Raw genomic sequence first — 101858 nt, forward strand, 5'->3', positions numbered from 1 at the left:
GACCATTCCTATCCTTCGCTTCCTATCTTTCAGGCAGTTATTGATCCAAGAGAGAATCTTCCCTCTTATCCCATGACTGCTTACTTTGCTTAAGAGCCTTTGGTGTGGAACTTTGTCAAAGGCTTTCTGAAGGTCCAAACACCCTATATCAACTGCTTCACTCTTGTCTACATGGTTGTTGACACCCTCAAAGAATTCTAATAGATTGGTGAGGCATGAATTGCCTTTACAGAAGTCATGTTGATCCTCCCCCAACATATCATATCCATCTTTGGGTCTGATACTTCTGTTTTTTACTATTGTGTGAACCACTTTGCCTGGCACAGCAGTTAGGTTTACCAGTCTGTAATTGCCAAGATCACCTCTGGAGTGTGATTTATCTGTGTACCCCAAGTTTCACCTCACTTAAACTACTTGTTTACAAAATCAGACATAAAAATACAAGTCACAGCACAGTATTACTGAAAAATGGCTGACTTTCATTTAATTCCATATAATTATAAATCGACTGGAATATATTGTACTTTCATTTCAGTGTGATACTTGAGCCTGTTTTTCCCTTATGAGTCTTGTCCAAAGCCAAAGCCCCACCACCGGGGGCTTAACCATGTAACTTAGCTTTGCGGCGCCCCCTGTGGTGTAGCAGGCAACTGCCCTGCTTGCCATCCCCTAATGCCAGCCTTGCAACTCCCCCACACCCATCCTGTGACCCCCCCTGGGGGCTGCAACCCCCATGTTGAGAAACACTGATCTGGATGAGTTGAGTAACCCCTGGAAGACCTCTGAGTATCCCCAGAGGTACACACATGCCTGGTTTAGAGTATCCCCTTTAATAAATCCTCCCTATATTCTAGTAAAGAGGAGAGGCATAAACAGTCAAATGAAAAAGAGTCCCATTCAATTACATCACAGACAACTAAATATTGACACATTTTATGCTTGTATACAAATGCTAGAAGTCTAAATGCTGAGATGGGTGAACGTAAGTATCTAGTATTAAAGGAGGATATTCATACAAACAGGCATCACAGACACTCAGTGGAACACGCTTATACAGGGTACAAAATACAAAGGAATGACAGTAGGTTGCATTGGTGGGTAAGTGGCACTGTATGTGAAAGAAGGCATAGTCATATAGTAAAAATCTTAGATGAATCAAACAGTACCATAGAATCTCTATGGATGGAAGTTCCCTGCTTGAATAATAAGAGTATAGCAGTAGGAATACATTACCAACCACATGACCAGGATGGTGACAGTGACTGAAATGCTCAGGGAGAGTAGAGAGGCTACAAAAACGTACCTCAGGATGGGATGCAGAGATAAAATGTCTGGACACCGCTAAGAACTGCTTCTTGGAGCAGCTAATCCTGGAACCCACAAGAGGAGAGGCAATTCTTGATTTAGTCTTATGTGGAACACAGGATCTGGCCCAAAAGGTGAATATAGCTGAATCACTCTCAGTAACAGCAACTATAATGTAATTAAATTTAACATCCTTGTAGGGGGGGAAATACCAAAGAAACCCACCAGAGTAGCGTTTAGCTTCAAAAAGGGGAATTACCAAAAAATGAGCTAGTTAAATGGAAATTAAAAGGAATAGGCACAAGAGTGACATGTTAAATAGTTTCCATGAAACTTGCAGGCAACATCAAAACAGAGGCTTGGGGCAGGACTACACTACTGCTTTAGTTGATCTAACTAACGTTGCCTAGGAGTGTGAAAAACACACACCCTCCCGAGCAATGCAAGTTACAGCAACCACACTGCTGTCCACACTGGTGCGATGTCGGCGGAAGACACTCTCCCACCGACACAGCTTCTGCCTCTCACGGAGGTGAAGTAATTATGCTGATGGGAGAGTGTTCTCCTGTTGGCATAGACCATCTTCACCAGACCCAGTGCAGCTGCGCCAATGTATTGTTTCTAGTGTAGACTTGCCCTTGGACTGAATGTATACCTCAAATTAAAAAAACCAAACATCAGGAAGGGCCTAAAAAATGCCTCCATGGCTAGACCGCATAAAGAGGCAGGCAGAGACAAAAACGCATCCTTTAAAAATTGGAAGTTAAATCCTACTGAGGAGAATAGAAAGGAGCCCAAACTCTGGCAAGTCAAGTGTAAAGGTATAATGATGGAGGCCAAAAAAGAATTTGAAGCAAGCAAAAAAAAATTTAAGTACATGAGAAGCAGAAAGCCTGCCAATCAGTGGGGCACCTGGATGATCAAGGTGCCAAAAAAGCACTCAGCCAAGACAAGGCTGTTGCCAAGAAGCTAAATGAATTATTTGCACTGGTCTTCACTGCAGAGGATGTGAGGGAGATTCCCACACATAAATCATTTTTTTTTAGGTTACAAATCTGAGGACCTGTCCCAGATTGAGATGGCTGTAGAGGAGATTTTGGAACAAATGGATATTTTAAACAGTAATAAGTAACCAGGACCAGAAGGTATTCACCTGAGTTCTGAAGGAACTCAAATATGAAACTGCAGAACTACTAACGGTATGTAACTGTTTGTTTAAATCAAGCCTCAGTACCAGATGTCTGGAGGATAGTGAATGTCACGTGACACCATTTTTAAGAAAAAGCTGGGAATGGTAGTCTAGAAAGGTTGAGAACCGCTGCTCTAAGGGATGTCTCTGTCCAAACTGTATGCTTTTCCACAATTGTTGGCTTTCCACTAGTTCTTAGTTTAAGAAGTCCTCTATGACCTTTTTAATTCTGCATGCCAGCAATCTGGTTCCGCTTTGGTTTAGGTCCTTCCTGTACAGACTCCTCCTTTCCCAAAAGGTTCCTCAGTTTCTAATAAACCAAAATCCCTCTTCCCAACACCGTTGTCCCATCCATGCATTGAGCCTCTGCCTGTCTAACTGGCCCTGTGTGTGGGACTGGAAGCATTTCAGAGAATGCTACTAAATTTGGCCTCCAGAACCTGTCTCCTACCTTTCCCTATGTCCTTGGTATCTACCAAAACAAGGTCAAGCAGTTAGAGACTTTAATGTTTCCAAGGCTTGTTTCCAAGGTGTCTTTATTGGATCAGGTGCAAGAATGGTGTTAGTGCAGAACTGTCAAAATTACTATAGTTTAAAATATTTTTGCAGCTGCTCTTCAAAGAAGATTCTGCCTCTCACAAATAATTTTGTCTATCATGTGATTCAGTGTCTGTCCAAATGCCTCTAACACTTACATTTCAAAGATATTTCTAATTCTGTACAGACACTACGGCATAAAATACTTCACTGAGGAAATGTTTTATGTCACACTCTTTAGCAGCCAAGCTCAAATCTTTCTGTGTATGCCAAAGGAAGCCTTTGATTGCCAGTGCTTTTTTCCCCTCACTGATATTTCACTGGATTTCATCAAACACGGCAATATAGCCAAGACAAGGTGCAGGCTACTCTATGCTGATTTCAAAGGAGACTAAGCAAATATTTAAGGCACATACTTATTTTTAAACTGACAAATCAAGTGTAGAATAAATCATACAAAACTGCTCAAGAAAGATCTATCTGTGTGTCAGAAGCAGATCCTGACTTAAAAAAGACTAGCACAAGGTTAAAAAAACAAAATTCTCAGAAGAGGCACATAATTTTGAATACATACTTAATGTTTAAATATAAAATATATCCAGTTTGAGTATCTCTTAATTGCATCTCCACTTCTAGTTTTCGATCTTGCAAGTTAACTCAAACACACAGTATATTATGAATCCTTCATTCTTCTAAGAAACTAACACTGACATTTTTTTCCTGTAAAATTTATTTACAAAATTTAAGTCTTTTGCATTGACATTTAAATATGAATAATCTGACACACAATAAAATAAATCCATAACCATATGAAACAATCTAAAATTAGTTCTGCAGTATGTTGGAACAGAATATTTGACTTCTTCATGCAGTCTTTCAGAAATTCAGAGATCTTGAAGTTTGCTGAAAATATTAAAAACAATATTTAATTTTTATAACATGCATCGTTTCTTGAAACCAATTCACTTACTACCATTATTCTCTTTCATACCTGAAAAGTTCAATAGAGTCTCAAATATTTGAACAGATTTACTGCCTTTTCGTGGGATATTTTCTATCTTCTGGTTTATATCAGCCATTAAAAAAAAAACTCTCTCGACAGACTTATTAACTGAATCACAGAGCTCTATTTAATACAATAAATATTTTTCATAAGCTTCTATTGTAATTGATTCAAAATGAAGCCGATCTCATCACAACAGTAAACCTACTATACAAAGTTTTCTGTTTCCAATACATTTTGACTGGCCTTTTTTCCAATCACTGTCCAGACCAGATGAAGTTTACAGGTGTAAAATACTGGAAATCTAAAACTAACCCACAACCACTTGTTGACTAGATCTAGGCACAATACAGCACCACCTCCACTGAAGCTGCCAGATGTCCAGTTTTTGACCAGAAAATCCAGTCGAAAAGGGACGTGTAGTGTCTTGATTGGACACCAAAAGTCCAGGTACCGGGGGGGGGGAGGGAGGGAGGAGGAAGAGGGGCACCAGGTCATCAACCTGCGCCAGGCCCCTGCTTAACCGGGGCTGACTCCTACCTGCATCTCGTGGGCAGGCAGGTTCCCCGTCAGGGGCTGCAGTTCTCTGGCAGCCCAAGAGCAGAGGAAGCCCAGCTGGGGGTTGGGGGGTAGAGGTGGGGGCAGAGGATTGAGGGATGATGAAGGGGGAGAGCAGGGGGTTGGGCAAGGGGGATGAGGCAGGACGGGGGAGGTTCTGGCCCTCCTGCGGTAGTGTCTGGTTTTCAGAAATTAGAAAGTTGGCAACCCTAACCTCCATTTTATTATTTTATCACCTAAATTTTTACTATAATTTGTAAATTTATGATTTGTATTGTAGGGATTCAGGACCCTGAATACACATATATTTATGTATAAAGTATGTCAAAAATTGTGTTAGTTACTGGAACATTTGCATCCAGATACTGTTAAGATATTGTTGCATTTAATAAATAAATAAGCAAATACAAATTCATGTTAGTGGAAAATGGCCAGTTCCTGCCCTGAGGTTTGTGTACTTCACTCCATTAGCTTCAATGGGACCTGCATGTTTGTTTCTGAAGGCAAAATCTGACCTTCACTTCACTGTCCCCAAGTACGCTAAGTATGGGTACAAGTAGACCCCATCTACTGGGGGGTAACCAGAAAAGATGTACTTTTGTCTAGATCATTAGAACATAAGAACAGCTGTACTGGGTCAAACCAAAGGTCCATCTAGCCCAGTATCCTGTCTACCGACAGTGGCCAATGCCAGGTGCCCCAGAGGGAGTGAACCTAACAGGTAATGATCAAGTGATCTCTCTCCTGCCATCCATCTCACCCTCTTACAAACAGAGTCTAGGGACACCATTCCTTACCCCATCCTGGCTAATAGCCATTAATGGACTTAACCTCCATGAATTTATCCAGTTCTCTTTTAAACTCTGTTATAGTCCTAGCCTTCACAACCTCCTCAGGTAAGGAGTTCCACAAGTTAACTGTGTGCTGTGTGAAGAACTTCCTTTTATTTGTTTTAAACCTGCTGCCTATTAAGTTCATTTGGTGACCCCTAGTTCTTGTATTATGGGAATAAGTAAATAACTTTTCCTTATCTACTTTCCCAACATCACTCATGATTTTATATACCTCTATCATATCCCCCCTTAGACTCCTCTTTTCCGAGCTGAAGAGTCCTAGCCTCTTTAATCTCTCCTCATATGGGACCCGTTCCAAACCCCTAATAATTTTAGTTGCCCTTCTCTGAACCTTTTCTAGTGCCAGTATATCTTTTTTGATATGAGACCATATCTGTACGCCGTATTCAAGATGTGGGCCTACCATGGATTTTTATAAGGGCAAGAATATATTCTCCTTCTTATTCTCTATCCCCTTTTTAATGATTCTTAACATCCTGTTTGCTTTTTTGACCGCCTCTGCACACTGCGTGGACATTTTCAGAGTACTTTCCACGATGACTCCAAGATCTTTTTCCTGATTTGTTGTAACTAAATTAACCCCCATCATATTGTATGTATAGTTGGGGTTATTTTTTCCAATGTGCATTACTTTACATTTATCCACATTAAATTTCATTTGCCATTTTGTTGCCCAATCACTTAGTTTTGTGAGATCTTTTTGAAGTTCTTCACAGTCTGCTTTGGTCTTAACTATCTTGAGCAGTTTAGCATCATCTGCAAACTTTGCCACCTCACTGTTTACCCCTTTCTCCAGATCATTTATGAATAAGTTGAATAGGATTGGTCCGAGGACTGACCCTTGGGGAACACCACTAGTTACCCCTCTCCATTCTGAGAATTTATCATTAATTCCTACCCTTTGTTCCCTGTCTTTTAACCAGTTCTCAATCCATGAAAGGACCTTCCCTCTTATCCCATGACAACTTAATTTATGTAAGAGCCTTTGGTGAGGGACCTTGTCAAAGGCTTTCTGGAAATTTAAGTACACTATGTCCACCGGATCCCCCTTGTCCACATGTTTGTTGACCCCTTCAAAGAACTCTAATAGATTAGTAAGACACAATTTCCCTTTACAGAAACCATGATGACTTTGCCCAACAATTTGTTTTTCTATGTGACTGACAATTTTATTCTTTACTATCGTTTCGACTAATTTGCCCGGTACTACTGATAGAGTTACCGGTCTGTAATTGCCGGGATCACCTCTAGAGCCCTTTTTAAATATTGGCGTTACATTAGCTATCTTCCAGTTGTTGGGTACAGAAACCGATTTAAAGGACAGGTTACAAACCCTAGTTAATAGTTCTGCAACTTCACATTTGAGTTCTTTCAGAACTCTTGGGTGAATGCCATCCAGTCCCGGTGACTTGTTAATGTTAAGTTTATCAATTAATTCCAAAACCTTCTCTAGTGACACTTCAGTCTGACAGTTCCTCAGATCTGTCACCTACAAAAGCCGGCTCAGGTTTGGGAATCTCCTAACATCCTCAGCCGTGAAGATTGAAGCAAAGAATCCATTTAGTTTCTCCGCAATGGCTTTATCGTCTTTAAGCGCTCCTTTTGTATCTCGATTGTTTAGCAGGCTTCCTGCTTCTGATGTACTTAAAAAACATTTTGTTATTACCTTTGGAGTTTTTGGCTAGCCGTTCTTCAAACTCCTCTTTGGCTTTTCTTATTACATTTTTACACTTAATTTGGCAGTGTTTATGCTCCTTTCTATTTACCTCACTAGGATTTGAATTCCACTTTTTAAAAGATGCCTTTTTTATCTCTCACTGCTTCTTTTACATGCTTGTTAAGCCACGGTGGCTCTTTTTTTAGTTTTTACTGTGTTTCTTAATTTGGGGTATACATTGAAGTTGGGCCTCTATTAGGGTGTCTTTAAAAAGCGCCCATGCAGCTTGCAGGGATTTCACTTTAGTCACTGTACCTTTTAAATACTCTTGTTCATTCTGAGAAGCAAGCAAGCAGAAAGTGGTTATGTTCATCATATGTTAACAACATCAGGTCCTTAAGCTATTTACCTGTCTTCTACTGTTTTGTTGGAGGGATAGAACACCTTGAATGAAAATCCACTTCTTGGAAAAGAACCCTATAATGAAAAATACACCAAACTTGTGTCAGCAGTTTGGAGTGTTATTGTGCAAAGAACAAAGTGTAACTCCTCTCTTTTTGTCTGTTAACCATACAATGGTTTCCCTGCTATATTTGGCCTACTAAGAATACTTAAAATAATTTCATTGAATAAATTCAATTTTAAAGATATAGAATTCTCTGCTTATTGGAGATGTAGCATCCTTATTTTGGTAAAGCATAAAGAAAATCTTACAGGATTTATGCAAAGGCAGTCAGTATTAGTAACGGTGAAAGGATCATATTTATCTGCAGTGACGATCAGATCTGGCACAGGGTACACTCTCAAGATGTAATCATATGCCCAAAATACAGGGCTGACATAAAGTGGAAGTGGAGTCAGATGTCCTTGTGATAATATAGTCTTTACAAACTGCAAGACAAAAAGAAAAGAAAAAATCAAAATTAAATATTCAACCAACCAAAATTCACGTTTGCCGTATCAGAATTATTCCATGGATCATACTGTGTTTGAAGAACCACCAGCCACTGTTAATGGATGCATTACATACATGTGATTCTATGGTTCCACTGATATTAATGAAGACCTGAATATGCCATAAAGTCAATATGATGGCAAGGTTTTCCCCTCCCATTAAATTGCTTTAATGATGCAGACTGAAAAGGAAGAGGGCACTATGCGTACAACGCAGTGCAGCTCTCAGAGGGAAAATGCTGTGGAGTCATGCAGAAAGCATCCTTGCTGATACATACAATAGAAGGGAGAAAGGTGTTTTTGTCAAAGATTTGTGGCATGCGTGCACACACAAAATGAAGATTTGTAAATTTTGTTTTTGACTGGATTGCTCTTGACACAAAAAGGCTCCACTGTTGTGTGACGCAGTAAGAGGGGAGGGATAGCTGAGTGGTTTGAGCATTGGCTTGCTAAACCCCAGGTTGAGAGTTCACTCCTTGAGGGGGCCACTTAGGGATCTGGGGCAAATCAGTACTTGGTCCTGCTTGTGAAGGCAGGGGGCTGGATTTGATGACCTTTCAGGGTCTCTTCCAGCTTTATGAGATAGGTATATCTCCATATATTATAAGGAAGCCTCAGAGACAAATAGGTGCCAAGTTGTGCAAGCCTTGGGTACCCACAAACAAAACTATATAAAATCAGCCACCATTCTGACCCCTGGAATATCAAGGCACAACCGGATATATTGTGCTAAACCTTTCATTAAGAAGTCAGAATTTCTTGGCACAATGGCTATTACTGGCAACACACACACACTCAGAACACTAGTTGCTAGAAAGTTCCAGACTTGTGCACATAGGTGCCTGGACCCCGGCAATGGGATCCAGAGAGACAAGGACTCAAAGAACTCTGAATGCTGCCAGTTTGTGTTAGATCTTCAGTGATTTTACTATAGAACTTGCTTCTGAAGTAGTAACATACGCACTGAACTCTTTCTACAATACTGTCCTGTCATCAAACATTCTGACTATTATGAGGTTTTGTTATACTGAGGTAAGTGATACGGAACTAAAAGGTACATAAATCTTGTATAAAACACTGTAAATCAAGGAGATCTTAACAAGAAATGTTGAGCATTGTAGCCAATGATTATTTTTAGTATTCATATATCATGTGATGTGATAATCAGTATGTTATATGATATATATTCATTGTATGTTAATTCGAGTTGATTTGTAGGATGATAAAAGTATAAGATTAATCAGTATTTAGAGGAACCAAGAATTAGATATGAGTAAGACAAGCTGAAATGCAAGACCTGTAAGCCAAAGCCTGCAAGACTTTAGCTTAGCTATTTTAGGGTTTGGAGACAAGAAATTATTGCGCAAGACAATGACAGAGAAACAACCCAAGAGATGATAGGAAAGAGGTATTAATCGGTAACATTGCAAAAGTACAGCCTGGAAGATTAAAATTAAATTATAAAATGCTGAAACAACAAATATTGCCTCTTAACGCGTGCCCTAACTGCAGACAAAGGTGGGACGTCAATGTTGACAAGAACCTACCCAGCCTATAGAATTTGGGGTCCCTTGTGTTTCCAGGGGACATAAACCAATAAGAAAGAGGGTTGACACTTTTATGGACATACGCAGAACGTGAGTATAGATCAGTGGTTCTCAAACTTTTGTACTGGTGACCCCTTTCACATATCAAGCCTCCAAGTGCGACCTCCCTTATAAATTAAAAACAAACACTTTTTTATGTATTTAACACCATTGTAAATGCTGAATGCAAAGCAGGGTTTGGGGTGCAGGCTGACAGCTTGCAATCCCCCATATAACCACCTCACAACCCCCTGAGGCATCCCGACCCCCAGTTTGAGAACCCCTGGTATAGACAAACTCACAGTATAAAAGGGGTGCCCAAAGCAGGGAAATTGGGCTTCCTATGGGAAACTCCAGCAGGAACCACTCTTGTAGTGATAGTCCAATCCATGAGAGGGCCATCAGACTCTAGTACCATCTAGGAGGATGTGAGTAGGTCTGTAGGTATAACTAGTTCAGCTCCTATGGACACGTATAATGTATATGTTGTGACATTTACAGCTTTGTTGGTAACTTTAATAAAACTACTAAAAGATAGATGCGCTTGTTGTTATTTGCCTATGGTTTCATGTGCTCCTATGAACTCTAATTCTAGAACTAACAGAGGTGACTCTGTGGAACTTGAGACTGTAGCTGCAGAGCTGAACCCACTGAGGGATAATTACCATTAAATAGAATAAAAGGCGACAGCATACTCTTAACTTACATGGTTAGGAATATCCAAGTTGGTGCTAGGAAAGCGGATGCAATTTCTGCACATTTTATTTACTAAATCTTCACGAAAGATGATGATTTCTTGTGTGCAGTATTGAACCCTGAATAGAAAATACTGAATGAAATTTTAATTTTCCTGGCATTGGAATGAAGTAATAAATGTTAAGAGAGCCTGGAAAAATATTTCAATGTCAATCTCTTCCCTATTGTTTATACCTACAAAAATTAAAGATAAATTGCAATTAAAACCACTGTCTCCAAATCCTGACAGCACACTTCCCTTCCTTTCAGATATAGAAAAGTAAACACATTGGATCTGAGCTGTCTTTGTTTATATTTCTGCTACTGAACTTTTAGATGAGGGAAGAATATAAGATAATTGCACACTATGTACAGATACTAATTTTAAGGGATACATAAACTTCTTTATTCCTCAATGAATAACAAGTAGAAAAGGTTTCAAGGTAAAATGTACCTTTACTGCTAATGTTTAAAACTAATTTACCTGTAATATATTTATTGTAGCTATCACACATTTTAAGAATGTTACTTCTACACACAAACTGGTCACTCACTAAAACAATATGAAAAATAGCAATAGGTGTTTGGCATTCTCTGGTTACTATAAAAGTCACACATTTACCTGCAAGGATTTGTAGTGAAAACTGAAAATGGCACCTGCTGTCTGAATTCACTAGTGATGTTTTCAGCTAGTGGTGGCCTACAACAAAAAGAATAACATTGCAGAAGATTTGTATGCTCTTTAGCAATATTGTACTAGAAAGTTCTTAAAATTAGAAAAACCATGTAGCAAACTTGCCTTGGCAAAATTGAACCAGGACCAGGATCTTCAGGACCAGGAACAAACACAAATCGACTGCTATAAACAATGTAATGCATAACTTATGTTTAATATAGTCAAAATTGCAATTATCTAAATTTAAGCTACATATTATGAATGGATATAAACTGGACACTAGGAAGTTTAGACTTGAAATTAGATGAAGGTTTCTAACCATCAGAGGAGTGAAGTTCTGGAACAGCCTTCCAAGGGGAGTAGTGGGGGCAAAAGACATCTGGCTTCAAGACTAAGCTTGATAAGTTTATGGAGGGGATGGTATGATGGGATAGCCTAATTTTGGCAATTAATTCATCTTTGATTATTAGCAGGTAAATATGACCAATGGTCTGTGATGGGATGTTAGATGGGGTGGGATCTGAGTTACTACAGAGAATTCTTTCCTAGGTGCTGGCTGGTGAGTCTTGCCCACATGCTCAGGGTTTAACTGATTGCCATATTTGGGGTCAGGGCAGATTGGCAGAGGCCCTGGAGGTTTTTTGCCTTCCTCTGCAACATGGGGCACGGGTCACTTGCTGGAGGATTTTCTGCACCTTGAGGTCTTTAAACTATGATTTGAAGACTTCAATAACTCAGACATAGGTTAGGGGTTTGTTACAGGAGTGGGTGAGTGAGATTCTGTGGCCTGCGTTGTGCAGGAGGTCAGACTAGATGATCATAATGGTCCCTTCTGACGTTAAAGTCTATGAGTATCAAACTACACAGATGCTTAAGTAATGTTACCCACTATGGGTACCCACTTTGGTGACCAGCTCCAATAAATTGAGTGCTGTTATTACAAATTCAGAGCATCAGAAGATGGAGAGGATGAGCCTGGCTATCCCTGCCTTTCCCTCCGTACCCTCAAATCCATGTAGTAGAAGTAGTGTTTATTTGTATGACCATAGAAGCCTTAGTCACAGACCAGGGCTCCATTGTGCTAGGTGCTGTACAAACACAAAACAAAACGAATCCGTGCTCAAAGAGCTTACATCAAAATATAAGACGAGACGACAGATGAACAAACAGACAAGTGAGCACAAGGAAACAATGAGAATATGGGTCGGGCATTATTGGCAGTGGTGTCAGCAAAGCAGTGGCCTAACCACTGTCAAGTTTTTTGTAGGCATCACAGCAAAGGTGAGTTTTGAAGAGGGTTTTGTGGGAAGGGTCAGCCCCACAGCCATGGAAGGAGGCTTTGAAAAACCAGAGAAACAGGAACAACGAAGTGTAGGGAGATCATTTACAGGTGCTCCCTTTCTACTACTTTGCTCCTAAAATAATGGCTGTGGAAAGCTGTTTGGGGGAGAGGTGGAAAAGAAGTGGGTCTTTATCAAGCCAATATTTCTGATGAAGCTTTCTGGGGCTTGCACAGCTTGAAGGCCTGCAGTTGCTTCCAGCAGTGTAAGATCTTACATTTGAATTTATCAAATCCAGCTTAGGCCCTGAGCTTGCAGCAAGCTTTGCATGGGCAGATGCCCCCACTGGGCACCAGGCAGGCACAGAAGTTCACCTGAATAGCATTCTGGTAAGATCAGGGGCTATAAATAGTGTACATGAAAACAGTTCCCGAGCTGGAGAATTGGTCTAACTTTTGTTCAACAAACTAGCTCACATTACACAGCTATCACAGGCTGGATCCAAACCTTACACACCGCCCAAAATAATATGACCTTGTTTCAACACTGTGGCATGGTACTGTGAACAGCTACACAATCATAGCTGACCCATAGTAATTAATGAAGTATTTAAAAGTCATTAGCACAACTATGCTGTTAACTTTTTCACATAATAAACATAACTTTACCATTATGTCGCATTTTGATACATACCTTTTATGAATGCTGGGGTATTCACATATTATGTCAGCAAGAGCCTTGAGGGAATCTGAAGTGAGAAAAAAATGCATTTAAAGATTTCTTATGACACTATCTGTCTGGACACTAAAATTATGTACTTCATGAACTGTTCATACTTTTTAATATGTCTAAAATACTGTCTCTCCTAAAACTTTAACTTGTATTACATTTTGAATAAGTATATATTTTAATCAATATTTGTTGCCCATTTAATGTACAATAAATATCTGACTACAAAGACTTCCATACCTTTTAGGGACTGAATTTGATTTTTTCCATATGGTGCAGATGAAAAATTTCCACAAAAGAAAAAGCAAGTTGGAGGCACAGAGGAGTAACCTGGGAAAGATACATGAACATTACACTCAGTATTACTTTGTACTTTAGTATTCTTCACTGATGAACCGTTCACCCTCCAGTCTGTTTCATTAGGATCAGAAGCTGGGGCAGTGCTTCCAGCTTTATCACTGTTAATGTGGCCAAGCAATTATTTTAAAGCAGGAATTTAGGAAACAGCTTGCTTATTTATTTATAACTATTTAGAGGGGAACAGGATTGAGATGCACCATCTCATTTACAGGGAATCCTCCGTTATCTGCAGCAACAACAACACAGGGTCTGCTCCAGCTCCAGACTTCAGTAGGAGCAGATTAGGCCAATAGTTAGTATTTCCACACAAAAGCAATCAAATCACACCAGATTTATTCAAAATAAATACACTAATTTTAAAAATACCTACTTTCCCTTTAGAGTAGTAAAAAGGACAGATACCCTTACAGTATCTGTAAGATGTGTGTATATATGTTCCAAAGTTTGAGTACGCGAACACACGCCTCTCTCTCCACTAAAAGGTAATTATCCAACACACTGCAGTGTACTTACTTATTCTTTCTTTAGACTGTTAGAGGTACCTCTCTAAACAGTCTAAGTCTCTCTGACAAATATTTTAAATTCAACAAATCACAAAAAGAAACAGCAACCCGATAACACAAAATACTAGTAAGTAATCCAACAAATTAAAATAACCAAAATAAACCAAATTCCCAATAAAAAGTAAGAACAAGAACAAGTACTGAGGCTCTCTCATATGTCTCTGATTTACATCCCAATTTTTAAAATTATTCTATTCCAGGCTCAAGTTTTGTTCCACTGGCTTAAAATTAAATTGATAAATGAAGCATCTAACAAAAGGTTTTATGTCAAGAAAAATTAAACTCCTAACCAATGTCTCTATTCTGATATTTCTCCCAAATATTACTGTATGTTTTTAAAAAGCATGCTATATTTATTTATCTATAAATAAAACTCTTATTTGACCTAATTTTTGATATAGTAAATCTATTACATGCATCCTAAAAAGTAGGATGCTTAACTGATCAAGATCCCTTTATTACTTTATCATATGCAATCTTACACCAGTTTAATTATTTTGACAAATATTGACAAGAAGTGACTTAACCGGGCTCCATAATGTCTGATACTACAATAGAGTTTGATAGTTTGTCTCCAATTTTCAATAATTAACAGTAATTTCCCCCCCAGGATTTTATTTTTTCCACCTCCAAACATTTGCATTCTATCCAAAGCAGAGAATACATTTTGTTCCAAACGTTATGTTGGAACACCAAGAAGCAACTCATGGGTCACTGAGACATTTGCTGTACAAGACCTGTCAACACTACTAATGTAATGATGGGGAGGATGGGGGAGAAACAGTGCATATTTTAAGAATAATCATAGCATGTTCTTACTATGCTAAAACCAGCAAGGGCACAAGAGGCAGTATTTGATTCCATAAAGGAAAAGGTTTCTTTTAAAAAAAAAAAGCCAAGGAAGAAACAAGGCAAACATTCTTGTCACATCACATAACATGACTACAATTCAAAACAATAGTTTTACAAAAGGAAACAGAGAGAACTATCTGAGCTCACAACTTTTTGCAAAAACACAATGCAGATCAATTTAAAAAACTGTTAAAGAGGGGTCCAAATAAGAAAAAGAATACAAGCCATGAACCAGAGTTGCAACCACTTAAAGAAAGACTGACTTTTCATCAGAACTGGGTATAGATTTGGCAGGGTTCTACACTCAGTAAGATGTGCCCCATGTAACTCTCTCTCTCTAATTGTAAGGTTATCCAGTCATGTGTTTATGCTGACAGTGGCATGTGGCTAGTGACTATTACGCTGCTGCCCCAGCTTTTCTCAGCATCTGCTTAACAGTGACAGATTAGCGGTCATATCACAACTTGACAAAAAAACACCACAACTCCTTTTTTGGCAAAAGAACCTATTAAAAGTCATAAAGAATAAAGCCAAACCAAACTGCTGAAACATTCTTCAACATAAGGATCAGCTAAAAAGCAAACAACACTGCACCTACCTGAAAACATAGTGTGAAGCTTTTCTAACACTTCCACTTGGTCCAGCCAAACATCAGAAACAAAAACAAACATGGCATCTTCATTTTCATCCTCCAGTTGTTTCAGTTTTGCAGAAGCTTTTACTGAAGTTGAAGAAGGCCCTCCAAAAAAGTTTATGTTCCCATAATATGCCCTACATAATTAAAAAACAATATTTTGTCATTCTTCAGGCTTTTATTTATTTTAACATGTTTACTGCCGTAGTAATTAAGGGCCACTCAAGAGTGGGACCCCTCTGTGCTAGGCATTGTACAAACAGAGCAGTAGATGGTCCCTAGCTGTAAGAGTTTACAATCTAAATATACCAGGCAGACACTGGATGAGAAAGGGGTAGAACATACAAGCAGAGTGAACAATGTGGTAGCAGCAAAGAGCATCTTATTTATTTTGGGTGAGTTTACCTTAGGAGGTAATCAGCTAAATAGAAAGAAATGGGAAGGAGAGAAGAGGATCACGGGCAGGTGTGGAGTGAAGGTGAGGTGAAGAGACCGAAGGAGGAGTCAGGGGATCAGCACAGGGCAGAGAAAGTACCATCAAACTGTAGAAAGTTCTTTGAATGTCCAGAGATCTAAAAGGTCCCTTCTTTGGCTTCTTCCACCACCCCTGCCAGCTTGAATCTCTAGCTGGCTCCTCTTGCAGTCCACATGGGGGCATCACCTGGATCCTGGGACCTAATGCCCACCAGAGTAGGGGGGTTCTCCCCTGCACAGTTCTGAATTCAGAAGACTGCTGGGGGAAAGGGTGGCCCCAACTGATTGCCATTTTACCCCTTACCTCCCCCTACACTCCCTCCTACTGTGCAGCAGTCCCTGGTTTGGCTGCTTCTGCCTCTACTTGCTGGAGTTTCTGCCTGGAGTCTCTGTTAACCCCTTTTTCTTCCCAAATCATTTCTGGATATGACCCATTTTCCCGATTAATTTAAACTTTTATTATGAAAAATCTTTGCTAATTGAAAATTAGATAAGATGACATTCAGTATCTATATGGGGGGGGGGGGGAATCGAACAGGGGTGAAGACAGAAAAGGCAGTCATCCAGACATTAAGCATGGGCTTTGACTTGCTAAACTTGAACACTTTCTCACTGGTATCTTGGTCCTGGGTTCTCTTTCACATTCATCCTCAGAACAATCCTCGCATCCCATTTCTTCATTCCTATGCAGTAGTTTCCCAATCTCTATCTAACAAGGGCTTATATCATTATCAATATTAATGTACAAAAGGCCCAATCTAAAGCCCGTTAACAACTGGGACTTTTTCTACTGACACAATGGGATTTGGATCAGGCTCAAATGGACCAGCAAGATATAAAAGTCAATGCAACATTTTTAAGAAAGAAAGGAAAGCACACCATTGATATTCTACAAACAACAAACAACAGTAGTACTTTGAAAGGTATAACAAAATATGAGAAGTTAGAATGAAGTAATTAAAAGTTATTTTTATACCTAGTGGTAGCAGAAGGCTCAGTGGGTGGAAATCCAAAAGCATTCACGTGGAATATTTGATCCTCATACCAGCCTACGAAGTTTAATCCCCGCCCCACAGAAATACATTTTAGTGAATTGAACATATCTTTAACACTGTATTTTATACTAACATTGTTTCAATTTAATAAACAGCAAAAGCTCAAAAATATGAAAATGACACTACTTCCACCCTCTTATTTATTTTCCATTTAATTAATTATGAAATTTTTAAAACATTATGTATTATAAGAAATTGTTCATATTATGTAGATATTATATTATGCATGTTGAAATTATTTATATTTTATAAAGTAAAGTGCTACCAATAAGAAAAATTGTCCACCTGAATTTATGCCAATAGAGACACCAAAAGCCCCAGTTCTGCACTTAGACACACGTGCTCAAATTTACTACTGTGTGTAGTCCCATCACAGTGTTTCCAGGATTAGGGCCTTACTAACAAGATAAAGCATTTTGCAATCTGAAAATATTGTATTTTCCTCATTAAATTATTTTCTAGTCCCACACAGACATTGCCACTATTTCCTTTCCCCAGTTTAGTTAATTTTTTCTTCATGCACATCCTCTCCACACAAACTGAACACCCAGTCTTGAGAGGTGCTAAGCACTGTTGGGTCCCACTGATTTCACTGGAAAAAGAGCACTCAGAACCTCTCAAGGTTGAACCCCATAAGACAGCGATTGGCTGTGAAAGATCCAAGCTCAGAGGCGAGTTTCAATCACCCACTCAGTTCACAGACAAACCTCATTAACATAAATACTGACTTAAATCATTTGCTTCTTTATCCACCTCAAGAGGGTATATTGTTACAATAATGGTCCGAAGAGAAAGGATAACATTTTAAAAGTTAGCAAAAAAAATTTTTTTTACCTTCTGCCAAAACAAAGCATGACTCAGTATATAAGCCACTGTGGAACTGGTGCAAAGCTGTTAAGTACAATGTTCTTGTTAGATGGGGATGCTGAAAGAAATTCCATTAAAATCTATTTTACAGGTAGTGTAGAGAGTAAGACTGGTTGGGGGCAGTGTAAATGCATTACATGCTGAGTGAGAGTAATGTGATCAACCTGGTAGTTGGCTGCATGGATAGCATGTGAACAGGAACATCCCCCAACTCCAGACAGGTTTCCAAGAGGCAGAATACAAACCCCACTGCAACAAACCTAACCCTATTACAACAAGCCCTTTGTGTGTCTTTGAGCTGAGGCAAACTCAGTTATTAGCATGGAAAAAAGTGGAGGACGGCAGTTGTGTATGTGTACTTTTAAAATGTAATCGTTTGCCTTTTTAAAGTGTGAAATGATACAGTTCTACAGTAATTTTTCTGAAAACCTCTTAAATCCTTAAGTTGTATAGAAAGGATATTGCTTTACTAAGGTCTAGCTGAACAACTCCTGTAGGATCTTCCAAGAAAAATTTTCCCTAAAAAGTAAAATAAAAAAAAAATCAAAAGCATATCAAAACAATGTATACCTCTAGATCAGGGGTAGGCAACCTACGGCACGAGCTGATTTCCAATGGCACTCACACTGCTTGGGTTCTGGCCAGGGGGGCTCTTCATATTAATTTAATTTTAAATGAAGCTTCTTAAATATTTTAAAAACCTTATTTACTTTACGTACAACAACAGTTTAGTTATATTACAGACTTATAGAAAGAGACCTTCTAAAAACATTAAAATGTATTACTGGCACGCGAAACCTTAAATTAGAGTGAATAAATGAAGACTCGGCACAGCACTGCTGAAAGGTTGCTGACCCCTGCTCTAGATCAATGGAGATTGTGCTATCACACTCCAGAGAGAAGCAATATAGAGTCCACACTATTGGCAGGGACCCTTTTGGCCCCTAAATCAGAGCTGACAACAGGGAAAAAGCATCTCATTTTCCCATCTCCAGCAAGTGTTGCATGGGGCTGCATACTGGGGAAGACATTATGGGAAAATGGGTTAACCCTTTTTCCTATATTTGTTAGGTACCTACTTATCCTTAGACACTGGTTCAGAGAATTCATGACTCCAATGGCAATTACCGTTTGCTAGAATGTTGGCCAAAGGAGATCTCTCACAAACTCCCAAACCATTCTCACAGAACGGATTACTCAGGCACCAACAGGACCTATTGCTGGTTTCTTCATAACAAAAACAAAGATTTTCATTGGGCTAGTCCATGCCAAACAAACCAATTTCCAAAACCAACCCTCAACCTAATCACCTCTGATTTTAGCCAACAACTTACATCAGTGATAGAAACAGATTATCATTAGGCACACTGCATATTTTTGGCTTCAGTCTTGATTTTTAACAAGTTTCAAGACATAGAAAGGGAAAGCATTTGATACACTTATTCAAGAAAAATCATGTCAGGTGTTTAAATTTAGAGACTATATCGTTTTACCTTTCCTAGAGACTTGAAACATACCATATTGCAAAAAAATGCTTCGTTTATGAATCTAGCAATGACTTAAGCAAATGTTTTTATTTCAAACATTGCAACCTTAGAGAATTAAAAACAATCATCTGATAAAATATTTTACAATTTCATCCTTTAACTGCAGAAGTTGTTTTGATTTTTATATCCTCCTCCTTTACCGCAAGAGGTATAAAAAAATGCACTGGCAAGTTCAGATATAACATTTCAGGATTTCAGTGGCTGAAGTTGGAACTCTCTGACTAACAGTCCAGATTTACAGGAAGTTGAAGTGCTACAAAATTCTGTCCTTTGAAAAGAAAAATGCAGTTATCCTTATGTTATTGACTGTTTCTAAGAAAGTGTTCCATATAAAAGACTTTTCCTGCATCGTTTAAGTCAATGGGGGTTTTGCCATTGACTTAAATAGAAGCAGGATCAGGCCATAATTGAGATATTTAAGCCTTATAATTTAAAAAAATATTGTATTGCTGAGAGCATGACAATAAAATGTATCCTACCTCTTTTAGTTGTGTTATCATCCCAAGAACAATCACTTCCCCAACTTTAGCTGTATTGCCCAACAGAGTTTCTATTGTTTTAAGCTGGAATCAAAGAGTGAAGTAGGTGAGATTTTAATTACACCTTCTGTAAGTCTGTTCTTAAGTAAGCAAGTTAAGTAATGCACAGTACATGCTATAGTTTATATACATAAATTAGTTATAATATGATTCCGTTTTACTGCTAACTTGAGGATACATTTGTGTGTCATACGCACCAGTGTTTAGGGAAAAAAAGTTGTTAATAATGGCTACTATCTTAAAATTGTTCAGTGGGTGAAAGAAAAATGGCAAAAATATGAGTAGTTTAATTTACAAATGGATTAAAATTAAACATACAGGGCCAAATTTCTGCCCTGGAATAAATTTTGTCAATGGTAGCAACACACAGTTATCAGCAGAACAGGATTTGAACCACAGAGCTTGCCCACAAGTCATTTGGTAACACCAGTTGCTTTTAGTTAAGAGTCATGGTTAGAAGGACTCATGACAACACATGATTCTCCAGAGTTCTGGAAATGTGACACAGCTGATAACAAAAGTCCTGTGCAAGGAAGGTGCAGTCTGCATCACTACCAAGAAACTGTATTCTGTTGGGTCACAGATTGGCATTATACTCTAATCAGAAGCAGCAACCTTCTTAGTATCAGCATATGGGGGGAGGAATAGCTCAGTGGTTTGAGCATTGGCCTGCTAAACCCAGGGTTGTGAGTTCAATCCTTGAGGAGGCCGCTTAGGAATCTGGGGCAAAAAAATCAGTATTTGGTCCTGCTAGTGAAGGCAGGGGGCTGGACTCGATGACCTTTTGAGGTCCCTTCCAGTTCTAGGAGATAGGTATATCTTCTATTATTATTATTTATTATATATTATTATGTTCCTGGTGACAGGGGGGAGACGTGGCAGTCAAGAAAGTAATATACTAGTATAGAATTAAGAGGGATTTATCCCAACTGAATTTAGATCTATTTATTTTGCTCTTTCAAAGCCTTTGCAGTGCTTTCAATATGGAGAAAAAGGAAGGGTCAGGACAGTGGATAACTGAAAGGCTACAGTTTGGCACCTGAAGCACCCATCCAACAGCACAAATAAGGATACAGAAAAAGAGAAAGAGCTTATTGGCAGTAGGCTGATGACTTTATTAGCTCTAAATTTGTGAACTGAGTGCTTATGAAAGTGAGAAACGGGGAAAATATCTCAAGCTTAATGGAAGCAGTGTGGGAAGGTTCTCTGTCTATGCACCTCAGCCAGACTTCTTCTCTTCCAGTTAAAAGTTGTTTTTGAGCAGCCTGCTAGTCATGCTGAATTGAGCCAGATACAAGGATTTTGTGATGCAGAAAGAGACTAAGACAATAACAAATATCTCATGTTCATTGGTTACAAAAGTCAGGATTAACACTTGGGTATCACGTGGGGAAATATTAATGAATTAAACCACACTGAGCATACACTTCTCCCCCTCCCCAAGAAAATACTAGTATTTTTACCTGGAATTTACTCCTGCTGTCATCAGGATGAGCACCAATCGCTGAAGGAGTAAACAACTCATGTCTATGAGTCCTCTAGAAAAACCAAGATTAATGTGATCTGGTTAAAAATGATCACCACCACCACAACAAAAAAGTCGACTCACTACATACAGACTATATGAAATGCTATTTTTAAATTCTCTTATTCAGTTTCAGCCAACATCTTTTGATTTGGAAACCACAGTATTTTTTAACAAGAATTTACTTCCAAATAATAAACCATAAATAATACCTGCAATAAAACAGAAGTTTGAGAGAGAACTTTTTAAAGCCATGCAAGAAGTCTTGTTATATATTATTTATAACAACATTAGCACCTTGGCAGGGAAGAGGTCCCAGTGATGGACCCATTGTATGAAGTGCTTTATATAAACATATAGTAAAGAGGCAGTCCCTGCCCTAAAGAGCTTACAATCTAAGAAGTTAAGCTCCTGCATTAATCTTTGACGCTGGGGCCTACATTTATCAGGCAATGCTTTAACAGTGAATAGCAAAGAGAATGAAGAAAAGTTTTCAGCTTTACAATGGTATTTGTTTCTTTTAATGGCTTTTATGCACCCACTAACATGGCACTTGAACACCTGACCCAAAAATAAATACAACAACAAATAAAACTGAATTCCAATCGGCAACTCAAACTGCTCTAACGCCATCCCATCCCAGCATAGTGCAAGCAATAACCCAACAAGGTCCACAGGCTAATAAATCCCTGACCAAAACAAAATGTGATTGGCACCTCTATTTAAAGATTAAAAAATCCCAGCCTTCTGGAGAACCAAAAAGAGTGAGTTACATAACCAAAGCCCTCTCTACTGAAAATGCCCTGCCTCTAGCAGTCAGGAATGCACATCTAAAGCTCTCAGAAGAAGTGCCTCAGTTTATCACAGATACCATGATATTGCATAGGAAAAGAGGAGGCATCTATGGTAGTAAGATTCCACATGAGCTGGAACTTCACAGATCAGAACCAACACCTTGAATTGCACCTAGTTCACTTCATGGAACCCAGGGATCATGTGCTCAGACCAACAAATTCTACTAATCAGATAGACGGCTGCATCTGCACCAAATAAAGCTTCCATGTGGTCTTCTAGGGTATCTCCCAATAGAGCGCATAGCACATATCTAACCAGGCTATGACAAAAGTATGGATGGCTGTGAGGAGATTCTCCATCCAAAGGAAGAATGCCAGAGCCTGGAATAGTACATTTTGTAAATTAAAAGATGACTAAATAAAATCTCTTAGCAAACAAGAATGCCTCAAATATTAAAGGAAGTATGGGGTTTTTGGTCTTTCAACATGTCAGAGTCCCAGCCCACAATATATTAATGACATTACACTCAGTGAAACATGGAGACAGCCTACGTGAGAATTAAAGAGTCACACTCATTCCTCCCTCACGAAAATACATTTCAATTTTTAATGGTTTCTATTAAAAAAAAGTCAGAGAAAAGTTTGGTGCATGCTACTAGTTTTTATTGTACCCATAAGGTACGTAGTAAGACTATTAATAGAAAAGCCTTTCCAAACCTGTGCAATATAAATTTATTAAGGAATAAATTCCATCTCCACCTCCTACCCTGATCCCTCCCCCCAGCCATCTCCAAACTCTAGCAGTTTCTATTATGCATGTGATGTTGCCAGTGCAGCACTGCCTGCAGCATCACTTGAAGCAGTAGCTTGTAGTCCACTGTTTCAGTGGACCTTAAATTTTAAGGCTAAGATAGAATCTGTTTGGTGCATTCAGCATATAGTTCAAAAGTTGATATGTGATTCGTAATGTTATTCACAGATCACCTTTCAAACACGGTAACAGATACTGAAACACATCAGAATCCATAATGCCATATAATTTCAAAGGATACTCAATTCCACCTGTAACATATCCTGATTTTATAAGTTTACAACTGTGGCTCACACTAGCTGCTCAACTATAAATGCCTTACTATACATATATGTCTCTCTCATAACAAGAGATGATAGCATTAAACAAATCAAAATCTTTCTTTCGCTCACCTGCTGCAAGATGGTGTAGCGTTCACGAAACAACTCTGCTTTATCCCTGGCAGTTCCAAATAAATTTGGTGCAGGATGGTTGGTCATTGATAGACTGGAAGAAAGTTAGTCATGATTTATTTATTTATTTTTTAAAAACAAAGACCCAATGATATTTTAATCTACATCTCTATATAAGTAGGAAGCTACAAAGTCTTCAATGCTATTGCATATTTTATTTGGTGAGGGAGTTTTCTGCTAGGAATGCCATGTCTTTATATATACACTGAAGATTGCATTCATTTTCTCCCCTTTAACACCAGCACCTCTTTGTCACATCTTTCCAGCTAAGCAGCACTGGACACAACTCTGTTTCTTAAATAAATGAAGATATTATCCTTGTTCTGGCTTAGCAGCACATCTTCACAGAACTCCCAGCTCCTGCCAACCTTGGAAGCTACAGAGTGGGATTCAGAGTTAAAAAGCTACAGCAACCATGCAGGATGCTTTTGATAGGCCAGCAGAATCATGAACAGAAGTTAAGGAAGGATTCTACTCTAAAGGAAAATAAGTGTAAATTCCTTCACACATCAGTTAGCTATGAATAGATTTCTGCGTGCTGCAACATAAGCAACTTGTCTATAGAGTTTACTACAAAACCAGACAAATAGGAAAAAAACACACACATTTTGTAAGGCATGAAAGCCACTTCATCGAAGGGGATGGATTAAGTGCTATATGGACTTCTTCTGCCCCTCATCAAATACCATATAACAAAATGTTCAAACCAAAAACCTGACAGACAAATACATACAACTTAGGGCCAATATCATCACCAGCAGTACTGCATGTATTGTACCAATCATCACAGAACAAAGATTACCTATTTTGATTCCATGCTACTGAAAGAGAAAGACTTGACCCATGGCCCAGTTGTAAATATATTTACCTGCCATTATTTACCATGACCTTTAAAACAGAGTAACCTAATGAGTTCAACTAATTTTGTATAGAAGTTGCAAACCCTATTTAACAAAACAAAAAAATATCTCTCTCTCTCTCTCTCTCTCAAGAAGAGTTTGTTATAATCAGTTTCCTAAAGGCAGTGTGTCCACAACATATTCACTCTTGAATCACATTTCATCCATCTTGAATCTACATATCATCCAGCACACAAACCAAGAGTGAAAGTTTGTAGATGGCAATTTTAACTATACAATAATAAAGGCTTTGATACATGGACAATTAGTAATGTCAGAAAAATAGCAGCTGAGATTTAAGAAATGGAAAGACTTACGGTAGAAACTTCTTCCTTTCTGAATTATAAACATAACGTGGAACGTCAAAGGCCCCAATAATATTGAAAATGTGTTCTCTGAAACAACAATACATTTAAAGCTTTATTTGAGAAAAGAACTATTCCAAGGAAACAGCTAACTTCAGTGCTCCACAGAAACCTCATTTTGAGTAAAAGAATGTTAACACACCCCTTTTGTTAACTCTTTCATTCTTTTCCCTTCCAGTCCCCTCCCCCGACCACTGACCGTTGTATCTGCATTTTATTTACAGAAAATATTGTTTTTAAATTCTGAATGGAAATTAAAGAGAAAATAAATTGTGTGCTTTTCTTTCTTTAACAAAAATTGCCAAATTTTTCAAACAGAATTTTTCAAGATTTATTTATTAATATGCACTGGTACCTAGTTGAAATAAAATAGTTTTGGTACGGTCAAGATAATTTTTAAAAAAGTGGCTACTACATATGCATGCTACTTTTCATACCATTTCATGGAAGGGTTGTATGCCACTGAATTTATTGTTGATTCCCTTCCAACAATTAATCTAAGTTTTTAATCCTCTTATTATAATTGTATCAGCTTCAGAGTTGATAAAAATTACAGAATTGACTTGTAATGTCAGGACGTATTGAATCTTACAGGCAGAAAACATCCATCGTTGCCTAAGGGAGAAAATGCCTTTGTTATGGAACAACATGTCTCTCTGACAGATGCTTTGTCTTTGAGTTTATCACAACAGAATTCAAGAGATACAGGAACGGAGACACTTTGGTCCACAGAGCTCTATTGACTTCAGAGGTACTTTGCACCAGGATCTACCCACACAGATTTCTCTTCAGGATTGAGACCCAAATATGTGAGAGCAAGAATGTGAAACAAACTACTTATGTTGTTACAGTTCTAACAAACGGGCAAAAGAGAACGTATTCCAAGTCAAAAGGGGATATGCCCTCATATCTAGGAACTATGGGGTTGTACCACCTTATTGACTTAATTATTTATCTGCTTTAGTCAGTTTGTATTACAATCCCAATAAACACAATTTTAAATAAATCCTTTCATATTATTTGTGTGTGTGTGTATCACACAAACATACGTAATACTCTCAACAGCCCCAATAATAGGTCACAGTTTTCAAAATTCAGTAACAGTCTAGTAGAAGCAAAACTGAATAGAAAAGAGCATCATTAAATGTTTCAAGAACAAAAGATATCTTAAGAAATGCAGAAAAATAATTTTGATGAGTAATAATGGAAAAGAGTAAGTTCAACTGAAAATGCACAAAAATAAAGTTCATTCTCAAAAATGTTTATTTCTATTTTTGTTGCTGGATATTCAATATATACTATGTATAGCAATTTAATTTCAGAATGTTAGAACCATATCACAATCCCTACAGATCTATACTTGGGAAGAAAATTTCCTAAGAAAGAACATTACTCAGTTTTAAATGAAATATCAGGAGACAAAAAACACAGAACAATTATTGTGTTATTAGCATTGCAGAAAACATCTGACATTTATTCCCCAAGAAGAAATCATTGAACGCACACTATATAGCCATAAATTTCAAATAAAAATAAATTTGTATCACCGTACATAGTTTCATCTAATGACTGGCTACATTCCTGGACAGCGGCTTCCATTGTGGCCCGTTCAATCATATTAGATGACACTGAAAAGAACATTTCATAAGATTAAAACTACAGCCTATGGAAAATGACAAGTATCAAATTAAATATGTTTCAAAAATTTTACAAAAATGGTTCAATATCCTCCTTCATAGTGTCTCTTAAATATTCTTTACAAATCATTTTATTTTCAGTAAGTTACATATGGTACCCTAAATTTTCTATGGCAAATTTCTAAAGGCAGTTCATTAAATATATTTGGCAGAAAGCTACATCTCTACACAAATCTTCATACTGTATCTGTAGTTAATTCACTCAGAATTCAGAACAAGATCATTATAGTTAGTCCCTGTAAGCCTGCCAGAATAGCCTACAGAAGCTTCATATACTGCAGGTTCATTGTTTCAGAAGCTTTTTATACAGGTTCATGTAATTATTCAAATAGGTTAACACAATCTGAGCATTCAACAAACTGTAGTCTTCATTGTGTCCAACTGAGATATTTTTATATTTTTGAAGTTAAATTCTATCACTAGTGATAGTGCTGTCACTTTAAGAGTGGTGCCTCCTTGTGGGGAAAAGTGCATAGTTTTGCTGGGACCCAAAGAAAGCACAAAATTCCTAAAGTTGGAAGCCATGACCTGGAATTAAATCATTTCACTGCTACTGGGACAGTCAGGAGAAGCAGGCCTGCAGACTTCTGCAGTGGCAAAATTACACTGGTTTTTGATGAAGTGATAAACCTTAATATTTAGCAAAACAGGAAGTCAATAGTAAATATATGTAACATGCATCTATGTTCAAACAGCTTGACTAGAACAAACACCTTAGTGAGCTGTCAGTAGGTTTTTCTTTTTACAGATAACAAAGGCAGGATTGGTTTACAAAAAAAATGTTACTTACAAGGCTGTTTTTCAACAGCATCAATGATATTTTCTATTACATCTTCAAGCTCTAATTCATTGAAAGACTGAAGAGCTTCAGTAAGATATTTATTAGCTTCACTAATTGGAATGAAAAAATAAGTTAGCCAAGATAAGAAATTAATATTCAATAAATAAAGTATATGTTTTATAGTTACTATTATAATATTGGTGCATGCACACACAACTGCTATAAGGCTTGTGGTTATTAGCGAGAAAGAGCATAGAAATAATTATCCTGATCCCATCTAAATCAAAGATGCTCTGAAATTGAAAAAGATCCAAGAATAGAAAAATTAAGTATAAAACAGCAGGCCTTGGTTATCTCAATAGATCCTAAAGGCTGGATACTCACTGAACAATCCAATGTCCTACCCTATTATGTAGGCTTTTAAGGAGAAGGCAACACAAAGTCTGATCTATCCTAGAGACACCATCATCTTTGGGAAGACTTATTAGCTTGACACAGTGGAAGCATGATGCTCTGAACACTATCCGTGGAAACGTTAAAAATAAAAGGGAGAGAAGACAGACATATAAAAGGAAAGGGAATGAAGGAAGAAAGGAGAGAAAACACAAGGAAAAGTATTCCTTCCATTTGGACCAGAAACTCAAATTATTATATTCAAAATACCACCGACTCGCTCCCACAGTTCTGGAGTTCCCAGTCATCTGAAGGAAGTACTGAAAAGGAAGGATAGAAGCTCTCTTCTTACAAAAAAAATTGACAGAGTAGTTCTAAGGTGTGTATCTATAGACAGGGCTGTCAGATGCCTCACACTGCCAGTATAACTATTATTTTGCAATGCGGGGGGGGAGATCAATATAAGAGATATTTTAAAAAGCTATATATAATTCCACTTAAAATAAGATTTTTTTCCATCTGCAGTCCTTCCCTAAAACTCATACTAAAGGCCAGTATTTAAAGAAAAGCAATTCTGTGATTAATGTCATCTAACTGCTGATCAAAAATTACATTTTTGTCAACAGTATGAACTTCAAAATATTTCACAACATTTAACCCCTGGGTCCCATGAGCTCTGAACTTAGAATCCTCAGAAATCTCAGTAATGAAATAACTCTAGGACATTGTCCAAAATAATTGTTTTTTAAAAATTATTAAAAAAAAGAAAAGAAAAAAAGTAATGCCCTGCATAACTGAATCCCCTGTCCAAGCCAAAAGGAAAAGAGAATCACTATTGTAATAAGATCTCTAGACAAAAAAATATGAGCAACAGAACCACATTATCGTAAATAATTGAGCACTGAAATTAGGATATTAGTGATTGGGGGTAAGTTTCCTGTCAGGCTTTATCTACAGTGGAACCTGAATGAGAAAACTTTTGTTGTTCAGGGGTGTGAAAAAAACCACCCTGAACAACAAAAGTTTTGCAGACAAAAAGCGCCGGTGTGAATAGCGCTTTGTCAGCGGGAGAGCTCTCCTGCCGACAAAGCTATCGCTGCTCATTGGGGTGGAAGTTCTTTGACGGTGGGAGAGCTCTCTCCTGCCGACAAACAGCGGCTACACTGCGTGCCTTTAGCGGCATGGCTGTAGTGACACAGCTGAGTTGCTAAAAGGTGCATAGTGTAGACATAGCCTTAGACTCTTTCTAGACTAACTGTAGGCCTACCCCCAGATCAGGCTACCAATGGTGTTGAGATGCACAGAATGCTCTACACAACCATGTTAATTTCCATGAGGAACCTATTTGAAAATAAACTCATTTCCTTTGCAACCATAGGCCCCAATCCTGACAAAATTTAGGTACATGATTGACTTTATGCACTGTGGACCCCATGGGACTACTCATAGTGTGGAAACTAAGCATGTGCCTAAGTCTTTGTAGGGCCTAATTATCTGAGATTTAAACCATAGTTGATACATTTTATACTCATGTAAAGGGATATCATAGGTCATAAATCTCACACCCAAAAGATGAACACTAATCTGTAGCATGAACCTACTCCTCTTCTCAAGGCTTTTATTTAGTAAGCCACAAGTGAGTACTCTATTATTTCTGTTTACAATACTTCTAAGTGCAAGAGAAATAAAAGCCTGCCAGCTGGGTTTCAGGAACAGAAGTGACACCAGATAGTATAAAGCTTATAAACCCCAAGCATGTCTGGGGAGTGATAGCAGGACTAGTGGTTCCATACTGAGGACTGTATTTAAAATGACAAAGGATTCCTTCAACCACTAGCAGGAAGAGTTTTAGTTCTGTTCCAGTATAACACCAACATTAAAGCCCAGATCCTCACAGGTACTTAGGCTCCTAACTTCCACTGATTTCAAAGGAAGTCAGGAGCCTAAATACCTGTGCAGCTCTGGGCCTAAGCCCATAAGATCTGTACCAAGCATTCTCATTATTGTGCAGAAGAGACACTACACCTTAAAGCGCCTGACTGCTGCTGTCTCTAGCCTGGAGAGAAGTATTTTCCACCTCCCCAGATTCTTATATGGGCCCATTACGTGGACTGGGAACACCACTGAGGAATATGGTTTTGCGTGTCGGTGTCTCCCACTGGTGATGGAGGACGGTGGGTCACCCGCGGGCGGGCCAGGCTCTCCGCACTTGGGGCTACCAGGGTCGGGAGAAGGAATAGGGTGGCCTTGGGACGGGGTCGGGGTCGCTGCTGTCAGCCGCTCCCCGCCCCCCGGGCACGGGAAGGGAGCGCTGCATGTCCCCGCCTCTCCCCCCTGGGGGCTGCCGGGGTTTGTGTGACACAGCCGCTCTGTGCCCCCCCCGAGCCCGGCCGCGGGCCGGCTACTCACGCCCGGAGCAGCAGACCGTGCATCTTGAAGGCAGAGCCCACTTTGCTCCTCAGCTTCTCTGCAGCCATCTTGAACAGTTGGCGCCACACGGCGAGGGTCCCGCCTCTAGGGGCCGGGCCGGGCCTGGGCCCTGCCAATGAGGCGGGGCGGGGCGGGGCGGCGCGGCGGAGGCAACGGCTCAAGCTTTGCTCTAATTTCCCCTCAGCTGGGGCAGGCGCCGGGCATTGGGTAGCTCGGATGGGCAGGGCAGTGCTTGTAGGGAGCGTAACGCTGGAGACCTGTATCCCCTGCCCTCAGCATCTTTGTTACAATCGCCTCCATCCCCAGTAGCAGCAGACTCGGGCCTTGGTCCTATTCCGGGGGAGGGGGATCCTACACATCATCTCTGATATTGAGCCATGGGCAGGAGGGAGCATTTTTTTTCTCCTCAAAACTCAAAAAAGCAGAATCAATGTATTGAATTAATTGCAGTTTTAAGGCACATAATATTTATTAGAGCCAGTACACATCTGAGAGGTTTTTACACTCCCCTGTAGGTTCTACACTATCTTTTTTGGTCATATAAGTGAAACATTTCAGCAGGTCTTTTCACAATGATGATCTAAGAGTTGGAATTAAATTTATTTCTCTTTTTGGAGTTCATGGAGGGTAGAGTCCAAAAGTTAGTCTGGCCTTCTAAATGTGACAGTCTGGAAACTGCAGGGGTGCCAAAAGAATCTGTCAACCTCTGGACAGTTCTGTGCCTGCCATTGTTTCAGTTTCCCTCCTTCATTTCCTCTTCTGTACCTGAGAGGCCTTGGGCAGAGCCAGGGGTAGAGCACCCCCTGGCACTTTGGAAAGTCAGTGCCTGAAACCAAACAATGTAAAAACCTCAAAAGTGTTTTCAGGCTGCTTTATGCAAGTATCAGAGGGGTAGCCGTGTTAGTCTGGTTCTGTAGAAGCAGCAAAGAATCCTGTGGCACCTTATAGACTAACAGAAGTTTTGCAGCATGAGCTTTCGTGGGTGAATACCCACTTCTTCGGATGCTTGCATCCGAAGAAGTGGGTATTCACCCACGAAAGCTCATGCTGCAAAACTTCTGTTAGTCTATAAGGTGCCACAGGATTCTTTGCTGCTTTATGCAAGTAGCAACCTTCCTGTTCCTTTGTGAGTGTTAGTTTTAGGGTTTCCTCTGAGAACACTGGGTCTGTATTACCTTTCCTTTCATCTAGGCCCCAGTCTTTTGCTGTGTGTGCAACAATGTAAATAGCACCTGCAGAGAAGGGAACACAGATGAAAATAAATTCAACAGGACAAGCTGTGTTACTGGAATAGCATAATCAGTGCTCTCAATTCTTGGCAGGATAAAGTAGAGCTCCAAGTTTATAGCTTCAACCTGCTAAAGCCCATAACTGACAGTGATCTACTAAATGTGTGAATTAAATTAATAATAGAAGATAACAAAAACTAGAGGAGAAAATTTAAATGGTGTGTAATTAAAGAACAGTTATAACATTTCCTGTGATTTTAGTTTCATATTGTAGCACTACTAATGCCTTTCAAATATACTGCTACTGGTTTGAAGACACAAGCCCTATGTATTTATACCACTGCAGTTATGATGATATGCAAGTAACTTATCAGAGGTGCTGGGGCATCCCCAAATGTACTCTTTAAGATTTCCAAGGGTTTGAAATTATTCTTTCCAGATCTTGTGCACCACAGGATTTTACTATTCCATGGGATTTGTCTACATTACATGTCAGCTCAGACTAGGACAAATCATGGTCATCATCATCTTAAGTGGGCCAGTCACTATCACCTTCAAGCACAATACAATTTTGTAATATAGACAAGCCGCTGGTGCACATGTCTCGCGACCTCATGTGATCACTTCTTCAATTTCAAAGCCAGCGGGCCTGGATGTTGGGTGCCCGAGGTCCTGCTGCCCTGGGATGGGGGCGATAATGTCCCCCATGACGAGCTAGAGCAAAAGTATGAGACGGTTCTTATTTTATCGGAAGGGGGAGGAAACCAGCACAGCAGGGGGGCCTGCGCCCTCTACATGAGGTGCAAACTACACCTGCTACCAGTAAGCGGCCCACTTGAGAAGCAGATGGGGGGAGCTAAGCCACAGATCCCCGTACCAAGCCCCGAATCCCCTCGCTGATCCCGCAGCCCCCCCTCACTTCCTCCCACGTGAGCGCCTGATTTGGGGCGGGGGGAGAGAAGGAGGCGCTGCTGCGCGGCTCGTTCCGCCACTCCCCATAGTTTGGACCCTCTCCGCTTCCCGTCCGCCTGAGGGTGACCGAGCGGCAGAGAGCAGGTGGCGCTCCAGAAGGAGCTGGCGGGGCACGGTCGTTGCGGTAGCCGCCTGCCTTCCTCCCCTTCGTAAGATGGCGGCGTGTGCTCCTCCGTCTCAGCAGTTCTGCGTGGCCGAGGAACGGAGCGGCCACTGCGCCGTGGTGGAAGGGAACTTTCTCTATGTGTGGGGGGGATACGTGGTAAGCAGGGAGGAGGCGGCCTGGGGCATCGGGGTGGGATGGGCTTTGTTACTACACGGCAGGGCCAACGCGCCGCGCCCCGCGGCATCCTGGGCTGGGCGGGAGCAGCAGTTAGTAGCACCCGGGTTCCTCCGCTGCCCCCGGAGAAGCTACTGCTAACTGCGGGTTAAGCCTTGTTCCTCGTGACAGGGCTGCTGCCGCCACACGGCCGGGGGGGAGGGGCGTGCACGTTCTTTACGTCAATTCGGTCGCTGATTGGTGGGGCGGGACATGCCGCGCGGGAAGGGAGCGGGTGTTTCAAATCTCAGCTGTCGAACGCTCGTGTTGCTGCGCTGGATTCTCAACGACCCTAACGGCCGCTTAGCCGAGGTGAAGGGGCGCGTGCGTGGTGCCTCCAGGGAGCCCAAGGCTTGGAGATGAGCGTGGGGACTTCACTCTCGTCCCAGATACATTTCCCATCTGCTCCAGCGGGGTGTCCTGATAAAGATCGCACACACCCCTGTGCCCTAGTCACATTTCCCATCTGCTCCAGCGGGGTGTCCTGATAAAGATCGCACACACCCCTGTGCCCTAGTCACATTTCCCATCTGCTCCAGAGGGGTGTCCTGATAAAGATCACACACACCCCTGTGCCCTAGTCACATTTCCCATCTGCTCCAGAGGGGTGTCCTGATAAAGATCACACACACCCCTGTGCCCTAGTTACATTTCCCATCTGCTCCAGAGGGGTGTCCTGATAAATATCGCACACACCCCTGTGCCCTAGTCACATTTCCCATCTGCTCCAGAGGGGTGTCCTGATAAATATCGCACACACCCCTGTGCCCTAGTCACATTTCCCATCTGCTCCAGAGGGGTGTCCTGATAAAGATCACACACACCCCTGTGCCCTAGTTACATTTCCCATCTGCTCCAGAGGGGTGTCCTGATAAAGATTGCACACACCCCTGTGCCCTAGTCACATTTCCCATCTGCTCCAGAGGGGTGTCCTGATAAAGATCACACACACCCCTGTGCCCTAGTTACATTTCCCATCTGCTCCGGCGGGGTGTCCTGATAAATATCGCACACACCCCTGTGCCCTAGTCACATTTCCCATCTTCTCCAGTGGGGAGTGGTTTTCTGAATAAAACACACACCCACACGTGTCTGGCCCTCTTCCTGTTTGCCATCTGCTCAGGGAAGAGTTCCTTAGCAAAAATGCTTCCATTTGTACCTATGTGCTGTCCACCCAGTCACATTTAGCAGCTGCTTTGGGAGGGGATCCCAAGTAGGGACTCCTGTCATACCCGCCTGTCCCCAGCCACCTTTTCTGTCAATGGTACTTAATGTGATTGTTCACTAAGCATGGAAAGTGTGACATAAATAAACCACCCTGACACTTTAGTACACCAGACTTACAGGGTGTTAACTGTCACCAGATCAGAGGCAGCTAACAGGAGTTTCAGAGGGTATAGCTCTGGAATCTGCTTGGAGGTAGCAGGACTTGATGAGTTGTGCATTTGATCTGGCTGTGGGTTCTTTGTTTGCTCTCTTTGTAGGGGCTGCACAGCTGGGCCATGGGTACCTGTGTAAGCAGCTGAAATGGATCTGTTTGTTGGTGCCTTGGTAAAGGCCATGAGGTTTAACCCTTGGAGCTTTGATCAGCATAGCTGTTTGAAGTCTCTGAGGCTGTGGCTACACTTAGCACTTCAAAGCCCAGCTCTCCCAGCGCTGTCCGTACTCCACCTCCCTGTGGGGAATAACGGACAGCACTGGGAGCCGCTTTGACCACACTGGCGCTTTGCAGCGCCGCAATTTGCAGCGTTCGAGAGGGTGTGTTTTCACACCCTGCTGCAGCGCTGCAAATTTGTAAGTGTAGCCAAGCCCTGAGTAGTTAATTGCTCCCTGGTGGTGGGGGGCAGAGTTGAACTGAGCTAAGCAGGGAGACTTGATCACTTGCTTGGCAAACTCAAGAGCCCTGAACAGAGGGTAGCTAATAGGAGAGTTTCAGAGGGAGTTAAGAGAAAGATTGTGAGAGGTTTTCCTTTCAGATTTGATTCTACATGCGATTTCAAGATGGCCAGTAATGAACAGTGTTGGTGAACTGTAACGGAGGTACCATTTTTCTTTACTGCCTGAAGCCAGAAGCGACTTCCTATTTATGAAATGCAAATTGGTGGCCATGCTGCAGGATTGGAGGGGCAAATAAAGATAGTATTGAGAAGCGGAGGCATTCCTAGACAATCAGGTTCAGGAAACATTGGTACCCCAGATTCAAGGAAGAACAGACCTGGCCACCAAGAAATCAGAAAGAAAGTCCGAGATGCAGCCTGGTGGTTTGTAACGACCAGAAGCAAGAGGTCATGGAAGCATCCTACATGGCTGGAAATAGACAAGGATGGTCAGGCCGTGGCCCTCAGAGAGAAGAGAAGTAGGAAGAATTCCACACAGCCAGTAGTTTCCATTCAATACCAGGTCCTGTTTGGAAACAAAATCCAGCTGGTGCAAGGGAATGGAGAGATGTACAGGACACATCTCTTGATGTCAGCTTGGTCCTACCTGTAAGAAAATCAGGCTTTCCCACAAAGAGTTCTACAACTATCCAAAGAAGACGGATGATCCTTGTTGGGGATTCAGTTCTCAGAAGAATTGAAAGAACATTCTGCAAGGGGCAGGTGGACCCCTCATTCCCAGCCCCACCCTGCAGCCCTCACCCCCACACCCCAACCCTCTGCCCCAGCCCTGAGCCCCTCCCACACCCAAACCCCTCATTCCCAGCTCCATTGGGTCGCAGGCATCAACAATTTTCTTCAACTGGGTCGCCAGAAAAAAAGTTTGAAAACCACTGCACTAGGGTTTGGCATTCTGTGCCTATGCTAAAATAAACCTGTTCCTTGGATTTGAATTTGGAATTAAAACTGCGATTAATTTTTTTAAATCACGATGATTTTTTTTGAGTTAATTGCATGAGTTAACTGCGATTAATCGACAGCCCTAAAAATTACAGCACTTATTTCCAGTCTGAATTTGTCTAGATTCAATTTCTAGCCACTGGATCATATTATACCTTTCTCTACTACACTGAAGAGCCCATTATTAAATATTTGTTCCCCATGTGATTGTAATCAAATCACCCCTTAACCTTCTCTTTGTTAAAATAAACAGATTGAGCTTTTTGAGTCTGTCACTATCAGGCATGTTTTCTAATCCTTTAATCATTCTTGTGGATCTTCTCTGAACCCTCTCCAATTTATCAACATCCTTCTTTAATCGTGGATACCAGATTAAAAAAATTAATCACAGTTTTAATCACACTGTTAAACAATAGAATACCAATTGAAATGTATTAAATATTTTGGATGTTTTTCTACATTTTCAAATATAATGATTTCAGTTACAACACAGAATACAAAGTGTACAGTGCTCACTTTATATTACTTTTGATTACAAATATTTGCATTGTAAAAATGACAAACAAAAGAAATGGTATTTTTCAGTTCACCTCATACAAGTACTGTAGTGCAGTCTCTATCGTGAAAGTGCAACTTACAAATGTAGATTTTTTTTGTTACATAACTGCACTCAATAACAAAACAATGTAAAACTTCAGATCCTACAAGTCCACTCAGTCCTACTTCTTGTTCAGCCAATTGCTAAGAGAAATAAGTGTGTTTACATTTATGGGAGATAATGCTGCCCTCTTCTTATTTACAGTGTCACCTGAAAGTGAGAAAAGGCATTCGCATGGCACTTTTGTTGCCATCATTGCAAGGTATTTACATGCCAGATATGCCAAACATTCTTATGCTTCTTCATGCTTTGGCCACCATTCCAGAGGACATGCTTCCATGCTGATGATGCTTGCTTAAAAAAATGCGTTAATTAAATTTGTAACTGAACTCCTTGGAGGAGAATTGTATGTCTCCTGCTCCATGGCTTTACCCGCATTCTGCCATATATTTTGTATTATGGTAGTCTAGAATGATGGCCCAGCATATGTTGTTTGATTTAAGAACACTTTTGCTGCAGATTTGACAAAACTCAAAGAAGGTTCAAATATCAGATTTCTAAAGATAGCTACAACACTCAACCCAAGGTTTAAGAATCTGAAGTGCCTTCCAAAATCTGAGGGAGGAGGTGTGGAGTATACTTTCAGAAGTCTTAAAAGAGCAACACTCTGATGCAGAAACTAAAGAACCTGAACCACCAACAAAGAAAATCAACCTTCTGTTTGTGGCATTTGACTCAGATGATGAAAATGAACATGCGTCGGTCCGCACTGCTTGGGATTATTATCAAGCAGAATTTGTCATCAGCATGGATGCATGTCCTCTGGAATGGTGGTTGACACATGAAGGGACATAAGAATCTTTAGCACATCTGGCACGTAAATATCTTGTGACGTCGACTTCAACAATGCTATGCAATGCCTGTTCTCACTTTCAGGTGACATTGTAAACAAGAAGCAGACAGCATTATCTCCTGCAAATGTAAACAAACTTGTTTGTCTGAGTGATTGGCTGAACAAGAAGTAGGACTGAGTGGACTTGTAGTCTCTAAAGTTTTACATTGTTTTATTTTTGAATGCAGTTATTTTTTTTACATAATTCTACATTTGTAAGTTCAACTTTCATGATAAAGAGATTGCACTACATTATTTGTATTAGGTGAATTGAAAAATACTATTTCTTTTGTTTTTTCTAGTGCAAAGATTTGTAATAAAAAATATAAAGTGAGCACTGTACACTTTGTATTCTGTGTTATAATTGAAATTAATATATTTGAAAATGTAGAAAACATCCACAAATATTTAAGTAAATGGTATTCTATTAACAGCATGATTAATCATGCGATTAATTGTGATTAATTTTTTTAAATCGCAGTTATTTTTTTAATTGTGTGATTAATCATGTTTTTTATCACATGACAGCCCTAGTAATTTTTTACCAGTAAGAGTAATTAACGATTGAAACAATTTACCAAGGCTTATGGTGGATTCTCCATCCCTGCCAATTTTTAAACCAAGATTGGATATTTTTCTAAAATATATGCTCTAGGAATTATTTTGGGGAAGTTGTATGGCCTGTGTAATATAGAAGGTCAGATTCGATGATCACAGTGGTCCCTTCTGGCCATGGAATCTATGAATCTGTGATACATGAATCAGTGAATTATATGCCATAATTTGCCATCCGTCCAGGGTTCCCCATCTGTAGCTCATGTTCCTGCTTCAGAGTGACAGGCCCTGATATTTTAAGTAAAACTGTTATTTATGTAAAGATCTTTCTTCCTTGCCTCCTCAAAAAAAAATCCATTAATTGTAATGCAAGTCAGTAGTAAGGTGATAAGATGTGTCCATATTTTTCCATCAGAGGGCCATATTCAGTTCTGGTGTAAACAAGTGCAATATCACTGAAGTTACCGGAATCTGTCTAATTTAACCATGTCTGAATTTTGTCTGAAATATCCTTAATAGCCTTCTGTGACCGAAGTCCCAAAGGAGCCAACTGAGGTCACTCAATTAGGGTGAACTGCAAAGAATGGGGCAGACAATCCCCAAAACTGGTGGATATTCCAACACTTAGATTTACCAAGCCAGCACAAAACAGATTCTGTAATATCTTACTGATTATCCAGAAGCTAGCAACACAGTTCCCTGAAAGTAACCCAGCCTCAGGCCTCCCCTAGATACCCAAGTCAAATATGATGAAGATTGATGAAAATCTTATTCAGCATATAAAAAAGTTCTACCGATCCCAAAGGATCAGACACATTACCTCCCAGGTTATTGAATATTTCAGTTCTTACCCAAATACACGCTTACAGCCAATTCTTATTAACTAAACTAAAATTTATTAAAAAAGAGAAGATAGAGAGTATGGTTAAAAGATCAGTATACGTACAGATTTGAGTACAGTCTTGAAATTCAAATTCATAGCAGAGATGGAGAGCTTTGTAAATGCAGAGTTCTTTCAGAAATAGTTCATAGGTTGTAGTCCAATGTTTATATTCAGGGTCGTCCAGTCAGGACTGGGATCTCAGTCCTTATGGCTTAGGCTTCCCCTGCATGAAGCCTCAAGCAGTTCTGAGATAAACAGGATCAGGACCCAAATCATTTTTTATACAGTTTCAGGCCTTCTTTGACAGCGTGAAGTCCTTTTGCAAACAATAGGCATTCATGGGAACTTTGAAGTGGACCCATTTCCTAAGCATTACTGGTAATTACCCACACAGATTAATATCAGGCAATTGCCTGTTTTTCCACCATTCACAGATGATTTGCTATACATTTCTAGGAGATGAATACAGCAATATCTTATGTTTACAGTTCATTTAAATGTGAAGATATCCTTTTGATCTCTAAATTAACAGAGTAAGCATAGACAGGGATTGTTTGATTACATTGTTGATCACTACCAATATATATGTAAATACACAAAAACACAAACATTATCTCCCCATATGTCCTTAAGGGTTGAATTTGAGTTATTTTTTTTGCAGGATGCTTAACCCTTTCCAGCCATGCGTCACACCTTCAAACATTAGCATCTATGCCCCACACAAACACAAGCATGCAGTTCATTCTACTGAAAGTTTTAATGAAGATTGATGGCAAAATATGGAGAACCACTGTCTCCTTTTCTGTTAGTCCCATGCCTGTACAAGGTGGTAACATGTTTCAAATAGCACAAGCAATATTTTGTATTTTCATTTATATCCTATTAAATAATCAAGCCTAAGTAAATATCCAAATTCCAGTAGTTTTATGTTTAAGAATTCTTTATCACAGGGCTAAGCACAGAATAGACAGCTGGGAAATCCTCAGTTTTAACACTACGTCTGCCAGTGCTGGCTGGATATCCTTGGGAAAACACATTTTCAGAGGTGTTTACTAATTTTGTGTACCTTAATTCTCTGTTCACTGACTTTGGGATTCTTCTCTCTCTTCTCCCCTTTCATCCAGACTTTTTTCTAGATCCTTCTGCTTCTTCCTCTGCTATGTTCCTATATATTTTTCCCTTGCTCTCAATTCCTACTGCCTTTTGGTGTTTCCCCAAGACCTCTTCCACTTGGTTCCGCAAGAACTCAGTCTGATTCCAGTCTCATCACTCAGGTTCCTTTATTTGGCATACAGCAAAGCCACTCTGAGTTGATCAGACTTAAGCATAGGGGGTGGATACAGTGCATACCACATATCAAAGGTTACACACCAAACCTCTTCCTTTATATACATTTACACATTACATTGCATTTACTATACTTTGTAACAGACATTCTGGAATTGTCTTGTTCACTTTGTAGGAACCAGTCCCTATGCGGCATGCTCTGCCCATGCATTGTCCATGCATGACTTACTCTACCTCATCTTATGTTCCATGCTTATCTTATCCATTTTATCTTGTCCATTGCAAGTGATTCCCTGGATGATTCCCCCTTATTTTAGCTAGTGCATATGTTCTGTTTCCAGCCTGCTAATCTCCCTAATCCTGTCTTCCAAGAAATGAGGCCTCACCCATATCCAGTTACTCATATAAAGTCAGGCCTACACTGTAAAGACACTGATTCATATTATAATTATCACCAACCTTAATACTGCAACCTCCTTCTCTCGGACTTCCTATCTCTTCCCTCCATTCATTCAAATCACTGTTGCCAAAATAATTTTCCTTTCCCAACCATTCTCCCCTATTTGAAAACCTTCCCAGGTTTTCTATCTCTGGCATTAAATTTAAGCTTCTCCTCTTCTTTATGGCATTCCATAGCTTAAGATCTTATATCTCTGCCGCCTTCTTTTCTTCCACTCTCCCCCTACTACCACACACAACCTCTTTCACTCAGATCTGTCATCAGATCTTCTCAATTATGCCTGGAAAATCCTCCCAATTAAAGATGGCTTGCAAAGCAAACAAAAAGTGATCTTGTGCCTTTCTTTATTTTATGATATAAAAAGAAGCCCTTAGGTTTTTAAGTGTTTTTTTTTTAAATTTGGTGGTCTGTCTGCTTATCCAAAAGTTAAATTCTGGTCTCTCATTTGCTATATGTCATTACTGGAGGATACAAACATGTTGATTGAGAGATCTGGGTCCTCAACTGAAGGGCCCAAGGTATTGAAATCCCATTTGAAAAAAAAGTTTTCTTTCAAGTCTTTAATCAAGTATTTGAGTGAAAGTGGTATTTTAAAAAATGCAGTTTAAAATAAATCCCAGCCCCTCTCAATTAATAAGGTTTCATTTCATGATTTCACTGCTATCATCTTACCAGTTGTCTAGCCATCCATAGAGACTTTCAGGAAACACAGGTGAGACAAGACCTGAATTGCTATTGGGGGAAAATAAAAACATAAAACCACCTTTAAAAAAGTATTTAAGGCCATATCAGAAAGAAGCAAAAGGGTACAAACCTAATTATTTATTCCTTTGCGGGTCATCTTCAACGTTATATAGGTGTATTTGGGTAGCAAGGATTACAATACAATGAAAACTGGTTAAAGTAACCACTCAAGGGACCAGGAAAGATCAGTTATTTAATTACACTTACTAATCAGTAATATTATAATAAGAGCAGATAGCTGTTCTCTATTCTGTTCTCTAGACTGATTCTTGCCTGCATATTTATACCTGCCTCTGGAAACTTCCACTACATGCATCTGACAAAGTGGGTATTCACCCACGAAAGCTTATTCTCCAATACGTCTGTTAATCTATAAGGTGCTATAGGACTCTGTCACTTTTTACTCTATTTTGGAGATACTTTGGGGTAGTCTCTTAAAAAAGAAGCTTGCCTAAGGGTGGTTTCTTGTACTGGTTGTACTGTGCTTTGCTTCATGTTGCAACTACAATCCAAAATGTACTGGCTTTTAGTCATAATTACTATATTTCTTGACTGCACTTAATCATTTTTCTGAGTTGCTACAGCTTTTTACATTTCCTGCAAGATGGTCACTGTGCGTTAAACTGATATTGCTAGTTGAATATGGAACTACTCCTCTCCCTCTCTCTCATTTACTGCAAAGCCAAACTTGCTTTTTTCCCAGTCTATCCACGTGAAAGTGAGTGAGTAGAACTGGTATTAAGCAATTAATAAAACTATTGCATAGGGACACCATTCTGCATACACCTCTACCCTGATATAACGCGACCCGATATAACACGAATTTGGATATAACGCGGCAAAGCAGTGCTCTGGAGGGGCGGGGCTGTGTGCTCTGGCGGATAAAAGCAAGTTCAATATAATGCAGTTTCACCTATAACGTAGTAAGATTTTTTGGCTCCCGAGGACAGCATTATATCGGGGTAGAGGTGTATATGCTTTATTTTTTATAATGCTTCAAAAATAAAAATAAAAACCTGTTTTGAACTTACAGTGTTAAATATAAAATATTAGAGCTATTGAGCTGTTCCAGTTAAAATTATCAGGGAGCACACATTGAGTATAAAAATTGTATGCAATCTTCGTGAATTGTCTCATTAAAAGTTGTGAAATGTTCCTAACTAGCATGTATTTTGATGATTTTTGAATTGTAATGACGTATAATACATAACTGATTAAATATTTTGCATATTTGTTTTCTTTTAGTCAATTGAAGAAAATGAAGTGTATTTGCCTAATGATGAGCTTTGGCTCTATGAAATTGATAGTGGGTTATGGTAAGCCATTTTATTTATATTTAATGAATTTGCAAAATGTGCTATTTAGACCTGAGTATTATTACCTATGGTAAAAATTATTTCAGATACATAAATGAGGTCTGTTTCATGTCTCTTGGCTGCTTAAATAGCCTGCATTCATTTAGTGTAAACATTTAATATCTGATGTATATTTTGGAATAACGTCTTCAGATAAGAATATACCTATGTAAGCACAGTCATTTTTTTCAATGGGATGTTTCCAGTGTTAACTTTTTAAACATAGTTTATGACTTGTTAAATGTAAAGAGCCACTTATGTATTTATACTGGCTAAATGAACTTTTATGTTCAAATGAATATTAATACAACAAGATTAGAGTGCTTGATCCATTTAGGATTACTTTCTTTTTGTTGTTATTACTTAATCATATCAGAAATATGTTTGCATAGATAATGTATTTTAAACATTTAAATCAGATTAAAATCTTACACATCATTAGCAATATAATATTTAAGTTTTACATCAAATTGTATTTACGCATTTTGGGGAGGTGGGTCTAGTAGCGATACCAATTATTAAGATTGCCTGATACTTCCCATTATCAGACCCTGTTTTTAGTTGCATATAATTTTGCCAAACTTTAGCCATGTGGGCTGAAATTTTCCATGCTGGGTGTCTGCGATATAATATCATATTTTAAATTTCAGCCAAAATGGCTGTTTAAGAATGAGGCTAGGGAACAATATGCAGTTTTGCCCAAGTTAAAAAGTTATTGAGCCCTTATCTTTGAAATGCTCCATGCTTTGGTACAGGGACTTGAAATTTGGCAGGGGATGGCTTTTGCCATAACATCCACCCAAGTTTGGCCAATTTATAAGCATTTGAAAAATTGTAGTTTGCACATGCTCAGTAGAGACTTGCTAGAGCTAACAGCAAAAAGTCTCAAAAAAGATTCTGTCTTCAATGAGCACACCTGATAGTGCTGACCAGACTGCTAATGTGCCCTTCTCCCAGAGCAACTGTGTGTTCCCATCCTGTTGTATCTCCTACTAGTACTACTTTGCTTTTGATGTATTTTGGTTTGTTTGGGAGCAAAATTATGAGATTTTAATATATTTACTAAATGCCAGGACAATGCACCTAATGGAAGGAGAGCTACCTACTTCTATGTCAGGAAGTTGTGGAGCTTGCATTAATGGGAAGCTGTATATATTTGGCGGATTTGATGATAAAGGATACAGTAATCGGGTATTGTAATCTTTTAATTCTGGAGTGTATTTTAATCGAATGACTACTAATGCAGAACTTCATTTAACAAAGCATTTAACCTTGCATTTAACTAGAGGGAAAAATCTAAGGGTGAGATTTTGGTTTTATTTTAGAAAAGGTGCACTTTAAAATACTTTAAATTGTAGATCTGATTCTTTAGTCCCTCTGCATCAGTACATCTCCTATTGACTGCACTGGCAGATTTGGCTGGGTTAAGACTGCAAGATAATGCCCAGTATGTTTTGTTTTTTATTTTGATTTCTCAAGTTTGCTAGTATTTCCAAAATTAATTGTATTTCTGTGAGAAAAATACATTTGCAAACATAATTAGACTTACCTCACATTTGTTGCTTTTTCTTTGCTCTTTAGTGGGCAAGTGGCATTGCATTTCTAGGATAGTCAGATAATAACTAGTTAACATTAACATATGACTGCTAGTTTCTCTGTTGATTGTAGATAATTAAATACTAATAAGGAATGAAATGGGGAAAATAGGTTATTCAGTGGATTAATGTAATGGAAACCAGAATTTCAGTGTAGATTAGAAAACAAGTGAAATGAGTTTGATAGTTCAACTAATCTGCAGCACTTCTGCACCTAGTTAGGTTCTGTGTACACTGAATTTATAATCAATGGACAGAGCATTAGACTGAGACTAACATGTGAAATAATGGTGCCATTGAAGTCAATGGCAAAATTCTTACTGACTTCAGCAGGGCCAGGATTTCACCCAAAGGGCATTATCAAAACTGAGAGGGGGAGATTTTGCTGCTTCTTCCTGAATTTTAGTTGTGATTAGTCAGTGAACTAATCTCTTACTATCATAAGCATTATAATTTGTCAATTGCACTCAGATTTCTTTTTTTTATATAAGAAAATTATTGTTCTTTTGCTTTTTGTAATCACATCTATTGCTGATTTGTGCTCGATTCTTCAAAATCATTTATTTTATACTTAAAATATTATAATTTTTCTTTTAAGCTGTATTATGTTAATTTGCGAACAAGAAATGGAACCTATAGATGGAAAAAAATTACAGACTTTAAAGGTCAACCTCCTACACCGCGTGACAAGCTTTCCTGTTGGGTGTATAAGGACAGGTAATACATCAAGAGTATTTTTAATACCTACTAATCAGAGGGAAGAAGTGTTATATTACAGGTAGAACACAAAACTGGAAGTCCAATTCAGACTGTGACTTACTCTCTGACCTTGGACAAATCTCTTAACATCTCTGTCTCTCAGTTTTACCACCTGTAAAATAGGAATAATCATACTTATTTTTATTTAGCTGATGACTTATTAAACTGGTGTTAAAGTTCATTTACTGAATTTTTAATTGCTTATGAAATTACAAAGATTATGCAATAAAACATTGTTAGATTTGGTATAATTTTAAATTATATTTGTTTGTAACAATATTGACAATAACAAAGGGTATTTCAATGAATAACTCCCTGCTACAAAGAGCAAAGTTGAGAATACACGCTACGTATTTGTATTGTAAATGCCTCTTAGCATATTTAGCCAAATTGGTTGTAAAAGTTCTTTAAGTTATTTGAACATATTAAACTAAAAAACAAATGTGTAAAATTTCTTAAGATTTTATATTAACCATTAAAGGTGGTAGAATTGGTCACTGAGAAATAAATTAATTGTATATAAGGGCTATTTGCTGTAAAAGCTATTGTAAACAAATAAGAGTTACATGATATATGATGAACAAAATAAACAGTTCATTCATTTAATCATTTATTGATTTCTGGACTCTAGGTCCACCAGGGTGTGACAAAAAAACCTCAAAAACCCAATACATTTAGTACTTAGTACTGCATGTTGGTTTTGAAACTCTGAATTAGCTGCAAGATGTACAAACGTATGCAGCCATGCATCTCTTTTTAGCTGTTGATATCAGGGTGTTCAAGAGCATGAATTAATTAATTCAAAGTAAAGTTTAATTTATGTACAGAATGAAGATCCACCCATTTCAGGTGGAAGTATGTGACTAACTGAACACTTTTGTTAAATGTATGTATTTGGGGGCAAACTACGCTCCATTTTGAAAATTTGCCATCAGTCCTCAGAAGATGTGAATCTGAAGATAAGTATTTCTTAGAAGCTTGCACAATACTGGGAAATATCTAGAGAGCTGCTGTAACTCTGCTTTCTTAGGGATGCCAGCCTTCCATCATCCCTTGTAACCTCCCTTCTGTACAAAATCATCATCAAACTGCCACCTCCCAAAACAACCAACTACAACACCAAATGTTCACAACCACTACTGATGAAAAAAATATAATCTGGTAAAGGTGTGTGTGCAGAAGGGTGAAATGGGGGCAGAGTTAAGCCTTGTTCTGTGGTGTCTAGAAGTTCTGGCAATGCTGAGGTGTGATAAACTTGTGCATGGAAGAGTAGAGCATGTAGCTTAACTTCATTTCCTTGTTTCTGTGGGTTTGTATCAGGCATGTTTATGTGTGTAGCAACATAAAGTTTGTGTAGTAATTATATACAGTATGTAATATTTTTATTTGTTTACACATTTAAGCATTAATAGTACAGATAATTGAAATTTCTGATAATAAAATCAAATATAGTAGCTTATCAAAATATCAAATTGAACATTCATTTAAAACAAATGAAGTTCAAGTTAAATAGATTTTTGTTGTTGTTGTTCTTCCAGATTAATATATTTTGGTGGTTATGGATGTAGGAAACACAATGAACTGAGTGATTGTTTTGATGTTCATGATGCATTTTGGGTAAGATTTTTTACTGTTTAAAATAAATAATGCCTTCTGATTGTTGAAAAGTTTTATTAAACACATGACTATTATTAAAGGAACCACAGCTACTAAAACAAGGGGCCAGATTCAGTCCTGGAGTAAGTAGAGTTAACTCCATTGAAAGAGAGATCTCAGGATAGTATGGTGTATATATTGGGTTTAAAAACACCTAGACAGGGTATACACAATAGAAGCTGATGTCTTTCCTCTGTGTAGCAGGTAGAGTGGGCAATATTGTGAGGGTGAATGGGGTACAGTGGAGGTCCTCTTCAGGGGAGTGATGGACAGTGATTTAAGTTAATGGAACTGTACCTGTTTGCACCAGGATTGAATTTAGGAAAACTCTGGGCTATACTCCATTTTTTTTTTTAAACTAGGGTGTGAAATTCTGGCCTCATGGAAGTGGATGTCAAATTTCCCATTGTCTTTGATGGGGCTAGGATTTCACCATGAGATGATTATTTAGAGATACTTCATAATGAAAATGTTTTGGCATATTAATATTGATTTACTTTTGTTTGAATATTTTTCTCTCTTCAGAGGAATCCTCTCATATTAGTGGAGCAAAGTTTCCAATATCTGTTATTATGGAGCTATAATAATGACTCCATAGGTGAGCAAAATGGAGCATAAAATGGAAAGTAGACTGTAAAATGCTTTCCATTTTACGCTCAATTTTGCTCACCTCAAGAAACTTCCACAAAAGGTCCCTTTGGCTTAATATATATATATATATATTTTTTTTTAGGTCATTGGAGATTTTTAAAGAATGTGTGAGGTTAATGATACAAGCTGTTTTAAATTTATGGATAATTGAAAAAAGTGGTTTTTCACTTTTTGAAAACTTTTCTAATTTTTATTGTTGTGTGTGCATAAATTCAAACTAGATTTACCATAGTTCCACATCTACAGATTACAATAATCTCAGCAGACATATAAAATAATCATGTTGTACTGCAGCCATTTGATATTAGATTGTTCTTTCATTAGTTTGTTTCTATTAGATTGCATCAACAGTAATACAGAACTGAATCTTGAAAAATTAATTGTGATTTCAATTTATAATTTATTGGGAGTACCCAAGCCTGGACTCCCCTAGATAAAGTAAAAGCAAAGTGTTGTTAAAGTAGAAAAAGTGAAATAGCTCTATTCCAATTAGATGCTTCCACTTACAGAAAATTCTAGTATTGAGCTCTTTGAAGTAACGGCAGGGAATTTATAGCCTCACAGCTTTATCTGTCCATAAATACCTTCCCTTAATTTATTATCCAAAGTAAATACCTTTACCATAAGATGCCTGGAACAAAGTACCACTTAGATTCCCATAGTGAATTGTTACAATCAGGGCCATGCCTATGAGAGTGCGGGGCCTGGGTCATAGGTGCCGAATTTCTAATCTGCCCGGGGGGTGCTCCCCCAGGCCCTGCCCCCACTCCACCCCTTCCCCCAAGGCTCCGTCCCCGCCCTGTTTCTTCCCACCTGTGCCCCACCTCGCCTCTTCCTCACCCAGTTCCACCTCCTCCCCTGAGTACGCTGCGCCCTCACTCCTCTCCCCTACCTCCGAGCGCCTCCTGACACCATGAAACATCTGATCCACAGTAAGTGCTGAGAGGGAGGGGGAGGCACTGATCAGCGGGGCCCGCCAGCGGGCAGGAGGTGCTGGGGGGAGGTTCTAGTAGGGGGGCTGCCGGTGGCCGCCGCGCTCCTCCTCGCGCCCCCCCCCGCTCGCCCGCTGCTCTCCTCCTCGCCGTCCGCCTGCCGCTCACCTCCCCGTTCACCTCCTCACCCGCCCCCTGCCTCACCTCCTTGCCCACCTCTTCATGATTTTATCGAAGCTCAGGGCCCCCCAAAACACAGGGTCCAGGGCAGTCGACCCAATTCACCGTACCTGAGGGATGGCTCTGGTTACAATATTCATAATTAGAAAATGACATAGAAGTCTGTTTAATCATTATGCATGTTCAACTGTTGTTGCCATTAACGAGAATTAGATACATCAAGGAGAGAACAGACCCCTTTCATCAAATGTTAGTATTAATCTATCAGAAAAATGTCTTACTAATGAATAAAAACTTTTGTTTATACAAAGTATATCCTACTAAACGTTTGAAGGCAATATTTTCTAAAGTGCCTAAATGTTAGGAGCTTACACCCCATTCTCAAAAGAACAGAATTATCCGATACACAGATGAACATGATTTGTTGGGGAAGAGGCAATGTAGTTTTTGTAAAGGGAAATCATGCCTCACCAGTGTACTAGAATTCTCTGAGGGGGTCGACAATGGTGATTCAGTGAATATAGTGTACTTAGATTTTGAGAACCTGTGACCCTCACCAAAGGCTCTTAAGTAAAGTAAGATGCCATGGGATAAGAAGGCAGGTCTTCTCATGGATCAGTGACTGGTTAAAAGATAGGAAACAAAGGGTAGGAATAAATGGGTCAGTTTTCAGAATGGACAGAGGTAAATAGTGGTGTCCCCCAGTGGTCTGTACTGGGACCAGTACTATTAAACATATTCATAAATTATCTGGAAAAAGGGATAAACAGTGAAGTGGCAAAATTTGCAGATGACACAGAACTACTCAAAATAGTTAAGTCTCAAGCAGACTGTGAAGCGCTCCAAAAGGATCTCACAAAACTGGGTGACTGGGCAACAAAATAGCAGATGAAATTCAGTGTTGATAGATGCAAAGTAATGCACATTGGAAAAGATAATCCCAACTATACATATAAAATGATGGGGTCTAAATTAGCTGTTACCACTCAAGAAAGAGATCTTGGAGTCATTGTGGATACTTCTCTGAAAACATCCACTTAATGTGCAGCGGCAGTCAAAAAAAAAGCGACCAAAATGTTGGGAATCATTAAGAAAGGGATAGATATATTTTCTGTCTTATTGCCTATATATAAATCCATGGTACGCCCACATCTTGAATACTTCATGCAGATCTGGTTTCCCCATCTCAAAAATATATATTGGAATTTTGAAAAGGTTCAGAAAAGGGCAATAAAAATGATTAGGGTTATGGAACAGCTTCCATATATAGAGAGAGAATAATAAGACTGGGACTTTTCAGCTTGAAAAAGAGACGACTAAGTGGGGATATGATAGAGGTCTATAAAATCATGACTGATGTGGAGAAAGTAAATAAGGAAGTGTTATTTACTCCCTGGGGGTCACCAAATTAAACTAATAGGCAGCAGGTTTAAAACAAACAAAAGGAAGTATTTCTTCACACAATGCACTGTCAACCTGTGGAACTCTTTGCCAGATGTTGTGAAGGCCAGAACTATAACAGGGTTCAAAAAAGAACTAGATACATTCATGGAGGATAGGTCCATCAATGGTTATTAGCCAGGTTGGTCAGGGATGGTGTCCCTAGCCTCTGTTTGCCAGAAGCTGGGAATGGGCGACTGGAGATGGATCACTCGATGATGACCTATTACGTTCGTTCCCTCTGAAGCTCCCGGCATTGGTGACTGTCAGAAGACAGGATACTGGGCTAGATGGACCTTTGGTTTGACCCAGTATGGCCATTTTTAAAAGTGCCTTTGGCACAAGGGAGCCTAAATCTCATTGACATTCAATGAGACTTAGGCACCTAAATGTTTGTCACTTTTGAAAATTTTACCCCATGTGTATTTTTAAAATAAAAATTAGTGCATGCCTGTACTTACTCTGATTAAATACAGAAAATAATTTATCACTTTTATGCCTAATTCTTTTTGATAAAACGAAAGGATTATGAGATGAAGTAAATGAAAAAATATAATTTTAGATATTTCACTCTTCTTTTTAGGAAGGGCAGATATTTTGGGGATGGCATAACGATGTTCATGCTTTTGATACAAACACACAAACTTGGTTTCAACCAACAATTAGAGTGAGTATTTTTTAAAACTTTAATCATTCTGTATATTTTTGTAACTCCACCACATATTAAATAATAACTGTACTCTAGAGACTGATGTCAGGGAGAACTATTTTGAACATGTTTGGCATTTCTCAGGCTCATAACACGAGTTCATTTTTATGTTCTCCCTGTCTCATAACACAAGAGAAAGGGAACATTAAATGAAACTAAAAAGTAGCAAATTCAAAACCGTTTTTCCACACAAGAAGTAATTAGACTGGAAGTAATCATGGAGCAGGTCCTCAAGGAATCAATTCTGAAGCACTTAGAGGAGAGGAAAGTGATCAGGAACAGTAAGCATGAATTCACCAAGGGCAAGTCATGCCTGACTAACCTGGTTGCCTTCTATGAGGAGATAACTGGGTCTGTGGATGAGGGGAAAGCAGTGGATGTGTTATTCCTTGACTTTAGCAAAGCTTTTGATATGGTCTCCCATAGTATTCTTGCCAGCAAGTTAAAGAAGTATGGGCTGGATGATTGGACTATAAGGTGGATTGAAAGCTGGCTAGATCGTCGGGCTCAACGGGTAGTGATCAATGGCTCCCTGTCTAGTTGGCAGCTGGTTTCAAGTGGAGTGACCCAAGGGTTGGTCCTGGGGCCAGTTTTGTTCAACATCTTCATTAATGATCTGGAGGATGGCGTGGACTGCACTCCCAGCAAGTTTGCAGATGACACTAAACTTGGAGGAGTTGTAGATACGCTGGAGGGTAAGGATAGGATACAGAGGGACCTAGACAAATTAGAGGGCTGGGCCAAAAGAAACCTGATGAGGTTCAACAAAGACAAGTGCAGAGTCCTGCACTTAGGATGGGAGAATCCCATTCACTGTTACAGACTAGGGACCGAATGGCTAGGAAGCAGTTCTTCAGAAAAGGACCTAGGGGTTACAGTGGACGAGAAGCTGGATATGAGTCAACAGTGTGCCCTTGTTGCCAAGAAGGCTAATGGCATTTTGGGCTGTATAAGTAGGGGCATTGCCAGCAGATCGAGGGATGTGATCATTCCCCTTTATTCGACATTGGTGAGGCCTCATCTGGAGTACTGTATCCAGTTTTGGGCCCCACACTACAAGAAGGATGTGGAAAAATTGGAAAGAGTCCAGCGGAGGGCAACAAAAATGATTAGGGGGCTGGAGCACATGACTTATGAGGAGAGGCTGAGGGAACTGGGATTATTTAGTCTGCAGAAGAGAAGAATGAGGGAGGATTTGATAGCTGCTTTCAACTACCTGAAAGGGGGTTCGAAAGAGGATGGATCTAGACTGTTCTCAATGGTACCTGATGACAGAACAAGGAGGAATGGTCTCAAGTTGCAGTGGGGGAGGTTTAGATTGGATATTAGGAAAAACTTTTTCACTCAGAGAGTGGTGAAGCACTGGAATGGGTTACCTAGGGAGGTGGTGGAATCTCCTTCCTTAGAGGTTTTTAAGGTCAGGCTTGACAAAGCCCTGGCTGGGATGATTTAGTTGGGAATTGGTCCTGCTTTGAGCAGGGAGTTGGACTAGATGACCTCCTGAGGTCCCTTCCAACCCTGATATTCTATGATTCTATGATTAATTGCTACTGGATGTTGTTGATGCCAAGAACGTAGTAAAATTCAAAGAGGGACTGGATAACAAGAATATCCAGAGTTACAGTAGTTAATACTGACAAAAAGAGTATTGGAAGGGAGATGAACCCTGAAATGAGGGTTTAAGCCAATCTAACTATCAAGGATTAGGATCACCACATATCTACCTACCTGCATTTTCCTCTGAGTCATCTGATGTTGGAAACAGGGTGCTGGACAAGATGGACCACAAGCATGATCCATTATGGCCATTCCTATGATCTTGCAATCAGATCCCCGTTAATGGACTCCTGAACTCATGTTGCATTCCATTGACTTCAGTGGGGGATCCAGCAGGCACAGGTTCCATCCATGCAGATCCAATTGCAAAATTGGGTTTCTAGTCATTACTGTGCAGATGCAGTTGCTGTGTTTCATAACTCTGTTGCATCAAGGGTTTAATGCTGAGAAAGACTACCATTTATTTTAACAGTGTGAACAGGTGCAGTAACTGATGTCTTGCATATAAGAAATTCTTTTATATTAATATTGTTTCAATGATGGCATATATTCTCAGTGAGCTCTCAATAAAACTGTAGTGCGAACATTTTTATATATTATTATTATAGCATAATGTAAAGCCTCATAAAATTCTGGTAAGATTACACAGACTCCATTAAGATCTCAGTGGAAGAATTATAACATAATAAGATTGTTTGACACTTTCATGTTTCTTTTATGTGACTTCCTATGATTCTATAAAATTCTTAAACCAAACATCAAGTGAAAAGTTCCATTAAAAGCTAAGGCCCCAGTCTTGCAATCCCTATTTTTAGTTTACATAGGGAAAATTCCTGCTGGCATCAAGTGATTGGATACTACATACAAAGTTTAAGAGTTTGATTTTTGTAAAGCAGTGAAATTTATGAATGAAGTGTATTATATAAGAGCTAGGTATTCATTATTATTATTTCTCAATATTACATCATGGGGATATTTTTTTTCAAACAAATAACCTACACAACATACAAGATCTTTAAGCATAAGAAGGGGAAGCTACTGTCTAAAATTTATCCCCAGGAGTTACCATAAATCAGGCCTGCACAGCATGTGGCCCGCGGAGCCTCACTATGCGGCCCACGGGGGGATTCTAAATCCCCCGCACACGGCGCTCTGCGGGCAGCCCAGAGCCCTTTGAATCCCAGCTGCGGCGGGGAGTCAGAGGGCTCTGGGCTGCCCGCAGGGGCAGGGAGCCCAGAGCCCTTTAAATCCCATCCGCGGCTGGGAATCAAAGGGCTCTGGGCTACCTGCAGCGGCAGGGAGCCCAGAGCCCTTTAAATCCCATCCGCGGCCGGGAATCAAATGGCTCTGGTCTGCCCGCAGAGATTCCCAGCCGCGGCTGGGATTTAAAGGGCTCAGAGCTCCCCGCGGCTTCAGGCACCCCAGAGCCCTTTGAATCCCGGCTGCGGCTCCGGTGGCGGGGCCGTGGCTGGGATTTAAAGGGCTCAGGGCTCCTCGCAGCGACCGGCAGCCCAGAGCCCTTTGAATCCCTGCCCGCGGCCACTGATTGCCCCCTCCCTGGAGCCCTGCCCCCCAGGACCCCCACCCCCTATCTAAGCACCGCTGCTCCTTGTCCCCCGATTGCCCCCTCCCGAGACCCCTGCCCCTAACTGCCCCTTGAGACCCCAGCCCCTAGCTAAGCTTCCCTTCTCCTTGTCCCCAACTGCCCCCTCCTGAGACCCCCCCCATCTTTCCCCCAGGACCCCACCCCCTACCTGTCCCCTGATAAACCCCTGGGACTCCCATGCCTATCCAACTGCTGCCTGTCCCCTGACTGCCCCCCCGAACCTCCGCCCCATCCAACCCCCCTGCTCCCTGTCCCTTGACTGCCCCCCAGAACCCCCTACCCCTTCTCCAACCCCAGCCCCCTTACCGTGCCACTCAGACCAGCGTGTCTGGCTCCGTGCAGCTCCAGACATGTTGCTGCCATGCTCCCCCATGGAGCCCACAGCCCTTCCCCCCCCCCCCAGCACCTGCCTTCCAGATTTGAACACCTCAAAATTCAGGAGTGCTCAAGCTCAGTTTGGGCAGCTGTTACTTCATTTCTCCCAAATCAAATATACTGATCCATTGTAACTTTCTGTAGAAAAAGTAGGATAAAATTGAGCAAGAAATGCTTATTAGGACTGGAATTGTTATTTTCAACAGCCATTGCCTTTTTGTTTGTTTAAAAGGAAGCCAGTGATATTGCATTGGCAAATTCCCCATAAAAAGAAAGAGTGGAACAAAAGAATAATAAAGGCACCTCAACTTTTCCTCATTTATGGAGGACAGTCTTATAATATGCATCCAGATATCCTCCAGTCACGCAAGCTGAAAATTGTTCCACTTTACTGCAGCTCTGTAACCATATGGGAACCAATCCTGTCTGTTTTGTGCACATCCAAAATTCCTGCTGAATGACCTGCCCTGGAAGCGAGTTACCAGTGACCCAGGGCTGGGGCGGCAGGAGGTGTGGGGGGGGCACTGGTGGGGGGGAGCCCAGGGCTGGGGCAGCAGCAGGGTGGAGGGAGGGCACTGGTGGGGAAGCCCAGTGCTGGGGCGGCAGGGGGTGTGTGTGGGTGGGTGGGGGGAGAGCCCAGGACTGGGGCAGCAGGGAGGTGCAGGGGGGAGCCCAGGGCTGGGACGGGGGGCAGCCAATTTTTTTTGCTTGGGGCAGCAAAAAACCTAGAGCTGGCCCTGCTGGGTTCCCCCAGCCGCCAGAGCCCCGGGCCCTTTAATTTGCCCCTGAGGGCTCCCAGCCACCTCTTCAGCTGGGAGCCCCTGGTTGATTTAAAATAAAGTATCATCTCCCCATCCCCAACCTTCCTTTTTGGCCCACAGCTGTTTTGGTGGGGCGGCGCTGGGGAAGGAGGGTTTGTTTCCGCAGGGCTGGGCGGCCCTGGGGCGGGGTGTTTCTGCGGGGCCGGGAGGTTTCGGCCCTCGGCTGTTTTCTTTGGAGTAATGTGGCCCTCGTCGCTTTACGAGTTGTGCAGGCCTGCCATAAATCCTGATCATGAACCGACTCCATAGGTTTGAGTAGTCAAAGTTTTGTTAAACCCTCTACAAAATTCCTGCATTTTAAGTGCTACTGCTTCCCCCCACCCTCACAGGTGACCACATGTGGTTTGCGCCTCTGAAAAACAGGCCCTAGAGGACTTTTCCACCAGTATTACTGTAGTTTTACATTGATGAAGCTCTAGAAATCAGTGGAGCTCACTGGTGTAAAACTGGAATTAAGCGTTGGTAAATCAGGTGCTGAGAGAATAAATTGAACACCAAAATGCATGGGAATTTAGTTAAGGCTGAACTGTACTATATCATGTGTCATCTAATGCTTTGGGAGTTTTGGGTGTTCCCTCAAATTGTTTTGCACATTTGCAATTTTGCCTTCATAATGGAAGATATGGGGTACATTTCAACTTTACCATTGCATTTCATGTTTTATTGACTTGCAGTTAGACATTTACTGACACTGTATAGATTAATGTTCTAAAAAATCTTGTATTGGTACTTTCAGGGTGGAGTTCCACCTCAGCCTCGAGCAGCTCATACATGTGCTGTGCTGGGAAATAAGGGTTACATCTTTGGAGGACGAGTGCTGGTTAGTAGTTATTTAATGAATATTTTATTGGCAACAATATTTTTTGCTAATTACTTACTGAAAGCAATTTATTTATGCAGTACCAATAGAGCCCAAAATGTCTTTGCTCCTAACCCATATGTTCAGGGAGAGAAGTCCCAAGATGTCTTTTTAGCTCCTTGTGCACCTGCAAATAGGCTATGGACAATCTGCTTCTTCTGTGCAACCCTAAGGGTTGAAGCACAAATTGCCCAAAAAAGAGCAGGCAAGTGGTAGGCCCTGGTCATACAACACTCCACACTGGTCTACAAAGATGGCTGGCCATAGAGCGGGGGCACACCCAGAGAAGCATGTAGTATACTTTTAGGGCAGTGTGACTGTTAGGTCTGCACTACTTCCTGCTTAGAGTTGTGGCTAAATGCCATAATTTAGCCCTAAATTATGTTCATTTCTGTTTCAATGGAATCTTTTGTCTTTAGCTCATAAAGTATTTTTTCTGTGTTTTGCATATTTATTAGTAAATTCAAAGAAGAATCCAACCAAAGAGCTTTTTGTACATATGTATTGAAACAGTATAACAGAGCTAGAGCTAAAACACCACATGGCAATTAGCCAAACTAAATATTTTTAAAAGTCTCAAATTCAAGCAATAATGTTACTTTCAGCAGTAAGATAAGTGTCACATATTGGGAGAATAACTCAGTCCATTGACGTTGTGCAAATGGCATTGATCACATCTTCAGATGAATCCAGGACACAAGGCATATCAAAGTTAATGACAAAAATATGTATTTGTTGTCTTATAAGGATAGATAAGGTATCCATAAAATGGTCATAAACCCAATAAAATTGGCAAGCTGTGTGTAAGCTCCATTAGCTTTGCTTTCAAAGAAGTCCTGCTAAAGTATGATTTACGGTAGGTAAGCTTCAAGTAAGTGGCAGAATGTTTATTTGTATTCTGTGCTAAACACACCTTGAAGGGCTTATATGATCAAACCACTTATTTTTTCTATTTCAGTGGATGAAATAATAGCAAGTGGTACATTTTTAATTTAGTGGTTTTGATGTTTTTATGTGCTGTCTCATCTAAACAAAGAAGAAATATAGGATATTACCAATCGTTCCCCTTTCTTCTCTCTCTCTCTCTCTCTCTCCCCCCAATATAATGCATTCCAGGACATTCCAGAGAGCAGGAGTCAGCAAGTGCCATATTTTTAAAGGTATTTAGGCACCTTAAATCTGGGCCTAAATAGGTAGTAAATCAATAGATCTGGCCAAAATGAGAAAAAAAAAGTAAAATTAAATTATATGCAGAATGCTACCTATATTGTAACACTTACTGCAGCTATTATGGATAATACTTAAATAATTTTTTAAATAATGAACTTAAAACACTACTCAAAGAAGTAGGAAACTGGCCCCATCTTGCTATTATCATAAAACTTTCTAGGAAGGAGGCAAGTGTCAGTAGTTTATTTTCAAATAGACTCTTTTTACAAAAGATAAATGCTGCTTCTTCAAGTAGTATCCCATATGGGTGCTCCACTTTAGGTGAGTCTACATCCCTGTGCCTGTGATCAGAGATTTTTGGTAGCTGTGCCTGTTTGGGCTGCACATGCCGCATTTCGTGCCGCTTTTGGTGGCTATATAGCACCATGTGGCCAAACTGCCTTCAGTTCCTTCTTTCTCTACTGCCCTTGGCCTGAGACAGTTCTCAGCAGAGCCTATTTAGTGTTGTTCTTTAGTGTTGTTATTGTTGTAGTAATAGAGTTTGTTAGAACTATGCTCTTCCCTCATTTATTTCTTGTTTTAAAAAAAAATTTCTGCTAAGAATCTGTTATCTGTAGAGTAGTGTAGTTTTCTCCGCAGTGCTCCTTCCCATTAGCGAAAGATACCGGGAAAGAGGGACATGCCCAGATGCTCCAAATTCAGACAGTGTCTCTCTTGCCGGGAGGCTGTCCCCATCAGTGATGGGTGCTCTTGATGCATCCGCTGTCTAGGAGAGGCACGCACACCACAAAAGTATATACATTGCCTCAACCTCAAGGTATGCAGCAGAAAACTCAAAGTGTTCAAGTTAAAATTTACCATGATGGAGAGCTCGCTGCATCCAGCTTCTAACCCGGGCCCAGAGACTCCCTCTGAGCACTGGTCCCGATTGACCCCAACGACAGGTTCAGAGAAACATTCCCTGCTTCCCTTACAGAGGAAACTGCTGCAATCCTTGCAAAAGGCCACCAAGAAGAGGACAACAACCTCTTCTACCAGGGAACTTGCTAAAAAGAAAAGATCCCCAGCATGCTTGATGACATCAGTACTGGCCAGAGCAAGGTTGAACACCTTTGAGTCGGTGGGATCCTCAGGTATCGCTGGTACCATTAAAGCCAAGGACCCTAAGAGGGTGGGCTCAGAAAGGAGTGGCAGAGATAAGCCTAGCTCCTCCATGCCGGTATTGACTGAGCCACTCAGACATGCAGCACCAAGCAGATTGGCACCACAACAATTTACCAATCCCTCAGCGGAGCACAGAGCCCCATTGGCACTGACAACCACTTCAACTAGAGTGGTACAACTGCTGATGTCTCCCTGTGGTACCACAAGAATTCTGTTTTCAGAAGGACTTTATAGCCAATTAGTTCATTTTATCATTCATTTATTGTGTGATGTTATGATTAACATGCTATGTCATATATAATCATTGTATTCTCAATAGATTTAAATTATAAGATTATAGAAATATAAGATTGATTGGTAGCCAGAAGGGATAAGTATATAATATGTATCTGAGTAACTAGGGCTGAAACACAAGGCGCACAGGCTGAGGCCTGTAGGATTTTAGCTTAGCCATACTAGACCATAGGCTTAAGAAAGGCTTGACATAAATAAGTGACAAAAGAACGACCCAATGCTACAAGATTACAGGAAAAGATCAGTGGCGTAGCCAGGTTTTCAGTATAGGGGGAGCAAAAAACATAAAAAAGGTGCCCCCCCCTTGGCTCCTCCTCTGGCTACACCCCCAGACCAGATTCCCCCCACTCACCTTCCCTCCTGCGCTGCCGCCTGTCCCCAGCTCCTGTCCCAGCGCTCGGCTGCACGGGGCAGCAGCCCGGCGCAGAAGCGGCGCCTGCTGGCCGGCGCTGCCAGCCACATGGCCGGAGAAGCCGTGGGGCGGCAGGCGCCTCTTCCGCGCCGGGCTGCTGCTGCCGCCCCGCGGTCCTCCAGCCGTGTGGCTGGCAGCGCCGGCCAGCAGGCACCGCTTCCGCGCCGGGCTGCCGCCCCGCGGCTCCTCCAGCTGTGTGGTTGGCAGTGCCGGCCAGCAGGCGCTGCTTCCGCACCGGGCTGCTGCTGCCACCCCGCGGCTCCTCCAGCCCTGCGGCTGGTAGTGCCGGCTGGCAGGCGCCACTTCCGCACCTGCTGGCCTGAGAGGAAGCAGCTGCTTCCACTGAACCCCGCCAGCTACGCTACTGGAAAAGATGTGTGTATGGATGGTATTGCAAAAAAGTAACAATAAGAGTAATTTTTTGCTTACAAGATACCCGGTAGTCACATTTTTCTAACATGTGCCCTAATTGCAGGGTGCACTATATCCATAAATGCTAATGAGATATAGTCAGAATCACATTATAAAAAGAGGGTGCCCAAATTGGGAAAGTTGAGTTCCTTATGGGAAAACTCTAGCAGGAACCATCCTTCTACTGATAATCAATTGGCAAGGCAGCCACCAGAGCTTAAGAATATCGTTATGGATGTATATTTGTAACTTGTGCATAGGTCTTTATAGGATTTCTATATGCTTGGATAATCATAACTTTAATAAAACTTGAAACACAGACTAAACCTTGTACTTGTAAATGTATGAGTGTCACTATCCTTGGTCTTTATGTGTTCCTAGAGACTTAAGGTCCAAAACAAGTAGCAGAGGTGACTTTCACTCTGAGCTTGAAACTGTAGCCACCAGAGCAGAATCCAGGGTGGTGTAATACCACATTACAAAATTCACTTGAAATAAAATAAAATAAAATAAAATAAAATAAAAGGCTACAACTTATTGGTATCTGAAATACCGGAATCTCCTCGGTACCAATATTGCTCTGGTACACATCGCATCCCCAGTGAGCTCGGCACTGTCACATTCAATACCACCATCCAGATCTTCTCCCTTATCTAGTGAGGAGGACGATGATGAGGAAAAGGACATTTACTTCTTTCTCATAAGTCCAGATTTCAGCCTGAGGGTTATGTACATAGATGGTACAGACATACATGGATGCCACACATGCCATTCTGACAACAATGGCCTTACTGGGATCCATGGGTTACATACAGGCAACCTCAGGAGAAGACTTTTGAGGACCAGGGGGAGAGGATGGATCAGGAAGCCACCCGACCAATCAGCCTTGTCCGGGGGAAATACTATCATGCCTTCTCCACCAACAGCCAATGATTTTAATTAATTCCAAGAACTATTTGAGAGAATTGCAGACTCACTACACATATCTTTGGAAGAAGTTATAGAGTCTCAACATAAGTTACTGGATATACTCCAAACATCAACCTCATCAAAAATTGCACTCCCCATAAATGAGGCTCTGATGGACCCAGTTAAGGCTGTCTAGCAGACATCTGCCATAGTACCACCCACCTGCAAAAGAACAGACAGAAAGTATTATGTCCCCTCTAAGGAAACTGAGTTTCTATTTTCACATCCCTCTCCAAATTAGTTGGTGGTCAAGGCAGTGAATGAGTGGAGCAAGCAACATCCATACTAGAAGTACCCCGTATGATAAAGATTGGAAACAGTTAGACCATTTTGGGTACAAGGCCTACTTATCAGCGACTCTGCAATTTTAAATTGCCAATTATGAAGCACTGATGGCCAAATTCAGTTACACCAACTATTCAAATATGACTCAATAAATTTAGTTATCTTTGAGAAGGGGTGGGGGGGACAACAATTCTAGGCAATTATCTTGAAGGTCACCTTCTGGCTAGGATGGCCTTACAAGCTTCCTTAGACACAGCCGACAGAGCTTCCCAATAGATGTCTCCAGTTGTAGTTATATGAAGGCCGTCATGGCTTCACTTCTCAGGATTTCCTGAAGAGATACAATCTATGGCTGAAGATCTTCCCTTTAAAGAATCGAAACCATGGACAAGATGGATGGATCCCTTCATTCCTTAAAGGATTCAGTCTTTACGTAGCTATACGCCTGCGCAAAAGAGAAGCCCAAATAAATACCATTCTGCACAGTGATAGAGACCTGCTCCATACATTCCTCCACAGAGACCATATGATTTGCAAAGATAGAGGGTTACGAAATGTAGGCCACCTCCATCTCATCTCCACTGCTTTCCCCAGTCCCATCTGCTGCAACCACCATCAGTTTGGAGACTGCCTGACCCCGTTCTACCCCATATGGCAGAGTATCACCTCAGATAAGTGTATGTTAGAAATTATCAACACCAGGTACTCAGTTAAATTTATTTCCTTCCCTCCTTCCCACCATCTCTCCCCATCCTACTTCAGGGACCTTTCTCATTAGAACCTTTTATGGAAGGAAATAAACCACCTCCTGCACTTGGGTGCTGTTGAACCTGTTCTGATACAACACAGAGGGATAGGCTTTTATTCCAACTACTTCCTATCCCGAGAAAGAACGGTCAGTGGAGACCCATTCTAGATTTGAGAAACTCATCAAAGTACACCAATTCAGGATGGTCACATTAGCAACAATAATCCTAGCACTGGAACAGGGGATTGGTTTTTAACCCTCAACCTCCAATATGTGTATTTCCACATCACCATACATCCATCAAACAGGAGATTCCTCAGATTTGTTCTGGAGCAGGATCACTACCAGTACAAGGTACTTCTGTTTGGCCTTTATGTGGCACCCAGAGTGTTCTCCATGCACTTCTGCAAACAGGGAATTATGATATTCCCATACTTGAATGTTTTGTTTATTCAAAGCCCCCTCTTGAGAAGATGTCATAGCAGCAACACAAAGGACAATGGCCCTTTCCTCACAAGCAGGCCTCCAACCAAACATTCCAAAATCAATACTGATACCTATACAGCACCTAGAATTTATTGGGGCCTACCTCAGTGCAGTAGAGGCCAGAGCCTCATTGCCAATTGTAACAGGGTGGCACTCACTTCTTGCAAGCACCCCCCCTTGGCGGAGTGCATGTGCCCACCCTTTCTGCATGCCTTGTGGTGAGTCTTCAGCAACTGAGCTCTCCAGCCAAGTCACACATAGTCTGTGTTTGAAATAAAAAGCAAACCCCTTCCGGGGTACAAGTCCAACAGGGGCCTCTCTCAGTGCCCTCTGTAACATCTCTTTACCTGCAGCCCTTTCCTTGGGCTTGCTCTTCAGTCAGTCTAGCAGGGCTAATCATAGTACTCTGGTTCAAACTCTCTCTCAGCCCCTTCTATACTCTCTCAAATTGTCCCTGCTCTGGCATAGAACCATGCCCCAGCGTTCCCTCCCTGGAGGCAACGTTTTCACCCTCTTGGGGCTCTTTTGGACCCGGCTCTCCTGCTGGAGCACTAAAATAATTCAGTTCCTCCTTCTGGGGTGCATCAACAGTCCAGGCCACTTCCCCAGTGGCTAATGGTGGTGGCAGGGGGAACATGCGGGCCCATCCACTACTCCAGATCCCAGCCCAGGGACCTTATAGATAGCAGCCATCCACTGCATTCCTGCTACAATTCCCTGGGCCACTTCCCATGGCCCCAGCACATACTTCACCATTATCTCAGGGCGTTGTCCTGGTTGAGTCCCAGAAGCCAGCACAGAATGCCGTCTTGCTCCCCTCCCCCATCTTTGCTAGCACTGCTCTGTTCAAGGTCCTGTAGCTCCCTCAGCCAGCCAGGCACACCACACTTCTCCAACTCCAGGAACTGAACTCACTCTGACCCTGCAGCTCTTTTTATACTAGCCTGCTGGGCCCTGATTGGCTGCTCCCTGCAGCCCCTTCTGATTGGCTGCATCCCACACAGCCATTCTAGGCAGTTTGGAGGACTCTATCCACTGCCCTTTTTGGGGTGGGGGGAGGTGTGGCAGGACTGTGAGGCCTCCGGTAGGAGGCCTCAGGCCCTAGTCCACCCTGTCACACTCACAGATTTACCCCCCACCCCCAATCAATTTGATCTCTACAGTGCAGACCAGCCCACAGGTATCAGCCAGAACATGCTTACAACTAGGACATATGGCAGTGACCACCTTTGTTGTAAGGCATAGAATATCAGGGTTGGAAGGGACCTCAGGAAATCATCTAGTCCAACTCCCTGCTCAAAGCAGGACCAATCCCCAGCAGATTTTTGCTCCAGATCCCTAAATGGCCCCCACAAGGATTGAACTCATAACCCTGGGTTTAGCAGGCCAATGCTCAAACCACTGAGCTATCTGTCCCTCGCCAGACTATGTATGCGCTGCCTTCACGAGTGGTTCAGGACAGTATACAGTATGCACAGACACAATTTGAACAAGTGTCTTTCAATGCCAGTCAAAAGCTCACTAGACTGGTGGACAAAGCCCCACAAAGTGTATTTGTCACAGAACCACCTCTGTCACAAATACTGACAACAGATACGTCTCTGTTGGGTTGAGGAGCACGTTTGCAAAATTACAGAGTACAGGGCAACTTCAAGTCAGCTTTATACATCACCCTACTGCAACTCCAAGAAGTCTGGAATGCATGTTCACAATTTTTATCACTGGTCAGAAACAAGGACATAAGGTTAATCACCGACAACATTGCTTCCATATTTTACATAAGCCGTCAAGGGGGAGCAAGGTCACAATCATTGTGTGTTGAAGCACTGAAATTATGAAATTGGTGCATTCACCACAACATCAGCATCTCAGTGATTTACCTACCAGGAGATTACACCACCACACTAGACACACTAAGCAAGGAGCGGTGCACTCTGGGCAGCTGTCCCATAGAGCATCTCAATGGGATAGCTCAGTGGTTTGAGCACTGGCCTGCTAAACCCAGGGTTGTGAATTCAATCCTTGAGGGGGCCATTTAGGGATTTAGTTGGGGATTGGTCTTGCTTTGAGCAGGGGGTTGGACTAGATGACCTTCTGAGGTCCCTTCCAACCCTAATAATCTATGATTCTGTGAACACGAGTAGGAGATAGATACCATGATCCTATACAAGCTATTCAGATATTGGGGATTCCCAAGTATAGACCTTTTTGCCACACCCGAGAACATCAAATGCCCACATTTCTGCTCAAGAGCAGGACTGAGCTATTGTTCTCTGGGGGTTGCCTTCCTCATCAAATGTGACACACATCTGCTGTATGCCTTTCCACCGATCCCCTTACTACCCAAAGTAATATGCAAAATAAAAGAGGAACAAGCCAGAGTCATCTTGATAGCCCCAACATGGTTCAGACAAACATGGGTCCCTTACCTCCTACAGATGACAGTATACCCACCAGTCATTCTTCACCCTGTTTCACATCCCCTGTCTCAGGATGCAGGCCAGACTCACCACCCAAATTTAGAGATCCTCCACCTGAAGGCATGGCTCCTGCATGGTTCCAGAATACTGAGATGACCTGTTCTGAAGACATAAAGGAGATACTATTAAATAGCAGAGAAGATTGACTATGCAGTCTACTTACCTGCACAAATGGAAGAGATTCCACATTTGGTGCACCAGCAGACATGCCTTGGCTATCACCTCACCCTGGCCACTGATACTGGACTATATCTAGGGCCCTACCAAATTCACTGTCTATTTTGGTCAATTTCATGGTCATAGGATTTTTGAAATAATAAATGTCATGATTTCAGGTATTTAAATCTGAAATTTCACAGTGTTGTAATTGTAGGGGTCGTGACCCAAAAAGGAGTTTGGGGGGCATTGCAAGGGTATTGTAAGGGGGAGTTGCTGTATTGCTATCCTTACTTCTGCACTGCTGCTGCTGGTGGCTCTGCCTTTAGAGCTGGAATCCCAGCCAGCAGCTGACGCTCTTCAGCTGCCCAGCTGTGAAGGCAGTGCCGCCGCCAGCAGCAGCGCAGAAGTAAGGGTGGCATGGTATGGAATTGCCACCCTTACTTCTGCAATGCTGCTGGTGGGGCACTGCCTTCAGAGCTGGGTGCCCGTGAACAGCCACCGCTCTCTGGCCACCCAGCTCTGAAGATGGTGCAGAAGTGAGGGTGGCAATACTGCGATCTCCCTAAAATAACCTTGCAATGCCCTTGTAATTCCCTTTTGGGTCAGGACCCCCAATTTGAGAAACACTGGTCTCCTCGTGAAATCTGTATAGTATAGGGTAAAAACACACAAAAGACCAGATTTCATGGGGACCGACCAGATTTCACAGTGTGTGACACATTTTTCAGGGCCCTAAATTTGGTAGGGTCCTAACTATATCCTAGGACTAAAAAAATCAGGACTATCCTCAAGTTCAATCAGAGTTCATCTCACAGCTGTTATGGCTTTCCACCGCAAGATTAGCAGACATTCAGTATTTACCCAGCCTGTAACAGAACAGTTCCTCACAAGTATTTGGAACCTCTACCCTTGACAAGATCCCACTCCACCTTGGGACCTTAATCTGGTGCTACGATGCCTTACTGTTTGAGCCCATGGCAACCTGCTCTCTCATACATCTGTCTGTGAAGATAACCTCTCTCATAGCCATCACATCCGCTTGAAGAATGGGGGAAATAGTGGCTCTCATGATGTACCCGCTATATACAATTTTCTTCAAAGATAAAGACACATTATGATCACATGCAAAGTTCCTACCTAAAATACCTTCCTCATTCCACTTGAATCAGGCTATTTACCTCCCATCATTCTTCCCCAAGCCACATGGGAATAAAAAGGAGTCCATGCTCCACATGTTAGACTTATATGCCAAAATTATTCCTTTCTATTACTGAAAGATCAAAAAGTTCAGCTATATCTAAACAAAGGCTTTCAAAATGGATTTCCAGTTGCACTCACCTCTGCTATAGTCAGTATGATTTGCAAACCCTCCCCCTGCCCAGGAACTTGAACACACTCCACGAGATCAATTTCCACCTCTATAGCCTTCCTGAACAATGTACCAATTACAGAAATTTGTAAAGCAGCCACCTGGGCATCAGCCCATACATTCACAGAGCACTATGCAATTGTGCAGGACTCGACATCGGATGCTCTCTTATGACTGACTGTCTTATCTCGCTCACGAATCCAACTCCAAAGCCCCATCCTTCCAACGAGGGGCACAGCTCTCCAGTCACCTAAAGTGGAGCACCCATAGGGGACACTACTTGAAGAAGAAAGGGGTATTCACCCTTTACAGTAACTGAGGTTCTTCAAGATGTGTCCCCCTATGGGTGTTCCACTACTCACCCTCCTCCCCATTACTTCAGAGTTCAGACATGAACTCTGCGGTAGAGAAGAAACTGAAGGTGGTTTGGCTGCAGAGCGCTATATAATCTCCAAAAGCAGCGCGAGATGGGGGAGCGCATGTGCAAGCCAAATGGGCACTGCTACTGAAAATCTCCAATCACAGGCACAGAGAAGCAGACTCACATGAAGTGGAGCACTCACAGGGACACACATCTCAAAGAACCTCAGTTACTGCACAGGGTGAGTAACCCTCTCTTCTGATCTGGGGAATTTTCAGACTGTTGTGCTGAGCTACATGGGTACAAATTTCTTTTAATAGAATGTTACTTAAATACATAGTATCTAGGAAGATCTCTGAAATACTCTACTTTATCATATGCCTAATTTAAAACACCTGTTTTTGAGCAGTTTTTTGTTTGTTGTTTTGTTTTAGCAAACTAGAATGAATGATTTGCACTGTCTGAATTTAGACACTTGGATTTGGTCTGGAAGGTAAGTTTGGCCATGTGCCACTTAGTTATAAATAACAGATTGGAACTATTTAACAGTAGGTGTTAATGGTATTATAGTAGCTTTTCTGGGAAGAGAACGGGAGGTTTTGAACTATTTCAACAGCTGTTACATTATTATTTCAATTTAATTTAATTTGTAGTGGCTACTAAACTGTTCTCTGTTGTGCTCCAAGGACCACTGATGCTATCAGGCAAATTTTCAGCACAGCTTTTAGTGATTTAGTTGCCTCATTTTTAGATATGGGCAAATTATCACAGATTATTCTGAAATTTTACTTCGATATGGCTTTTTAACATTACAGTCCCTATAGGTCTTATGTTATGTAGATGAGACTCTTCATTATAGTCTAGACTGGGGAAAGGTTTTAATGTATATCAAGACAAACATTTAAGAAAACCCCCAAAGAGGAGAATTTACAAGGGAAGAATCTTTCATAAATATTTACTTTTTGATAAAGTTTGTCAAATTATTTTTTTGCTTCCTATTTTTACGCTTGGTAGGGAGCATTTATGATAGAACCCACTAGAGAAGAGGAGTCACTGTTTCTATATTCAGAGGGGTAGCCGTGTTAGTCTGGATCTGTAAAAGCAGCAAAGAATCCTGTGGCACCTTATAGACTAACAGACGTTTTGCAGCATGAGCTTTCGTGGGTGAATACCCACTTCTTCGGATGCAAGTGTTTCTATATTGATTTTCATGTAGCTGTTTTAGACAAATAGGAAACATTTGATGGCCATTGTGTCTGTTCTTCCCTACGTTGCCTAACTGTCATTTCATGCAAGGGAGGGAAATACAGTGTTTTCAAGTGTGTGTCTATGTGGATCCCACTCTAAGTGCACGTGTCTTTTGCACAAGATCAGAATCTTTGAACAACAGTGTCCTTTGGGCCACTCCTGCACCTGCATGGTTTTGCGCCCCTCACCACCATCCAATGCAGAGCAGCTTTGATCACCCTCAGTTCTTCTTCGAGTGATTGCTCCTATGCATTCCAGTTAGGTGTGCGCGCCGCGCGTGCACGGCTCTTCGGAAGATTTTTACCCTAGCAACTCCGGCGGGCCGGCTGGGCGCCCCCTGGAGTGACGCCGCTATAGCGCAGGATATATACCCCAGCCGGCCCGTCCGCTCCTCAGTTCCTTCTTTCCGCCCGTGACGGCCGTTGGAACAGTGGAGCACAGCTCAGCTGACGTCCACTTCCCTAGCTACTCGTAGTTTTCTCTCGTTCTGTTTATAGTTGTAGTTAACTCTGTTTGTTTGTAGAATAGTATAGTGTATTTATTTTACAGGGGTTGGGGTTTATCCCCTTCCCCTCACCCGGGGCCGGGTCCGATGCCCGGTCCACAGGGTTTTCTAATGCTCGACGGCCACAAGCCGCTGCCGACAAGAGATCTTCTCCTAAGTGCCTTGAGGGATCTTACCTCACAGAGAAGTGCCGCATTTGTGAGGCCCTTAATCAGTGAACAAAGGGGAGCGGGGCTTTCGTTTTAAACAGCTCCTGAGGGAGGCAGCTCTTGCTCCTCCGCTCTCGGCGCCGAGCGCTAGTTAGTTTTCACGGCGCGCTCCCTCGGCACCGGATCGCCGGTACCGCCAAGGCCTCCTGGCACGACCATCGCTGGCTCCGACGTACCCTCGGCATGGATCCCTCTCCTGGAGGATGAAGAGTTACTCCGGCCAGGCAAGAGCCGTCGAGTCCGGTGCTGGAAAGCTCCCCGGTACGCACCGTGGTCGAGCTCACCCGGAAGCTGCGTCCGAGCCGCCTGCTCCGCAGCCGAGCGCTATGCTCAGTCGGATCGCCCGGCACCGATGTCTGCCGCGGCACCGACAATATCCGCACCGTTAACTCCGGCCAGGCAAGAGCCGTCGAGTCAGGTGCCGGAAAGCTCCCCGGTACGCACCGTGGTCGAGCTCGCCCTGAAGCTGCGTCCGAGCCGCCTGCTCCGCAGCCGAGCGCTATGCTCCGTTGGATCGCCCGGCACCGATGTCTACCGCGGCACCGACAATGCCCGCACCATTAACTCCGGCCAGGCAAAAGCCGTCGAGTCCGGTGCTGGAACACTCCCCGGTATGGACCGTGGTCGAGCTCACTATGAAGCTGCATCCGGGGTGCCAGCTATGGTCGAGCTCACTATTCCCTCCACGCCGGAGACAGTGTCCACGGCGAGGGGGCTGATTGCAACGACAGCATCTACGCTGCCTCAACCCCCGGCACCGCCAGTGGGGGTTACATAGTCGATGGGCAAGCCTGCCTTGATCAGACCACCCTACCTCGGCACCGCACAGCGGCACCGTTCAGGGTCGCGGTTCCGCAGATGTTCTCGGTCCCGTCACCGATCTAGGTCTCGGCGCCGTTCTCCCTGTTGGTACCAGTAGTGCTCGCGGCACCGGTCAGCATCCCGTTCGCCGGTCCGGGACACTCAGCTCCGATCAAGCCTCAGGCACCGCCCTCAGTCGACCGCCTGGCACAGCTTCGGTGGCAGGTCCTGTTCTCGGTACCGGTCTGTCTACTGGTACCGATCCCCAGTGCCGCATCGAGCGACGTCAGTTACAGACGGAGACTCTACCAAGAGCTTTCAGCTCCTCCAGGGCCATCCAGCCACACATCAGTGTCGTCCCGTGCGGACACTTCATATGCGTAGCACTCTGTTTTCCGATGTGCCCTCCAGAGTCTTCGAGGAGACCTATCAGTGGTCATTCTGGACGCCGTGGGTGTACTACCATGCCAGAGGCGTACCGGTGATCCCATCTCGCTCCGTTCCCTCCGAGCTCTGGGTGCCAGAGGTGACAATTAGTCGTCCCCGTCCGACCGGTACAGAGCAACCCCCGGTTCGGCACCGGGCTCCCAGATCCCACCGGATCAGGAGGTCGTCCAGGAGCTCGAGCCCACACAGGACCCGCTTGTCCCGGGCCTTTCTTCTTCCTCCTCCCCAGATGAGGCGGGGGCAGGAACATACCCCTCCGGCCCTCCTCTAATCGAAATGCGACCAGCCCCTAAATCCAAAGAGGCTGGGCGTGTGGTCTTACTGGGCCATAAGATGTACCCGGAGGGGGCCCTGCAACTTCGTGTAGTGAACCAGCAAGCCCTGCTTATCCGCTACTGTGGGTGGCGGTGGGCAAATTTACAGAGTCGGTTCTTCGGAACTCCCGTCAAGAGTTCGATGCCCTCCTGCAGCAAAGGACGGAGCTGGAGAGAGCTTCCCTCCAGGCCTCGTTGGACGCAGCTGACTCCGCTGCCATGACTCTGGCCTCGGGTGTTGCCACGCGGCGCGTTTCAGGACTCCAGTTATCGAGCCTTCCCTCGCAGCTGCGGCACGCTATACAGATCTTGCCCTTCAGTGGCACAGGCCTGTTCTCTGACAACACTGGCCCTAGGCTGCAGAACCTAAAGGGCAGCAGGGTCACTTTGCTCTCTCTCTCTCTCGGCATGCACACGCCGGTAATTCAGCGCCGACGCTTCCGTCCCCAACCTCCGCTCTTACCCTGCGCCTTGACAAGGTCAGGACATGGCCAGCGGGCGTGGCTTACACGGTTGTGGCCATCAATCCGCACCCCAAAGGAGCCAGAATTAGGGTCCTTCTGACCACCAATGGGGCAAAAGCCTACCCATCCTCGCCCCTCCTAAGGACCCCTCTCACGAGCGATTCCTCTGGCAAGAGGTGCGGACGCTCCTCCTCATCGGAGCTATACAGGAGGTACCTAAGGGCGAAACCTATTCCCCTAAGCGAAGGGAGGTCTCAGACCTATCCTAGGCCTGCAGGAACTCAACAAGTCACGATGCAGATGAGTTCCGCATGGTACCCAGGGCGACCGTCATCCCATCCTGGGATCCCGGAGACTGGTACGCCGCCCTCGATATGAAGGGCGCGTGTTTTTCACGTTGCCATTTCTCTTCCACACAGAAGGTACCCTCGGTTTGGGGCCTACCATCGTTATTCCCAGTATATGGCCCTCCCGGTTGGCCTCTATACAGCCCAGGGGTATTCAAGGTGCATGGCTGTAATCGCCGCCTTTCTTCACCACCGTCTGATACACGTTCTCCGTGTCTAGACGAGTGGCTCATTCGAAGAACCCCCGGGCCCAAAGTACCAGTCATGTGGGCATCGACACGAACCTTTTCCTGTGTCTAGGCCTGATGATCAATAGTAAAATCCACTCTGATTCCCATATAGGGAAGGGAATTCATTGGGGCCGTCCTGGACTCCAGACTCGCCAGAGCCTGCTTTCCTCAGCCTTGGTTTCAGGCGAGGGTAACAATTGTACAAGGTCTACGGACCTTCCCGCCAATTTGGGCTCGCTCTTGCCTCGGTTTCCTGAGTCACATGGCTGTCTACACGTTTGCAACTAAACATACCAGGCTTTGCCTCTGTTCACTTCAATCGTGGCTCACCTGGGGGTGCCACCCGGGCAGAGATGGCATACTCGTGGTCGTCTCGTTTCCACCGAGCAGCCTAGGCTCCCTCGACCGGGAGTCGGCGTCCTCCCTGGTGTATCCGGGGATGCTGTTTCACTCACCCCTCGGGGTCCCTTGTGACAGACAGCCCATCTTTCGGCTGGGTGCGCACCTGGTGTAGTTTCGCACTCACGGCCTTCGGTCAGCGCAAGAGCTGGCCTTACACATCAGTGTCCGAGAGCTGAGAGCAGTCTGCCTTGTGTACCAGGCGATTCAGCTGGCGGATCGTCTCAGCAGATCCTTCCTGTCTCACAAGTGGTGGTTTCCTCCCATCTTTATCTATTCCGTTTTCCAGAAGTGGGTCTTCCCCCGCATAGCCCTCCTCGCTTTCGCGAGAACGGAAAGAGGGAGAGAAATTCTCCTCGTTCCAAGGCCTCTCCCCAGGTTCGGTCTTGGAGGATTTTCCTGAGGCCATGGATCATCCATCTGCCGTACGCTGTCCACTGTCCCCGCTGGTTCACAAGGTCCTGCTCAAACTCCGCAGGGACAGAGCGCCCCTGATCGGGTTCGCTCCAGTGTAACCTGGGCAGCACTGGCACACCATGTTGCTACACCTCTCGGTAGCAACCCTCTTGGCACAGACCCCATGACGCGGAATCACGACAACCTTCACCACCCGGTCTTGTAATCCCTGCACCTCACAGCAGGACTCCTGCGTGGCTAAACCGATCCGAGTTACGTTGTTCGGCTTCAGTTCTACGGGATTCTCCGGGGTGGTAGAAAATTCGTCCATTCGATTAAAGTATCTGGCCGAGTGGAAGCGTTTCTCATGCTGCTCCGAAACGCGCAATGTTTCTCCCGCCGAGATCCCGCTCCGTTCCATCTGGTTCCTCAGGGCTTGGAGCGTTTATGCACCCCCCCCCCCAAGTGGGGCCCCGCCATAAACCTGGCTCTTCAATCTGGTTCTACCCAGTTTTATGACTGCCCTATTCGAGCCAATGTCAACATGCTCATTGATATAACTGTCCTGCAAGGCAGTTTCCTGTAGTCTTTCCTGCGGCCACACGAGTCTCCGAGCTTCAGACTCTCACAATAGGCCCAAGGGATACTGTGTTCCTCAAGGACAAGGGCAGTTATTACCACGTCCGACCTGCCTCCCCAAGGAGGTGTCGGCCTTTTATATCCACCAGGATATCTTCCTTCCGGTCTTATTTCCGAAGCCACTCTCTGTGCAAGGAGAGCAACGGTTGCCCTCCTTCGACATCTGCAGGGCGTCCGCAATCTATATCTAGCGGACAGAGCCCTCTCGTAAGGCCCCCACAACCTTCATCGTACCGGCATACCGGACGAAGGGCATACCTGTCTCCTCCTAGAGGATTTCATCTTCAATGACGTTGTGCATCTGCACCTCTTCTGTTTCGGCCCATGTGCCATAGAGCCACCTTGCTGCACATTCCGCCAGGGCTCACGCTTCTCAGCTGCCTTCCTGGCTCGCATTCCCTTTTGGGGGATGTGTTGTACACCTACCTGGTCCTCGGTCCACACCTTTGCCTCATTGGTCCGGGAGTCCAGAGCTGTTGCAGCCTCTGGCTTAGCAGTTGCGTTCTGCAACATCTAACTCCGACCCCACCGCCTACATAAGGCTTGGGAATCACCTAACTGGAATGCATAGGAGCAATCACTCGAAGAAGAAAAGACGGTTACTCACCGTAGTAACTGTTGTTCTTCGAGATGTGTTGCTCCTATCCATTCCAGACCCGCCCTCCTTCCCCACTGTCGGAGTAGCCGGCAAGAAGGAACTGAGGAGCGGACGGGCCGGCTGGGGTATATATCCTGCGCTATAGCGGCGCCACTCCAGGGGGCGCCCAGCCGGCCCGCCGGAGTTGCTAGGGTAAAAATCTTCCGAAGAGCCGTGCACGCGCGGCGCGCACACCTAACTGGAATGGATAGGAGCAACACATCTCGAAGAACAACAGTTACTACGGTGAGTAACCGTCTTTTCCTTCTTGTTGTCCATTGCAGCGAGACAAAACAACCAGTGCCTGCTGCTACCACTTAGTGGACATTTCTTTTCCTTTGATATTTGTCATCTAGTTAGTCAGTTTGGGTTAATTTCCCAATCAAATCATCTTTTTTCTTTAATTTTATTTTAAACATTTAATTTTTCTCTGGTGCTTTGCACCACTATTGTAACCTACAGTGGCAAATTCTAAGCCTTTGGGCTTCTTGTGATGGACTCATTCCTCTTACAGTCAGCCATAACCACTACCATTTTTGTCTTAACAAGAACCAGGTGCCAGACCACTGTTTGGTTTGCTATTTTTTTTTTTTACCAGAACAAGGAAATCCAGGGACACTTGGTTAAAGTTGTATCTTCTTGAGATCTCAGTGAGAGAAATTTCAGACCTTGAAAAAAGGGCATTAACATCTAAAATGGGATTGGTCACAGCTAGGCAGTGCCCCTATTAGCTGGCATGCAACACCTAACTTCCAAAGAAAAAAGGGGGTCTTCATCCTATCCTAGATCTGAGAAGAGTGAACAAATATATACACCGTCTAAGATTCAGAATGGTAACATTCTCCATCATCCCTTCTCTTCAGGCTAAAGACTGGTTTGTGGCTCTTGATCTTCAAGACATGTACTTCCATATTGCAATCCATCCAACCCACAGGAATTATCTTTGATATACAGTAGAGCCCAGTCATTACCAATATAAGATTGTACTATTCAGCCTGTCCACAACACCGAGAGTCTTCACAAAATGCCTAGCTGTTGTGGTGGCCCATCTGAGGAGACATGCCATTCATGTCTATCCATATCTAGACAATTGGCTGATCAGGAAGTCTCATCAGGAAGTTACCACAGCCCTGAACTATGTCTTTCACTTCTTCAGTTAGCTGGGCCTCGTGATGAATTACAAAAAATCCTCCCTCAACCCATTATAGACAATAGAGTTTACAGAAGCCTTAATCAACTCCAAATTGACAAAAACATACTGTCATAGGGAGACTGGCCCCTTTAAGAGGCAGCAGGCCCATCCACCTGTGCCAGGTAAATTGCCTTCTACTGGGACTGAAGAGAAGACACCAGTCATATATAAATGGTCAAGCAGCAATCAGGAAGGAGGAGACAAGAAAGGGCCGTTTGGATTTGGTGGAAGGTCCCAAGAGAGCAAGGTGCTAGAATTCTTCCAGAGAGCAATAGTGGAGAGCTGTTGCAGGAAGAGAGTCGGTAAAAGCACAGAGCCAGGACAGCAGCAGAGGAAGTTTGCCCACTGACGTCTTTTGAACCAATGGAGAAGGAATATCCAGGTAAACAATCATATGGGCTGGTGTTCCAGACAAGTAACAGGGAGCTGGGAAGAATCCAGGATAGCCTAAGATCTTAAGAGTCGAAAAAGCTCAGAACCAGGACAGCAGTGGAGGGAAGTTTGCCGGCTGACATCTTTGAGCTTGTCTCCTGCAGGGAGATGGAAGTCCAAGAGAATAATTCTGATTTGTGGGAGAACCCAGGGAGGACTAAGAACATAAGCCCAGCGTGGGCAGACTTTGGTTACTTTTGCATTTTTGTTAAATGCAAGGCAGGCAGACTCTGTTTGTTTTGCACTTTTCATTTGGGCTTCAAGTTTGGCTAGGGTACACCAGGAAGAAATGTTGGTACCCGCCAATCAGATTAAAAAAGGGAGACTGATGAAGAGCCTGGCTTTTGTATTATGATGATGGACTATACATTGGAGGGTTATTTTGAAGCATTTATGTTAATAAAGTAGCCCATAGTAAAGGCATTATTGAACAAAAACATGAAGATGGAGTTTATGAAGACCTGTATGTTGGAGACACTGAGGCTGTGGCACCTCTAGCCAGAGGGGACACTCCAGGAGGACCTGCCTTGTTACACATACCTTTCTGAGGACAGATTTCACCCTCACTAGATGACCACCAGCATCAAAATGAATCCACCAATCACAGTAAGAACCTGCCTCAGACTCCTAAATCACGTCAGTATGCATGTATGTGACACCAGTAGCCAGACTTAATCTACATGCAATACAAGACTGGCTAAGCTTCATGTTTCACTCTTTGGATCATCAAATGAGCGTGCACATTCTGATTCCCACTTACATTCTGTCACTGAATTGTTGGTCCGACCCAAGAATGCTCAGAATGGGGTCCCCGTCTCTACACCACCTCCTTAAAAGACACTGATACAGATCCATCAGGAACAGGTTGGGGCATACCCCTGGACCATCTCCAAATACAAGGAATTTGGGTTCAAAAGAACATGATCCTACACATAAATATTCTAGAATTACAAGTGATAAGATTAATTTGCACAGCATTCCTACCTGTTTTAAAGAATTCTGCTATGCAGGATCTCACGGATAACACATCTGAAATGTTTTATGTAAATAAGCAAGTAGGTGCCCGCTCACCACCCCTTTGCCAGGACAGAATCAAGTTGTGGACATGGTGTCAAAAACATGGGATAACCCCAATAAATCTCCATCTCGCAGGAGCCAACAATGATTTAGCAGACTTTGTAAGTAGACAATCTTGTCATCAACCCCGAATGGTGGTATGCCAACATCCGAGATGCCAACCCTTCCTAATTTTCCATAATCCTCCTGATTTTTATATGTAATTACAAAATTGCTAATTCAGGCTTAAGTCTACTAATTTTGCAAGCACACACATTATTCACATACACACAAATATCTGGTTTCAGAGTAGCAGCCGTGTTAGTCTGTATCCGCAAAAAGAACAGGAGTACTTGTGGCACCTTAAAGACTAACAAATTTATTTTAGCATGAGCTTTCGTGAGCTGCAGCTCACTTCTTCGGATGCAAATATCTGTTCGTCACTCTCAACCACTCAGTTCCGACAAACACAGCAAATAGCGCCTCGGCCACAGGGAGCATTTTTCTCCACCATCCCTATGGCACATGCACAGAGTAAACAGTGAGGTTCTGATGAGAGGCAAGCTATGGCGATTTTGAATGTGTTGGATTCACTGTCCAGACCACAGGCTGCATATTGCATTCTGACTGCCCCGTGTGGACCCTGATGGACTATGTTAATGCACTGTATGTATGACAGATAAGGTAATTCCTGCCATATCCATTAGAGACCTTATTGAATTAAGTTTAAGTAGCTTTGGGGGTCCATTGTATTAAATGAATAGCTTATATACATTATTGTGAGCTGGGATTGTATGAAACATTTCTAGGGAGAGGTGAATGCAAATTTCCTTCCTCTGGTTATCCAGAATCTCAGCCTTTTGAAGCTATTCCCAGAGGGGAGGACCATTGTCTCCTAATTATCTGTTGCCGGAATCTGAAGACCAAAGGCCCAAAGCTATTCATGGGGATGCTTGTTCTGAGCTAAGGCTGTTATGAACTTGTAACCACAGGGAAACCCCTTTGTGGAGTTGAAGGACAGACTCCTACAAAAGTTCTTGTTGGAGTTGGGGGTGATCTCTGGTAAGCTTTTTAGCATGTTTGTAGGTTCTTTTATTGCTTTAATATGTTTTCTCTGTAATGCTTTCACTTTGAGAATAATGTGCTGGCTTATAAAGAGCTGTGTGGTAACTTATAACTGCCAGCAGTTACCCTACATTCAGGCTTTAATCTAGAAAATAAAGCACAGACTGGTCTGGTTGGTCAATCTGGCTTGCTGGGGCTATCACAGTGTACCCGGGGAACTGTGCAGCCTGGAAAAACCCCGGTCGGGAGGGAGAGAGGTGCAGGTGTCTGTCCAAGAGACGTGATGGCTCAGGAGCCAGGAGTCTAGAATGGGTGCCCTCAGGGGACCATAGAATGGGACTACAGGAGCAGTTGGCCTGAACTATGATGCTAGGTATGTAGAGTGCACCAGCAGGGTCTACACAGGATAGGTGGAGCTCAACATGCAGCTTGGGCAATGAATCCAGTGCCCCAGACCTCTCTGACAGTTGCCGCGGCTTGCCGTCTGTAAGACCCTCACTGCACGGTCTGTGGGGAAGGAGAAGCCAGAGGTGCAATGAAGGCAGCAGTGGAGGTGGAGAGAGGGAATGCAACAGAAGAGGTAGAAGAGAAGGAGGATCATCCTGGGAAGGTCATCCAGGCCTGGGACTGACCAAGCCCTAAACTTGATAGGAGGGCAGATTTCCTAGGGCCAATCCTCCCCATCTTCCTCTTTGGGGGATGGGGCTCAAGGACGCAATGAGGGTGGGGCCCAGGGGCTAAGATCCCTCTAAGCTGCACAGCTGCGAAGCAGGCGATAAAGGGCCACACAGCCACAGGGGCCTGGAGAGGAGAGAGGTAGGGCATGGGCAGGGCCTGGGGAGAAGAGCAAGTTGGGGCTTGCAGGGCTGCTGCAGGCTCCTCCCCCGGAGTTCTGTGCTGCCAGTGGGGAGAGAGGGGAGGGGCCCCTCTCCCAGAGCTCCGTGCTGCTGGCGGGGAGAGGCCAGGGGCCCTTCCCCCAGAGCTCCGTGCTGCTGGCGGGGAGAAGGCTGCGGGGAGTCCTCTGGCCCCGGCCCTGGGGCAGCTTGCACCCCAAACTCCTCATCCCCAGCCCCAACCCAGAGCCCGCACCCCAACCCCCTGAACCAGCCCGGAATCTCCTCCCGCACCCTGAACTCATCCTTGGCCCCACCCCAGAGCCTTCACCCCCAGCTGGAGCCCTCACTCCCTGTACCCAAACCCTCTGCCCCAAGCCTGAGCCCCCTTTCACACTCCAAACCCCTCAGCCCCACCCCAGAGCCCACACCCCCAGCCCAGAGTCCGCACTCCAACCCTCTGCCCCAGCCCTGAGCCCCCTCCCACTCTCCGAACCCCTTGGCCAAACCCCTGCCACACATCACCTCTATATTGGTGCACATAACACCATTCCACACATGAACTTAAAAAATTAGAGGGAACACTGCCCAGGGGTCCAACTCCGTCCCTTCTTGGCCACAGACATGGAGAGGAGGGGATGGCAGGGGAGAAGGCAGTCCTGTTGATTGAATGAGCCGCTGAAGCCTTGGGTCTGTTAGCATTGCGCTCCAATGTTCCCCTTCCACAGGAAGCAGGGCCAGTATCAGGTTCAGTACAAGGGACCTCTGTACTGAGAATCTCGTCAGCACCGCAGATGCTTTGGTGGCAGCTTTCAGTGCCCTTAACATCAGTATAGCCAGACACTCTGGTACTGCTTTCTGGTACTGCTGTTGACTTTGGGACTGACACTGCTTCCAGCATTAGCATATTTGGTATCAACAGTATAGCTTCCCTTGGCAGCACCGCTTCCTGCCTCGTTCTGGGCGAATAAAGAGTCGGACCGGGTACTCCCTCCCTCTGGTCTCACTCTGTCTTTATCTCCTGGGTCCCTAGATTCCTCAGCATCTGAGTTGGGGTTGTCATCCTCCCACTCTCAAATGCCTGACCAGCATCAGGGACCACTGATGGACCATTACCAATATTGGCGCTCATCTCTTGGTCAGGATGGAGGCATTGGTGACCAGTAGGCACCAGGTCAGGGGCCTCCATCCTGACCAAGAGATGAGCGCCAATATTGGTAATGGTCCATCAGTGGTCCCTGATGCTGGTCAGGCATTTGAGAGTGGGAGGATGACAACCCCAACTCAGATGCTTATGTCAGTGGCGTCCATAGAATCTGTCAGATGCTCCTCAGTCACGAAGGTTCCTCTCTTCATCTCGCTCAAAGGTGACCACAGGCACCAGCGGTCCTTCTGTCCACCAGGGCCGCCCAGAGGATTCCAGGGGCCTGGGGTCTTCGGCGGCGGGGGGCCCTTCCGTTCCGGGACCCGCCGCCGAAGTGCCCCGAAGACCCGCGGCGGGGACCCCCCCGCCGCCGAATTACCGCCGAAGCGGGACCCGCCGCCGAAGTGCAGCCCGGTCTTTGGCAGTAATTCGGCGGCGGGGAGCCCCCACCGCGGGTCTTCGGGGCACTTCGGCGGCGGGTCCCGGAACGGAAGGGGCCCCCCGCCGCCGAAGACCGGGCTGCACTTCGGCAGTGGGTCCCGCTTCCCCCCCCGCCCCGGCCCCAGCCTCTTACCCCCGGCTCCCTCCTCGCCCGGAGTCTCAACGCCTCGCCGGAACAGCCGCAGCGTGTGGCCGGCGGGGCCTGAGCTCCGTCCTGCTCCGAGCCGCGTGGTGAGGGGGCGGGGCTGGGAGCTCCGGGCCCAGCGGAGGGAGCTGAGCTCAGCCCGGAGCTCCCAGCCCCGCCCCCTGACGACGCGGCTCGGGGCGGGGCTCAGGGGCCCCGCCGGAGACTCGGCGCTTGATGCGCTGAGGCTCCAGGAGAGGGGCGGAGGCAGGAGCCTCCGCTGTTCTCTTGGGGGCCCCTGCGGGGCCCGGGGCAAATTGCCCCCTTTGCCCCCCCCTCTGGGCGGCCCTGCTGTCCACACTGGAACAGTATCTTGCTTTCACTCAGTTAAGGGCCTTGCCTTTGTCTCCAGACAGTTCTGCGCTGCCTGGCTCATCCTTCCCTTCAGTACCAGAGAAATTTAAGATATACCAAGACCTTCTGCAGTGTGTAGCTGCTTCCCTCAGTATCTCAGTGGTGTTCTCTTGCACAAATTAGTGGATATCCTGCAGCCATCTGCCCCTGGGAGAGTCACCCTCCCTATCAGTGATGTGCTCCTTGAACTGACTACAGCTTTATGGAGCACACTGGCTTCAGTACTGCCTGCAGCTGAGCATACGGAAAAGCGCTATTTTGGTCCTCTGCAGGGATTTTTGAGAGGATTTACTCCCATCCACCCCCAAATTCCCTAGTTGTAACTACAGTGAACAAGAGAGCTTGACAGGGCACGTTTAAGTCCATGCCCAAAGATATCTTCCCCCGCTTTGGGGACAGGCTGTCCCACTTTCACAATGCTTGGGACTTGATTACCACCAACAGCTGGTTCCTAAGCACCTTCAGATCAGGTTATGCCATCCAGTTCCTCCCCCACCTCCTCCCCACCCATCCCTCTTCAGGGACCCCTCTCACGAGATACTTCTCCTCTGCTCTCTGCTGGCTTTGGGAGTGGTGAAAGAGGTTCTGCTGGAACACCGGGTCATGGCTTCTACTCCTGGCACTTCCTGGTACCCAAATCCAAGGGCGGGGTAAGACCCATTCTAGACCTTCGCAAGCCTCAACAAATATATCAGACCTGTGAGGTTCCAAATGGTCACTGTTGATTAGTCTCAGTCTGCTATCGCAGAACGACTGGTTTTTTGCTCTGGACTTTCAGGATGTGTACTTTCATCTGATTTTGCTGAGCCACAGAAAGTTCCTTCATTTTGTTATGGCAGAATGCCACCTTCAGTACACAGTGCTTCCATTTGGCCTCTCTTCTGCCCCTCCCCCCTTCCGGGGTTTTAACCAAATACATGACTGTTGTTATGGCATATCTCAAGAAGAAAGGAATTCATATCTACCTGTATCCGGACAACTGGTTACTGAGGTGCAGATCTAGAGAGAAAGTTCTTGCTCATGTTGGCACCACACTGCTTTTAGTCAAGCACCTGGGGCTCAGCCTAAACACTGGGAAGTCAACCTTGGTTCCCACTCAAAAAATGGAGTTCAGTGGGCCCCTGTTAGATTCCACAACATTGAAAACATTTCTGCTGACTGACCATTTTCAGACTATTGCCTCAGTCTGCAGTCTCAGCTTTCCATGGCAGTTCAAATGTGTCTGAGGCTCTTGGGCCACATGTCCACTTGCATGCAGGTGGTGTAGTTTGCAAGGTTGTGCCTTCTCCCCCTTCAGATGTGGCTCAAGATGATTTACCATCCTACTCTTCACTCTCTAGACAGACTGGTTCATCTGTCTCCTCTGAACTCCTTGCAGCGGTGAATGCATCTAGAGAACATTTGGCAACGTTTCCTTTGTCTGGTCCTCGCCAACCAGGTCAATTGTTACTGATGCCTCCCTGATGGGATGGGGGCACACTTGGGGTCACTGAAAGTGTAGGGACTGTGGTAGGAGCAGGAGGCCTTACTCCATATCAATATGCTGGAGCTTCAGGCCATCTATAATGAATGTCACACTTTTCAGTCCATATCAGAGACTCAGTGGTTCACATACTTACCGACAATACCACCGTGATGTGTTATGTGAATGAACAAAGGGAAGCACACTCCAGGTTGCTCTGCCTAGAAACAATCAGGCTTTGGCAGTTCTGCATTGAGGAAACCATTACTCTGATAGCTATTCACTTATCCAAGGTTCATAATCATCTCATGGGCCATCTCAGTGGGTATTTTTGCCTGAGTCACAAATGGTCCCTGAAGACAAGTGCCCTCTGGGTCATCTTCACAGCTTGGGGCATCCCAACAATCGACCTGTTTGCTACAAGGGACAACAGGAAATGTTGTCTGTTCTGCTGTCGAGGGGGCATCAGTCCAGGCTCCCTATCCAAGGCTTTCCACCTCAGCTGGCAGTGGGCTCTCCTCTATGCCTATTCGCTGGTCCCAATCATCCCTCAGGTCATCCTTGGATCCTTGCATTCACTCCTTGAATCTCATGGCATGGCTGCTGCATGGCTGAATGAGGAGGAAGAACTGTGTTCAGTGGTTGTCCAACAAGTCCTCCTTAACAATAGAAAACCCTCCACCAGGATGTCCCTATTCAACTCAATGAAAGTGATTTTCAGTGTGGTCTTTAGCCCATGGAATCCAACCAGCACTTGTCTCTATCCAGGACATTTTGGAGTACCTGCTGCACCTTCAGGTGTTGGTGCTTGTGTTTAGTTCACTGGAAGTGCATTTGGCAGCATTATCGGCACTTCATCTCCCCATTCCAGGAAGATCAATCTTCTCCAGTGCCATGGTAGCAAGATTCTTAAAAGGGCTCCTTCATCTACATCCCCCAGACTGAGAGCTTGTTCCTGTGTGGGGCTTTAACTCAGTCCTAATGGTCTTAATGGAACCTTCACTCAAGCACCTGGCATTTGTCCCTTTCTGCTTTTGTGTCAGAAAACTGCATTCCTGTTAGTGATAACATCTGCAAGGAGAGCGTGTGAGTTGCAGGCTCTGATGGCAGAGCCTTCTTATACACAGTTCTCCAAAGACAAAGTGACCTTACAACCTCATCCAAAATTTTTGTCTAAAGTGGTTTCTCAGTTTCATTTGAACCAGGTGGTACCTGTGTTCTTTCCTCTCCAGAGGAACGGTGTCTCTGTACCTTAGAAGTCAGGCGATGTCTGGACATGACTAAACAGGTTTATGCTTTGCCTCGTTTGTTTGTGTCATATGCAGATCGCATGAAGGGTTAAACCGTCTTTTCACAGACAGTCTCCAAATGGATAATATCCTGCATCAAGACTGCATATGAAATAGCTCTGGCTAAGCTCCCTCAGTGAGTGCGAGCTCTTTGTACGAGGGTGCAAGCAACATCCATAGCATTCCTCAGTGACATTTCCATATTGGACATTTGCAGGGCTGCTATGTAGTCATTGATACATACATTCACAAACCATTATGCCATAACTGCATATTCCAGGGTGGATGCACCCTTTGATGGAGTGGTCCTGCAGGCCTTGTTTAAGTAGGCACCGAGCCCTGTGTCCTGGGGGAGGTACTGCGTGTGAGTCACCTAAATAGAATACACATCCGCATCTACTCGAAGAAGAAGAAATGGTTATTTACTTTAACTGGTTCTTCGAGATGTGATGCAGATGTGTATTCCACAACCTACCCTCCGTCCCCTCTGCATCAGAGTCTCGTTCCTGGGTGTTCAGTGTGAAGGAACTGAGGGAGGGTTGGGGAAGCACCACCTCATGTAGCTAGGTGAGGGGCTATGACCACCAGGCATGAGAACCACCTCACTGTGGATACTGCTAGGCAAATTTCTCCAGCTCTGGTGCGCTGGGTATGCACACATCTAAATGGAATACATGTCTGCATCACAAATCGAAGAACCACAGTTCCAGTAAATAACCGTTCTTTTCTGAGATGTTGTCATCTGGGGGGTCGCACAACCTGCCCTCCGTCCGCGCTTTTTTTTAGTGAGGAAACTGAGGGATAGTTGCGGCCACTCTGCCATTTCTGCCCTAGGGTGTATGAGGATATGCACAGCACAATGGACACTGCTATTCAGCGATTCCTATCTCACATGCATGAGGCATATGCACATCTAGAATTGGATCTACATGGACAACATGTTGAAGAACATGGTTAATATAAAGTAGGTAACTGGCTTTTTTTCAATAAGTATCACAGATCCTGTTCTGTGATTCTCTCAGGTCTCGCAAGCTAAGCATCAAGTTCTTGGGAGAGTCCCCAGAAGCACCTAGCTGTTGCAGGAAATAGTTAAAATCGCTCAGATAATGTGTAAAGTGGCTCAGAAGGTGGCACTCTTCACCCAAAGTCTGTATGCACCTGTGTCCCGCCATTCTGTTAGAGGACACTGTGTCTGTGGAAGTGTGGTATCTTGAGCATAAGAAGTAAAGCGAAGCTCCCAGCCATTTGTAGTCATTAAAGATCTATTTCTTTTCTCAGGAGCAAGAGAACTATAACTCCACTATCCTGGTTACATTTTAGCTTGAGCAACTGCAATCTATCTACTTAAATATTCTATTCAGTTTCAGTTGGACACATTATTCTTCACTTCCCATCCTAAAGTTGTTCTTGTGTGTTAAATAATCAGTTCAGTGGTTTAAAAAAGCAGTCACTGTGTTTGGTACATAAGTTTAAGATTTGTAAAATATCTTGGGGGATGAAAACGTTATATAAGTGTAAGATCATTATCGTAAGGGCTACTTTCAAAGAGCAGTTGTTATAAGAAATTTCTTGTTTCAGTTTTGAACACCTGTGTTACTGAGTGCAGCTGAGGTTTGCTCTGATTACACTGTAACCTGTTTAATCAGGACAGAGCCCCTTCTTATTCTAGAAAATGATGAGCTGCGAGTCCAGTTCTGTTTAAGCATTCTTCTTAACTTGTTCTCTTCTTATTTTTTGTTTTACCAAGAATTCATATTAGTGGAGAGAAACCAAAAGATCGATCGTGGCACACTTTGACTCCTATAGCAGATGATAAACTTTTCCTATTTGGTGGACTGAGTTCAGATAATGTTCCTCTAAGTAAGTAATTCAAAAGATACAGAGTCCATCATACATTTTAGTGCTAACCATGATGTTATATACATTCAACTTCATCGTGAAGATGTTTGGTCCAGATCTTGTTATATGACTCTCACTCTATGTGAATATTTATTCAGACACTTTTTATTATTGTTGTTTTATGTAGCACTGTTGATGGACATAGCACACTATGATGAGTATATGTGTTGAACAAATCGTCTCTTCACCAAACAGCTTAGCATCTGATAAAATAAGAGCTAGAGTCTCACTCATGCCAGTCTAAATCAGGAATAACTCCATCAAGACAATAAAATTGCACCAGTGCAAAACTAGTAACACAATATAATTCCAACAGAATATGTGAATAAACATAACATTAATCACATTCTGCTCCAATCTGACCTACAAAACCTTCAAGTAAAAAGTGAGAGAACCTGAAACAAAGCTCTTTTTCTAATAAAGGCAGACTGTATAACTGATAAAATGCACAGTTGGTGGTAATGGTGGAGCTTCAGGCTTCACAAATATTCAGGGCCAGATTTTCAAAGGTGTGTATTTAATGTGTGTGTACATATAATGTACACATATACAAAATACATAGTTAAATGGCTGATTACTTGATTTACTTATGCAAATGGAAGGGCATATCAAATGTCCCGCAGGGATCAGTACTGGGTCCAGTTCTATTCAGTATCTTCATCAGTGATTTAGATAATAGCATAGAGAGTACACATGAAGTTTGTAAATGATACCAAGCTGGGAAGCGTTGCAAGTGCTTTGGAGGATAGGATTAAAATTCAAAACGATCTGGACAAACTGGAGAAATGGTCTGAAGTAAATAGGATGAGACTCAAGAAGGACAAATGCAAAGTACTCTACTTAGGAAGGAACAATCAGTTGCACACATATAAAATGGGAAATGACTGTGCCTAGGAAGGAGTACCGTGGAAAGAGATCTGGGGGGTCATAGTGGATCACAAGCGAAATATGAGTCAACAGTGCAACACTGTTGCAAAAAAAGCGAACATCATTCTGGGATGTATTAAAAGGAATGTTGTAAGCAATGCGGAAGAAGTAATTCTTCTGCTGTAGTCGGTGCTGATTAGGCCTCAACTGGAGTATTGTGTCCAGTTCTGGGTGCTACATTTCAGGAAAAATGTGGACAAATTGGAGAAAGTCCAGAGAAGAGCAACAAAAATGATTAAAGGTCTAGAAAACATGACGTATGAGGGAAGATTGAAAAAAAAATGGGTTTGTTTAGTCTGGAGAAGAGAAAACTGAGAGGGGACGTAACAGTTTTCAAGTACATAAATGGTTGTTACAAGGAGGGAGAAAAATTGTTCTTGTTAACCTCTGAAGATAGGACAAGAAGCAATGGGGGCTTAAATTGCAGCAAGGATGGTTTAGGTTGGACATTAGGAAAAACTTCCTAACTGTCAGGCTAGTTAAGCACCGGAATAAATTGCATAGGGAGGTTGTGACATCTCCATCATCAGAAATTTTTAAGAGCAGGTTGAACAAACACCTGTCAGGGATGGTCTAGAATCTAGACTCTAGATCAGGGGTGGGCAAACTATGGCCCGCGGGCCGGATCTGGCCCCTCAGGGCTTTGGATCCGGCTCGTAGGATTGCCCCCTGTGGCACCATGGGCCCTGCCTGGCTCTCAGAAGTGACCAGCACTACGTCCCTGCAGCCCCTGGACGGGGTGGGCAGAGGGCTCTGTGGGTTGCCCTTGCCTCCAGGCACCAGTCCCCGCAGCTCCCATTGGCTGGGAATGGGGAACCGCGGCTAATGGGAGCTTCGGGGGAGGTACCTGGAGGTGCAGCAAGGGCAGCTCACGCAGAGCCCTTTGCCCTCCCTCCCCCAGGGACCGCAGCGCTTCCTGGAGCAATGCGGGGCTGGGGACAGGGCAGGTATGCAGGGAGCCTGCCCTGGCCCCGGTGCGGTGCGTGCCAGAGCCCAAACCCCGCCTGCCCCCTGCCCCCCAACTCCTTGCCCTAAGCCCCCTGCCTGCACCTCGCACCCCTCCTGCACCACAACTCCCTGCCCTGAGCCGCCTTGTACACCCCGCACCCCTCCTGCACCCCAACTCCCTGCCCTGAGCCCCCTTGTACACCCCACACCCCTCCTGCACCCCAGTCCCCTGCCCTGAGGTCCCTGCTGCACCCTGCACCACTGTGCACCCCAACCCCCTACCTTGAGCCCCCTGCTGCATCCTGCACCCCAACCCCCTGCCCTGAGCCCCCTCTTGCAGTCCACACCCCTTCTGCTCCCCTGCCCTGAGCCCCCTCCTGCACCCCTCCTGTACCCCAACCCCCTTCCCTGAGCCCCCTCATACACTCCGCACCCCTCCTCTGCCCCAATCTTTAAACTACGATTTGAGGACTTCAATAACTCAGACATAGGTTAGGGGTTTGTTACAGGAGTGGGTGGGTGAGATTCTGTGGCCTGCATTGTGCAGGAGATCAGACTAGATGATCATAATGGTCCCTTCTGACCTTAAAGTATATGAGTCTATGAGTCAATCCCTTGCCCTGAGCCCCTTCCTGCACACCACACCCCCTCCCACACCCCACATTCCCTCCCGCACCCCAACCCCCTGCCCCAGCCCTGCATACAGTTTCCCCACCCAGATGTGGCCCTCAGCCCAAAAAGTTTGCCCACCCCTGCTCTAGATAGTACTTAGTCCTGCCATGATTACAGGGGACTGGACTAGATGACCTCTTGAGGTCCCTTCCAGTCTTATGATTCCATGATTTGCACAGACAAATCCTGGATCTGACACTGCACTCTTTTATTCAGGCAACACTCCCATTCATTTTAAGAGTTTTGCCTGGATAATGATTTGGACTGTAGGATTGTGTCTTCTGTCTTTTACAGATATGAGTGATTGTCCATGTAAGCACTTTTTAGCAACCATTTTTTAAAAGCCTGTCACTTAACATCTATTTTGCATTAATCAAATAATCAAAAAATTACTACTGTCCTTGCAAATTAAGGAATTTTATTTTTATTAAGGTATAAGATCATTTATATATTTAATTATGGAAATCATGGTTGTAGTCAGTGTTACTCTTGCTGTTGCTGCATGTAAATATCTACTATGCAAAATAAAGTCCTTACTTAATTCCTTCTTCATTGTCTGGCACCTTGGAGATCAAGCAAAAAGGAGACTTGGAAGAAGGAGGAAGAGAAAAAAAGAAAGAAAGAAAATGAGATAAAGAAAGTGAGGGAATATTGTGGGAAGACTTTAAGATTTGTAGAGTCCCTGGGACACAGCAGTCTTCATTCTGATGAATATAGTCCTGTCATTTCAAAATAGTCTCTGATTTGATTTGTATATTTTATATTGTGTTTTTAACTCCGGATTTCAGTGTAGCTAACTTCTTTTGTGACAAAAAAGAACTCACAAGTTAAGTCATGAAGACTCTGAAATTATAGTAGTTAATTCATTAATATGGTAGCCATTCTTTTAAAGTTAGACATTTTAGACTGTAGAGCTCTTTGTACAAAACAAAAGGTAATATCTTATTCACCAAGAAAGAATTCTAAGATACATATTTTCCTTATTTGCAGGTGATGGTTGGATTCATAGTGTCACAACAAATGGATGGAAACAACTTACCCACTTACCTAAGAGTAGGCCTAGGTATAAAAAAATAAGACAACATTTGCTGAAATTTTTGAATATTTTGAAATATGATTATGGCATTAAATCAGAACACCTGCCTTTAAAATAATGTATTAAAATATTTTACAAAATGAGCTCAACATAACTGAACAGTAGTTTTATTCTTTTTCATTATTAGGCATAGTCTTTTTTATTTTCAAGATTTATTATTTAAAATGCTTGCCGGCACTGAAAGGGTATTTGTAATGAAAGAGGTGCAGACTAAATTCACTTGATGTTTTACTTCCAAATAAGTAGATACAAGAAATATGTAAAAGTAAAATGTGTAACACTTTTACTAATTAACATTAGAAGTATTTAATAATATACAACTACAGGAACCATGGAAGTTCATTATTTTTAGAAGAGACAGAACCAGGGAAATGATGTTGCACCCTTTTAGGATTCAAAGGATGTTTAAATAATAGTTCTTTTTGTTTTTTTTCCTGAACAGAAATAGCTTATGACACTTACTGTTTTGCATAAAAAGGGCCCAGTTCAAACATCCGGTGTCTACATCTTTTAGATTTGCACAAGTATACTTTTTTTCAGAGCTTGTGTAGAACAAAAACATAATTTAATTTTACAGAACTAAGAGCAAAGGAAATGTGTGATTCTTTCTATGTCTGACTGAAGGAAGTAAGTCTCATGTTCTGAACATGGACGTTATATAGATAGTGCCATTGAAAATGGGTACTTACTGCATCAGGGTACACTTTTTTATTTTTACCAACATTAGCAGCATTCCCTATATTTAGAATCCAAAATACTGTAAATACCTAGGTAAATTTAATTACTGCAGGTGGTACATAGCCAGTTTTAAAAGGACTTTATATGTTCATCAGGGTGTTTCCAGGTTTCTTCCTGAATTATTTACCACTGCAATATATCTGCTGTATTTAGTTTAATTATAATAGGATTGTTACACCAGATCTGGTTGAAATTTAGGAAAACACCTTAAAGCACAAGTATTAATAATCATACTTAGCTTTTGACATCACTTTCCATCTATAGATCTCAAAGTGCTTTAGGCAAGAAGGTGAGTATCATTGTCCATGTTTTACTGATGAGGAAACTGAGGCACAGAGAGATGGTGTGACTTGTCCTGGGTAACATAACAAGTCAGTAGCAGAGTCAGAATTAAAACAGTTGTCCTCTGACTACCAGTACAGTCCCCTCTCTACATTAACTCACATAAAGTTACTGCTAGGCCACACTGCCTCCCATAGAGTAATCAAGCTGTGGATGAGTGTCTGGTGTAAAAACAGATGGGCAGGCCAAAGGGCTACAGCACAGTCACCGTTCCAGACTGTAGGTTAGAATAGTATCTGTGGCCCCTGTGCACAGGTTCTTGGCCAGTAGCTCTATATGGGCCTGATGCAGAACCTTTTGAAATCAATGGAAGTTTTTCTGTTGACTTCAATGGGCTTTGCATCAGGCCATATAAACCCAGATCTACCGGCCTCTAATCTGGCCCACTCTGGAAACTCCCTTACATGCTGGCCTATTTGGAGTTGGTTCAGAGCACATTTTCAGTACTGTATCTGTGCCCTATCTCCTCATACATGCATAGGGTTATTTCAGGGCCTTCAGAACACAGGTGGCTGTATGCAGGCTTTCTGCAGTCAGATGAATTTGAGAACAGGGTCTTAAAATTGGGGTTGCCAACTCTGACTGAATCTATTCTGGGAGATTTTTTTTTTCCAAGGTGACATAATGTCATTTTCTTAAAATATCCTATTAAAATCTCCTGCACTGCTTTCAATAGCCATCGGGAGATGGATGCCGTTTCTGGGTGACTCCAGGCCAATCCTGGAGTTTGGCAACCATGTGCTTAAAATGTGTTGGCAAAAAAATGTATACATGTATATATCCCTATATAAATATATAGCTTATATCTTATGCATAAGTGCATTAATGTATTTTCTTGAGTTTTCTACAAAACTTTTTTATTTATGACAATCCCCCAAAATCATTTATGTAAGAGACTGTTTTTCTGTTTCTAATTATGCATAATAAACTCTGATTATAGACCTACAGTATTGAATTAACCTTGTGTGTCTTGCTGGAAAAAGTGGTTTTTTTTTGTTTTTGTTTTTTTTTAATTGCACCTAGGCTAAGACTTTGTATGCCAAGTTTCTTTCCAGCGTGAATTTTTTGTTTGTTATAAACTCCCAGTGTTTAACTAAAGGATAAACTATGTCATCGCTATAATTCTAGGTAGAGAGTCTGTGTAAAAAGGCTACATTAATTCAGCTTATGTACTATGTAAATAACATGCTTTATTAGAATGTTTAGGTGATAAGTTAGAGCAGCTGTGAGAGGACATAAACTCTATCAGTCTATAGAAAAAAGCATCAGGTTTCAAGCTAGAATGTCAAGAAAGTCAAGGCAGGAAAGGCTTTCCAGTGTTCTTCGATGATCAAGTCCAGGCCAGAGTTTTCCTAATGCAGATAGGACAGAGACAGATCTATCTACAGGTATGAGGAAGAGAAAAGGTGGGATAGTTTAGTGTAAGGAGAACAGTGAATAATTGCTGAAATGAATGACGTAAGAAAATGTGAGTGAATTTAGTTTTGCATGAAAATTCCATTTATGCATACTTTTTAGTAGTTAAAACATAACAGAAGGGGCCAGATTCTACACTGACTTACACCCAGTGCTATCCTGTTTACCTGAGTGGGGTTACACTTGGCACAACACAGTGCAGAATTCGGTCAGTTAATTCTAATAAATAATAATAACAATAATTAAATGCAGCATAGTGAAAACTTATTTATATGAATCGTTGATAAAATAATTTTATAAGAATCACTTTTCTCCAAAACATTTTATATACACAACACAAACAAAACTTCTCCTGCTGAGCATGAATGTGGAAATTGTCACAATCAGAAAGTGATCTGCATGAATTAGAATGAGGCAGAAAAAGGATAGATGGGAACTGACAGAGAAGAAACTGTGTTCTGAGACTCAATCCTAAAATTCAGGAATAAGAGTCAACACAAAAGAGCTCATAATCCCAATTTGCTAGTACTCATTAATTAAAAAATAAAAGTGGAAAACTGATATAAAAATAAAATACTTATTATATGTAAACATTTACCAAGATACTTACGAGTTTTCCATTGTAGTGTTCTGTGTAAAATAACGATAGGTAAGACAATATATGTATGTGTGTGTGCGCATGTGTGTGTGTGTGTGTATATATATATATATATATAATGAAAAAACTATACTACGGATCAGCCAGACAGCAACATTAATATGTCGGTCTGTAAGTTCTCTTAAGGTAAAATGGCTAGTCATACTGCTTTCCGTTACTTTTTAATCCTCTCATACAAGTATCGAAGTGAATAATTTGATCTTTCAGGCATGGTTCCTGAGTGTTGAAGTCTCCTGAAATATTTTTTATACAATAAGAGTTTAATAAAATTCCTCTTGGTAAGTAGTATAAGACCAGCAAGAATTCAATTTGTCTGTTCGTAAGTAGTGGATTCATAGCATTTATAAAACTGACTGCTCCATTTAACCAAATTTATCATGTCATTATTCAATTTTCTTTTCAAATTAATCTTTTGAGATATGAGAAATGAGGGGGAAATCATGTGATGTGGATGAGGTTATAGTCATTCAGGTAAAGGTTCTGCTTCCCTGAATCCTATGTTAAAACATTTAAAATTAGCTAATTTAGATTTGTTTATCTGATAATATGCAAATAAAGCATTATATTATTATTTATTTATTATTTAGCTATTCGTTTTATTTTTAACTTTGTTTGTAGGTTGTGGCACACAGCCTGTCTTGGCATAGAAGGAGAAGTGATGATCTTTGGTGGGAGCAAAGATGACTTGCATTTCTTGGACACAGTCAGTAAATTTAATAATGAAGTCTTAGTATAATTTAATTTAAAAAACGTTAATTCAGCATTACTGTGAGAATTTAAATGCATGAAGATCAGGACACTGAAGGCCAACTGTTCAGCTGGTATAAATCACTATAATGTCTTTGACTTAGATTCCTAGATTCTGTGGCCAAAAGGGATCATTGTGATCATCTAGGCTGACCCCATGTATAGCACAGGCCATAACTTCCCCAAAATAATTCATAGAGCAAAATATTGTGTAGAGAAGATCTTTTAGAAAAATCTTGATTTTAAAAATTGTAAGGGATGGAGAATCCACCACGACCCTTGGTAAATTATTCCAATGGTTAATTACTCTTACCATTAAAAGTGTATGCCTTATTTCCAGTCTGAATTTCTCTAGCTTCGACTTTGAGCCATTGCCTCCTGTTATACCTTTTCCTGGTAAACTAAAGAGCCCTTTTGTAAGTACCTACGTGGGAAACAAATATTTACTGGACTATAATCAAGTCACCCCTTCACCTTCTCTTTGATAAGCTAAATAGATTGAGCTCCTTAAGTCTATCATTATAAAGCATGTTTTCTAATCCTTTAATCATTCTTGTGACTCCTCTCTTCAGTGGCACAATCTTGATTTACACTATAAAATTTTGGTTCCTACAAGAACTACAATTCATCATCATTCATGGATTGTTTGACATTACTATATAGTGTGTTAGTTTTTGTGCCTTAATGCCTATAACCAGAGCATAGCACCTGGCCCAATTAGTGGGACTGGGTGCTTTGTAGATGTGCAGGGGAAAAGCCAGAGAGGCACACTCCATACCCCAACCCTCCAAATGCATGGTACAACTCTGCTGAGCCTGCTTCAGCCACTCCTGCAGGAACTGACACTAAAGCAGCTACATAGCTACAGATCACCCACTCCCTATGCTGCTATATAGGGGCATCTGTAGATCTTAGTTCCACACAGCACAGAACATGTACTTGTGTGCATAACTCCTGTGAGTAGTCCCACTGAAGTCATGTGAATACTTATGGACATGTGTGAGTGTCTGCATATCTTAACCTAAAAAAATAAATAAAACAAGACTCCACAAGTAAGTGTAACAAACAATAAGAGGGAAAGGGGAAGGAGAATTACGGAAAAAGTAATAGTTATCATCTGGTTACATAAGCTAAGAGTGTGTACACCTTGATTGTTCTGACTTATTTAAGCTATTTTTTAATTTTACTCTTCAATTACCATTTTAAACATTTGCTATCAAACCATAGCCCACATTATTTGTATATTATTTATTGTAATTGTTTGTTTCACTGTATTCTACTGACTATTCCCAAACATCTTTCTACCTACCATTATTAGTTCCGTTTAAAATATAAACTATCCCCACAACTCCTAAGCTTCTCTCCCCTTAGAAGTCCTGCCTCACATAGGGCTGGAAGGCTGTCAAAGCTCTTCTGTAGTGCAGGGACCAGAGGTGGGTCCCTGAAGGTGCCAGATGGCAGGCACATACTCCATTGATCCACAGTACAACATATATTCTGACATCACTGTTGTCCAGGGCTGTGAAGATGCCACTAGGGTCTGCCCATTACCTAAATCCCTTCTTACATCTTTCCAATTCAAAAATCCACCTTCCAGCCCCACAAAGCAGTTCTCAGGGGCACTTGATGCTGTAAAGATGTGGCTCTTCAATGTTGGTGAGAGAGGAAGTTGAAGAAGACATGTGTCCCCAAAGTCCTGCCTCTGTAGGCATGTAGGTGGGGGTTCAGAAGTATTCAGCTGGCTATTTTTAATCTTTATAAGATAATAGTTAATCTAAATATTCTTAGACTTTAATTATATTTATGGCAATCCATTTTATATCATCCTGTTGAAACAAATATAAAGCTATTCTTGAGATAACTTTTAAATTAACAGTTAATCTTGATCATCATCCTGATTGTTGCTGTTCTTCTTCATTAGGGTCACTGCAGTGATTTATTGATTTTTCAAACTCAACCTTACTCACTTCTCAGGTGAGTTTAGATTATATAGTGGCACAAAGAGTCTAGCACAGATAATTATGGTACTACTTTTTATAACTGAATAGTTTTTTTAGCATAAGGCACTTTGAACTATTCTTATCTGGATCAGTAGGTAAGAAACAAAATTATTAATCTAGTTAATAATGTAAATATGCTGTGTAAATATGTTTCAAAACAGTTTTAAAGCATTGGTATTATTATGGAATGGACTATACATAAATTATATATATTTTTAATTTAACATTTTTTGTAAAAGTTTGTTTGATGTTTCATGTGTTTTATCTTTAGGTTATAAGACCTTAGTAAATTCTGACATTCTTTTTAGATTGTGCCTTGACTGCATTGGTAAAAATGCCAGCCTTTTAAAGAATCAAATATCCTGGTTACCATCCAAAATTTTGCCACAAGTGTTGAAAAAAATAACCTTTTGGGCTGCAGCTAACCATCGGCAAGAGAAAAAAGCTGAAATTGAAAGACAAGAGCAAATAAATGTCACCTGAACAAGGACAAAAAAGATATTGACCACTATATGTATTTACAGTGAACAGCAAAGATTTTTGTTAGTGATTGTTTACTAGCAGTATACATAAGGTATTTGGTAGGCTGAGTTTCTACAAAAAAATCCTTTTTGTTTCCTGAGATATTGAAAAGAGTGAAAACTAAATATTCTATGTTGTAATAACACCACTTGAGGTTGCAGAAATTAACTTCTGCTCTTATGGTCTTGGTAAGCGACTTCATAAAAAGTACTCTTATGGAAAGGAACAGAAGACACAGAACTTTTTCAGATGCATAAAAATTTCTCTTTCTGATTTAAAATCTTATTTCCAGTTTTGTCACATCAGCACTTGCTGATGAAGACAAAATGAGTTTGACACAGTATCCCTGTTAATTTAACTCTTGTTAATATGATTATAATTGCAAATCCTTTTGTTTGATTTATTTCCTTTAACAGCAGCATATGAAAGTTTGTTTATTGATACTGGGAGGTAACCATCCTACACAAAAGCAGAACAACCAACACGCTGGCTAACTGTGGAACTTTAAAAGTAAAAAAAAAAAAAAGATATTAAGCTAAATAATTTTGTATGTGAAAATTCAAATGCAGTTCATAACATTGTTTTACTGTAATTCTCTAATCAATGACATTTTTTCAAAATAGATTTTATATATATATTTTATTTTGAATGTGTAAAGTTTATATTTAATTTTGGTTCAAAATATTTTGTTTATTTATTGTAAAAAGCTTATATAGAATTACTATTTTCCTATCTGTTTCAGGTATTTAGTTAGTTGGGACCCAGTCATTAAATTTTTATGTAAACAGTATATTTGAATGTAGACCTATTCTGATTAGTTTTTACCATTTTTTACAGTCTCACTACAAAATCCTATGTAATTAGGAAAGGAGATTTTGTAGTGAATGTGTATCTTAGAAGAAAATATATTATGACTGAGTATCACAGTTGAGCCATATTTTCCTATTTTCTTCAACTAAGGAGACATTTGATATTAGCAAAAAAATTGTGAAGAAGTGGGAATGTAAATTGTCCAGGTATGTGGCCTTTATGTTAAAAGGGATTCCCCACACAAGGAAATGATTCAAATGATTAAACTGATCCCAACGACTGTAAAATTTTCTTAAGTAAAGCATCCACTCCTTCCACTTCTTAACATATAGCTGGATTTGCAGCTCTTACCCTGCAGAACAAGGGGCAGTTTCAAATACATCCTACCACAATGTGTATATTAATTACTTAGATTTTATTATGACCCTCATCCTGCAAAGACTTATATGCATGCTTGACTTCAAGCACGTGAATAGTCCTGTTGAGTTCAGTGGGATTACTCACATCCTTAAAGTTATGCACATATATGAGTCTTTGAAGGATCAGGGCCTATAAGAGCTCTTTAGACCATCATTTGAACTGATCTGATCAAATTTGAAGATATCACCTCCAGGCTCCACCTCCATCCTCCAGCTTTTATGACTGAGTTCAGAAGTGTTGCAAGTCCTTTTAAAATTGGTTCTTTCACATACGGAATTATATTTTCCTCAGATAGGAGTTACGATTAAGGATAGATATAATCATTTTGGAATTAATTATACATCCTTAAAAGACAGCTTTTTCCATGAGTATCTATATTAATGATACTAGGGACAATCCCCCCTCAGATCCACATGGTGTTCTGCTTCCCCATATGTACAGAATTCACAATGACATCATTGAGAGATCTACATGCATAGAGGAATACTGAAGTATTATTCCTACTGTACAGATGTGAGAGGAGAATTTTGTCCATTGACTTACAGAGGAAATAGGATCAAAACGTTTTGTGGCAATATGTAATCCTTAATCCGTTTGCTATAGTTTTGCCACTGCACATATGCTGCTGTCAACATTTAAAATCAGTGGAATGTTAGATGTACATGGGACATTCAACAGAACAGCAAGTGCACTTTATAGGAATGTTCCTGGGGAACATTTAGCACTAGGAGAAGTCAAAATGACTAATTTCAGACTGTATGCAGCAGTGGAAAATTTGTGTTAATTATCTTAATACAAGCAGTTTCGTTATTATTACACTTGGGTAAATGTTCTTATGTAAAGAAGTTAATTTAAAAAAATAGGTAAAATACCAGCAATTTTTTTTATGGAGACTGTGTTCAGATTCAGTTATAGATATTATCAAAAGTGCCTTTAGCACCATGTTGTTTTCATTAATGTTTCAGAATATCTGCCGTTACTACTTTGTTTACTGTTATAAACTAGAATAAAAATGTGCGTTTTTGACAGACTACATTGTAAATCAGTTATGATCACAGACTGCAAAATATTTTACAATTCTATCATAAGTAACATGTTTCCATTAAAATATGTGACTGCCACACTTTAAAGTACTATCTGTAATATTTAATTTCTAAAAGCATAATATTTTAGGACAAAAGGATCATTACACTCCCATTGACATCAGTGTCAAGTATCAGAGGGGTAGCCATGTTAGTCTGGATCGGTAAAAAGTGACAATGTCCTGTGGCACTCATGTGTCTGATGAAGTGGGTATTCACCCACAAAAGCTTATGCTCCAATACGTCTGTTAGTCTATAAGGTGCCACAGGACTCTTTGTCACTATTGACATCAGTGTGTCCCATATTTTGAATTAGTTGTACCAGTATTTCACAATTTTCTTCCACCCACTACTTCTAACTTTTGTCTAAAACTTTGCTAATTCTTTTTCTTCTTCAAGTGATTACACATGTCCATTCTACTGTAGGTGTGTGTGCACATCAAAGTTTTTTCTCTTAACAGTACCGGTGGAGGAAGCATGAGCGCCCTCTGGTGCCTCGCATCACTGGATGCAGGTATAAAGGGCTGCACTGCGCTCAACTCCCCTCAGTTCCTTCCTAGTGCCAGTGATAGTTATTGTTGCAGCTACAGTCTTTGTTTCTTCATATCTTCCCTCCGTTAGTGTAAATAGTACCTCTAGTGTTTGTTTTTAGTCTTGTACAGAATATCTGTAAATAGTTAGTATTCTAAATTTATTCCTGAAGCTATCTTTTTAGTGTATGGATACCATTGGCTTGGTTGGGTTCCAGGGTCGGTACTGGACTGATGCCCTATTCACATGGCTTCAAGGCCTGTCCATTCATGGAACAGGTCTGTGCCAGTGAGCAACCCAAACTCCATCTACCTTAAGTGTCTGGGAAGGCACATGTGACAAACACCACACTTGTAGAGGGTTCAAACCCTGTTCAAAAAGGTCACAAAGTTGCCAGATTCAAGTACATGCTCATGGAGTCTGCACTTCATTCGCTGTCGGAACGAATACTGAGAAGTCCAAGTCTGTTAGGTGTGCTCATCATGTTCTAATAGAATCCTAAGAAGAGACTGTGATAAGTCTCTTAAAGCCTGGGTACTGGACTCTCCAAGAAGGCGGCACAAAGTGTTTGTAAGGACTCAGTGGGGCACTCAAAAAAGTCACACCCCCAGGAACAATCTGTGAGCCAGGAGGGATTGTTGACTCCAGAACCCAGGAAGGGTCCATTCAGACCAATCCCTGAAGGATCAGTGTACCTCTTGGTACTGCCGTTTCAGGAGCCCTTTCTGGTACCGCTGACACCTGAGGCTTTTGAGGCAGCTAAAGAGTTGCTTAGCTTGTTGGTACCAGCTTTTTCCATGATTCAAGAGTCTTGCCCAGTACCAATATTGGAACCACATGCTCCTGTGTCCCAGTTTCAGCCCGAGTACCACTCAGTCCTGGCCACTTCCACTTTTGTGGCACCTCTATGTAGGATTGCACCTAGAGGCAAATCAGCAATGATTTCAGTTATCCCCTTCTCCAGATCCAGAACCTCTCTCCCCAGTATCGACGGGTTCAGCTCTCTCATGGTCGGAGGAAGTGGACTCCTCATCAGACTTGGAAGTCAGGTCCTTTGTGTCCCAACCTGAGCATGCCCAATAGCTCCAGTGGGGTGCCTGACCGCCATGGTTCTGTTCACAGCCTCAGCATTCTAAGAGCTAGTGTCCCTAAACACAGCTCGCTCCGACCTCTGTACCAATGGCCCTTCTGGATCCCTTGGGGCTTCCTTCGATGTTCCAGAACCTCTGTGCTCCCTTTACACATTTCTATCTCAGCCAGATGCCAGGAGCATCTGCAGGAAGGTCACTATCTTTCTTCCCACAGTATCGGGATTGGTACGTGCAGCGGAGCCACATGCTCAGGACTCTCCTATAGAGGAATTGGAGGGACCTCCTCAACATTTAGCCTCCTCTTCTTCATCACCTCAGAGGCAGCAGTGACTGAATCTATGTCAAGAGCTCATCAAGACTTGAAGAGGATGGGTACAGTTCTAGGTATACAGCCAGAAGAGGTACAAGAAAAGTCACTCAGACTTGTGGACATTTTAGCCTCCATAGGACACTTTAAGGCAGCTCTTCCTATTAATGAGGGTATCCTGGAGCCTGTCAAGATTTTATGACAGACTCCTTCCCTGCTTCCCAATGCCAAAATGATAGAGTAGAGATATTATGTCCCTTCACAAAAACGAGATCTGTTCCACAGGAAACTTTTGGATTTACAGCTCAGGATTGCGAACCAGCAAGCTTTGCTGGTTTGATACAATTTCAACCTATGGGATGCTTTCCTGAAGTTGAAAGATAAGCTTCCTGATAAGGCAAAGCAGGAGTTCTCTGCTTTGGTGGAGGAAGGTAAATTAGTTATCCGAACTGCACTTCAGGCAAGCTTGGATGCATCAGACTCTGCAGCTCAAGCTATGGCTTTCTGCCATAATGATGCAACATTCATCTTGGCTTCTGGCATCAGGCCTCCCACCAGCGCTACAACAAACAATTTAAGACCTCCTATTTGAAGGCCTCTTGCTGTTTTCCAGTAAAGTTGATGAGAGGCTTCATAGCCTTAAGGATTCAAGGGTGACCCCTAAGTCTCTGGAGATCTGTATAGTGGCGGCAAAAAGAAAGCCATTCCAACCACAGCATTCCCAGCAGTTTAAGTCCTGCTTTGCTGCATTCCCAGGACATGTCCAAAAAGAGAGGCAGAGGTTGCAAGAGATGTCCTCCTCCACCATCCTCCTCCGCAGCTGCCAGCTCTTCTAGGCAACCTGGATCATCTTTTGACCTGTTGGGCAAGAACAGTATACAAATTCCCATCATGCCATCTTTCTCTACCCCTATTTTTGCCAGCTGCTTATCCCACTTTCTAAGTGCTTGGACCCGCATCACCACACATCAATGGGTCTTAAGTATTGTGGAACTGGGATACACTTTTCAATTTATTTCTACCCCACCTTCCCCGTCCCTCTTCAGGGATCACTCTTACGAGAGCGTGCTACTTCAGGAGGTCCAGTCTCTGCTCCTCATGGGAGCCATACAGGAAGTTCCCAAGTCATTCAAAGGGGAGGTATTTTATTCCTGCTCCTTCCTAATCTCAAGGCAAACATGGACAGTGTCGGGTCTATTTTAGATCTAAGGCAATTAAACAAGTACCTAAAGAAAAGGAAATTCCAGTTCTATTGTCTTTTCCTTAGATCCTGGGGACTGATATGCTACTATTGACTTAAAAGATGCTCATTTTCATATGGTAATTCACCAGAGCCATCAAAAATTTCTCAGGTTCATGGGCAATGGATTCCACTACCAATTCACAGCGCTGCCTTTTAGACTGTCAGCAACCCGTTGCATTTTCACAAAATGCATGGCTGTAGAAGCAGCATTCTTGCGAAAGTCCTTTTCCTTACCTGGACAGCTAGCTCGTAAGAGGCCAGTTCAGGTCTTAGATACTCCCCAGCATAGCCACTATTTGGTCCACTTTTGACACACTGGGGCTACTAATCAGAATGGAGAAATCCATCCTCTCTTTTGTTTAAAGAACAGAATTCACTGGAGCAGTCCTGGACTCTACAAAGGCTAGGGTTTCCCTACCAAGAAGAGGTTCCAAACAAGGCTGCTCTAGATCTAAAGATGTACCCTGTCACCACAGTTCAGAACTGCCTCTAACATCTAGGACAAATGGCAGCATGCACCTATGTGGTGCTGCATGCCAGACTACCCCTCAGAAATTTACAGGGTTGGATAGCTTCGGTGTACTCACCAGCCTGTCACATTATATAGTATTCCTGGGGGAATTCTGCACCAAAAAATTAAAAATTCTGCACATGCTATTTTAAAATTCTGCAAATTTTATTTGTCAAAATAATCCTATATAATTATGCCAGTTTCAATTATTTTGGTAATGTATTTCAAAATACCTGTCAGTAAGTGTGTCTGTAACAATACAGACACACAAAAATTCCCCCCGGAGTAGAGAATTAAAGAAGCCCCTATGACAACCCAGGAATCCTGCTTCTCTGCTTCATCCCCCAGAGCCCAGCCAGGGAGCCAGACACTCACACCCCCTTTATCCCCCACTCCACGCCCTGACACTCACAGACCCTACCCTCTTAGAGCCCAGGGATCCAGAGGGAGAAACAGCCTGATGCTGGGTCCCAAACTTGCATGGAATTTCCTGCATGCCACTGCTTCCTTCCTTCAGGGCAGGCTGGGAACTGCAACTGCTAGGAATCCTCCAGCTCCCTCCTCCTCTTCCCCACCTTGTCTTCTATTCACAAACTGAACTCTGCTGGGTCCAGTGGCCCATAGTGGCAGCCAACATCTCTACAGCCCATTTCTTTGCGGGGAGAAGGAAATTTTGTGTGCAGTGCGCACATCATTAATTTCTGCAAAATTCTGCACTGTGTAGTGGCGCAGAATTCCCCCAGGAGTAATACAGACAGTGTTTGCGAGGAGTTACCTTTGCCCCTGCACAACAGGCTGTTACTCTAGTTACAGATGCATCAGATCTAGGATGGGGAGCTCACTTAGGTCACCTTCAGACTCATGTCCTTTGATCTCCTCAGGATCTGAGTATCCATATAAATATCAGGGAGCTCCAGGCCATTTGTCTGACTTACATGGCGTTCCTTCTGCACAACAGGAGGTGGAACTTATTGGTGCTCACAGACAACACAACAGCTATATTTTATGTAAACAACCAGGGAGGGGCCAGATCCACAAAGTTATCCCAGGAGGCGATCCTCCTGTGGAAATTCTGCATCGCCAGTTCTATCAACCTGAAAGCTGGTTACTTTCTGGGAGCTAAAAAGACTCCGGCAGACCACCTGAGCAGGTCCTTTGCAGCACACCAAGAGCGGTCTTTTTGACTGGACATTTCCAGTTCAATTTTCCAGTAGTGGAGAACTCCCCAAGTGGACCTGTTTGCAACATGAGAAAACAAAAAAAGTCATCTTTTTTGTTTCCAAGCAGGCCTCAACTTGGGTTCACCAGTTTCCACTCATAGGATCGCTGCCTGAATTTCCAGCTGTTTTTGTTTATATTAGAAATTGGCTGATGTTGCACCTCCAAATAATGTGATGGCTCACTCAACCAAGTCGCAGGCAGCTTCCGTGGCCTTTCTGGCTAGGGTTCCAATTCTGGATATTTGTAGGGTGATAGCCTGGTCATTGCTCCATATGTTTGCCTCTCACTATGCCATCTCTCATCAAGCCAGAGACAATGCCAGATTCGGATGAGAAATCTTTCAAACCTTATTCAAGTAGACTCTTGAGCCCACTGCCAGTTTGAATTACTCGAAGAAAAAATGGTTACCTACCTATCCGCAATGGTTGTTCTTTGAGATGTGTTGTCTATTTCCATTCCACAACCTACCCTCCTTTTCTCTATTGGAGGCTTTCGGCTAGGAAGGAACTAAGCAGGATCTGGAGCAGCATGGCCCTTTATATCTATATGCAGTGGCACAAAGAACCCAAGAGTGCTCATGCTGCCCCGACAGATACTGGTAAGGGAAAAATCTCTGACAAATGTGCACAAGGCACACACGCACCTACAGTGGAATGGACATGTGCAACACATCTCAAAAAACAACACGGCAAGTCAGGTAACTGTTTTTTCCTGTTACTACTCCAGTTAGTTTATTCAGCATCTCAGTGGTGTCAAATTCCCTGGAAGATTGAGATGTAGACAATTAGGCATTCATCTTTCTCCCAAAACCTTGTCCAGAGAGATCAGTGGACACATGTAACATGATCTGCCAATGATCAGCCAAAGATTTGGGATAGTAGTCAAACAAGCTTTCTAATGCCATCCACC

General features: G+C 42.5%; 2 protein-coding genes and 2 long non-coding RNA genes across 10 annotated transcripts; 2 read left to right on the plus strand and 2 right to left on the minus strand.

Moving 5' to 3' along the window:
- Positions 1-3007: 3007 nt before the first annotated feature.
- POLE2 (DNA polymerase epsilon 2, accessory subunit) lies at positions 3008-30398 on the minus strand. 2 transcript variants are annotated; one of them, XM_045015084.1, is made up of 19 exons: positions 30081-30398; positions 27288-27388; positions 26353-26428; positions 24753-24830; positions 23477-23570; positions 21418-21492; positions 19895-19978; positions 18331-18387; positions 17836-17884; positions 16923-16995; positions 15437-15609; positions 13304-13393; positions 13028-13082; positions 11178-11237; positions 11001-11078; positions 10350-10458; positions 7818-7994; positions 7513-7580; positions 3008-3934 (listed from the first exon to the last, which is right to left on the minus strand). In XM_045015084.1, the coding sequence occupies exons 1-19, from the start codon at positions 30146-30148 to the stop codon at positions 3916-3918; spliced, it is 1584 nt and encodes a 527-aa protein (XP_044871019.1). In that variant the 5' UTR covers positions 30149-30398; the 3' UTR covers positions 3008-3915. The 2 variants fall into 2 exon arrangements, with proteins under 2 accessions (XP_044871019.1, XP_044871021.1); XM_045015086.1 differs by having other exon boundaries at positions 3009-3934; positions 30122-30140.
- Positions 7991-25806, plus strand: LOC123369468. The gene is made up of 2 exons (XR_006579054.1): positions 7991-9089; positions 25395-25806. It is a non-coding gene; the product is annotated as an uncharacterized LOC123369468 (long non-coding RNA).
- A 1888-nt stretch (positions 30399-32286) lies between the features above and the next one.
- KLHDC1 (kelch domain containing 1) lies at positions 32287-95884 on the plus strand. Of its 6 annotated transcripts, none has more exons than XM_045015088.1 (13): positions 32290-32564; positions 42123-42193; positions 43306-43423; positions 44426-44544; positions 46125-46203; positions 50029-50112; positions 55250-55333; positions 66115-66173; positions 83516-83628; positions 87205-87277; positions 91083-91167; positions 93133-93185; positions 93520-95884. In XM_045015088.1, the coding sequence occupies exons 1-13, from the start codon at positions 32457-32459 to the stop codon at positions 93692-93694; spliced, it is 1221 nt and encodes a 406-aa protein (XP_044871023.1). In that variant the 5' UTR covers positions 32290-32456; the 3' UTR covers positions 93695-95884. The 6 variants fall into 6 exon arrangements, 3 of the variants coding, with proteins under 3 accessions (XP_044871025.1, XP_044871023.1, XP_044871024.1); XR_006579051.1 differs by having other exon boundaries at positions 91552-93185; positions 93520-93604; XR_006579052.1 differs by lacking the exon at positions 93520-95884 and adding an exon at positions 89588-89778 and having other exon boundaries at positions 32291-32564; positions 93133-93180.
- Positions 59372-62192, minus strand: LOC123369469. The gene is made up of 3 exons (XR_006579055.1): positions 62060-62192; positions 60294-60522; positions 59372-59954 (listed from the first exon to the last, which is right to left on the minus strand). It is a non-coding gene; the product is annotated as an uncharacterized LOC123369469 (long non-coding RNA).
- Positions 95885-101858: the final 5974 nt, after the last annotated feature.

The sequence above is a fragment of the Mauremys mutica genome, chromosome 4 (genome assembly GCF_020497125.1).
Source record: "Mauremys mutica isolate MM-2020 ecotype Southern chromosome 4, ASM2049712v1, whole genome shotgun sequence".
Lineage (NCBI taxonomy): Eukaryota > Metazoa > Chordata > Testudines > Geoemydidae > Mauremys > Mauremys mutica.

Coding starts and splice junctions, on each gene's coding strand:
- POLE2 (XM_045015084.1), bottom strand. CDS start 30,148: ATGGCTGCAGAGAAGCTGAGGAGCAAAGTGGGCTCTGCCTTCAAGATG. Junction 27,389..30,080: donor CACGGTCTGCTGCTCCGGGC/GTGAGTAGCCGG, acceptor CATTCCAATTAG/TGAAGCTAATAAATATCTTA. Junction 13,083..13,303: donor TCAAATTCAGTCCCTAAAAG/GTATGGAAGTCT, acceptor TTCTCACTTCAG/ATTCCCTCAAGGCTCTTGCT.
- KLHDC1 (XM_045015088.1), top strand. CDS start 32,457: ATGGCGGCGTGTGCTCCTCCGTCTCAGCAGTTCTGCGTGGCCGAGGAA. Junction 50,113..55,249: donor GGTTTCAACCAACAATTAGA/GTGAGTATTTTT, acceptor TGGTACTTTCAG/GGTGGAGTTCCACCTCAGCC. Junction 93,186..93,519: donor CAACCTTACTCACTTCTCAG/GTGAGTTTAGAT, acceptor CATTCTTTTTAG/ATTGTGCCTTGACTGCATTG.